General features: G+C 45.3%; 2 protein-coding genes, 2 long non-coding RNA genes and 1 pseudogene across 5 annotated transcripts; 3 read left to right on the top strand and 2 right to left on the bottom strand.

Moving 5' to 3' along the window:
* Window positions 1-243: 243 nt before the first annotated feature.
* Window positions 244-76,346, top strand: MARCHF6 (membrane associated ring-CH-type finger 6). Of its 2 annotated transcripts, none has more exons than XM_045442058.1 (26): window positions 244-519; window positions 19,582-19,678; window positions 20,460-20,533; window positions 23,147-23,290; window positions 27,992-28,064; window positions 32,275-32,443; window positions 35,148-35,337; window positions 36,964-37,025; window positions 37,775-37,807; window positions 38,966-39,017; window positions 42,381-42,439; window positions 43,710-43,790; window positions 44,019-44,087; window positions 44,168-44,242; window positions 45,545-45,679; window positions 47,645-47,764; window positions 48,550-48,650; window positions 51,113-51,250; window positions 51,851-52,055; window positions 55,087-55,156; window positions 57,845-58,026; window positions 59,691-59,825; window positions 64,911-65,000; window positions 67,419-67,551; window positions 68,945-69,080; window positions 72,557-76,346. In XM_045442058.1, the coding sequence occupies exons 1-26, from the start codon at window positions 501-503 to the stop codon at window positions 72,645-72,647; spliced, it is 2,733 nt and encodes a 910-aa protein (XP_045298014.1). In that variant the 5' UTR covers window positions 244-500; the 3' UTR covers window positions 72,648-76,346. The 2 variants fall into 2 exon arrangements, with proteins under 2 accessions (XP_045298014.1, XP_045298003.1); XM_045442047.1 differs by having other exon boundaries at window positions 255-519; window positions 57,830-58,026.
* On the bottom strand, window positions 7,802-7,920 carry LOC123582250 (annotated as a pseudogene).
* An 835-nt stretch (window positions 76,347-77,181) lies between the features above and the next one.
* On the top strand, window positions 77,182-81,301 carry LOC123578828. Its single transcript, XR_006702526.1, has 2 exons — window positions 77,182-78,043; window positions 79,517-81,301. It is a non-coding gene; the product is annotated as an uncharacterized LOC123578828 (long non-coding RNA).
* Window positions 81,302-82,598: 1,297 nt separating this feature from the next.
* On the top strand, window positions 82,599-100,863 carry ROPN1L (rhophilin associated tail protein 1 like). The gene is made up of 5 exons (XM_045442038.1): window positions 82,599-83,371; window positions 87,561-87,684; window positions 89,123-89,284; window positions 96,474-96,649; window positions 100,682-100,863. Exons 1-5 carry the CDS (start codon window positions 83,241-83,243, stop codon window positions 100,743-100,745), a joined length of 657 nt encoding a protein of 218 aa, XP_045297994.1. The 5' UTR covers window positions 82,599-83,240; the 3' UTR covers window positions 100,746-100,863.
* A 3,428-nt stretch (window positions 100,864-104,291) lies between these two features.
* On the bottom strand, window positions 104,292-109,405 carry LOC123578811. Its single transcript, XR_006702520.1, has 3 exons — window positions 109,175-109,405; window positions 108,713-108,958; window positions 104,292-108,460 (listed from the first exon to the last, which is right to left on the bottom strand). It is a non-coding gene; the product is annotated as an uncharacterized LOC123578811 (long non-coding RNA).
* Window positions 109,406-117,245: the final 7,840 nt, after the last annotated feature.

The following is a 117,245-nucleotide window of genomic DNA, read 5'->3' as shown; positions in this document are numbered from 1 at the left end:
CCCCGCCCCCACCCCCTCCCCGGCTGTGTTCCTTTTTTGTCGCCGCCCTCGGTGCCACCAGAGTTCGGCTCCTGCTTAGGTTTCAGCCACGCCGCCCACGACGAGACCCAGGTGGCCCGGAGCCGGGGCAGTCGGAGCCCCGCCCGCGCCCGACCCTCACCGTCCCGGAGGCCGCCGGCGGCGGAAGTGACGGCGCGCGTCGTTGGGGGGCGCTCCCGCCCCTTCCGCCCGGCGCCCCGCCCAGGCCTCTCCGCCCCATCTCCCCGCCCCTCCCCCTCCCCTCTCGCGGCCGCTTTCTGTCAGCCTGTCTCCCTCTCCCTCTCCCCCTCTCTCCTTCCTCTCGTTTCCTCTCTCGCACCTGAGCACACGCACCTGCCCGGCCCGGCTCCGCTCCCTCCTCCCTCCTCCCCCTCCCTCCCTCCCTCCCCGCCCGGGCCGGAAGGCTCCGGCCCCGGCCGCGGGTGCCTCGCGGCTGCGTCACCGCGGCCCCCCCAGACAAGATGGACACCGCCGAGGAAGGTAAGCGGCGGCGCCCGCGCCCTTGCACCGGCGTCTGGGTTCGGGCCAGGCCCGCGCTCTGGCCGCGGCGCCCGAGACGGGCGACGGGCCCGGGCGGCGCGGCGGGGGCGCCTCCCCTCGGGGCGGGGGAGCGCGGTGACCGGCGGGGCCAGCGCCCGGGCCGTTTGCCCGCCGAGGAGCCGGCTCGAGGGGCGGCGGACCGCGCGGAGCGGGAGGGGGGGGGAGGGGGGGAACCGAAGGTGACCCCTCGGCGCCCCCCACCGTTTCCCGCCCGTGCGCGCGGGGGGCGGGAACCCGCCGGGGGCGCGGGGCTGCGGGGCTCCGGGCTGGCGCGGCCTCCCTGCCCCTCCATCCCCCCGCGACGTCCCCGGGGGACCTGCAGTGGTCGCCGCCCGAAGTACGGGGGCGTATTCCACGCCCATCCCCCACTCGGTTTTGTCTTCCTTATTGTCGTTTCGCCTATTGCTGTACAGGCCCTATCCCCTGACGACAAAACTTCTTTGTTGACTCTGAAACTTCGCGAAAAATGCCCCGCCAGGTGACGGCTGAGTGCGGTTGACTGACCCTTATTTTAGAACCTTGCCCTGTGCGTCCCTGCCCCCAAATAATTTGTTTACTAAACGTGGAAGAGTAAGGTCCAGCGAGGTTATTAGGAGGAGGGAGATTGTTTGGAATTCTTTTGTTTCGGTGTAGTTTATTTTGTGTCCAATCCCTGACACCAGCAAGCGGGGGTTTGTGTGCTTTGTTTTGTGAGTGTGTGTGTGGGATACGGCTGTTTGTTAGCCCGTGTAAACTGAATACATAAGGTATAGACATCTAGGGGTATGGAAATGCATTTGCTTATCCACCGAAGGGTAGGGTGGGTTCACGTTCAAGCGGTTTTATCTTTTTAGAATCGACCAAATAATTTAGTGTGTCTGTAGAGGAAATTACTACATTATCCTGTTTCTTGATGGTTTGGTTATCAGTGAAGATGCGCTGATGCGTTGAGTGGCTTTATGTGGGGATATGTCTTGCAGCCTTAATGGATTGCGATTTGGGTGGTTTTGGATGAAAATCGTGGAGCACTGCCATGGCATGCAATAGTGATAAAAAGTTTAAGATCTTAGTGTATGTGAAGAATTGGTTGAACTTGACTTATCATTTTTTAAATAAATCTTTCATTGGATAATAAGAACCTAGGCTGTAATGACATTTGTGTGTGATGGCTTACGGAGCACACCCACGTGCCTTTACGTTTGATGCTCATAGTGTCCGGTGGAGTAGGTAGGTGTAGGTGTGGAAATTCAGGCTTAGTTGTTTTAACAGCTGGTCCACGTTTCACACACTTGTAAGAGATTTTTAGCCCAGATATTCTGATTACCAATAGACGTTTCCTTCCATTATGTCTCCGTTGTGTTTATTACACCCTGTGAGTGAAGCTAGTCGCCACAGGAGATTCCCTTGGAAAAAAATAGTAAAGCTGCTGAGAGGTTAGGAATTACTTTGTTTTTGACAGATGGTCCTTGTGTGTGAATTTCCATCTGCAAAGATTTTACGTCATTTCGGATTCACATTTTAATGACTCAATCTAGTAAGGCACGTATTTATTTCTTTATCACTCGATGTGTGCTGGCAACCCTAAATTCCATTCTTTGAGCCTGGGCGCTTAGTACTTGCCTACACTTATGGTGCTATAGTTTGTGGTAAATCAGGAATTGCAGAATCTGGAGGTTTATATGGAATCATGAAAGGATGATTTTCAACGTACTTCCAGTGTTTCAACATTGTTTTTCCTTGTAAAATTATAATCAGGGTAAGGCATAAATGATTTTTATTTACTGACTTGAACACTGTTTCTTATTGAAATAACTAGTATTGAGTACGTGTGTGTGGCATGTGTTTACTGAACACTTTATACACATCTTCTTTAATTCTCTCCACATTTTTAGGGTATCCACTCTTTACAGAGAGGAAAGGGGGAGTGTGTGGGGGGGGTTGAGGTGACGGATCAGGTTGGTATGATTACGTGACTTGCCCAGGGTCATCTAGATAGCGCATATCGGAGGTAAGATTCAGACTCAGGTCTGTTAGACCCTGTGGTTAAAATAGATAATAAATAACTTATTTTTGTCACTCCCTTTATAGGATGAATCATTTACATATTTTGACAGAACCTTTTTTTGGGCATTTGTTTTATGAAGCTATTAGTCATGAAATGAAAGTGAATTTTAGTACTTCTCCTGCTCACTTTGCTAAATTCCGAATCAGAAATCTTCTGAAATTTTCAAAATTAATTTAAATTTAACTTGGAAAAACATTGAAAGGAAAGAGAGGGTTATAGAGAATTATTTCATGATAAAGTGAAAAAAAGCTTGGAAACAACTGCTCTATTTGCTAAACTAGTTATTACAGATTATTTCTTAAAATGCATTTGGGTTTTTTTTTTTTATCTGACTATAAAAGAAACAGTTTTTCTGTAGGACACAGTAAAAATGAAAGAAAATTACCAAAAAAATGTAAAGAAAATTAAATTTTTAAATATTGTCATTTATTATTAAAAACACTGACAATGTTTACTTTTCTATTTTTAGTATGTTAATCTGAGCAAAGATGAAGAATGTAATTAAAATACCAACTATACAATGTGTAACTCTTCCCTCCTTTAAAGATGGCATGTCGAGGGTTGCCTGAGTGGCTTGGTTGGTTAAGCATCCGACTTCGGCTCAGGTCACGATCTCACGGTCCGGGAGTTCGAGCCCCGCGTCGGGCTCTGTGCTGACAGCTCAGAGCCTGGAGCCTGTTTCGGATTCTGTGTCTCCCTCTCTCTCTGCCCCTCCCCTGTTCATGCTCTGTCTCTCTCTGTCTCAAATATAAATAAAGTTAAAAAAATTTTTTTAAAAAATGGCATGTCGCTTTCCTCTAGGGTATCACAGATGATGTTGTAATGCTCAGAATGTTTTGTATTTGTGGTAAACAGTACTAAAGTCTGTTAGAAAACTGATAATTTGCTAGATGGATTTTGGCCCTTCATAATAAGTGTTTGCTAGATTTTAAAGATCTCTAAAAAGTGTTTGGGGTATTCAATTTTGTAAAATCAACAGGTTTATGATCTAGTTTCATAACTGAGGATGTGTGAGTCATTCATATTGGTTTTTGTATGTATTTTGTATGAGTGGAGATACGTTATGTAAACTGCTATCATCAAGTCTTTAAATGTAAGAGGATACCTTAGATACACAGCTTCCTCATTTTATGGATTAGGAGTCTGATCCTGCAATGCACTGAGATTTTTTGGTTTCAAAAAATATATATATGTCTTTTGCTCAAGGGTATACATTAAAAAAAAAAAAGTTTATTTAGAGAGAGAGAACCCGCGGGGGAGGGGCAGAGAGAGAAGAGAAGGGGCACAGAGTATCCAAAGTGGTGTCCACGCTGACATCAGAGAGCCCGATACAGGGCTCGAATTCATGAACCCATGAGATCATGACATGAGCCAAAGTCGCACACTTAACTGACACGGCCCCTCAAGGATATACATTTCTTAAAAGGAAAAACACCACGCTGTTGGAATGGGTGTTGGAGGCAAGTATTGATGTATGAAACCCTCATAAAGATACTAAATACATTTTGCCATAGTAGAGTGTTACCATTTCGGTCCAGTGATACAGACCCGATTTTTTTATTTTGCTAAATTACTACTTACGCTAGCAGAACACAGTTCAAAATCTTATCAGCAATTTGTTTATGGAATGCCAAAGCAATTATTTTATATGCTTTGTGAAACATTGGGAGGGTATAAATTTGAAAGTGTATTGCAGTCGATCGTGTTGTTATATATTTACTATGGCAAAAACTTGAGATGACATAGATTTGGAAGAAAGGAGTTAGAAGTATGGGAAGTTGTCAGAACCAGACAGCTAGTTACCATCTTTCTAGAACCACATGGTCTTTCATCTCTGCTTCCAGACAAGTCTGCTTCATTCTTCTCACCACAGATCAGCTTTCACTGCATTGGCAGGCTTATCACCAAGCAGACATGCACTTATTTGACGAATGTTTATTTGAGCACCTGTTAGAAGCCAGGCACTATTTTATGCGCTTGGGCTAGGCAGAGAACAAAAGAGACAAAATCCCTCATTTCATAGAGTTTACATTCTTGCTTTTGGCTTGGTAGGGGAGGAAGGGATGACAGAAAATAAATTATATGGCATAGCTGGAAGGTTATAAATGTTGTGGAGAAGAGTAAATCTGGAGGGAATAAGGTGTGCCAGGGTGGGAGGACGGGATTTCAGTTTTAACTATGGCAGTGAAGGAAGGCCTCGCTGAGAAGGAGCGAAGAGAGGGAGTTGGATACGCAAATACTCTGTGCACAGAGAATTCTAGGCAGAGAGAAAAGCCAGTGTGAACTCTCTAAGATGGGAGTGTGTCAGGAGACCAGTGTAGCTACAATGGAGTGAATGAGTTGGGGGAAGAGTACGTAAAATATGAGGTCAGAGATCATGGGACCAGTGTAGAAGCAGAACGGGTATGTAGGACTTTACTTCTACTGTTGTGAGATAGGGAGGGTTTTGAGCAGAGGTGAGGCATAAATTGTCTTGCCGTTGTGTCCATGGCTATTTCCGTGAATAGATCTCTTTCCTCATCAACTTAATCTTAAATCCAGATTTCTGGGAGCTAGAATCTGATTGGCCCGTGTGGGATCAGGTGCCTACCCATGATCCAGGTGGCTGTGTGATGGTGGGAAAGATGATGGAAAAGTAAAAATCATGCCAAAAGCTACAAACCAGCAGTTACAAGTCCTGGAGATGTAGTATACAGCCCCATAACAATAGTCAATACTATGTTATATATGTGAAAGTTGTTAACAGAGTAGATCTTAAAAGTTCTTATCACAAGAAAAAAATTACGTGTAGTGATGGACTTAACTAGAGTCACTGTGGTCATTTCACATGTTACATATATTGAATCTTTATGTCATACACTCAAAAGTAATGTTATATGTCAGTTATAGTTCAATAAAAAGGAAAAGAATAAAAGTCATGGCTGTCAGTGTCCATTCTCGATTCAGGGCAGACATCCCAAAAGTTGTTTCCTCCATTGTTGAACTAGAATATCTTCTGGGCTGGAATGCTGTGAGTGATTAATGTTGAACTACCTGGGTATCCTCTTCCAGACCAGGCTTATTTTAGTTGGGCTTTACTTCTCTCCTGTAAGGACATGAAGATTGCTTATTTTTAGTATAATACAGGTAGAATGGAGAGTGTTCCTAAAAAGGTAACAGGAAGTAAGACCCCAAGGGAAAACTGATTAATTCAGACTATATTTTAGAATGCTATTGCAGTGGGCTGGGCAAGATATTATATAGGGGTTTAAATTCAGGCAGTGGAAATGGAGAGAATGAGAAAGAAGAAACAGATCAGGGTAGAATTAATAGAAAATAGTGATTGATGAGGTGACATAGGAAGGAAGATTTAAGAATGATTTCTGGTGTAGTTTCATTAGCTCTGAATGGGAAGAGATGAATTCAGTTTTGGATATTGTATTTTCAACAGGTGCCATAACAAAGGATCACAGACTGGGTGACTTAATAGAGGGTTATTTTCTCACAGTTCTGGAGACCAGAAGTTTGATACCAAGGTGTCTGCAGGGCTGGTTTCTTCTGAGGCTTCTCTCCTTGCTTGCAGATTTGTGTCTTCTTCTTCTGCCTTCTGTATGGTTTTCTCTCTTTGCATGTTTGTGCCCTAATCTTGTTTTTACAGAGGCACCACTCATGTTGACTTAGGGCCCATCCGAATGATCTTATTTTTTAACTTAATTATCTCCTTAAATACCCTGTCTAGAAATACAGTCATTCTGAGGTGCTAGGTATTAGGACGTCAGTTTATGAATTTTGGTAGAGCTGGTGGAAACAACACAATTGAGTCCATAACAGGCATAAATTCTTGAAGGCTTGGAAGACATGGAACATTTTCTGTACACTTATTTCTTATAACTGAACTTAATTACAATGTCTTTTTTACTTTTCTCTCTCACTTCCCTGCTTCCACTTGTGTATTCTGTACTGATAGGTTAATAAGGTATAATTTGTATACAATCAAATTTAGTATTTTTAGTGTGTAATTCTATTATAGCACTTTTGAGATAGAAGATTTGGAGGTTCCTTGTCTCTTTCTTCTCCATTTATCAAATATTGAATTCCCCCATTCTTAGCCATTTCAAAGTTCCTCAGAGGCACTTTTATTAAATGGAACAGTTTGTAGACCATTGGACTTAGGATTCCTTTACACTTTTTTTTTTTTTTTTTTAATTTTAGAGAGAGTGATCAGGAGAGAGGGACAGAGAGAGAGAGAGTGTGTGTGTGTGTGTTTTTAATGTTTTTATGTATTTTTGAGAGAGAGAGAGAGAGGGAGCAAGAGCACAAGCAGGAAAGGGCAGAGAGAGAGAGGGAGACACAGAATCAGAAGCAGGCTCTAGGCTCTGAGCTGTCAGCACAGAGCCTGATGCAGGGCTCGAACTTGTGAACCTCGAGATCATCACCTGAGCCGAAGTCGGATGCTTAATCGACTGAGCCATCCAGGTGCCCCATGAGAGAGAGAATCTTAAACAGAGGCTCAATCCCATGACCTGGAATCATGACCTGAGCGAAATCAAGAGTTGAACGCTTAACTGACTGAACCACCCAGGTGCCCCTCCTTTTACACTTTTAAATACTGAGGACCCATAGGACTTTTGTTTATTTATTTTTTATTTTTTAATTTTTTTTTATTAACATTTATTTATTTCTGAGACAGAGAGAGGCAGAGCATGAGTGGGGGAGGGGCAGAGAGAGAGGGAGACGCAGAATCGGAAGCAGGCTCCAGGCTCTGAGCCACCAGCCCAGAGCCTGACGTGGGGCTCGAACTCACGGACCGCAAGATCGTGACCTGAGCTGAAGTCGGACGCTCAACCGACTGAGCCACCCAGGTGCCCCAGGACTTTTGTTTATGTAGGGTTATCTTTTTACTCTATTAGAAATGAAAACAGAACTTTCAATACAATACATGTTAACAAAAATAACTTTATGATAAATGTATTTTCCAAGACAAAAACCTCAGTGAGAAGAGTATCATTGTTTGAATTTTTTGCCAATCTCTTTTATGCCTGGATTCTTACAAGACAATTAGATTCACATCTCTGCCTCTGTAGTTCCTCTTGCCATATGTTTTGGTTAAAGTGTATGAAGAAAATTTGGCTTCACACAGGTAATTTGAAAAGGGAGGTATATTTTCAGGTAATTTTTGATATCCTTTGATACTATGCCGAAAGTTGACAAGTAGTAGTTTCTTTAAGCAGTATTACATCTGAAAACATATATATCACCTTTTAAACTGATAAGAACATATACTACACTTGATCTTAGCCAAAAGGCAGAGAAGCGATCACCTTTTAAAAATTAAATCAACTTAAATTAAAATCCATTGGTCTGATGGCTCAGGATAGTCCGGGAATAGAGTCATACGTATATGGACAATTGATTTTTGACTAATCCAGATACAAAAGCAGGGGTGCCTGGTGGCTCCATCTGTTGAGCGTCTGGCTCAGGTCATGGTCTCAGGGTCATGGGATCGAGCCCTGTGTCCTGCTCTGTGCTGAGCCTGGAGCCTGCTTGGGATTCTCTCTCTCCCTCTTCCCCTCTGCCCTGCTTAAACTTCCTTACTCTCTCTTTCTCTCTCCTCCTCCCCCCCCCCCCAAAAAAAAAAGGAAAAGAAAAAAGATACGAAAGCATTTCGGTGGAGAAAGTATAGTTTTTCAACAAATGGTGCTGGAGTAATTGTCCAAAGGCAGAAAATGAAGTTTGAGGCATTCCTTGGACCATGTACCAAAATTAGCCCAAAGGGATGTTAGATCTAAATGAAACCTAACTGTGGAAGTTTTAGAAGAACATAGGAGAAAATCTTTGTGATCTTGGGTTAGTCTGCTAAGATTTCTTAGGTACAACACTAAAAGCATGATCCCTAAAAGAAGAAATTGTTAAATTGGATGGCATCAAAATTCATCACTGTTTAGAGAATGAGGACATGCCACAGAAAATGTTTGCAAAACATATATCTGATAAAAGGACTTACTGGAGTATATAAGAAACTCTCAAAACTCAATTAAGAAGAAAGCAAATGACCCAATTAAAAAAAAATTTTTTTAATGTTTATTTTTGAGAGATACTGAGTGTGAATGGGGGAGGGGAGAGAGAGAGGGAGACACAGAATCAGAAGGCTGCAGACTCAGCTGTCAGCACAGAGCCTGATGAGGGGCTCGAACTTGCGAACTTCGAGATCTTGACCTGAGCCAAAGTCAGACGCTTAGCCAATTGAGCCATCCAGGTGCCCCACAAATGACCCAGTTTAAGAGATGGCCCAAAGATTTTGGAAACTTCACCAGAGGATATATGCACATGGCTAGTAAGCTAGTAAGCATATAAAAAGATGCAGAGCATCACTGGTCATTAGGTACATGCAAATCAAGATGACAGTGAAAGAATTCACACCCACAACAATAAGTGTAATCAAAAGGGACGGATAATCAGTGTTGTTGGGATTGTGGAGAAATTGGAGCTTCCATTCATTTCTGGTGAGAATGTATATAGTGTGGCTAATTAACCTCAAAAAGTTAAACTGAGCTGCCAATTTCATTCCTAGGTATATACCCAAGAGGATTAAAAATGTCACAATCCGTTGTCTATTATCTGATGAATGGATAAGTAAAATGTGGTAGATCTATAAAATGGAATATTTGGAAATACAAAGGAATGAAATACTGGTATGTATTACAACTTGGCTGAACCTCATAAACATTATGCTAGGTGAAAGAAGCTAGTCCTGGGGCGCCTGGGTGGCGCAGTCGGTTAAGCGTCCGACTTCAGCCAGGTCACGATCTCGCGGTCCGTGAGTTCGAGCCCCGCGTCGGGCTCTGGGCTGATGGCTCAGAGCCTGGAACCTGTTTCCGATTCTGTGTCTCCCTCTCTCTCTGCCCCTCCCCTGTTCATGCTCTGTCTCTCTCTGTCCCAAAAATAAATAAACGTTGAAAAAAAAAATTAAAAAAAAAAAAAAAAAAAGAAGCTAGTCCTGAAACACCACATTTCATATGATTCAAATTGTGTGAAATATCCCCAATAGGCAAATCTATATAAAGACAAAGAATGAGGAGTGACTGTTAATATATTGTTACAAGGTTTCTTTTTGGGATGATGAAGTTGTTAAAAAACTAGATTGTGGTAATGGTTGCATAACTCTGTACATAAATTAAAAACCATCAGATTGAATACTTTAAGTTGTTGAGCTTTATAATTTGTGTATTTCAATAAAGCTGTTAACAAAAGAAGACTACGATGAGATATCTCTATTGTGTACCTGTTAGAAAGGATGAAATTGTAAAGGACGACCATACCAAATGTTGGTGAGAATGTGGAACAACCGGCGCTTTCGTGTACTGCTGGTGGGAATGTAAAATGGTACGTCCACTTTGAAAATCAGTGTAGCGGTTTCTTAGAAAGTTAAACATGCACTTAACACATGATCCAGCCATAGCACTGCTAGGGGTTTACTAGGAGAAATGAATGCCTACAAACTCGTATGTGCACGTACATAGCAGTTTTATTTGTAAAATCCCAAAACTTGCACTAGCCCAAATGCCCATCAACAGACGAATGGATAAACGAATTGTGACACATCCATACAGTGGAATACTAGTCTGTGCTAAAAAGAAATGAACTTTTGATACACGTAACAACATAGATGAATCTCAAAATAATTAGGATGAGTGAAAGAAGAAGCCAGGGTATGTGCCACTTACATAAAACTCTAGAGAATGCAAGTTAATCCCAAGTACTGGAATGCAGGTAGGTACTTGCTTAGGAATGGGGCGGAGAGGAGCCTGGGACAGTGAGATTATCAAGGAACTTGAGTTAATTTTGGTGGTGATGGATACCTTATTTCAGTTGTGGTGACCGTTTTATCATTGTCAAGTGTACCAAGTGATATTTAAGCGCATTTTATTGAATGTCACTTATTCCTCAATAAAGCTATTTTTAAAAATCTATTGGGTTATTTTTTTACTCATGCATGGTTTTGTAGCATGATGTATTGATCTTTTGGTAGATAGTCGCTGAGTTCTGCATATCTTCCAAATGGTAGTAGAAAAGCTTCCATTCACTAACGTCACCACCTAGCTCGTCTTGAAAAGCCTTTTAGGTATTAGAGAGGCTGTTATGCTCGTTGTGATGGATACAAGTTTTCTAAAATCATAATTTTTGTCTGAAAGTTTGGTTTTTATTATTGGCAGTAAATATCGTTAGTTGTTTTCCTTCACTCCTGGGCTCACTTGATTCTTTTGTGATAAAATGTCTGCCGAATTCCTAGACCTGAATAACTGTTTTTGTTTTTGTTTTCTCAGTTTTTTTTTACCCATGGTAAACATGATGTTTCAAAAAACAACATGATCTTCCATGGAAGGAAAAAACAGCTAGTCCAGCTGGCAAGTCCAAAGAATTGTACAAGTGCTGTTTCTTGTGGTAGCCATTGCTGTCGAGCTCAAGTCCAGGATGATGAGCCCACACTCCCTGTATTTTCCAATTCTGAACTTTCCACTTGGTTTTTTAAATCTTCTTTTTTTTTTTTTTCTGTTTTTTTTTTTTGTTTGTTTGTTTTTTGCAGTCTTGGTCTAGTGAGGAGACAGAAAACACACAGTAATTTAGCCAGAGGAAGTTGAAAGAATTATTAAGCTACAGTAAGAGCGTAGCTATAAAGGTGTAAAGCATACTGTAAAGGGTACTTTGGACAAGAGGGAGTCTATCCAAGTAGGGACACATTCTGAATTGGTGGGGCCCCCCTCACGTCTGTGGTTCAGACATTGGAGAAATGTGGAGTTGTTCAGAGCTGGTCTGCAGTTTCTGGGCAAGCAGTAAGCAACCCTCCAGGGTGCAGGCAAGCCAGAGTTGATGGATGGGCATGCAGAGGAAGTTGGTTGGATACCATTGTTAGGTACAAGGCCTGGAGTGTATTGGGTTCTTCTTACCAGTAGGATTGTGAAAAGGTAGACATTATAACAGATCTACTGACAGTGCAGCAGGAGCCGGAAAACCACTTCCTTCTTCTTGCCTTGTCCCTCCAGCACCCTGTACTGACATGTTTGTGTAAAGAAAGGCTTAAGGATTCATTCTCTTACCACTGGACGGATACTGAAGAACGAATCTGGAGCTGAGAGGGAATGCGTTGATACCTGGCCCACCCCTCCCAAAGCCATTGGAGCCACTGCCTGTGCTGCTGGCAGAATCACCACCAGGATCTGTAACTACTGCAGGAGTCCACAGCACCTGCAGGTAGCTGCCACTGCTGTTTTTAGAGCCAGTAGTAGGAAATGGCTTTACCTTTGCCGGCAAAAGTGCTTCTTGTTGACCGAATGCAACTCAAGCCTAGTCAGCAAAGAAGCCAAAAAAATGTGGTTTTCAGGCTTCCAAGAGCAACAGTACAGGTGAATGTTCATTTTGTAGTAAGTAATCTGGAGAGAGAAAATAACTAAACCTTGGGGTATATGTAGAATTAGGATTTTGAATCCTGTGTTTGCAAGGCCTAATTATGTACATTTTTTTATAGGCAAACTTTTCCAGGTAGAGAGTGGCAGTGAAGCACTAGAAACTTTGGGGAAGGAAGGCAAGAAAATCACCAGTGTTCTCATCTAACCAATTATAATGGCTATGTTGGTTTTTTTTTTTTTTTTTGTATTTTCTCTTTTAGGCTGTTCTGATATTTTTACCTAGTAGGAAGTACAGTGTGTATTTTATTTCAGTTTTTATTCCTGTTTTGTTTATTTAACATTTTGCATTTTTCTATATTCCATGTAGTGAATGTACCACAATTTAATATGCCCATTCCCCTGGTTTTGGGTATGTAGGTTATTCACTGACATTTTGAGTAATATTTTTCAATCCTATATTAATATTTGCCTACTGTGATCATAGCTACTAATTGTAAAATTTTATTGGTAATCAGATATTAAAAATCCTTTGTTACTTCAGCCAAATGACTCAAGGCCAACATTAACAATCATAATTCATGTTAATGGTATATACCCTTAATATGATGTGATGAAAATGGCACTTTGCCTATGTGATTTTCTTCCCTCAGACCTATAGCCCCATATTCTAATCATGAGCAAAACATGAGACATTCTGAAAAAGACATCCTACAACATACCTACCCAATACTCCTTAAAACAACCAAAGTCATCAGAAACAAGGAAAGCCTAAGAAACTGCCAGAGCCAAGAGAAACTCTTAGCCAAGCTAAGGAGACATGGCAGCTAAATAAACGTCAGGTGGATTTTGGAACAAAAAAAAAAAGGATATTTGGTGCAGAGAAGGGAAATCTGAATGAACTGTTGGTTTTAGTTTATGATAATGTGTGAATATTAGTCCATTAGATTCAAACAAAAGTACCATCCTAATGTAAGGTGTTAAAAACGTGATACTAGGTGCTGTATCTAGCACTAGAACACTGCGCTGTCTTCTCAGATTTTCTGTAAATGTAAACTTGTTCTGGAAAATAAAGTCTTTTAATAATTTACCAACCCTTTGCTTTTTGAGTTATTAGTTGATTACCTGAAGGATTGTGCAAACATTTTAAAATCTCATGTGGAAAAACATTCAAGGTAGATGATGGCCTAAAAATAATGACATCTACCCAAAGCTCTTCTTTTTTCTGTAGTAGGTGCTTAGGATACATTTGGTGAACTGGATTATTGGCTAGAAAAATTGATGGGATGGGCCAAACCAATACGGGTGTTGACTTCCACAGCTGACTCCTACTCTTCTTACTGGTTGTTCTTTTCTCCCTCCCTCTCATTTCCTGGGCCATCTCCATACTCAGTTACTAAGGATTTGAAGTTTTTCAGTAAAAAAACAAAAAAACCGCACCTTTATATTTATTGAGCTAGGCTCTGTGCTATTAAAGGGTATGCTTTTGTGAAGATATTAGGTATTCAAATAAAGCCACAAAAGTTCCCACACGATTAAACAGAAGAAAATTACTTTTGAAAAGCGGGAAGAGCCTGGGGAGAGGGAAGGGGGGAAAAAAAGGCAGGAAGAGTTTCTCTTCACTGTTTCTAAGCAGGTTTGCATTCCTAACAAGTAAAATGTGATGTTTTTACTTTGGCCTGACAAGATTTGTAGTTTTGCTGCATGTAAATCCGGTGGGAGCCTTGTTCTACCACAGAACTTTATTATTTCAGTTTTACTAAAAGGCCTCAGGCTGTGCCTTATGCAGACTTTATTGTCTTACAACCTTGGCCATATTATTCTGTTGAGGCGTTGGGTGGTGTGATTGATTTTAGTATACAAAACAGGTTAGTCTTTCTTTGACTTTCTGTGTTGGTGGTAGTTGTGTTGTAGTTGCTCCCCCCTGCCCCCGAAGCTGCTAAGACCCTTTCTGAAACAGGATAGGCTAATTTATGTCTTAGGCACAACTCAAAAGTCACGGCAGCTTAAAGCGACAGAGGTTTCTTTCTCACTGAGCATCATGTCTGGTACAGGCTGGGGAGAGACGCCCCTGGTACCCGCGGTCGTGTGGAAACCTAGATTGCTGGAAGCTCCATGTTAGTGTGCTTCCACAGGCGTTAAGGCAGGAAAATGCAGTTGGTGAGTTGTGTTCGTTAGCTCCCAGAGTTTTCCACCCAGAAGTGGTACACATCACTCTAGCTTGTATTTCATTTCTAATTTCAGAGTGGCAGGGAGGGCAGTCCTATTATTTATCCAGAAAGTGGAATGCCAGAAATATTTAACGTCCAGTGCTGATGATTTCCACAGTCCCTAATGGCATTAGTTCCTGTCTGACTGGATGAAATTAATGTGCATGTTGGGATACGTCTCAGTATGCAACTTCATCAGACTACATTCGAGTGAGGGAACGGTAACTTTTTTTCATGTCATTACCCTTTCCCATTTGTTGTTCAATTAAAGTATTTAAACGATACTTTAATTTACCTTACTATTTAATGTTCATGGGGTTTTTTGTTTTTGTTTGTGTTTTTGTTTTTTTTTTTTGGTCTGGGTCAGTTTGTGTAGTTTTTTAATTCCAGTGTAGTTAACATACAGTGTTATATAAGTTTCAGGTATACAATATAATGATTCAACGGTTCCTATACTAGTGCTCATCATGATAAGTGTACTGTTAATCCCCTTCACCTAACACCCATCCTCCCACCTACCTTCCCTCTGGTAGCCACCTGTTTATTCTCTGTAGTTAAGAGGCTGTCTTTGGTTTGTCTCTCTCTTTTTTTTTATTCATTTGTTTTGTTTCTTAAATTCCACATGTGAGTTAAATCATACGGTATGTGTTTTTCTCTGACTTTTTTCACTTAGCTATAATCTCTCTGGATCCATTCATATGTTGCAAATGGCAAGATTTCATTCTTTTTTATGGCTGAATAACAATCATTGTATGTGTATATAACATGTCTCTCTCTTTTTTTTAATGTTTATTTATTTTTGAGGGGGAGAGAGAGAGAGAGGGAGGGAGGGAGGGAGGGAATCCCAAGCAGGCTACGCTGTCATTGCAGAGCCCCACGCAGGGCCCGAACCCACAAACCATGAGATTGTGACCTGAGCCAAAATTAAGAGTCAGTTGCCCGACAGACTGAGCCACTCAGGCGCCCCTACAGCACATCTTTATCCATTTATCAATGGTAATGTCCATGAGTTTTTGACAAATTCAGACAGTCATGTAGCTAGCACATTCAAGGTATGGAATAGTTCAGCCACTTCTCAAAATACCCCTGTTCCCTTTTTTGGGCAGAGACCCTGGCAACCACTGATGTGTTTCTGTCTCTAGTTTTACCTTTTCTAGAATGTCATAAATGGAATAATATAGTATGGAGCTTTTTTCAGTCTGGCTTCTTTTGCTTAACATACAATTAATTTGAGATTTATTTACATTGTTGTATATATCATTATTTCATTCCTTTTTATTGCTTAATAGTATTCTGTTGTAGAAAAGAATATCACATGTACCACAGTTTATCTGTTCTCCAATTGTGGAATGCTTGGATTGGTTGTTTCCAGTTAGGGGAAATTATGAATGAAGCCATTGTACAAATTCATGTGGGTCTTCATGCAAACATAAATTTTCATTTTATTAAGTATTTAGGAATGGGATTGCTGGGTCGTATGGTAAAAATGTTTTATTTTTTTCCCTTTTTGTCATTTTAATCGGTATGTAGTGGTATCTTACTGTGATTTAAATTTTTTTGTAGTAAAATATGCATAACAAAATTTACCATTCTAATCATTTTTAAGTGTACAGTTCACTGGAATTAAATATAGTCACATTTAATTGTTGCACAGCCGTCACCATCTTACTGTGATTTTAACTGCATTTTCCTAATGACTTCATTCTTATGTATCCTTCCAGAAAAAATGTTTAGCTCTGTATACCTATGCCTTGTTCCAGATTTTTTTACTGGAACACGGATTGACAGGGAAGAAGCTTCCATTCCTTCCTAGTCCACACACAGACTGGATAAGGAAATTTAATTGAGGATATAGAGTGAGAGCAGGTGCAGCCTTTCTGTTGGCAGCTTTTCCCAGCTTCCAGTTCCCTAATAAGGTGTGGCTGTGCCCATGACACAGTCTAATCAGGGATTGGGGACTGCTAAACTGCCAAATGTTGGCCTTACAAGTATTTTATAGCTAGGGCTTATCACCATTCTAGTTTATACCAACAATCTTCACCTTTCCATTTAGGGTAATATTTATACATGAGGTGCTTTTGAACGAAACTTAGTCACATCTTCATGATGTGGGAAAACAAAGGGTCAGTACTGCAGAAGAGGTTTGTAATATTTTTTGGACCAAGTTCCATATTAAAGTCATTTAGAATAAATGGTTTTTAAATTAGAATTGGGTTGTTGGTGCACAGAAACAGGCTTTTAGGAATGTTGAGACATATTTTTTAAGTGTTACTCTGCTTTCTTCCCCTGATGAAGATATAGCCAGTGAAAGTTTTATCGCATTTTATTTTACATTTTTTTAAGTTTTTATTTTGAGAGAAAGTGAACTGGGAAGGGGCAGAGAGGGAAAGAGAGAATCTCAAGCAGGCTGCACACTGTCAACACAGAGCTACAGCTCCTTTTCAGGAGCCCCACCCAGTCTGGCCAATACACAGTCCTCCCTATAGCTTCCTCGTGCCACATGGGGGCTGCACTGTCCTTGTGGGGCTGGTCCCCATTGCAGGATGAGCCCAGTGGCATCAACTGTTGGCACACATATGAGTATCCCTTCCCCGTTGTCACTGCATCCTGTTGGCAGCAGTGTGCCCACAAAGGCACTCCTTACTCAGTCACCTTGTTTCTGGAGGGCGACATAACTACCCTTATTTGTGTGGGTGCAGCAGTATTGCTGCTGCTTTCCTTTACACTGTGTCCTGATGGCATTACACTCCGTGCCACACTTTTGCTGCTGTGCCCTACTTCTGCAACTGCCTGAGAGCTGCCTGCAGAGACAGGGTGAGGTGGGACTGCTTTGCCTCGGGTCTGCGTTGGCTCACCCACATTTGCACCCAAACCACCCTACCTGATTAATCCCTCAGTAGCACATGCCTGTCTCTAAAGTCGATCCACGGGCATCCTAGCACTTGTGGCCTGGTGTGGTCATGTTCCATGTGGCTTTGAGTGCTTATTCTGCTCATACCTGGATAATTCTGATGATCGTGGAACTAATCGATGCCCATAGGCACCAGCATCTCAGGTGATTCTAGATAACCCAGATTGGTCGCCTGTCTCTTGGACCTGTCAACTACTTTAGGTAGAAGTCCCAGTGCCTTTAGTGGCGACCATCACGACCAGGAATCCAGACTTGGTACCATAAATGTAGCTTGATGGTCAAATACCCCAACCAAGAAAGACCACAGATGCACAGACGACCTGCTTGCGACCAGGGAGAGCAACGATGAAAAACAACACTGGTCTCTTTTGAGGTCCTATAGTTGGAGTGAGTCCATTTTAAATCCTTTGAGGAGGATCCGTCGCAGGGCAAGTCTGGTGCTGGCAGCTGCAGTAATCCCAGCTTCAGTGCAGACACCGAATTCGGTGTACTTAAAATGTTCGTGTGATGTTGGATCTCCTGCTTCCCTGTGGGTCTACCGCAGGGTCCTTGCAGGTCCCCACCCCCTGCCTCTAGTGAGCTCCTGGCTCTTAGCCTAGTTTCCCTAGGCTGAAGTGTATGTTTGGAGAAAATTAGAGTACTCAAAGCAGACTTGAGCTGCCAGGATACGGCCCCGGGAATCATGGAATTCTAGTGTGGTTCTATTCTGTTTGTGTCAGAACTTTGCAGAGGCTGATTGGGCAGAATTGTTGGGACATTCATATTGTCGCAAGAGCTCAAAGTCTTAGAATGGTGCAAGACGGACCAGAGTGAAAACTTTTGCCAAAGATGTTTTCGTTAATCAAGGAGGAAGGTGAAAGTGGGAGGTTTGAAGAGGCTTTGGATCCGAGGACCCAGTGCAGTTCTGGCTGTAAACAGATGCACATCGCCAGCATTGTTCTCATGACCCCACAGGCTGCTTCCAGGAAACCAAAGTCCTTTGAGTGGTGGTAGCTGGAGGGTGTGGTTCCGAAGCTGAAGCTGAGAGGCACACCCCTGGAGTGTGTGCTTGATTTGACTCAACCTGGACAACCCCTCCCGGCTCCTGTGCAGACAGAATTGGCACAGCAAAAGCTCTTCCACGGGTGGTGGTATATGCCCTTTCTGTGTTGGCAGTGATTTGTCTGGCTTATTGATAACCAGGGGTATTAGCGTGCTGAACAGTTAGCCAGCCTGAGTCCTCAGAATCCCTCGTATTTGGTAAGTGGCAGTCAGCCACTCGAGATTGAGCAACACGGTGCTTTTTAATGTTGGGGACCAGCTACCACACTGCTTAGGTCATGTGCAGCCTAGTCCCACGGGTGCTGGGGACTGGTTAAATGCATTAATAACGAGCTTGGATTGCAGTTACTCCCCATTCACGAGAAATTCCCTGTGAGAAAGTAGATCGAAAGTTTGCCTGAGTCCCTGCCCCTAGTACACACTGCCTGTCGCCTTTCAGATCGACCACTTGGGGTGGGCACTTGGCCCTGAAGATCTCAGAGAAGATGGTCTAAATAAAAGTTGCGGCCAAATTTCCATAGGTGGTCTTGCAGAGGGAGCGTTATGGAGCCGGGAGGATTGCTCGCCTGAGGCGCTTCCTCTGCACCCCAGGGGCCGCCCCAGGCAAGAAGACAGACAGATGTGCTCAGAGCCATGTGGGGCCGGGTGAAGGTCTGCTGACCAGGTAGTCCAGGGCTCTGGCGGCTTTTGCTTAAGGTGACCTCTAGCTTGCCTCTCTCTGGCCTGGCGCCTTTGTGGTTTTGGGGTGCCCCCTCACCCTGTGTGTGCGTGTCCTTAGACCTCTGGTGGTGTGACGTGAAGCTAAAGGGGTGTCTCCTATGCTGCCCGCTGTTGTTATTGTGTCAAGTCCTTGGATATGTTTTTTGTGGAGTTTAAACTGTTAGGACCGGACTTAGGACTTTAAACTGTTGGGATTGGAGTTTAAAACTCTTAGGACACCAGTGGTGACCTGATTTTGCATATTTCTATTTAACGTTTGTTAGTTACAGAAGAGTGCAGTTTTAGGAGAATAGCTCTTATCAAAAGGGCAATTCACCTTTCTATGTATTAGGGAATTTTTTAGCTTTGAATATACTTATTATCACAGTCACACTTTTACATCTCTGCTCTGCTGACAGATTCTTGCTTTAACACGGTATTTTTGCTTTGAGGTTGCGTGGTTTTTTTTTTTTCCTAAGTTTATTTTTGAGAGAGAGGGAGACAGAGCCTGAGTGGGGGAGGGGCAGAGAGCGAGAGGGAGACAGACTCTGAAGCAGGCTCCAGGCTCTGAGCCGTTAGCCCAGAGCCCAACGCGGGGCTCGAACCCATGAACCGTAAGATCGTGACCTGAGCTGAAGTCGGATGCCAGGTGTTCTGTTGTTTTTTTTTTTTTAAGTTATAATGAAAGATAATTCAATTTATCTTTTTCGTTCACAGACATATGTAGAGTGTGTCGGTCAGAAGGAACACCTGAGAAACCTCTTTATCATCCTTGTGTATGTACCGGCAGTATTAAGTTCATCCATCAAGAATGGTGAGTCATTCTTGCAGAAAATTTTATGTCTGAGCTTCAGTGTTGTCATTTATATAATAAAGGGGATTATTTCAGTGAACTTTCTCTATAATTATTTTTTAAAAATTTTATTCTGAAAATTTGGAAATTACCTATATTCATAATTACCATAATTTGGGTATTGTTTTCCAGGTGCATGTGAGTACCTGTTTATTTCTGCCACAGAGAGCTTATTTTGTTCATTGGCAGTATGGAGGTTTTCGGATTCTACTTGTTGTGATAATAGCTTAGGTTTATGCAGTGCTTTGTGCCCGGTGGTACTCAGTGCTTGTACACAATTCATTTAATTCTTAGAACCATGAGGTGGGATATTTTTATTATTATGCGGATGAGGAAACGAGCATGGAAAGGTTAAGTACCTTTTTCTAGGTCACTCAGCCAACCACTTAGTGACAACCAGGATTCAGACCTAGCTGCCTAGGGTAACAATATTATCAGACCAGCGTTAGAACTGATGTTGATGCTTGGAGATTCTTTTATATTCAAGGCTAGCTTTGAGGAGATTGCAATTTAGTTAATTGAACTTTTTTAGTAATAGAAATATATATTTTTATTTGTTATAGTTTTGGACTGTCAGCATGAAGTTATAAAAAGCTAAAAAATGTTATAAATATGAACCTGTCAGAATTGTAAAAGCTCTATGATACATAAAATTTTAATAAAATAGAATATTGGCTTTCAGTGAAACCTTAAAGTTTCTTTGCTGTAAGTACTATGCTTATTAATGTATTTTTGATTGCAGCTTAGTTCAGTGGCTGAAACACAGTCGAAAAGAATACTGTGAATTATGCAAGCACAGATTTGCTTTCACACCAAGTAAGTTCTTTAGAAGTTTGCATTGCGTTTTGGGGTTATAACTGGTAACATAAAGATATTTAATAAAAGTATAAAATTTTGGGAAAATATTAAAAAAATGTTTTTTTAAATGTTTATTTATTTTTGAGAGAGCGTGAGCGGGGGAGAGGCAAAGGGAGAGGGAGAACAGAATCCAAAGCAGGCTTCAGGCTCTGAGCTGTCAGCACAGAGCACTATGCCGGGCTCAGACTCACTAGCCATGAGATCATGACTTGAGCCAAAGTCGGACGCTTAACTGGCTGAGCCACCCAGGCGCCCCAGGAAAATCTTTTTTAAAACTACATGTCAGCTTTCAACACACAAATGCATGTGTATGTGAGAAAGAGTGATTTAATTTGTGAGATGTTCCTTTTTTCTTTATTTTTTAATTTTTTATTATGGACAAATTCAAACATTAAAAAAAGGTATAATAAGCCCCCTGTTCATATCTCTTAGTTTGACTCATTTTCAAATCATGGCCTTTACGTGATATTTCTTACCTGTGTTCTTGTTCCCCACTTCCCTATCCTTTTTAAAGCAAATCTCATTTATTTTCATTGGTACATATTTTAGTATGTATCTCTGAACAATAAGGATTCCTTTTAAAAACAATAACTTTAGGGGCATCTGGGCAATTCAGTTGGTTGGGTGTTCAGCTCTTAATTTTAGCTAGGGTCGTGGTCTCGCAGTTTGTGAGATCAAGCCTCGCATTGGGCTCTGTGCAGACAGCACAGAGCCTGAAGCCTGCTTGGGATTCTCTGTTTCTCTGCTCACCTCTCTCTCTCTCACTCTCACTCTCTCACTCTCTCACTCACTCAAAAATAAACATTTAGAAAAAATAAAGAGATCTTTCTAAAACATGGCCAAACCTTCCTCTGAGTGTGTTGAACCAGATTTTACAGAGAGATGGGGAGATCTGAATTTACTGTTTGGAATATTAGTTATTGTGCTGAAATTGGGGAGATGCAATTGGCTAACAGACATCAGCGGGGTGTTTGCTTCCACATGAAATGACTTTACTGTGGATTGTACTTTTTGAGTGCTATGTTTCAGGCTTGTATTTGGGAGGAGGGTTCTTTCTTCCTTTTTTTTAAATTGGAGTATAGTTGAGACACGGTGTTAGATTAGTTCTGATGTACAGCATAGTGATTCCAGAACTCTGTTATGTTGTGCTCACCGCAAGTGTAGCTACCCAACTTTCACCATACAGTGCTATTATTGTACTATTGACTCTATTCCCTCTGGTATACTTTTCATCCCCGTGACTTATTCCGTAACTGGAAGCCCATACCTCCCACTGTCCTTCACCCATTTTGCCCCCCTCCCCCTTCCCCTTTGGCAACCACCAGTTTGTTCTCTGTACTTATGGGTCTGTTACTGCTTTTTTGTTTATTTGTTTTGTTTTTTAGATTGCATATATGAGTAGAATTATATGGCATTTGTATTTTACTTACTGACTTATTGCACTTAGTATAATACCTTCTAAGTCCATCTTTGCTGTCACAAATGGCGGGATCTTATTATTTTTCATGGCTGAGCAATATTCCTGTGTGTGTGTGTGTGTGTGTGTGTGTGTGTGTGTGTGTGTGTAGTATTTTTTCTTTATCCATTCATCTACCAGTGGACACTTGGTGGGTTGCTTCCATATCTTGGCTATTGTAAGTAATACTGCAATAAATATAAGGGTGCGTATATCTTTTCGAGTTAGTGTTTTTGTTTTCCTTGGGTGAATACCCAGTAGTGGGATTACTGGATTGTATGATGCTATATGTTTTTAACTTTTTGAGGAATCTCCATACTATTTTCCACAGTGGCTGTGCCAATTTACATTCTCACACCCATAGTGCACGAGGGTTCCTTTTTCTGCACATCCTCGCCAACGCGTATTATTCCTTGTCTTTTTCATAATAGCCCTTTTTTTTTTTTTTTTTTTTTCAACGTTTATTCATTTTTGGGACAGAGAGAGACAGAGCATGAACGGGGGAGGGGCAGAGAGAGAGGGAGACACAGAATCAGAAACAGGCTCCAGGCTCTGAGCCATCAGCCCAGAGCCCGACGCGGGGCTCAAACTCACGGACCGCGAGATTGTGACCTGGCTGAAGTCGGACGCCTAACCGACTGCGCCACCCAGGCGCCCCCATAATAGCCCTTTGACAGATATAAGGTGATATCTTAATTGTGGTTTTGACTTTGGAGGGTTTTCTTTAACATGCCAACAGCTTCACCCTTTTGCTCCTGTTTGCTTTATCTGATCTTTAATTTGGGAAAACGTATTGTTTGAATGCTAAAATATGTATAAATTAGCTATGCATGAAGTTCATGGTAGTGACTGAGGGAGTATGAACTTCTCTTGAATCTTTTCTCCTGCACAGAAGCCTTTTTTGTTGGCTTCTGCATTTAACACGTGATTTGCTCTCACATGAGTTCTGGGTAAACGTGGTATCATTGTGACCGTTTGATTCCCTTTTTTAATAGGAAAAAATAAGTGCAATACAAAGATTGAAAGTTAAGCTAGCACTACATGCCTATTTTATATTTATGAATTAAGCTATTTTTAAATCTTCATCAAATTATGTACTTTTTCTTCTCTTCTAGTTTATTCTCCAGATATGCCTTCACGGCTTCCAATCCAAGACATATTTGCCGGACTGGTTACAAGTATTGGCACTGCAATACGATACTGGTTTCATTATACACTTGTGGCCTTTGCATGGTTGGGAGTTGTTCCTCTTACAGCATGTGAGTATTCACTACTCCGTGGTTGGAGTAATTTAAAATTTACGTAACTATTTACTATTATAAAGTTATATCATATTTGTGTTCAAATGGTGTTTAATTATTTGACATTATAATTTCATGTATTTGGAAAGCCTCGCTTAGAAAACATCCACCTGGATTAAGAACTGTTATCAACACATCATTCTATCAAATGAATGTGGGAAAGACAAACACAGCATACAGAGGCTAATAATGAAGGTTCATGAAAGAGTTGAAAAAGCAAAAGCAAATTATAATTGGAAGGACCATGATTTTTATTCTCTGAAGTATATTAGAAATTTCAAAGATTGCAGAAGATGGACTATTTTGAGATTTTCTCCCTCTTTTAAAAGACAACTCATGTATCTATTATTATAGTCCTGAATAATTGGGAGGCTTATCTTTCAAGATATAGGAGGTTTTCTAGAGGTTGGTATACTAACCCTTAATTGATCCCTTTTGTGTTTTTACTTTTTTGTGTGTTTATTATTTAAATGTTTACTCCTTTTTGAGAGAGCGTGTGTGTGTTCATGCACAAGCAGGGAATGGGCGGGGTGGGGGGAACAGAGGGTCCGAAGTGGGGTCCGTGCTGACAGCAGTGAGCCCGATGCAGGTCTCAAGCACGTGAACTACAAAAATTACAACCCAAGCCAAAGTCTGACATTTAACCGACTGAGCCACCCAGGTGCCCCTGTTTTTTGTTTTTAAAGACATGCAGAAGGTTGGATAGCATATGGTTCCAGAGGGTGCAGATATGATTCTTTGGAATTAGATGCAAATGAGATTTTTAAATAAGCATAATTCATATCGTCGTTTCTCTTTAGAATAAAATACACTTGATCATTCATGAAGATGAAAGTCTTTGGGGATACATCAAATAGCAGAATAAGTATTGTTGAAGAGTGAGGTGGTGAACTAGGAGATTGAGCAAAGAGTTCTCTAGGATGGAACTCAGAGACAAGAAGTTGCAAGTATGAGGGGAAAAATCAGGAGGTAAAGGCTATATCCAGTTGTTTCACGATCTGTCTAGTAAGTACTTTGAGAAGGTGAAAGAGATACTGGACATGAGGAAATGACCAGCCTCTTTTCGGTTGAAAGAGAGACAGCTGACCATGATAAAGGACAGAGACTCATAAACCTAGACATTCTGGTCTTCCAGGGCTGAATAGGATGGTAGATAATCCATTTTCAGATTGTCCTACAAAGTAATGAAAATCAGACTGGCATTAGACTTAAAATCAGCAGCTTTGAATGCCAGAAGACAGCAGAGACTTCAGATTTTGACAAAATTTTTGAACCTGAAATCTACCCATAAATTATTCTCAGATGAAGGGACAAAATGCAGACATTTCAGTCAGTGCAAAGGCATGAAAAGCTTGCCACCTCAAACTATTTATGAAAAAAGCATTTGAGGACATACTTCACCAAAATGAGTAAGAAATCAGAAAGGCATGAGCTACGAAGAAAAAGAAACAAGTGCTTCTCACAGCTAACCAGCAATTTTAATCTATAGTGATTGGTAATTTTTATTTGTGAGGGGACTGTGGGTGCTCTAGATACAGATAGGAAAATATAGTGTGACTGCATATTAAAAATAATAGAGGTAAGCAAATAGAGCGCAGAACTAGACTCACATCTGCATCATCACCTGAATCACAACAGAGGTACCACTGCTGTTCAGTGGAAGAAAGCTGATCCTTTCAATGTATGGTACAGCATCACCTGGCTGGCCAGATGAAAAATGAACCATGTCATTATCTTACACCTGATGCATGTTACAACCAAAAGACTTCTAAAAAAAAAAAAAAAATGGGAGAATAACCATAAAAGAAAATACTGAATAAATTGGACTTCAGTGAAATTGAGAACTTTTATTCATGCTTAGATACCTTTGAGAAAGGCAAGCCACAGAGAGAAGATATTTGCAATGCATACTTCAAACAAAGGACTTGTATCTACAGTATGTAGGGAACTCCTAAAAGTCAGTAAGAAAAAGGCAGACAACCCAAATAAAAAGTAGACAAAAGATTTGAACAGGTGTTTCTGGAAAGAAGATGATCTAAATAGCCAGTGAACACACAAAAAGCTGCTCCGCATCATTAGTCATCAGGGAAATGCGCAAGAAGATACTACTACATACTCCGCAAAATGGCTGAAACTAAAATATAAGACAATGCCAAATGTTTCTTAGGGTGTGGAGCATCTGGAACATGCCCTTGTTGGTGGAGGGAATATATATGGTGTAACTACTTCAGAAAACTGTGTGGCAATATCTGACGGATGCTAAATGTTATAAATACCTATGATCCAACCTGAAGTTCCATTTCTGGGAATATAGCTGACAGAAACTACAGCCTGTGTCCTCTAAAAGACGTGTGTAAGAATGATCCCAGCAGCTTTGCTAATAGGAGTTCACTGGAACCAACCAAATACCTATCAACAGTAGAGTGCATACATTGTGGTTTATCTATACAATGGAATACTACTTAGCAGTGAAAAAATAGGTGATTATTGTGATGCAGAATAACATGGATGAATTTTACTCTGAGAGAAAGAAGCAAGGCACAAAAGAGTATGGATTGCATTTATGTGAAATTTTAAGGTAGGCCAAATTGGGGGTGCCTGGATGGCTCGGTTGAGCATCTGACTTGGCTCAGGTCGTGATCTCACAGTTGGTGAGTTCAAGCCCCGTGTTGGGCTCTCTGCTGACAGCTTGGGGCCTGAAGCCAGCTTCAGATTCTGTGTCTCCCTTTCTCTCTGCCCCTCTCCCACTTGCGCTCTGTATCTCTCTCTTGAAAATAAATAAGCATTAAAAAAAAAATTTAAAGTAGGCCAAATTGATCTATGGTGATAGAGATCAGACTAGCAGCTACCTTTTGCTGGAGATTCCAACTGGGAAGGGGATTGAGGAGCCTTCCACGGAGCTAGAAATGCTGAATATCTTGATCTGGGTGGTAGTTTCTTGGATATATGTACATATATAAAAATTCACCCAGACACATACTTAAGATTCACGTAAATTTTACCCTAATAAGAAGTAACAAAATGAAACTTAAAACTGAGTGCCAGAAGAGTAGAAGTGGGATTGAGTTTTTATCCTGGGGAGTGGGAGTAGGAAACAGCAAATATTTGGAAAATCTAACAAAAGACAGGAAAGACAGGGAGAGAGGTAGAGGGAGGGAAGTAAGAGAGGAAGGGGTAAGGTTGCAACTTCTGTGATCCTAAGACTTTAGATTTATCTATTGCAAGATAGGGGCTTATGGTTCTGTACAGAGAAAAGTGATTCACTGTAAGAGATAAGTACAGAGCAGCCCAGGTTAATGCTAGAGGGATGTCAGCAAATGCTGACAAAACAAAGGAACAGCATTAATCAGCCAGATGTCATTCAAGATGAAACACTTTAATGGGTAAAAAGCATTTATTTTGTATGAGTGAAATGCATAGGCTACCAAGCAAATAAAATTGAAGAACTTTTATGCACCAGAGAACAGGACTTCGAAGTATGTAAAGTGTTCATAGTCAAGTGGAAGACTAACCTCTCTAAAAGCAGTAGATCAAATAATAAATTAAGTAGGGACTTAAATAGTTTACATAAAACAGTCAACAAGCTGAATCTCTGTTCTCACTTGTTGCACACACACACACGCACACACTCATACTCAGAATTTAAGTTCTGCCACAAATACATGGTCTGTAACTTTTTTTTTTTTTTTTTTAGTCTGTAACTTTTTTAAGTTAGCAGTGTACCCTGGGACCTTTCCATGTGAGAACTTGTTGAGCTACCTTAGTTTTTAATGGATGCAAAGCACTCTGCACTGAGGACACCTGTAATTTATGAATCCATTTTCTTATCTACAGACATTTGGTCTGTTGTCAGTTTTACTTCGTTACAACCATACTTGCTTGGAATATTTTATAAATGTATAGAAGTCATTTCTATTACAGAAGTCTTTTCCTACCTTTTCATTTCGATTTGGCTTTTGAAAGCAGCCGTTGAGGTCACTGAAAATTTTTGATACAAGGCCATAGGGAGTGCTTAAACTAATATACAAGTTCTGGTTAGAAGGAAAATCTCAGCTGTTTCCTCATGGGCCCCATTTCTGTTCTTGACTTTTCTGAGTAAGAGGATGAGGGGATGGCGGTGCATTCACCCACACTTGATCTTTTTTTCCCTTCATGGCCAGACCCTTAGTCTGTGTTGTTTCAAAATTGGTTGTTAGTTTGCTATTCGTGTTATTAGAGCCTTTACTCTTCTGGAAAGTCCTCTTAATTTCAAATTGTATACCCTTGGAACTGAAACCTTTTATTTTTGTGAGCAGACTCCATGAATTTTAGAACTCTCGGTTCAAAAAAATTCTCCGTGTTGTAATTTGGAGGTCTTTAATGTAGATTTTTTCCTTTTCAAACATCTAAGCTCATTCAATAGAAACAAGTCAGTCTATAGAGAATCTAAGCTCTCAACATTAGTGTGTGATGTTGACTCACTATTTTTATGCTTAATTCACCGTGTTGGGTTTTTTTGATGTAGTATTGTATCGTATTGCCTAGTATAGTGTTTAATGTAGTAAGACAGCCTTGGCAAAGACTAAATATTTCAGTGGCTTTCACTTTACCGCTGTTTAATCGAGGCCCTGAGTTCATGGTGAGCGTTATAACCACATGCTGTCTTGCTCTTTTTGCTAGGCCGTATCTACAAGTGCTTGTTTACTGGCTCCGTGAGCTCACTACTGACACTGCCACTGGACATGCTGTCCACGTGAGTACTGAACCTTGTGAAGCTGGAAGGCTGCACAGCACAGAGAGTGCTCGTTTTTCCTGCACACATTTATGTTTCTTACAATTTTGAAAATTCCTTTTGTTCGAGGACAAAAAGTAACTTATGTGTCTTAGTCTGACAGTTACAGGTACAGAAGAAGTGGCTGACAACACGTACATGTTTGTTTAAAAACAGATATGTTTTAAAGGACTGTTTTGTAACCAGGGGGCGGGGGGGCACCTCTTAAATAGGCTCATGCAATGTGAGATCTATGCTGCTGTGTTCCTATGCTGAGAGTTCATTTAAACATGTGTTTTTAATGACATAGGCATTTGAATACAAATTTACTTTTTAAATGTTTCTTGTGATTATTAGAATCTGGACCCTAAAAAAACTTGTTCGTGGTCATTGTTTTACTGTATCTTAATTTGACATCAAGCATCGTAATAGCGTTTTTTGGGGGAAAGACGTGTGTTTTATTACTGATGTCAGAATTAGAAATGCTGTAAATGATTAACTGTATCAGGATCACTAGAATATTCAGCCTACCAAAATTGCACCTGTATTTGCCAAATCTTTTGTACCCAGTTGACCTTAGGTTCCTGATCCTTATGTCAGTGAGAACAAAGAACAGTATCAAACCCTTCTGTGAACAAGGGTATTCAGAGTATATTACCATAAAAATAAGTCACTCGGCAAAAGGAGAGAGCAAGCTGTATTTCCAATAGAGAAGAAATTAGGAATTCTTTGAAGTCTCTTGCATCTGCATCATTACTTCTAATCATGTTTCTAAATATTTAGAAACATTGGTTGTGTCTGTGACTTGGTTTTTCTACTTGCTGGTTACACCTTTTTGGATAGAACAGGCAAGGTACTTCATTTATGTCTGTTTCTTTGGCAGTATAGGGAATAATAGGTTTTCATTGAAGGTTTTCGGCTTGAGCCTTATTTACATTAGAATTGTTTTTTGTTTTCATTTTTGAAGAACAGCTGTGATAAAGTAATTTTTAGAAGTAGACAAAGGCCTCGAAATAGGGCATTGATGGCTGTGGCCATGACAAAACAGGGAAGCAGTAATTTAACACACTTGAAAATCTGGAACTAGTGTAAGGAGATAACCCTTTGTGTAAAAATACAGGCCTTTTGTGAAATGATGCAGTAGAAACCAACAGGATAGTGATCCCTTTTCTGGACATCAGATTTTTATCTCAGCCGTCCAGAACATGGTCTTAGTATAGAAGTTTAAAAAGTCTGTCTTAAATGGCTCAGCTGTCATTTGTGTGTATGACATAGTTCACCTCTGACTTCCAGTTAGGAATTGTGTACAAAGCAAAGGTGCATATTAGAAGTAGTGAGGGAGGTCAGAAAAAGCAAGGGGTGACTGCTAAGTGGGATGGAAGTCTTATTTTAATAGGTATAAACTAATGAAAGAACCATTTCACGTAGGGAAGGCTTATTCCATTTAGTTTGGACTAAAATTCCGTAAACCATTGTAGTTTATGAGTGTGTGTGGTAGAGGCCAGTCAGTATCTCAGTTGTTTAGAAAAGTTGGCTTGAGTTCCTATCTGGACAGTTTAATGAAGTAGAGACACATTATTTTTCTCATGGTTTCTGTTTTAATGGCTAAGTTAACATTTACCAAAGCCTGAATTGGGAGGCTTCGGCTATGTGAAAAACAGGTGTTTATGGAAGCCATGTCAGTGAAAATGCCGGACAAAGTGTAGTACTTTACTAGCTACCTTCACTTTTTATTAGTAGAACCGTTGAACAGCTGGTTATTTGGCAGGTGTGATCACTCAGGTGGTACAGAGAGGTAGTTGCTTGTAACAGAAGGAACCCTAGCATTGGAATACGGTGTCTGTAGCTGGAAGTTTTTTGGTGACCTTGGGCAAATCACTGGAAATTTCTGAACCCGTTTCCTCATCTGTAAAGTCAGGAAGATCATGCCTCAGGGATTTGGGTGGGCTATTCAAAGATTAAATTCACATATATCCGTAAAAACTCCATGTGAATTTTGAGTGCTTGTGGTAGTGTTATAGCAGAATTATCCCCAAAGCTCAGAGCCGTTGCTTGCCTTACATTGGCAAGCTCCCCTTTTCTTTCTAACCTGATTGGTTGGTGAGCCACGAGAATCGCCTTCGAGACACTGCTGATTCACGGGAAGAACACCGAAGGCATGGATGGGGGGGGATAGTCAAAAGAAATTGTAAACACGGTTTGGTTTTATAATTCCATGCTGCCTTTTACAGTTTGAAGAATTGAGCCAGTTTTCCTGAAAGCAATTTTAGCTAAACTACTTTTTTTTTTTTTAGTGAGCATTATTTAATTTTCTCTATAGTATTAATTTTATTTCTGCAATTTTACTTTAAATTTCTTAATATTGTAGCTGCTGCTTATATATTCTGTAGCTAAGTTCTTCAGATCATCTCTAGGCACAACATACTAAAGCAGTTAATTACTGCTTTAAAACATACTGCCCCCAAAACTTACTGACTTAAAACAACAGTAATTTTGTTTGCTCATAATTCCGGGGGCCAGCAGTTTGAGCTGGGCTCAGCTGATCAGTTCATCTGTTGGGCTTGCCTCAGTTACTCATGTGTTGCCCTGGGTTTGGATGGTCTAGGATGGCTCTGGCTGGGGTGCCTTGGTTCTCTTCCACGTGGCCTCTCATCTCGCAGAAAGCCAGTGGTGCTTCTGTAGGTGGTGGACACAGGGCAGCATTCTAAAAGAGTGAAAGTGGAAGCTCACAATCTGTCTTCTAGGCGCTAAACTCAGACAGCCTCTCCTTCATCCAGGCAGTTCACAGAACGAGCCCTGACTCTAGATAGGAGGGAAAAGAACTCTACAAAGGGTTTGTTACTGTTTAAAACTGACGTCAAACAGTTGTTATTCTTTTTTTTTTTTTTTTTTTAATTTTTTTTTTTCAACGTTTATTTATTTTTGGGACAGAGAGAGAGCATGAACGGGGGAGGGGCAGAGAGAGAGGGAGACACAGAATCAGAAACAGGCTCCAGGCTCCGAGCCATCAGCCCAGAGCCTGACACGGGGCTCGAACTCACGGACCGCGAGATCGTGACCTGGCTGAAGTCGGACGTTTAACCGACTGTGCCACCCAGGCGCCCCAAACAGTTGTTATTCTTATTGCTGGTGACAAGTAGAGAGTAGAGAAGGGGGTGTTTTAGTCCCAAGCTATCAAAGTTTTAATAATCTGAAGGGTTCCTTAGCTCAGGAGTGGTTAGCATTCCTCTTTTGATTGGGATATATTCCAGATCATATCTGTGGGCCACATCAGTTCTTCAAGTTTGGAGCTTGTAGGCTGAGATTGCTCAAACGGATCCTTCTTCAGACTTTCCATGGAGGAAAAAAGTCATTCCATTCTGATGGAAGATTTTCCTAAGGCCACCAAGATTTTTGAGTTATCCTTGAATTATTCTGAAATCAGACGTAGGCTGGGGAAGGACAAGCCCTTTCAGAGAGGGAGAGAACAAAGAGGTCTTTGGTGTCATGATAATGTGTTTTCATGTACAACTGTAAAGGAACCGTAATGTCTTTCTGAATTGGTTGAGGGACTACCGGTATGTTTGCAGTTGCCATCAAAATTCGATCTGCTTTCTAAGTGACACTTGTCTAAAGTGCGTTACGGACTTTGTCTTATACACTGCATAGCGAGTATCTCTCGGCCTTTCTTGGGCATTGTCATTAGGCCTTTCTGGAGGTGCTTCTGTCCCTTTCTATTTTACTGGTTATCTTCATGTGTGTAGGTCTCAGCCAACCAAGTTTGTTAAACTTGTGTGTAAAGTAAGGATAAAGAGAGTCTCCCTGAGGGTTGGACAATCACTCACCTCTAGTAAATTACATGTACGTTTGGCTGCTTTTGGTTTTTTGCTTTTTGCCTGCCCCTGTTTCTAAGCCATGTTCATAGAGAGGCTAAGTAGCTAAGTTCTGTGTTGTTCTTATGTTATTCTTTGCTTATTAAAATAAAAACACACATAGTAGAAATGTAGAAATAAATATATTTGGCCAGCTTATAAGATAGTTAGAATTTCACCATTCTCAGAAGTAATTCTCAGAGGCTGATTTCACCCAGAAAATGATGACTTCATTTCTGGCCATTCTTCTGACATTTAAGTGTAAAATGAAATGTTGTTACCTTTGTTTTCTTAATTTTAAGTGTTCTTTGGAGTAATTCTCTATAATTTTTTTTTAATAGGGACAATTTATTGGCAGATTGTTTGCAGGGTTGTTTCGTGGTGACGTGCACGCTGTGTGCATTCATCAGCCTCGTGTGGTTGCGAGAGCAGATCGTCCACGGGGGGGCACCGATTTGGTTGGAGCATGCTGCCCCACCCTTCAATGCTGCTGGGCACCACCACAATGAGGTAACTCCCTCGCCCCCGGTGATTCCGTCTGAGTAGGACGTGGGAATTACTGTCACCTTCTGAGACCTAAACCCTTGACTCCTGTGCCCCTCATTCAGAAGCAGGACAGTGAAAAGGTTTGGGAGAAGATTAAGGGAGATGCAAAAAGTCAAAAGAAGGCTACTTTTCCTTTGCCTCTTAATTTTCCAGTGAGATTGGGAACAGTGGTGAGGGTGTACCGAAACGCTCTTGCATTCTCTTTGCCTGGATTTACTGCTTAACGCTGGCCTGGAAGTTACCATGTGTACTTCCTGGATATGATGCTGATGTGCCGCCTGGCACTAAGGAGGCTGCATACCTCCTTGGTTCATCAGTTTCTTCGTATGTAAATTGCTTGTGTTTCCTGCTCCCAGTAGCAGCATTACCAAAAGTAGAAAAATCGGAACCCTGTTAACAGTCTGGTGCATTTTCGCTGTTTCTGGATGAGAGATGCCATGCTTAATGTTAGATACAGGAGCATTTGCTGGAAGTATTAAGAGAAAGAGGGTAAAGTAAATGATTTTTAGTGTCTTGCTTGCTGAGAAATTTTGGGGCTGACAATGTCAAAATATTAACTACTTACGTTCGAAAACTACTTACACTTCATACAGTTTTATTATGAAAAATTGACTCTAAGATACTCAGAATGATAATTAACAACTTAATTTTTCATTTAAGGACCTTCTGCTGTGTCGGTGTGTAGCTTGGTCTCCTCAAATTCTGACATTCTTTTTAAAAAAATTTTTTAACGTTCATTTATTTTTGAGAGAGAAAGCCTGCAGGAGCAGGGGAGGGGCAGAGAGAGAGGACAGAGAATCTCAAGCAGGCTCTGCACTGTGAGTGCAAACCCCAACGTGTGGCCTGAACCCACGAACTATGAGATCGTGACCTGAACCAAAGTCGGATGCTCAACCAGTTGAGCCACCCAGGTGCCCCCAAATTCAATCATACTTTTTTCTTTACAGAGTTAAGAGTGTAACTTCTCCTTAGCAAATCATACATGCAAGATGTGAGACTAGAAAGAAAAGATACTTCTTATGTAGCATTACTACATTTATGGTCGTACCTCATATTTTGAAGCATTTAATGCAGTTTTTTAAGAATCTTTATTGACTCCATGGGGGTTCAGTGTTTTCCTTAACTGTAGCTGTGTCTTTGCATTTAGTCGGTGGCAGAACTTAGTAAGAGCCAGAGGAGAATAATGCATGCGGGAACTGACAGCATCCATATGGATAGGTTCACTTACTGAGCAGGAATTAGACACCTTTTCCTCGAGTATTTAACTGATAACTGAGAATTAAGTTCTATATCTGTATGGGTGTAAACGAATAGGTAATGAGTAAAACTATTTTCGGCCCTGAGATGGTCAGTGAAGGCAGTAAAGAAGAATTGCCACCCTTTCCCAGAGTTGGTTGTGGGGTTTGAGTCTCCTCATGAGCTGCCCCCGCCACCCTCCAGGGGAATCTGAGTTCTCTTTTCCCAGAGGTGAAGAATGGAGTTGGAAGGGTACCCACAGACACTAAGAAATAGAGAAATTCAGAATGATCACATAAGGTCACCACCAAATGAGATGGTGGCTCAGGAGCCAGAGGTCATCCTAATAATGGCTCCCCAGGTCCAGGTTCCACAAGAGCCTTCTGGGCTTCCCCCGGATGGCCTTGATGAAGACTGGAACACGTTGAGACCATTCCGTTGAAGGAATCCTCCCAACCCTGTAGCCTCCAGGCAGAGGTGGCAGCTGGGCTCAAGGGTGTCCTCAGACCTCTCCAGGATCTTGCTGGACAGTGGCTGAGACCCAGTGTTTACACAGAGGAACAGACTGGAGATGCTGGCGTACGAGTAATTCCAGGTTGTCTTGCCTGAGGAGCTCAGAGCGCAGGTGCAGGGATGGCAGCCTGGGGTCAGAATCCCTGGTTGAGTCTCATTGCTCCTCCTCGCTCAGCCTGCATGAGAAGTAACCAGAGTTCTCTTGTTGCAAGATCTGACTGCAGTCGTGGGAAGTCTAACCTTGGTTTTCCTTGAGTTTGCCTTTGACTAGTTGTAATAATAAATCAGAACTCAGGTCTGGATCTCTTTTGGCTGATGCAGCTCTGTTTCCTGAAACTGTGAACTCCAGCAGTTTCTCTCTCCTGTTGTTAAGACAGTCAGCCTGCTGCTTATTTTTACTCTGCTGAATGCCTCCTTTTTTGCCTCCTTTTGTGACATGTTTTAACGTACTGTTTTTATGTATACAAAGGGAATATTGCTTTAACTTTCTGAATTCTCCATTCTTGCTTTGCTGGCATGAATAGAAGCTTCTGTAACCACACCAGTAACTCTTTTGGGATGTGCTTGAAATGTTAAAGTTTGGTCCTCAAAAAAAAATGCTTAAAGGTGAAGGAGGATTATGGAATCGTGCGTTCAGAATAGCCAGCCAGATTTGTTAACCCATTTCCTGTGCAGTTTTGTGAAATCCCTAAATTGTACTGAATGAATATAGACATTGTGACGTGAATTCACGCTCTTATATACTGAGTTGATCCAAAATCAGATACTTGTAGAAAAGGTGACTTTGAGAGGTGTGTTTTGGAATTTTAACAGTGTGTGTGTTTACTAGTTTTATTTTTTTAGCAGGAAGAGTGCTATTTGGAAATAGAGCAAAACTGAGACAAGTTAGCTAAATTTCTGGGCTTCTCTGTCACTTTAGGCTCCAGCGGGAGGCAATGGTGCTGAAAATGTGGCCCCTGACCAGCCTGCTAACCCGCCGGCCGAGAATGCGGTGGTGGGAGAAAACCCTGATGCCCAGGACGATCAGGCAGAAGAAGAGGAGGAGGACAATGAGGAGGAAGAGGACGCGGGCGGGGAAGATGCAGCCGATGCCAACAACGGGGCCCAGGGTAATGGCCGCTGGCCCATCCTTCTGCTCCCTCCATGACCATGAACCCACTTCCAGCTTTCCTTGAGGAGAAGGACTAGAATTTTCAAAATTTTATGGGCTTGGAGTTGTATTTTCGGCCTGTTTTTACTCTGTTTTGCAAACTTGCATTTCTGGATATACATACGTGTAATTTTTTTTTTTTTTTCCTGTGAAGCAGGGTACATTTTGTGTTTTATTTATGTATTTAATGTTTATTTTTGGGCGAGTGCAGGTGGGGGAGGGGCAGAGAGAAGGGGACAGAGGATCCGAAGCAGGCTCTGTGTTGACAGCAGCAAGCCTGATGCAGGGCTCGAACTCAACGAACCACGAGATCGTGGTCTGAGCCCAAGTGGGATGCTTTACCAACTGAGCCACGCAGGCGCCTCACGTTCTGTGTTTTAAAATCCTGCTTTGCATGGGACTTTTCTAGAATGAATAGGAAGAAGTTACTTGTAAGTTGTAGTAGATCCTAGGTTTTTTTTTTTTTTTAAAGGAATTTGATACAGATGTACTTTATTCCTTTCCATTTCTATTAAGTCAGCACAGCTTTTTATATCAACGAAGAATTCTTGAGGTGTACACGGCAGGCCAGATGCCATTAAGGAGGCCATTTCTCTTCTTTTCTAGCAGTTTGTGACTCCAGAAAGTTAAGAAAATCCAAGACTGTGCCCACCAGCCTGCTATATCGCTAGCTCACCACCTCCATTTCCCCCTCTTGCCCCAGAGTTTTCCTGTCAAGCACCATACTGTGTCTAGGCCCACTTGACATTGCTGACATCAGAGTGCCTCCCGGGCGCCGGCACTCGGGTCCCTGCCTTCATGGAATTTCTGGTCTCTGTGAAGAAGCAGGAATACCCAAGTGAACAAGTACCTCGTTACACATTGTGATAAGTGTGCAGGTTGCTCTGAGGATGCTCTTGGGAAAGACCCTTTTTAAGTAGGTTCTCCGGGTAGCTCAGAGTCGGTGACAGCTGAGACCTCGAAGGACGAGAAGCGAGTTGGGTCATGGGAGCAAGGGGCCTTCATTGGGAGGGGCGAGTGTGCGTTCAAAGGCTCTGAGAATATGGCCCTGATGCAGCCTCCATTTCCCTCTCTCGTCCAGCGCAATGGCTCCTAATGAGCTGCTGTTCTCTGCTCTTGCCCCACTGTATTCTCACTACGCAGAATGTTCCTAGTGCCTCCTGCCTTAAATTCTTATAGCGGTTTCTCCGTTGTACTAAAGAAGAAAACATAGTCCAGTTTTACCTTCCCCGCTTGTATGATTGGATCTCTGTCTGCCTTTCATACTGTCTCTTCTGCCACCCTCCCCCTGTGAAGAAGTCTTGTCCTCTGCCTTCCTCATCTTTCTCAAGTTTGCCAGATTCATTCTGGTTTAGTTCCTCTCTTTCACATAATCGTATTTATTGCCTTTCCAACACTTAACCACAGTCTAGAATCAACTATGTATGTGTTTCATTTGTTTATATGTGTTCTTCCTGCCTAACAGGCAGGTAATGTGGTTCAGCTTCTCATCAGTGGTTTACAAAACACCAAACTAAAAGAATGTGTTTTATTGTTTGTGGTTCAGGTTCCATCAGTAATCTTTAAATGACAATTATATTTCCAGATGACATGAACTGGAATGCTTTAGAGTGGGACCGAGCTGCAGAAGAACTTACGTGGGAAAGAGTAAGATTCTTTCATGCATTCTCGTGTTGTTGTTGTTTTTAATTATTTTAATTATTTGAGAAAGAGCACAGGGCAGGGGCAGAGAGAGAACCCAAGCAGGCTCCTCACTGTCAGTGCGGAGCCCAGTGCAGGGCTTGAACTCACGAACCGTAAGATCGTGATCTGAGCTGAGATCAAGAGTCGGAAGCTTAACTGACTGAGCCACCGAGGTGCCCTGCGTTCTAGTGTTTTAACCTGAAACTGTGTTTTAAAGTCAGGCATTTTTATATTTATACACTAATTTTGTAGTCAACATTTGATGGAGACTGTGAACTTTAATTTCTAGAGAAAAGTGATGTATTGTTTGTGGTGAAAATATTAAAAATATAATCTTATTACTGACTATTTTTCTGTTTTCTGGCCTTTAATACAAACACATTGTGGACTTTTGGAAAATGAAGTAACAATTTAAATGAAGTATTATTCTGATACTGCAAGTTGATAGGTCCTGAAATCTTGACTGGCTCCGTAGCTAATGTAAGAAGTAAACCCAAGATGGAATTGTTTTGATTTCATAATCATAAGATTTAGAATAAAAGGAGGCCCAGATATAAAACTCTAGTAAGTTTTTTACTCTGAAAATGATAAGCTGTTTTAGAAAGTAGTGGGTAAGGAATATGTTTACAGATAATAGAGAATGAGCCTTTTTTATAAATAGAAAAAAAAATCCTGTTGCATCTTTAATTCATGTATATTGTTATTTATTTTAGATGCTAGGACTTGACGGATCACTAGTTTTTCTAGTAAGTAAAGCCAATATTTTTTAATAATAAGAGTTGTGACTTAATTATCTTAATGACGCAGCAGTTTCAAATTTACAGTATTAAGTGCTGGCTTTTTACGCTAAAGGTCAGCGTGCCCTGTGCCTTTTGATTACTTGATATGTTGAAGAAAGTCTGTTTTGTGTATTGAAAATATTGGCAAAGAACAAAGGTAATAGTATTTAAAAGGTAATTATTGATTACTTGATTTTTAGAAAACAAAATGAAATACAGAATTGTAGTTAAGAAGAACTTGATCTTTTTTTTTTTTTTTTTTTTTTGGTCTTTTTAAACTTTGCAGTATATTAATTCATGCCTGAACTGGTGAAAATAGAGCAGCTTTGCAGTGTTCCCGGTGAGAGGCCCATTTTCATGTTAGGTTTCCACTGTTTGCCAAACCTCACCTATCTTCTTTACTTACTGGTAAAGAGTACAGCTGAGAGGTGAGGAATAGTTCCTTAAAGGAGAAGTGATGTTCTTTTCGGGTTCTGTAATATGAAATCACTTGGGATTTTTGAGTATTAGATGACTTTAGCTGCATGGGGAAGATTCCCTACTGCCTCAAACAATCATGTAAGGTGACAGTCATCTTGGAGGTGATAATACGTAGTAAGTAACTGTGGGGGTGGATGAATGGCCAAGAGGGAATGAGTATTCTAAGACCTCCACTGAGAAAACCGGGGTGCCATAGGGAAAAAAGGGACCAAGGAAGATCAAATGACCTTGCAGAAACCATGAGAACAAAATGGGCAGTGGAAAGAAGCACTGTGCAGTTTACATTCATAAAAAGTTCAGAATTAATGTGATTTTTAAATTTTCCTCCATTTGGAAATTTTCAGTGTCATCTGATTTAAACGAAATCTGGGTATTTTTTGTGAGAATCTGTAATTTGTAGTGGCTTCTTTCTGAAGAGGAAATGTTTATAGATTGATTTTTTTTCCCTACATGTAACATTATGAACTTGAGCCTTATTAGGCTTAATTGTATGAGCTATGTAATGAAAAATAAGTTGCACATAATTTCTGAAATGAAATCTCAACATTCTAGAATGAAAATTCCAGTCTCCTAACTAAGTGGAGTAGTCTCGTTAGACATATAGTAAGAATTGAGTATGTTTTATTAATGGCTCTTTTCTTTTAGGAACATGTCTTCTGGGTGGTGTCTTTAAACACACTCTTCATTCTTGTTTTTGGTAAGTGGTGTTTATACTGTTATTTATGGTAATAAGATAGGAGTTTTTTTTTTGGAGCCTCGTTACGGGTTTTGTTTTTGTTTGTTTGTTTGTTTTAATGTTTATTTTTGAGACAGAGAGAGACAGAGCATGAATGGGGGAGGGGCAGAGAGAGAGGGAGACACAGAATTGGAAGCAGGCTCCAGGCTCTGAGCCATCAGCCCAGAGCCTGACGCGGGGCTCGAACTCACGAACCGTGAGATCGTGACCTGAGCTGAAGTCGGACGCTCAACCGACTGAGCCACCCAGGCGCCCCTGTTTTTGTTTGTTTTTAAACACAGGGATATACGAAATGGTTTCAGATAGTTATCCTGTACCGGAAGGCCCCACCCATACAGATAACTTTTCTTTCCTAAGCGACATTGACTATAGTTACCTACCATCTCTGCTTCTTTGGGGCATTTCCATCTCTTTTTATAGAAGCTGGTTTTAGACTGACTTGAGAATAGGCATCATCCTGTCTCTGGAACCAGTTTTGTGGGGATGATCTGTGTGTTCTTCCCTTTGGCAGAAGATCTTGTTTCCTCTCTCAGAATCCTATCCAAGGCCTTCCCAGAGACCCTGGCTTGGGAGCTGTCACCAGAGGTGGATATAGGCTTGAGGAGAAAAGTGAACCTTTACCAAGTGTGAATTTCCTTTAGAACCAAATTCCAGTAAATGCAAAGTCCTTTCCAAACACTTTGACAGCTGCAACTGTGAGGATTTTGTGACAACACATGAGTCCCTCCTGTTGGGAGTGATTAGAGAAAGGAAGATGGGCGAGGAGACAGAATTCACAGGTTTTTCTGCTTTGAGAAAGATGTAATTCCTGCACCTCTCAAGGGAAAGGAAGTGGAGTCTGATAGAATCAGGCTGTTAGATGGTGCTTTGATTTGTGTCTCATAGAGACACCTCAGGCTACACATCTCTTGATAGGGCTGATCTTTGAGAAATTCCTTCTTTCTGCATGTGAGTTACCCCTTAATTCTGCTAAGGAGGGGCAGTATAGATTTCCCAGTGTTCTTACACTTTATTCTAAGTTACTCGTTTTGGGTTGCCAACCACGTTGTGACTCAGAAAGCAGTTAGGCCTTCAACGGGAAGTGTTGAAGTGTTGTAAAAAAGACATTGAATATGTAGACTTGAGAATGAGACAAAAAACTAATTTCTGAATATTATCTATGAAAGAACAAAAAAAATTTAAAGGTATCTTGTTGAAACAAAATAATCTTGAAAAAGTTCCATTGATTCTTAATTTTTAGTAGCTATTTAAGATGGTGCAAATTGATAGGAAGCTCATTCTTTGTTTCCTTTTGCAAGGGTTGGGGTGGGGGGGAGTGGAAACATGAAAATGAAGATTATTCTGCATACATTCTTCATTATGTAAAATAATTGATACATAGAGTGTGAAACTGTTCTGATTAGTTGAGAGAAAAATGATGTGTAGATTCTGTCTTTGTTCTTGCAAGAAAAGCTTAATGCTGAATTAATGTTTGGAGGAACAAGTTGCCTTTAAAACATGAATTATAGTGGGGCACCTGGCTGGCTTCTTCGGAAGAGCGTGCAACTCTTAAACTTGGAGTTGTGAGTTGAGCCCCGCATTGGGTATAGAGATGACTAAAAAATAAATAAATAAACTTAAAAAGAAAACATGAATTATAGAAACGGGAGCACTCATTTATGTAAAGCAAATCTAAGTAAATTTTTTTTTTAATCCAGCCTCTAAGCTTATGCTATAAAAAAAGTTGTCTTCGTATGAAACCTGTATATATTATACTTAGGATCTTTTGAAATAAACCAAGAAGTTTTCCTTTGCTTAGGAATATACTTTTCCTTAAAGGTGAATGGTCATTGGGATTAAGCACACTCCTTTTTCTTTTCTACTTTAGTTGCTCCGTTGGAATTTTCCACCTCCATTTTTGGACTCTTATGGTCATGTACTTTGCAGAATTATAACCTTATTATGCAGCTGTGTCCTAGTAGAAGGGAATGATACTGAGAAACTGACCTTAATTTCAGGATATTTATCTAGTAGTTGCTGTGTAATTGGATAGAAATTGTTAACAATTGGTGCTTCTCAGGAGCCTATTTGAGTCATCATCAGAGCTGGGTGTGAACAAAATAGGAAAAATTCTGCATAGAGTTTTTTCTTACTCTTATAGGAATTTCTCGTGCTTTATAATACACATATCAGTAAAATAATGTGTATATGATTTATAATTTTAAATATGTTGGGAATACCTGTTCAAAATAATTTCTACCCATGGAATATAATCAATTAGAGAGGTGTGGTGGCCAGATCCTGTAGATTCACTCTTTTGTCTTCATGATTGAGTCCCCTCGTGGCTTCCCTAGTAATCTGTGCTGCTCAATTAATTTTGCCATAAAGAAAATATAATTACATTTTATTAAGAAAAATAAAATTGTATTAACATGACAAGAAATACTTGAGGAAAAGAGACTATACAAATTTTTATTATGAAAATTTTAAGGATATTTTCTCATTCAACCATAGTGTCTATCACACTGTACTAAATTAGCAGAATTTAAGTTTTTTTTTTTTAACAATCCATCATATTAAAAATTCCTAGATTGTCTCCTTAAATGTCATTTGACAGTTGGTTTGAGGATGAAAATAAGGTCTACACATTAGTTTTGGTTGTTAAGTCTTAAGTTCCTTTTGATCTAGAATATTCTTTGCTCCTTTCTGCTACTTCTACCGTATTTTGCCATTGATTTCTTGAACAGACTAGGTCACTTGTCCTACATTTGTCTGATTTGTTTCTTGTATGCTGTCTACCGCCTTGCTCCTTTGTCTCTATTTTTTCCTTTAAACTGGAACATTTAAGTAACATCATAGTTAACCTGAAGCTGTTTGTTCAGAAGAAGCCAGACAGGTGTGCGGTTCTTTCCCTCCAATTATCAGTTTTCAGGGTAAGGAATTGATGTGCTATTTCCATGGGTGATTAAAGTGTTTTTTCTTCTGTTGCTTTTTGTCCTTTTGCGGTTTTGTTTTTGGCTTTCCCCTTTTTGGGTAGTATGAACTCGTGTATTTGTGAAGCATTCAGTGTGTTTCCATCAGTTTGGTCATTCTTTGATGCTCATATTGTCCTTTCATGAGACTTCATGATGGTTCCTGGGTCCTTTTGCCATGAGCCTATTCGACTTTGATATCTTTGTTGTTTTCCGGTTATAGAGAATGTTCTGGGCAGTACATTTTTGACCCCAGTTCTGGAATCTTTCATTTCTCGAAGAAGCTCTGGTTCCTTTTAGTGTGGGTTGACACTAGGAGTGTTCGTTGTTTTGATTTTGAAGTTTTCATTGAGTTTTTTTCTTCCCTTTTTAGCATTTTGCCCTTACCATATTGGTCATTTCTCCCTTGTTGGTTTGGGATTTGAAGAACACGTGAGTATAATACTTTTACAAGCTTACTTTCATTATTTTGCCCCAGATTTGATATTTGTTGAGTAAATGATAGTGTTGTAAAGAGTTACTTCATTTCTCAATTTGCCTTACACAAAGGTATAGTTATCCAACATTATCTCATTGTTTTTCTTTTTTAAACTAACAGAGGCTCAAGACAGTATAGATAATATTGCCAGCTGAGGAAGATGTGCTCTGAATCCCATGATGCACTCATATCTTTCTTCCTGTTGGGTGGGCCAAAGGCATGCTACTGGAAAGTTTTCGTACAGGATGATTTTTAACCTGTTCCATTAACTTGTATGCTCCCTTCTCTCCCTTTTCTTTAGCTTTCCCATAGTGAATTTAGAAAAGTAGCAACATATCAGTCAACTTAAAAAAAAAAAAAAAGGATTGGTCTGTTTTGGAATGATAGGCTATAGTGTTTTCTAAAGAATTTGTTTTAATTTTGACATCTCCATGTTTTTAGAGGTAGATAAATATTTGGATGGTCAACTACAGCTATTTTGTGGGGTCTAGTGACTATTTTGTGTAGGGGTCTATTTTGTGAAAGATCTAGTCTTTCAAGGAAGAGCTGACATATCTGGAACGTTCTGTTCAATTTGTGTATGTAAATCCGGAGAGCTCAGATTCTGAAGCGTTCTGAAAGGGCAAAGAGATGCGTTTCAGTGTTTAATTGCAGCTCTGCTTCTCGCAGTTGAACACACTTGAAAGGTTCATATAAACCTTTGATAAATTTGACTTTCCAAACTATCACCACTTGCTGTCTGAAATTCAGGAACCCAAAAGATTTGTCACTGTCCAAACTTTCACTCTCTGTAAGTTGAAAATGGAGTGGATTTGGAGAGCAGGGGAAATGTACGCAGTCGCTCCTCGGGGTGGGAGGTGAGGGGCTGAGACGGACCCGGCCGGCCGGCTGCTTGGGTGGCGCGCTGCTGCTTTCTTTGCTCAGCCCTGGGCGAGTCCGCCTCAGGCCAGAGTAGAGACGAGACTAGTGTTTTGCAGCAGTTAATTTTGTAAAATTTAATTCACTCTGCTTGTATTTTGTCTGCTTGAGTAGAGTGTTATTCTTTGATTTTACCTCATCCTTTCATAATATATAGCAGTGGGAGAGTCTGGTTTGCAGAGATGTCATTCAAAGGGGATTTTATAGTTGTTTTACAGCTTTTAGTCTGCTTGGATTGTTCATACATTATTAAACTGGGATGTAGACCGTATGGTAAAATTAAATTCTATTTATTTTTATTTCCAGGTACAAGCATCTCATTTTGAAGGTCTAATCACAACCATAGTTGGGTATATACTTTTAGCAATAACACTGATAATTTGTCATGTATCCTTTAATTAACTAACGTGGGTATTCAGTGATGTTACTCATACCAAAGAGTTGTTCCTGTTAATGACAAAACTGTTTCTTTTCTCTTGTCCTTTCAGTAAAAGCTGTAGATATATGTAATGAGGATGAGGACAGATAAAGTATGAAATAAATTGTCAAATAATATTAAGTGTTGCCTAAATTAGTATCTGTTATGCTCAGATTTTCCTTGACTAGATGCTGCAGGGCTTGGCAACTCTTGTTAAATTTCATAGGTCTCGTCGCTTGCTGGGAGTCTGCTATATCGTTGTTAAGGTAATTCCTGTTATAAGTTAAAACCGGAAGTGGCTTCTCCCCATTTGGATGATACTGATGATCTTTGTTTTTTACCAAAGGTCTCTTTGCTAGTGGTGGTAGAAATTGGAGTGTTCCCTCTCATTTGTGGCTGGTGGCTGGATATCTGTTCCCTGGTAAGTTTGTTATTCATTATCATATGACCTAATAATTTAAAAGCTTCAAAAAAGGAGGTTTTTAAAATGAATTCCTTTTAAAGGAAGCTCAATAGGATAGTAATTTGCTTATTTTTTCTGAGAATGTGAATCATTGTGGAGTCTTAATGTTACTAGTATTTGTTGAGTACATGATTTTATTTGAGGCTTTGTGCAGATTTTTGATGTCTGAGTATTTTGACTGGAACCTTTCTAATAACCAGTGGAGAAGTTTTGTACCCATTTTACTCTTCTAAATTTTACAGTAATGCCGAGACGTTACATACATAAAGAGAACAATCTAATAAGACTGTCTTTGTTTAATAAATTCAACTTTAATCATTTCTTTTAACTAAGATGCTTAGTCTTGATTATAATTTTAAAAAATTGTTTTTAATGTTTATTTACTTTTGAGAGAGAGAGAGTGCGCGTACATGCGAGCAGGGGAGGGGCAGAGAGAGAGGGAGACACAGAATCCAAAGCAGATTCCAGGCTCTGAGCTGTCAGCACAGAGCCCGATGCGGAGCTCGAACTCATGAACTGTGAGATCATGATCTGAGCTGAAGTCGGAGGCTTAACTGACTGAGCCACCCAGGTGCTCCTTGATTATAATTTTTAAGGCTGCCAGTGATAATCACATTTTGACTTTTCAAAAATATTTTGTGTGTAGAAAAGCACCCATACCTTACTATTAAAACTTGTCATGAATGCAGACCTGTAACCAAGGAAAGAAGGTATCGTTAACCAAAAATGTGTCTTTCACAGTAGCAGCATTAGTAAAGTTTTTTTGTTTTTTTGTTTTGTTTTGTTTTGTTTTGTTTTGAGAGAGACAGAGACAGTATGAGTGGGGGAGGGACAGAGAGAGAGAGAGGGAGAGCAAGAATCCCAAGCAGCCTCCACACTGTCAGGGCAGAGCGCGACACAGGGTTTGAACCTATAAAACCACAAGATCGTGACCTGAGCTGAAACCAAGAGTCGGACGCTGAACTGACTGACTGAGCCACCCAGGCGCCCCCGCATTAGTGAAATTCTTATTCGCCCATTGGTTTATCAGTCTTCCTTCTAATATTTAAAACTTTCAAGGATCATTATCTATCTTTGAAATAGTATCCTGTCTTATATCAGTTATATTTCTGTCATACCATGAAATGACATTTAAAGAGCTGTAGTCCTAGAACGTCATAACCCATACACGTAGTGATATATTCACTTCCTGGAAGATGGAGATGTTAATTTGGCAAATGTGAGTGGTACAGATCTCTCACTTGTTCTGCTTTGATTTAGGAAATGTTTGATGCTACCTTGAAAGATCGAGAACTGAGCTTTCAGTCAGCGCCAGGTACTACCATGTTTCTGCACTGGCTGGTGGGGATGGTGTACGTGTTCTACTTTGCCTCCTTCATTCTGTTGCTAAGAGAGGTAAGTTCTCAGGGAGATGCCAGCACTGTCCCTTTAAGGAAAGGACTTTGTTTTAACCACGTGTCCTAATTTTCTCAAGGATTTTAGTCTAAGAAGGAATAGCTGATAGAGGAATTTAGCTTTATGTCTTTAAACTGTTTTCAGTCATTTGTCTCAAAAATTGATAAATTTTAATATTTCTGCGTATAGTTAACGAGTTTGAAAGATGAGTAGATCGAGGATAAAACTACTTGTTTTACTTGGTGTCTTTTGTAGCCATCCTCTCCTACAAATTCTTGACATTTTATGTGATGGGAGTCTGACTTGGACTTCGTTCAAGAAAATATAGTGCTGGAAATACCCAGAGGTTTTGCAGGATCACAATGTAAAGTTTGTAATCAAGTACCTTAAATATGGAATCACAGTGAGGGTCGTTTATGACTGCAGTTCACTTGCCGATGAGTACCTTCACTCGTCCTGTTTTTAGAATACGGTCTTTCCCGATTTGAGGAGACTGAAAGTAGGGTCAGTATTTGATTAGTATACGTCATGTGCAATCATTCTGATGCGGTGGGCAGTATAAAAGTGAGTAATTTTGACAAGCGTACTTGCTGCTGTGCATTAGTCCCTCACATGTTACCGCATAGTCCCTCTGCGCCAGACACGGTGCTGACTGCTGAGGTCATAGTGAGAAACAGAGACACGATTCCCGCTCTTTCCGATTTCATATCCTGGGAAGGAAGAGAGGCATCTGACAAGTCCGCTTACAGCAGGGAGAGTGGTGATGGAGATGCACAGGGCCGCCGGAGGAGGCCGACTGATCCAGTGTGAATGGCTTAATGCTATCCTGGCGTACATTGTGTTTTGGGAAATTGAGGCATTAAGGAGGGGGGCTGAGGTCAAAATGTTCTCCTGAATCATATAGTGTAAGTTCGGTAAATTCTACTTGCAAATAAAACTTGTATTCCTTCTTTGAAGCAAGTGATTGAGACTAACTTAATCTATTCAAAACTGTATATAGAACCTCTTAATTACACTGTTAAGTGATAAACTGTTTCACATTGAAATTTTTCATCTTCTCAGTGGGGTGGTTTTGTGGTGCACAATCCTAGAATTGGGGTGTCAGATGAAACCTTAGAGGTCAGATACCCCCTCATTTGGAGGTTGGAGAAATAGAGTTTGGGCAGTTGAAATGCTTTACACATGATAACTCCGTGCATTTGGACCACCTGAGACCACTACCTAGCCTCACCCATTGCCCCACCACCCACAGCCTCTTGGGTTGATGATTTCCACTGAGAAACGGAAAAAGGATGTAGACAATAAAATGAAAATGCTGAGAGTTTCTAGCTCCTCTCGGGAGTGTGAGGCTGAAATCAGATCTTGTATTAAAACATTTATAAATTGCAACATAATTCTTTCACTGGATGACACAATATAGTGACAGTTCTTTATTTTTCTATTTTCATTTTATTTATTTTAATGTTTTTAATTTATTTTTGAGAGCGAGAGAGTGAGCGAGCGAGCAGGGGAGGTGCAGAGAGGGAGGGGACAGAGGATCCCAAGTGGGCTGCACGCCGACAGCACAGAGCCCGGTGCAGGGCTCGAACTCACGAACTGTGAGATTATGACCCGAGCTGAAGTTGGAGTCTCAACTGACTGAGCCACCCAGGTGCTCCTATAGTGACAGTGTTTGAAAACAACATCAACAACAACAAAAAAAAAAACAACTTATTTTTTATTTTGGAGATTTAGGTTTCTTGACAAATTCTACATATTTTTTCATTGAATGATTAAATGGACATCCAGCAAAATAGTTTATTTCATATAGATTCTGATTTAGGAACTTCTTTTCATAGGAAAGCCATGTGAATTTTCTGGGACCCATTTTATTAAGTTTTAAAAGGTTTTCTGTTGATATTTTAGCTCATCTACAGAGTCTGAAGACATTGGTGAGTATTCATAGCATTTAAAATATATTTGCAGGTACTTCGACCTGGTGTCTTATGGTTTCTAAGGAATTTGAATGATCCAGATTTTAATCCAGTACAAGAAATGATCCATTTGCCCATTTATAGGCATCTCCGAAGATTTATTTTGTCAGTGGTAAGCATACCTTTTTATTGTTTTTTGAGTAAAGTGTATTTTTTTGTATTGTTTTGTGGGGGTGTTTTGGCGGTGGGGGGTGCAGTCAGGGGCTGGTAGAGTAGATACGTTGAGTTATTTATGTTTATCTAAGTTGGTGGAAGTTAGTTGTCAAATAGCTGTTCTATTGGTTGTTTTGATAAAGTAATTAAAATGTTTACTAAAACAACATTCCCTAGTTCTTTAGTAGTATAATTGGTTGCCAAATTATGGCTTTTGAATTACACTTCATTTGCATTGGAGCAATGGAGATCAATTAATAGTTTTTAAATTCAAAAAACTTTAAACAGAAGTATCTTGAAGTTTCTGTCCCACCTGGAAGAAGAAATTACCTAGTTAAAGCTAAGTTTTTTTAAAATAAAATTTACAAAGCAATATGGTGCCTTCTGGAAACTTTTGTAGCCATTAATATGGGTCACGTCTTACATGTGGTTTATTAAGTTGCAGATGATTCTGATCGTTCATTGTAAGTTTCTGACCCTCTCTTCACATACCGTGCAGTGATTATCCTTTGTGGCTCCTCCGTGAGCCTTTGTGTCCTAGAGAGAGAGAGAGAGGAATACCCTTCCCAGGAATGCATTCTTTCCACAAAGTGACCCAAGTATATAGTCTGTGGAGTGAGAACACTCTGGGCCGTTGGTGGGTATAGACACTTGGATTGCATCCTGGCTGGGTATGTTCAGAAGTCTCTTTGTCTCTCACAGGAATGGTTAACAGTGGTGTTCTGCCTTTTTTCTTAACTGCAGATTGTCTTTGGCTCCATTGTTCTCCTGATGCTTTGGCTTCCTATACGTATAATTAAGAGTCTGCTGCCTAATTTTCTTCCATATAATGTCATGCTCTATAGGTGAGTTTTTGAAATGTAAAAGCTTTACTAGTTTAGCTTTGTTGATAACCTAGAGTGTATACATTTAAAACATTCATTTCTTAACAGATACTGGAAATCATTTGATACTTGAGTTTTGCCATTTTAGATTGTATAAACATTAGTTTAGCAGTTGCATTTTCCAAAGAAAGACTTATTTTTATGCAGATCAAGTGTGCTTTTGTTCAGCATTGAAATGTTTACCATACTTAATGACACCATGTTAGCCACCATCATTTTTGTATGAAAAGCACATCATAAGGAATGTGTAGCCATAGTTATATGTTTAATTGTAGATTAAAATTAAGAAATAAGGCTTATGAATGGAAAATCTTTTTCATTTAAAAGCCTAAGTCACCTGGAAACTTAGTCTCTGCCACTCCCCCCCCCCCCCCCATTCCTTTTTTCATTGACTTGCATCATCCTTTCAGTTACCTAAACAGAAGGCTGCTGGGAAATGGGATTTCTTCCTCAGACTTCTAATTAGTCTCTAAATATCGTTAAGTCTTATTTTTAAAGGTCTCTTATCTAATCCAACTTGATTTACCACATCCTTAGTTTAGGCTTTCCTCTTGTTCTCCATTTATAGCCCATACTTAACACCCTGCCTCTTCCTCCATAATCTACATCATAATATCCGGGTCATGTGCAAGGCTTGGCATAGTCTCATGTTGACTTTCCAGCATCCTGTCCCTGCATTGTCTGACTCGAATTCTGCTCTCCAACCGTGCTCCCCTCCGCTCAGTCTCCCTAAAACACCTAGCTATTCCTTGTCTTCCTTTCTGTTTAGAATGACCTTCTTCCTCATGTTTAGCTGGAACCCTTTTTGTTATCTTTACTCAAAATCCAAATTAAGATTTGATTCTCTGAATTTTTCCCTAACTAGAGTAAATCCTCATTCCCTCCTTGTGAATTTGGGTCTGGTTATAGTGAGAACCAGGAAGCTTAGGCTTTGGCTATATATATTGTTAGGATAGACCCATTTTGGTAGTCAGTTACACTCAGAAGTTTAGCAATTTGGGGCCTGTGTAGCAGTATTTAGTCCATTCTTCCATTCAAAACAAAACAAAACAAAACAAAACAAGGGCCCATTATATGTCCGGTCCTTTTCTGTGCACTAGGTATATAACAGTGAACCAACCAGAATCAAGACAATTCTCTGCTCTTGTGGAGCTTACATTTCAGTGAGGGGGAGACACCCCTCAAAATAGAATATGTAGTATATCTGGGGTCATCAGTACTAGGGGCTTGGAAGATGAAGCAGAGAAAGGGGATAGAGAGAGTGGCCAAGATGGGGTTTAATTTAGAAGTGACTGATGCGGACCTGAAGAGGTGACAGCTCAGGAAAGCCCTGTCGGAGCTGCTGAGGGATGAGCCATATGGGTTCCTGAAGGTAGAGTGTCCTTGCAGGGGGTGGGCAAGTGCGGTGACATTGGGGTCCGTTTGAGGAGCAGCAGGGAGGCCAGTCTGGCTGGGGTGGAAGAAGGAAAGCATGGTGGTTGGCTGTGAGGTCAGAGAAGTCATGCAAAACCAGATCCTACAGAGTCTCGTAAGCCACTGGAAGCATTTTGGATTCAACTTGAGCGATTTGGGGAGTTCTTGAGAGGTTTGACCAGAAGAGTGGTCTGATCCAGGTTAGTTAAGAAGCGTCACGTGGCTGCTGTGATGAGAAGAGACTGGGTCAGGTGGCCAGGACAGAAGCGGGAAGCCGGCTGGGAGGCTGGCACGGGGACCTTGGTGCTGAGGTGAAGGAAGTCGCAGTGGAGGTAATGAGCGGTGGTGAGATTTAGGGCATTGCTAGGATCCAGTCAGCAGGACTCCGGCTGTTTGAGTTGGAGTGAAATAAAGGCAGTCAGTGACCTGAGCACCTGGAAGGATGGAGTTGCCATTTCCTGGGATGAGGAAGGCTGTGAAGGAGCAGGACTAGAAGGGAAGAGTGGGAATTTGGTCATGGTCAACTGAAGACGTCTCATGTCTGTAGGAGACGTTGAGGTCGCACTTTGGATACAAAGTTAGGAGTTAGGGAAGACGTCTGAGTGGTACGTAGAAATTTAAGCCACACGAGTGTGCATTCATCCAGAGAGCATGCACACATGAGAGAGGACAGAGCCTGGGGCCCTCCGTTGTCTTCGGCTCCCTGAGCTAACAGATCTAGAAGGGCGTCCAGTGAGAAAGCGTTTTGAGGACCAAGGAGTAACCAGTTGTGTAATACGCCATACAGCCAGTGAGGTGGGACCCAGACCTGACCATCACATTTAACAACACAGAGGTCACTGGCGACCCTCGTCGGGACCGGTTTTGGAGGATTCAAGGGAGAATGGGGGAGAGGTGATAGAGACAGCGTCAAGGAGTTTTGCTGTCGTCCCATCAGATGTTTAGTATGATACAGTTATGATGGAAAATAGAGTCGCGCTGTAAATCACAGCTGTTTGTCATTGTCCTAGTGATGCTCCAGTGAGTGAACTGTCCCTTGAGCTGCTCCTGCTTCAGGTGGTCTTGCCGGCGTTACTTGAACAGGGACACACACGGCAGTGGCTGAAGGGGCTCGTGCGAGCGTGGACTGTAACTGCTGGGTACTTGCTGTAAGTAGGCACTTGATGACCTTTCTGACAAAGTACTTTCCGTGCCCCACTCAGGAGATCGGAGTTTGAAGAAGAGACCATTTGGTGATATCTGCAGGTACATAGGATACTTACTTTGTTCAATTCTTTGTCTTGCTTATTTTTCTCATTACTGTACATCCTTTTATAGAGAACGTACGCACGTTTTTACCCTCTTAAAGTTGAATCTTTGTGATTTAAATGTTTTTCCAGAGATTGTGTGGCATTCTGCTGATTCCTTATTGCGAAGTACGTACTGGCTTGTATCGGATTGAGCAGGTGTCCCCTGCAGCCTCCGCCATCTCATTTTGGCCGCCACGGATGCGCGTTGAGTTCCCTGCCACAATAGGCACAGGCGCTGGACTGAGTTTTCAGGGTGTTTTGGACATGAATAGTAAATTTGGAAAAGTTTAATTTAAAGCAGGAACCAGCGTTTAGGCCAGAATGAGGGGATTAATAGTGCTGTGTATGGATTCTGCTTGTACGTTTTCTACCTTAAGGAATAATAAGAAAGTACATCTCCTGTCTGCTGTTTTATTCTGATCTGAAGAGAGAATTTTTATTGATGTAATTTTTACACAGGGATCTGCATTCCTATTTATTGGGAGACCAGGAAGAAAACGAGAACAGTGCAAACCAACAAGTTAACAATAATCAGCACGCTCGAAACAACAATGCTATTCCCGTGGTGGGGGAAGGCCTGCATGCAGCCCACCAAGCCATACTGCAGCAGGGGGGGCCTGTTGGCTTTCAGCCTTATCGCCGGCCTTTAAATTTTCCACTCAGGGTAGGTACTAGAAGACTTAGACATGGGGCGCCTGGGTGGTTCAGTTGGTTAAGCATCTGACTTTGGCTCAGGTCATGATCTCGCAGCTCATGAGTTTGAGCCCCATGTCAGGCTCTGTGCCGACAGCTCAGTGCCTGGATCCTGCTTTGGATTCTGTGTCTCCCTCTTTGTCTCTCTGCCTCTCCCTCACTCACAGTCTGTCTCTCTCTGTCTCTCAAAAATAAAAAAACACATAAAAAAAATTTAAAAAAGACTTCACCAGAAGTCAAGTTTTTTCCCAATTTCTATTGAGAAAGTTGCTGCTGTGGCTGGTGCTAGGAGCAGGTAGTCCTCTGTATAGAACTATCTTGCAGTCTCCTGAAAAGAGCCCCCAGCTCTCTCGTTAGCAACATGATATGTGTAAACCTAAGGTAAGTTGATCAGATCTCATAAGTGGCTCACAGTGTTGGGACTCCCTATGCTGCTGCTCCCTCTGCTGTTTGAAAGGAGCAGTGTTAAAGACCCTGGTGAAAATAAGAAATTAACATTATTGATATATTTCAGTTATGTGTCAGAGCTGAAATGGGCATTTTAATGTTTTCCCTATTTAATATTCTTCCTAATATGGCAAGATTGAGTAGTAATCTCATGTTTACATCTGTTGAAACTAAAGAGCAGATTGGTTAAGGAAGTATCTTGTCCCAGCAAAACTTTCCCCCAGGCCCCACCAGAACTGTTCCTGACAAGGGTCGCAGTGGCTTTTGTTTCGTTAAATCTGATGGTCAGGTCTTGGTCCTCACCTCACTGGCTGGATAAGTAACGTGTTGCACTTTTGGTCAGTCCTTACTCCACAAAACGCTTTTTCAGAAAGCATTCAGGAATCTTCAGGGAGGAGGTGATGCTTTTAAGTCTCTAAAGTTAGGCCAGCCAGAGAATAAAATCGGAAGTGGAAGGGCATGCCAGGCACATGCCAAAACACGAGGCAGGTTAGACATGGTAAGTTTGGAACTGCAGGGAATTAAGTGGATCTAGAGGGTGGAGTGGTGGGGGGGGGAGGGTTGCCTGGGTGGCTCAGTCTGTCTGAGTCTGTCTGACTTTTTTTTTTTTTTTAATTTTTGTTTTAATGTTTTTTTGTTTTAATGTTTGTTTATTTTTGACATAGAGACAGAGCAAGAGAGAGAGAGAGTGGGGGAGGGGCAGAGAGAGAGGGAGACACAGAATCCAAAGCAGGCTCCAGGCTCTGAGCCGTCAGCACAGAGCCCAATGCGGGGCTCAAACTCACAGACCGTGAGATCATGACCTGAGCTGAAGTCGGATGCTCAACCGACTTAGCCACCGAGGCACCCCTAAATGTCTGACTCTTGGTCTCTGCTCAGGTCTTGACCCCAGGGTCATGAGTCCAGGCCCCATGTTGGGCTCTGCACTGGGTTTAAAGCCTACCTTAAAAAAAAAGGAGCGGGGGGTGGCCGCCTGGGTAGCTCAGTTTGGTTAAGTGTCTGAGCCTTCATTTCAGCTCAGGTCACGATCTCAGGATTTGTGAGATCGATCCCCATGTCGGGCTCTGCGCTGATGGCATGGAGCCTGTTGGGGATTCTCTGTCTCTCTCTCTGTCTCTCTCAAAATAAGTCAATAAGCATTTAAAAAAACAGAGGGTGGGGTGTATGCAGGTGAGCGTGAGCGATGGGGGAGTCGTGAGAGATGAGGCTCTTAGGCAAAAGGTACTTTCCGGCCCAGATGAGAGACAGTCGGTAGGAGTTTCTCAGGCAACGAAGGCCGACAGGCCCCTCTTGGAGTGTTATGGTGGGTGCTTCTCCGTCTTCCCTCTAGAGCTCTCCCTTCTGGGCCTGGTGAGGGAGAAGGCCAGCAGCAGATGCTCCTCTTCGGCCCCGGGGGCAGCCACTTTCCTCTCAGCCTGCTCGCTTCTCATGCGCACATGTCTGTCCAGGAGCCTCCGTTACACGTGACAGTTCACATTTAAACTTAATTAAAAGTAAATACAACTCGTGCGGATGTGGTGTGATGGATGTGTTAATTACTTCACTGGTAGGAATCCCTTTACAATGTGTACGTACAGCGAATCATGTTGTACACTTTAAATACATCACGGTTTTGTCGGTGAGGGGAAAGTACATTTCTAGTAACAGCACACGCAGAGTAAAGACAGTGTGGCCGTCACTGCCCGGTGACCCCACGTTGCGTGTGCTCGGCCGCTTGTGCCAGCGCAGGTTCCGTCATCGGTCACAGAGAGGTCTAATTAGGCAGCGCTGTTAGAGAGGAAGCTTTCCTTTTCACGAAAACTTGTTTTTTGAGAATGTGATTACAAAGCGAGTGTTGGGGCACCTGGGTGGCTCAGTCGGTTGCATGTTCAGCTCTTTAGCTCAGCTCAGGTCATAATCTCGCGGTTTGGGAGGTTGAGCCCTGAGTCAGGCTGTGTGCTCACTGACTGTGTGGGGCCTGTTGGGGAGCCTCTCTCCCTCTGACCTTGTTGTCCTGCACATACGGGCACTCTTTTTCTGTGTCTTTCTCAAAGTAAGTAAACTTTTAAAAACGAGTGTGCACACACAAGTGGGGGAGGGACGGAGAGAGGGAGGCACAGAATCCGAAACAGACTCCGGGCTCTGAGCTGTCGGCACAGAGCGCAACACAGGGCTCGAACCCACAGACCGCAAGATCGTGACCTGAGCCAAAGTTGGACACTTAACCGACTGAGCCACCTAGGAGCCCCTAAGTAAACTTTTAAAAGAAATTGTATGTTTTTAGTTTTAATTTGGAAACATGTAAGCTGATTGTGTTTTACTTTATGCTGATTACAAAATATACATCCCTGTTACTTGCTGATGTATCTGATTGTCTGAAAATAGACACTTACTTTTAGCTGAAATTAGAGGTAAATTTACCTAAAATAAAAACCTTTTTATGTGAAATGGAAGCAAACCTGGGAATAAAAGCCATTTCTTCTTACTGGGAGGATTATGCTGACACATTGAGGGGTGTCCTAAAATATGTTGAGCACGTTTGAATCCCTTATGCCCTCTTATGTTTTGCCTTGCAGATATTTTTGTTGATTGTCTTCATGTGTATAACCTTACTGATTGCCAGCCTCATCTGCCTTACTTTACCAGGTATGAGCTAATGACGTGAAAAGATGCTTTGTATTTTCCATCAAGTATAAACCTGAAATAGTTTGCCCCTTATTTTTGATTGAATGTGGGCTATTGATCTCTTTAGGACTCTCCATCTCCTTGGAGTCATTTGTCTTAGAACAGAGGGGGACAAAATCGAGGTATAATTTCTGATTCATTTTTAGAAGTAAATTACATATGGTCACTCAGTTTTCTTGGACGTAGTCTTTAAAAAATCACCTGTGTGGCTTAGGTCATTTTTTTCAAGTCAGTCTTTTGACGTTGATCACGTTTGCCTTCACTGTATCTTTCCAGTCCGCTGCGTCTTGTTGCTAGACACCTTTATGAAGCCAGACCGGTTCCCTTTATTGTCTGGTGTTCACAAATACTAATCTTTAAATTTCAGCTAAACAACATTTCTTCATCTGACAAGTGAGATGCTGTGGATGAATATAGTAGTTTGTCATGCTCTGCAAAGGTCAGGAGTAAATGGGAGTCGAGCCCAGAGCCAGTGACAGAGTCTCAGGAACAGCTTGCTGCCCCCACCCTCCCAGTTAGTGTGTATAGAATCAAGAAAATCCGGATTCTTACTGATCTATGTTAGCCACTTAAATAATCATTAAGTGGAAGATACTTTTCATTCTTACAAGTACATAAATGTGTATTGACTTAGTATCTCAAGTATAGCACTGCTCCTATAATGTTCTAAATCTGATTTGTATTGAATACTTGAGTTTCTCCATGAGGGCTAAGGTCAAGGAACAAGTAGGAAATTTAGTTTTGAGTGAGGTTTTTGCAAATAATGAGAATATTCTCTAATCTGTAGGAATTGTGATTTAACTTAAAATGGTAAAAATAAAGGTGGTGTTTTTTTTTTTTTTAACTGCTTCTGAATAATAAACTTTGACCTTTAGAACTATGCTCATAGGAAGCTCACTACTCCTCATATCACAGCTCTCAACAAAGTCTGATTAACGGCTGGGTGCAACATAGTAAATACATTGCTGAGAAAAGTTGGGTTTTGAACTTCGGACAGTTTTACATTTGTGGTTTTAATGTTCTATTTTCATGTCTTTATCAGAAATACTGAAAAGTTAAAGGAAGGAAACCTAGTTTTAGTATCCAAATTTGTTAGTAAAAGTACTTTAATTTCACTGAAGATTGTTAACTAAATATTCCCCTGTTAATCTAATCTCACTGTGGGTTAGTTTTCTGTAGCTTCAGTTCAGCTGATGATAACTTAGTACAAACTAAAAATTTTAACCCTGTCCTCTCAGAAACACTTAAATAGAAGTGTGTGAAGTATGGAATAGAAACTGGCCATCAGATTTTTAAAAACCACCCAACTATAAACAACCACAGCAACTACAAAAAACCTTGGGATAGCAATATATGTAAATATATGTGTGTGTATAAAATACTAAACATTTCTACAGAATTACCAGTAGTGATTTTTATATCTTTTTCAAATTAACATTCACATGTGTTTATTTCACATAACATTTATGTGTATTTGTCTTTAACAATAACTTATCTTCACATCCAAACCATTTTGTGAGGTTGCAGAGAAGTGTCGGTGCCAGCAGTGTGGCTTGTAAGACTTAGTTGTTGAGCTGCTTTAGTTCAGTTGGAGGCAGAGTGCTTCATTGGTCAAGAGCATGAGCTCTGTGGTTCATTGGTCAAGGCATGAGTTCAAATTCAGCCTCCACCCTCACGGGACCTTGGTTGGGCCAGGTTCTTAATTTTCAAAATGGAAATAGTGGCTGCTTAGGGGTTCTTAGGAGGATTGAGATAATATATGGAGAATGCTCGGCACAGCTACTAGCTCCTTTTAGGTATTTCAAAATAACAAATAACACTGTATTAACAAGAACTTGATCCATAGAAAAATACGCAAGACGTTTGGGCCTTGCTCTTCTTTCTAGCCTTATTGAAAAGTAACCAAGTGAAGAAAGTTACCATATGGAATGGTCTTACCTGAGTTAGATTTTTATGGGTACGTTACAGAATTTCTTTGTATTAACTCTTTGTGTGAGGCAGTTATTTAGACACTTCTCAAATCTGTTTAAGTTAAGACACTTTTCAAATCTGTTTAATATTTGGATCTTTTTTCTAAGAGAATTAATATGTTCCTTGATTATTGTGCTTTAAAATGTTACTATGCCCATTTCATATTAAAATAAGCTTAGTTTTCTGTCTTGATGGACAAACCAACTGAAAGAAAGTTAATCTGACTTACTTGTAATGTTCCTAAATGTTGAAGGTATTGACAGCATAAATAATAACTAAATTCCCCACTTTTGTCATATTATGTGGTAATGATTTTATTTGGTGGTAAAAACAATGGAAACAACCTACTCAATCGTTTTCATTCTGAAAGAGTAGGTAATCAACAGGGCCGGGCAGAGTAGATGTCACAGGAGATCTTGTCCCCTGACCTCCTCCTGTGTTTTAGTTGTGTCTTAATCGAATAATTGCATTCTTTAGAGTGTGTGTGTGTGTGGGGGGGGGGGGGGCTTATTGTTACTTATTTTTAATGAAGACATTGACATATCAAAATGTGATGTCTTTTTACTTATCACTTAAAATGATTGAAATAATTGAAAATACTAACAGAAGGACATGAAGATTATAGTTCTCTTTACATAGATAGCCACATATCTCATTTATCAGCCTTTCTGTTTTCAGTATTTGCTGGCCGTTGGTTAATGTCATTTTGGACGGGGACTGCCAAAATTCATGAGCTCTACACAGCTGCTTGTGGTCTCTATGTTTGCTGGCTAACCATAAGGGCAGTGACGGTGCTGGTGGCCTGGATGCCACAGGGACGCAGAGTGATCTTCCAGAAGGTTAAAGAGTGGTCCCTCATGGTAGGTTTTTCTCCTGCAGAACTGATGGTGTATGATAGGAGTAGTGGATACATTTTTAGTCATTTATTTAAATATTTTCACTTTTGTTTCTTCATTATGCATATGGCGTCGAGAGTTGATTTATTTTTAATTAGAAGGGATATTCCTTTAAGACATTAGCTTTCTGATTCATTCTGAGAACCACAGTTGGATGAATTCAAGGGTCAAAAGAAAATCATATTATTACATGATCCAGTAGGGCCCTTAAGTAAGTAATGTAATTAGAAGTTATTTTGGAAATGTTAAGGTATAAGATATTCTTTAGAATTTAAAATCAGCGTAAGTAGACATTTTAAGATATTTTTTCTAAAATTTGATTTTTTGATCTATTTGAATATGTAAAAATATTGACTTCAGGATTAAGTTTGTGTTTTTCATATAAATGGTATTCCTTTAATTACACATTTCTATTGCTGATTCAAGAATGTCTTGGCTAATGTGAAAGTGTAGTAAGTAATGGAAATTATTACTCAGTAAGTACCTAATTGCACAGAGGTGGGGGAAAATGTCAGTGTAAGATGACCGTCCATGTGTGATGATTTATTGATTATTGTGATGTTGGCTATGCTTGCTAAATAGGTTTAGGTCACTGCTTATGCCTCTTCATTTGTATAATCCTAGTTTTGTATCTGAATCTAGATTTTAATTTCACTAAAAGGTTAATATTAGTGTTGAAGGAAAAACTTGAGATTTATTTTATATTATGAACGGAGGGGCTTAATTGCTGTTTAATTTCACAAGATAATGAGACGCTTAAATATATTTAAAATACGGAAACCAGCTAATAACCAGTTTTCATTTGGTAATTTTCTATTTCTGTTTTCTATTATCGATATGCCATTTAAAAAAGCAAGTACTGCATTTTATATGACCCACGTCATGTTAGTCTCTTGTTGAAACAAATGTACTCACCGAGGCTACGTTAAGAGAAAGGGAGGTCATCAGACATCAGGGCCACTTTAAGCACTCATTTCTTTGTCAGGATTCTGTAGTGGTGCTTTCATAGTCTCTATTGTTTTCTCTGTGTTGACTTTATTTTCATTTTTTTGTTGCTTTGTCCAAATTCTAGAGCTGTGCTAACAGAGTAGCCATGTAGCTAATGGCTACTGTATTGGCAACACAGATATAGGACATTTTGGTTATCATAGTTCTTTTGGGCCACAGAGGATTCTAGAGGGAGCCAGTTTGATCAACGGGTTTAATTACCTTCACTGGGGTTTCTACAGAGCCCTTCTCCTGTACCCGTCCACCTCCGGGGTTACAGGTCAGCCTGTGAGTTGGCTTCATTGGATTAGGAGCCTGGGATAATCAGTAGCTTTTCTTGGACAAATGAAAGCCTACTTCTGAGAATGAGTTTGAGAAAAACAGCACAGCCACCTGGTTAATATATGTAATAATGACTTCTGTAATTTATAAGCAAAAATGCTAATAATTTCATGCTTTTATTATAGCTTGAGCTTGATATACATATTCATTTAATGATATAATATGTATGTGAGGTGTTTAGGTAATGTATTTGTTCTGTTAGGCATCAGGTTAAAGAAGAAAAATAAAGTTCCAAGTGGAATAGAGTTTAGCTAAAAGCCAGAAAGACTCTCTAGTGACATGGCCTCATTTGCTGGCAGATCATGAAGACTTTGATAGTCGCTGTGCTGCTGGCCGGGGTTGTCCCACTCCTGCTGGGGCTCCTGTTTGAGCTGGTTATTGTCGCTCCCCTGCGGGTTCCCTTGGATCAGACTCCTCTTTTTTACCCATGGCAGGTAAGTGCATGACTTCTGCTCATGGTATTTCTTTATGGATTTGGAATCAGAAACATTTGTGATTTTTTTTTTTTTAAAGTAATTTTAAGTAGTTTGTTTAGAAAGACTAATTTTTTCTATTCTGGGAACCCTTATAAAATTGATTAAATAGTACATTTTAATTAATTGCTTTCAAAATATACAGGTCATTTAACTCCTTTAAAAGGTCTTTATAGGTTAAAATGTCACTATTTAGGCTTCACCTGATCTTTAAAGGTACAGACTAACACGTGTTGGTTTTTTCACTTATTAGCTAAGATGAGATACCTTGCTGCTTCTAGGTTTGAGGCTTTAAGCAGTAACTTACATTTTTGAATACTCACAGCACGTTTTCCCACAAAGTCACAGGTTTATTAAAAAGAGCATTCCGAGGGAACCTATGTAGATCACAGCAAAGGTCTTAAAGCTATCGGGGAAGAAAAATACTACTTTTCTATAGTATTTAGAGCCTGAAATTAGCATCTTAGACTTCAAGTTCTTAAGAGATCATAAGGGAAGAGCCAGGCATTGATTCAGTCATTCATAGGCTTTTCAGCCTTGTTTCTATTTCCTCTTAGTGTATGAGAGTAGATTTACTGGAAATGAAAATTATGCAGGATGTATTTCCCTTCCTCTACTTTCCAGATGGAGAGACTCCACAAACTTTACTTAACAGCAGATAACTTACTTTCGTGCTCTAATGTGTGCTAAAACCCTGTATTATATAACTCAGATGGAAATGAGTCCAATGCAGGAAATTCTTGTGGACCTTATGGGCCGATCGGCGAGACAGACAGGTGCCAGGTGGGCCGCACTGTGATTGGGGCAGTACAGGCTGCTGTGGCCTCATGTAGGAGGTATTTATCCTGGCTTTAGGAGTTACGTATGATTTTCTGTACGAGACAAGGTCTAGGACAACCTAGAAGAGAGTACAAAGGAGTGGCCAAGAAAGGAAGAAGTGTATTCAAGGAAAGAGGGATTGGGCAGACCACGTGGTGAAACAGAGCATATGTGTGGAGCTGTCTATAATCCTGTGTGCTCTAGATTAGACTTGGAGAAGTGGGAAACAAAGGGAAAGTTAAGCACATGTGACGTCTTTCTGTAAGGTCTGTACTGCAGGGTAGTCAGATGGCATCAGTGACTGAAGGAAAGTTATTTTTTTTATGGAGTAATACCAGCTAATAAAGGTAGAGGAAGTAACAATTAGAAAAATCACTGTTTTGCAATAGTTCACAAAACAGGTGATTGCAGCAAAGACTGTTAGTGGATGCTGAACCCGTCAGGTGAAAGTTGATGGGTCTTCAGTTACTAGCGCTACATAGCAAGTTATGTCACAACGGTGTGGCTTAAAACAGCCATTTATTTTGTCTACACAGTCTGTGGGTCAGAAATTAAGACAGGGGACATTGGCTGGTCTCTGCTCCATGTTGTGTGGGGCCTCGGCTGGGAAGACAGTAGCTGAGCGTGATTTGACAGCAGCAGCCGGAACCCTTTGGAAGGGTCATCACTCACATGCGGGGGCTGGTGCCGGTTGTTGGTTTTACCCCAACTGGGCTGTCGGCTGGAGCTCCTGGATGTACCTGGGCTTCCTCACAGCCGGGTAGCCTCCAGGAAGTGGGGCCTGTTGCTTTGTCCTTGACAGAAACAAGTGTCCCAACAGACAGGGTAGGAGCTGCTCATCTCGGAATTCCCACGGTATTGATTTTCACTCCGTTGTAGTGGATCCAGGCAAGACGCAGAGGTGGGCCCAGGTTCAAGGGAAGGCGGTGTAGACCCCTAGCACCTAGGAAGAAGAATTTGCAGGCATGTTTCAACACCACTACGATGCGGAAGTAGTTATTTAAATGGTGGCCAAGTGTCATCTTGCACATTACTTGATATCCCAAAGGAAAATACACAGCTTTATTGTGGAAGGGTCAGTCAGACGCTGCCTTAACGCAGTGATCACTGCAGATGCCACAAACGGGTACGATTTCAGTGGGCGGCACTGAAACAGAGCAGATTGCCCCTGACATGCAGGTGCTGGCCTGGCATCGGCTGGGCCTTGCTGTTCTCCTCCTGGCAGAAAACAGTTTCACAGAACATCAGCATCACACAAGACCACTTTGTGACTGTGACGGGTCAAGACAAAAACAAGACCCTTTCAAAACCATGTCTGAACATGGGCAAAGCGTGAGCATTGTCCAAACCACAAAAATGAGAAAACATCCCCCGTTCCCAGCTAACGTCATTAGCCGCTGCTGCATTACTAACTACAGTTTTAGCCTCAGTTGGTCCCTGCTTCTGGGCAAGATATATTAAGATACCCAGGATAGATCACCTCTGCTTTCTAAGAGCATCCGACACGGAGCAAAGCCCTGTGCCCTTCCCCCATATCACCTCACACAAACCGAAATCCTACAGTCAGCTCTTCCAGCACTCTCACTGAGCGCCCCACGCTCCCCAGACGGTGTGCTCTTCCTTCCTCATGGCAGCGAGCGGTAAATGCAGCTTGCGTGGTGACACATGCGTCCCCGTGGTGTTGACGGCACCCAGCATCGTCCTTCTGCAGAATGACTGGAAACGCTCCGGTTTGGGGAATATTGACGTATTATGACCCAGTGGTTTCACTTTTCGGAATCCGCAGCAAGGGAACATTGACATGCGCGGGAGGCACAGACCCGGCTGTCTCCACCATGTCATTGTTTCTAATGCCAACATCGTAAGCAACCTGCATGTCCATCAGAGAATGCCTAAAGAAAATGTGATATATTTTTGCTTTGGCACTTGATGTAGCCGTTAAAAAGAGGGAAGTAGAGTTGTGTGTTTTGTTAGAGCGAGTTGTCAGTCGTGTTTGTAAGTGGGAGAAAAATACAAGTTGTAGATGGCTATGCCTTGCATGGTGTCCTTAAAATTCTGGGTTAAGAACAGCTTGCTTTTTCTCCGTAGCTGACTCTAAGCTGCTTGCCTTTCCCGTGTTAAGTGGCTGCAGATTTATGGGAGACTGGGCCCTTGGAGTTCTGGCAGAGGGACCCGTGTGTGTGTGTCCTGTCCTGGGGGAAAAGACTGGATATCAGTGGCTCTTGAAAGAGCTTGAACCTCAGCAATCTGTGGACCTCCTCAGGTGAAAATGAACTTCACCTGAGTGTCTTCTAGACTCCAAAGGCCAAGAGAAAGCTGAATTTGCAAGTCAAATCTCCCCTGCCTGGGGGCCTGGGACAGCACAGGAATGAAGCAAGGAGTCTTCACCATGTTCTGAGTAGGGGACTAGGGGCTTGCTATCCGAACGTCTAAAAGGCTAAGTCGTCCTTTTGTAACCTTTAGGATATTCTTAGTCTGACCTGAGCCTCATTGAACCTGCAGAGAAAAATAACAAATGCTTGATCTAAGGGGGTGCACAGCAACCACAGAAAGAAAGGTCTGGCAGAGTGATGAGAACACGTGCCCAGTGACATGCCTGCCAAATCCTGAGCATCCAAATAGAAGAATAAAAACACAGGTGATCAAGGGCAGTATGTGTGTAGACGCACACACAGTGGCAGTAAAACAAAGTGAAACTGTGGTGCTACATAGCACGGATCTCAGACATTCAGCAGGTGAATTGAAGACGTGGGTCGTCACCATTGAGGTTCACACTGTGTTTCTGGAAGACCACTGCAGAGCACAGAGCTAAACTGAACAAGTAGGAAGTTGAGGGTAAAGGTAAGGGCCTTGGAGAGTACATCCAGGGAAACTAACATCCCGTAATAAGGGCTCCAGAGTGCAGAAATGAGCAGTGTATAATGAAATAGAAAAATTTAACTGAATTGAAGAAAGTTCTGATTCTGTAGGTTAAAAGAGCTCATCGGGTTTGGTGAAATGGACATTGATGAGAAAAATTTGGGGCATATCTTGGTAAGATAGTTCTGAGTCCTAAAGGTAAAGAGAAATCATAAACCTCAAAATAGAAAATCATATTGGTAATGGACTTTTTTCTGTAACACACGAAACCATACGGCAGAAGAGCATTTACAGACAATTGCAATAAAAGGTACAAAAACCAAGCCTCCTGTACCGAGGCAGAATGTCATTCAGCCACTTGTCTGTCAGGGTGAAGAGCCATATTTGGGATGGCAAGAATTCAGTGCATACGTCAGCCTTTCACCTCATTTGAAGAAGGTGCTCAGAATGCAAACCAAGCAGAGCAGTAAATCACGTTAGCCTGAAGATGGTAACCGTGAAGAGGTCTGACAAACAGGATGAGCAGAGTTCATACAAAAAGGATGCTGCATCCTTTCTGAGGGACGTAGACATATAGATACAAGTAAACGCATGGGGGAGAAAACGTGGAGGGTATGTTAACAGTGGTCATTGCTGGGGAGCGATCGGGTTTTGGGCTGGTAGTCACAGAGGACTCCAGCCTTCTCTGCGAAGGTTTTGATTTTATGTAGGAGTACATCTAAATGTTAATGTGTTACTTTTTAAAAAACACATTAAAAAAACCAACCCAGAGACCGGGTTATGAAGGACTTTGTGTGCCATGCTCAGGAGGACTTCCGAGTTGTAAGCAGGAGACTGTCCTTATGGGATCTGACTTGTGGTGGGGGTGGTGATATTTCTGGCGGCCTGGTGGAGAGCTGGCATGGGCGGTAGAGGCTCTAATAACAGTTCAGCAGTACTAGAGCTGGAAACTCTCTGAGCCTTCGGGGTGGCTTCTTCAGGCCAAACATGGCTCCACAGGCTTGTTTTGATGTAGTGTTAGCTCAGCTGAAGGCAACACAGCAGCTTAAGACGGTTGATGAAATAAAATCATGGCACTGTTTCACTTGCTTTTGAGATCCCCATTAACGTTGACACGTTTCCTCATTCTCCTGGGGAAATAATGTAGGTTTCTAAAAGATAATAGAATGAGTTTCATTAGAAAGACTGAACTTGAGCTCTTAGGGGGAAATTTCCCTGGATTTTTCTAGTGTATGTTCATCTTCTGTAAAATTGTTACTAATCCTGTAGGACTTCTGTTTTGAAATGAAATATTCAAGAAAATGTATAGCCTGTCTGCTGGGTTTATTGCTGAAAACAAACACCTTTTAAATGGTTTTTATTTCCTAGGACTGGGCACTTGGAGTCCTTCATGCCAAAATCATCGCAGCTATAACCCTGATGGGCCCTCAGTGGTGGTTAAAGACAGTAATTGAACAGGTGAGCAGAGTTCGCTTTCAGGAGAGACTAGGTGGGGCAGGGGTGGTGCTTGGCTGCTGGGGTGCTTAAGTTTCATTTTCCACCTTTGAGTTTTCTGCATTTTCTTTAATAAGTATATGTAACTTTTTTTTTTCTAAGAAGACAGTTTGCTGTTTTATCACCATGAATTTTCATCAACCATTCTTAAGACTTTCTCCTTTCTTTAAAAAACGTTTTTGTATTTATTTTGAAGGAGAGAGATAGAGCACATACACGCCAGTGCGTGGGAAGGGCAGAGAGAGGAGAGAGAGAGAGTCTCAAGGAGGCTCTGTGCTGTCAGCCCCATGCAGAACTCGATCTCACAAACTGAGATCATGACCTGAGCCAAAATCAAGAGTTGGACACTTAACCAACTGAGCCACCCAGCATCCCAAGATTTCCCTTATCTGAAGTTTAACCAGTGGCTTACAGTACCTAAAGCTCCAAAGTAAAGGCAAAAATTAGTACATGTGGTTTGTTTCAGGGAAGTTCTGATGTACGCTTGGTACTCAGTTTTCTAAATCTGTAGTCGAATAAAGAGGTTACTGTTCAAGACAGTAAATCAAGGGCAGGGGAAGAAATAATTTAAAAAGTAAAGCTGATACTGTATACTTGAAACTAATATAACACTATATGTTAACTAACTGGAATTAAAATAAAAACGTTGGGGCGCCTGGGTGGCTCAGTTAGTTGATGAAGCATCTTTCAGCTCAGGTCATGACCTCACAGTTCGTGGGGTCGAGCCTTACATGGGGCTCTGTGCTGACAGCTCAGAGCCTGCTTGGGATTCTCTGTCTCTCCGTTTCTTCCTGCTCTTCCCCCACTTGCACATGCCCCTGTGCACTGTTGGGCTCACTCTCTCTCCCCCTCCCCAGTATAAATAAACTTAAAAAAAAAAAAAAGACTTAAAAAACATATCCCAAAGCCTTAAAAAAATAATTAAAATACAAAATAAAAACAATCTTAATGAAAAAAAAAAAGCAGAGCTGTTAGGGAATATTTTACTACATAGCATGTAGGTTATTATTATCGTATTATGGAACTGTCCAATAACTTGATCATTATGGTGATAACCTTGAAAAAAATACATTGTGCCTCTGTACTCTGGTAATAAGGCTGGGAAGTATGAGAATTCGCTTTAGGAAGATTTCTATCTAAAATAGCCAACATAACAGATTTTGGTACTTATTTCTTTAAATTTTAGTTGACTAGAAAACGTACTTGTGGACAATCCTCTTATCCTTAGGTCAGCGTCAAACAGATTCGGCGTTCTGTTGCAGGAAACAGATGTATAGGAGATAAAGACAGTAGTTCCCAGCTCAGTATGCACAAGAAAATTGTCAGAAAAATCCTGGCCCCGGAGATTTGTGGGGGTAGGAGCGCCAGGAAGTGGCCGTGTGTTTGCATCCACTTTGGAGTCTCCAGGTGTGACTCTGGCCCTTGCCAAGAAATGTGGAGAAGAGGGTTTCGTCGCAATTGGACATTGTGAAACATTGTTGATCTTTGTAATACTTTGCTCTCTGAGACCTTCTTTTTTCATACTGTGTAAGTTTGAACAAAATGGTTGAGAAACACTGGGATGTCTTGTTGCATCAGTTTAGATTCATTCGGGATTGGTTGCCTTTGGAGGGTTGAGCCTGTTGTCAAGCATGTCCGTGCGCTGTGGCCCTTGGTTGAAGTGTGCTTCAATACTGTGTGCTGCGGGCCAAGAGAAGGCGGGGTGCTGGGGAGAAAGCAAGAACAGAGGTCTTCAGTTCTGTCCCCCTCTTATTTTCCGTTATTCCCAAGGTTTTCCCACTTCTATTCATCCTTTCCTCTGAAGTGCTATTCATTAGAACTTTCTGGATAAGATAATGAAAATACTGGAGAAATTCTTGACATAAAAAAAAAACTCACCATAGAATTCTTTCATACTAAATTTTCACGTAAAATATCTTCGGTTAAAATTTGATTTATACAAGCTTATCAGAAACATGTTCCCTGCTTATAATGTTTTCTTTCATATTCAGATAAAACGAACGTAATCTTGATTAATAACACAGATCATTCTTACACACATATGTGAGTAGTTGTTTGGGGTTATGATGTGGTCTTCACCTCATATTGTTGGGTGTATCCAGTATTGTATAGTGCAGGGCTAGTATAGTTAGGATTCTAGACTAGTGTTTTATTGTTTCATCCCTTTGCAGAGTTAACCTCAAGGTGTAAGGAAATAAATGCATTTCTGTAACGACTTGTGGGCACCGTACTTAACATTCGTGTTCAGAATTTGTCTTGACTTCGGAAGAAATCGCCAATAGATTCCAACTCCCTGTGGCTTGGATTCAGTAGAGGTTGCTCTGTCAACTTGGGGGAATTTGTCTTGTCTCCCTTTTTCTAATTTTCTCCCTCACGTTTCAGGTTTATGCAAATGGCATCCGGAACATCGACCTTCACTATATCATTCGTAAACTGGCAGCACCAGTGATCTCTGTGCTCTTGCTTTCCCTGTGCGTACCTTACGTCATCGCGTCTGGCGTCGTTCCTTTACTAGGTGGGTAATGCTGGCCAGGGAGCTGGAGACGGCACCTGTTAACATCACTACTTTCTCGGCACTTCCAGTGCCATAGGCTGTCTGGCTCCAGATGATTAATTTGTGAATATAAATCCAGCTAAAACAGTGATTTCGCAAGACTCTTTTTCTTCGATTTGACTACTTAGGGCAAGGTTTGGGGAATCATAAACTTCCTTGATACAGTTTTTTCTCTAGGCAAGTGAGGAAGTTTTGACATTTACACTGTCCTCAAAATAGGTACAGCTTTCCTTCAGGTTGTCTTCTCCTGACTAGAAGTGCTGTGATCCCATACTTGTAAAATCAAGGTGAAGTGTTATATTAGTAACTAGATATTATTTTTTTAAGTTTATTTTGAGAGAGGGAGGGAGAGCACGCACATGCACACTAGCAAGGGAGGGGCAAAGAGAGAGAGAGGGAGAGAGAGAGAGAGGATCCCAAGCAGGCTGTGCACTGTCAGCACAGAGCCCAGCGCAGGGCTTGAACCCATGAACTGTGAGGTCATAACCTCAGCTGAAATCAAGAGTCGGATGCTTAACCAACAGAGCCACCCAGACGCCCCACAGCTAGATATTAGCTTGTCAATTACGTGCTCACAGGTCCTCACTGGACCTTAAACCCAGCATATTTTCAAAATTAGAAGCACAAAGTTTCCCCTCCAAATCTTTTTTTTCTATTGAATTCCCTCTCTTAGTGCTTAGTGTTACCATCTAGAATTTGCATGGGTCAGAAACCTTGTAGGTCATCTGTGTCACCTTCCTACTCACATGGTCTCCAAGTCCCGCTGCCCCAGCCTCCAGAAGCCATTCTCTAACCAGGCACCTTTCCCTGTGGCTCTTACCTTAACCTCAGTGGCCTCCTGTCTGGTTTCCCTAATTTGAAGCCACCGCCACTAATTCACTCTCCACACTGTGGCCACAATGACCTTTCAAAAGAATAAGTCTCATTGTTCCTGTCTGGTGAACATCCTCTTGATGGTTCCAGCATGGCCTTTATTTTTTTTTTATTTTTAAAAAAAAATTTTTTTTTTAACGTTTATTTATTTTTGAGACAGAGAGAGACAGAGCATGAACGGGGGAGGGTCAGAGAGAGAGGGAGACACAGAATCTGAAACAGGGTCCAGGCTCTGAGCGGTCAGCACAGCCTGACTCGGGGCTCGAGCTCACGGACCGCGAGATCATGACCTGAGCCAAAGTCGGCCGCTTAACCGACTGAGCCACCCAGGCGCCCCAGCATGGCCTTTATTTAAAGCATTTCACGTGGCAAGCGTCAGCTTCAGTTAAGCACCTCCCAGCCCTGCCTCCCGGGGGAAGGACATATTTTTATTTCACGGTCATTCCATATACACTTAGTTTGCCCTTTCTTTGTTTTACAGGTGTTACCGCAGAAATGCAAAACTTGGTCCATCGGCGAATTTATCCGTTTTTACTGATGGTTGTGGTATTGATGGGGATCTTGTCCTTCCAGGTCCGCCAGTTTAAGCGCCTTTATGAACATATTAAAAATGACAAGTAAGTCTGGATTTCCGTTTATCTGTTTTTAAGATGTCTCTCTTAATTTTTGTTTCTAATGTGATAAATCATAGTTGAGAAGAGTGCTCAGATTCTGGATACGTTTTGAGGTAGAATTAAGGATTTGCTAACAGATTGGATGTAAGATGTAAAAGACAGTGTTATCAAGGACTCCACTGGGGATAGGGAGCTGTCACTTTTGGAGATGAACAAGACTGGGAGAAGCAAGTAAAGGGAGGAAGGCTTTAATGCCCATTCTAAATAGTTTTTAGTCTGTTTCCTAATGTTTTGGTCGGACAGTACATTAAATAGTTTTAGGTAAAAATAAGCCGTATGAGGACTTGGCCCACCTCAGCTCTACCTGCAACCAGGGGCCACTGGGTCACTCTGACCATTGCCAAGAGAGGCTGTAAGGTTCCTACAGAAGTACTGTAGGGCCTCTGAGGGAAATTGTGACCTCTGCTCCGTGAGAGATTGAGGACAGCCAAGGAAAACACGTTCTGGGGATAACAGCCGTCTGACCTTCCGTGTCCTGACAAAGCCAAATGGTGGCTGGCAGAGAGAGTGAGTTTATAATATAACGCCCTCCTGGTTTGCCAGGAAGAGTCCCAGTTTACACGTGTTGTCTTGTTTCATTGTTAACAACACTCTCGTTTAGACATGAGATACCTCCTCACACCTGTTGAAGTGGCTACAATTAACAACTCAGGAAACAAACAGATGTTGGCAAGGATGTGCATAAGGGGGAACACTTTTGCACTGTTGTTGGTGGGAATGCAAACTGGTGCAGCCACTCTGGAAAACAGTGTGGCGGTTCCTCCAAAAATTAAAAATAGAACTACCCTACAACCTAGCAGTTGCACTAGTAGGTATTTATCCAAAGGATACAGAAATGCTGATTCAGAGAGGCGCATGCACCCCAATGTTTATAGCAGCACCAAATTATGGAGAGAGCCCGGATGTCCATCGATTGATGAATGGGTAAAGAGTGTGTGTGTGTGTGTGTGTGTGTCTGTCTATACACACATACATATACACAGTGGAATATTAGCCATCAAAAAGAAAGTCTTGTCATTTGCAACGACACATAGAGTGTATTCTGCAAAGCGAAATAAGTCAGGCAGAGAAAGACAATTATCCTATGATTTCACTCATATATGGAATTTAAGAAACCAAACAGATGAACATAGGGGAAGGGAAGGAAAAATAAGATAAAAACAGGGATAGAGACAAAACATAAGAGACTCTTAAATACAGAGAACAAACTGACGGTTGCTGGAGGGGAGGGGAGGGGTGGGATGAGTCAATGGGTGATGGGCGTGAAGGAGGGTGCTTGTTGTGATGGGCACTGAGTGTTATATGTAAGTGATGACTCACTGGGCTCTAGTCTGGAAACCAGTACTGCGTTGTATGTTAACTCACTTGAATTTAAGCGAATAAAAAAAAAAGACGAAATTTAGGGTGTTCAAGGCTTTTCCAAAGCATTCACTGACAAAAAACCCAAGTATACTTGGGCAGTCTGTAAAGTTCTGTCTACCGGGAAAGAACAGAGAGGGGATTTCAATGGTGAATGTCCCATTTTTCTCACTTCACTCGTTTAGGCCGACGAGTACATCCTGCAGACAATGCAGACGAGACATGGCCTTGGCTTTTTGCTGCTTTCTTCCTCGCCCTTGTCCCCCACCCTGCTCGTCTGCCCCAGCGGTCTCTGCTGCCTACCTTGGAGCATGTCTTACTCATTATTTTCTGCTCTTTTGCTGCAGCCCAGTGTACGCTCTTCTCCCACGTTCGTTCTTCGCAGAGCAAACTGTGAAGGGCAGGCTCCCTTGAGGCCGCACCTCGGGTGCCATGGTTTCCGCCAGTCCAGCAGCGTCGGAAAGGGAGCAGGCTCTGCTCGTGGGGTGTGCGGGGCGGGCTGTGGGCACGAGAGGGTGCTCGGTCATTAGGGAGAGTGGGCGGTGGGCTCAGAGTCTCCTTTCTCTGCACTGAGTTCCTTTTTGGTCCTGGGCAAATGAATTAAAACCACTGTTGTCTCTGCTTTTTATTGCTTTTTCATTGCCATAACGTCGACCCCATTTTTGGCATAACTTGGTGTATCTTGTGATTATGGGTGTGTTAGGCAGTGCCTGACATTAGCATCAGGATGCATTAGCATCCAGTTGTCATTGTTTAAAACATTGATAAGCCGTCACAGTTAAAAATACACTGGTGGGGGAACTAACTGTGAGGGAAAGGAGTAGTTAACATCAGGAAAAGGATTGGTGAGAGAAAAAGAACGAGGATTATACCGTGGGATCATGGATGAAGAAGCAATAGGATTAGTGAAATGCTTTAAAAAGTGACGCGAAACTACTCGGCAGAAACTGCCACAGTTTCGCGTGAGGCTGGTGTGTGTTGGTGGAAAAGTGGTGAAAGTCAAAGAAGCAAAAGTAATGGTGAAAAGTGAAAGTCACTACACTGAGTCCAGCACATGCCAGGCCTTTGTTGCCGTGGCTTTTGTGTGCTTCTTATTTCTTAAAGCAGTCACGGGCACAGTATTGCTGTCCTCGTTTTATTGGCGAGTAAGTAAATTGGGTCTCAGAGACCCAGCTCCCGGGCCAGCCTGTCTCGTGCCGGCTTTGCTGTCCCGTGCTCGCACAGGTGGCTGAGGACCGAGTGGCCACTCGTGGGTCTGCAGCGCTGACTTCACATGGGCACCGTGTACCCCAGCCTCCTGCCACTCATGGCCACGGTCGGCTCTCACCCACTGTCCTCCGAGGCTCAGCCTGCAGCCTGGGCCCCAGGGTCAGGAGTCCCCCCTGCTTCTCCACAAGCGCTGCTGTTGTCCTGGGGATGTGGTGTCTGGTCACGCCAGCCGTGGTCACTTCTGTGTCTGGTGCTGTAGCCCTGCACCCTTTGCCCTGACCTCCGTATCATCACGGCACGTGACTTAGGGACGTGTAACGCTCTGTTGTTGGGCCATAACCTCCTTCCTTCTGTGCCTTGCACATGCTCACTTCTCTGCCTTCTCCCCTCTGAACTCATTGAGACGCTTGCCCTTGGGTTTCTCCTTTTCTCTAGAACTAGAGCTATTCTGATCCACTTTCCTCTCTACCTAGCTTTCTGTTTCTTCAGATCTGTCTTCTGAGCTGTTTTAGAAAATATTCCTAACAGATAAATGCCCTGAGTCAGTTGACTGTGTTTTACCCCCCAGTGTCTGCGTGTGCACGAGAGCCCCAGCCTTCGGGCCAGAGGACACACGCCATTGCCTGGGATCCGAGGCCTTCCGACGTTTGCTGCTCTCGCCTCGCCGTGAGCTGCCTGCTTATGTGCCTGTTGCCAGTGTTCATTCTACGCTCCCCTTCAGACCATTGAAGGGTTTTAAGTGGGAGTGATCTGATTTGCATTCAAAAAATGTATCACTGGCTGCTCTTAGGAAGAATATTTTAATATGTGGGATCATATAAGAGAGTAACCACCCTGTTTTTACAACCTAGATACCTTGTGGGCCAACGCCTCGTGAATTACGAACGGAAATCTGGCAAACAAGGCACATCTCCACCACCTGCACAGTCGTCCCAAGAATAAAGTGGTTGTCTCAACTACCTTGACCTTCCCCTTGCCTTTACGTGTCCTTTTTTGTGGACTTCTCTCTGGGAGATTTTTCCCAGTGATCTCTCAGCATTGTTTTTAAGTTAACTGTATTTGACTTGTGTTCTCAGCATTCGGAGAAGCAGTGTGCAGGGCCCTGCCGCCCTTCCTGCATCTTCCACCATCGTTGCTGTCTGAGGTCTGTACATGTGTAAATAGAAGTTCCTGGATACCCTAAAACCGTGGATTAAACAGAATGTGCATTGTACATCTTTAAACAAAATGTATATTAATTTATTAAATCTAGTTGTCACTTTATTTTGGACCTGCTGTGATCTTGACAGGAATCGTGCCACAGAGCCATAGTGCAGAGGCAAAACTTTTTCACGACGTCCTTTGGAGCGCGGTATCCCGGTGTTCCTAGCAGTTCTTATTAAGTAAACTGTGCATTCTGTCTTTCTTGGCTGTTCAGACCTTACCAAGAACTTGAAAGGAAACAAGTAGAAATCAGCAGTGGAGTGTCTGTGGTAAGAGAACATGGACTTTGTGCTTCACTGTCGATCGTTTTTGGAAGTTATTTTGTATAACACCAAAGCTGTTGTACATTTTCTACTGCCTGATTTTTTTTCATGTGTCTGTGTTTATAATATTGTATAGTATCTTGTGCTAGGTGAGGAAATTATTTTTAATTTTGATAATTTAATATTCCTAGTGATCAGCATTAGGGGTTGGGCTTTTGTGCTTGTTCGGGGCATGTCTATACTTAGAGAAGAAAAAAAGTCCACAAGAACATTTTCCTTAGTTCTCTCCAGCCCCCCTTTTCCACACACAGCTGTCGTTTTTTTTTCTCTTTGGCAGCAGTAGCCAAAAGTCATGCCGGATCGCAAGTCTTCTAGAATACCGTCAACAACAGTACCGCATCATACTGGAATTAGGACACACTGAGGTGTTAGCTAAATGCACACGTCGTTTGTGGTCTTAGATCGGCAGCACCAGGGAAGGCAGCCTAGAACACCTGGTCCTGCTGCTTGGGGCACCCCGTTGGGTCAGGATTAGGGAGTCTGTTTCTCCTAGTTTTCCATGAGTAAATCCCAAAGTTTCCAGAGCTTTTTGTTTACAGAAGAAAACTACAAATGAAACCAGTTTGATTTTACTCGTCCTGAAGGAAGCTGGCTCGAGCTGGCCTTTTTAACATAGGAGTGAAGAAGGTGTTTCATTGGAAATGTGCTGTAAAATCTCAGAATACTGAACACTTACAGATCTGGTTTTCCCTGAGAACCAAAGCTTCAAGAATGAAGTATTTAGAGCAATACAACAGTTGGGCACACGATCCCAGTATTTAATGGTAATGGTATATTGTAAGGGTGGTGTTTGTGTTTTGAATGTTGTCAGAGAAAATGGGCAGCAGAGGTCTTCAGGAACTCTTAAAGAGTTTCCATATAGTATTAAAATCTGTAGACTTAAATCTGAAGATTCTTTAAATATGAAAGTCAGCCAAACGTAAGCTACCACAAAAGCAGACATAGTCTGGTTGTTTTACATTTCAACAGTTTTTCCTGAAGTGGTAATTACTTTACCTTAAAATATAGTGTAAAACCTCAGTATCAAAAAAAAAAAAAAAAAAAAAAGCTTGACATGGGGTTCAGTGTGAACACCCTCTGGCACTTTGTAGCAGTCCTTTCCCTTGTATTTGAAATAAGGTCTTTGCTAGCCCTGCATTTATGTGGAAATGGAATCCTACTTTAAAAAATTAGGAGCATTTTAAAATGTACTGCCACCTATCGTGGTATGTGTCTATATAAATTGTTCTCTTTGGGAGAAAAATATTATCAATTGGGCATAGAACTTGATTATATTAATTTAACTTTCTTTTTAAAATTTTCAGAGAATTTATAGATCTTGATATAAAGTCATTGAACACATTTATCCATTTTATCGGAAAGAGAGCTAGGCAGATACCACAAAAAATTAAAAATTGTTATTCTACAAAATTTTAAATGAATCTTATCAGATATTTTGTAAAAAAAAACAAAAACAAAAGAAAAACATACATATATATGAACATATACGAATGGTGAGAATCTTGCCCTCCATTTCACCGGCAGATACTTTATCTTGTTGTATCTAAGGATTTCCTCTTGGTTTTCGGTTGTGCTCTGTCCTGTTTTTAATAAGATGAAAACTTTCATAAGGAAAGCGTTTGCTGACATAACACTTACATGGGCAGCACCAGAATTTTATTATTAATCAATAGTCTCATGAACATTTGAAACCTCTGGTTCAGAACGAAAGTTCTAGTATTGCTGCCCTTCATGTAGAATTTAAAAAAAAAAAAAAGTGTAGTTTTGCTTCATTTTACATTGGGCTAAAACCGTCTTCAAGGAAATTAATTACAAAAGAAGACCATTTTGCTTTATTTTTAGTTGTTTATAAATGGAAGACAAATCAGCATTTGGGAGTAAGTTTCACATGACCAGTTATCAAATGGTCATATTATGAGGTGTGCATTTGTCATTATTAGCAAATTATGTTTGAGTTTTAAACTGTTGAAGCTAATAGTTGAGATGAAAACAAGAAAAATATCAATGTGAGGTTTATGTATAGCTAGCCTTAAAAAAGTTCCATGTTTTTAGGTGATTTTTTCCTGTTAGTTCTCTGGAGAAACCGTGGAAATTGGACATCTCAATTCCGGATGTAAACAAAAAGTAATTTTTATTTCAACATTTAATATAGCTGTTATTACTGTGGATCCTTGTGTCTTTTCTTTCCCTTATTCAAGTAACAGAGAATAACTTTTTCTTAAATGATTTGGTCTTAGAGATGTCATTTCTGTATTGGCAAATGCTATTATTAAAGTGTAATTCTTGAATTTAGGTTGAATTCATGACTTTTTAAAACGAAGAAGCACTGGACATTTCTCCACTGTATTGTGTTTACCCCCCCGACACACACACACACACACACACACACACACACACACACACGAGAATGTAGTGCCGGTCTAAGAACACTGGCAGTTTTGTCAACTTCGCAAGTTAGCTACTCATTCTCACTTTCAGGACTATTTTAAGCTCTCTACTTACTGTGATAAGTTTTATACTTGTAAAATTTTAAAGTGATTATGTTCAAAATAACTCCTTTAGAATGTTACCTACTCGGTTGCCATCAAGAAAAGACAAAATGTCGTGCCACTAAAGTATTAACAAAAACCTTGTGTGTGGAGATTGTAACCCCCTTGGTTGGGCTGTCTTACATCTCATTTGTCCCTTGGGCACATATTTTCTCTTCACCCTGTTACTGCCCTGTGTCATTTTTTAAAAGCAGCCATCATGAGAAAGGGTTTCTTTCACGTAATCGCCAACAGTATGCTTGTTACTAATACAGTATTAAAGGTGTAAGACAGTATATACCCAATTTCATTCCCAATGATTTTGTATGAGTGCCTCGTTTTGTGTCAGCAGAGTAATATACAATACCTTAACTGGAAATGTAATGACTGTAAGGCCTGGAACTGACTTGTAGATGGTACGTAGAGCACTTAGTTATTTAGGACGTCAATTTTCTATTGAAGCAAACACCTTAGACACCCAGACCAATTTTATGTATATATATTCTAAAATGCTCCCTTTTTTATGTGGTTGGTTGTTGCCTTCTAAGTCAAGAGAACAAAATTGAATAAAGCGAATGTTAGCTGTAGCCTAGTTTTTTTGGTTTGTTTTTGCTTTGTTGCAGAATTACTTCAGAATTACAGAAATGTGCATTATTAATCAGCATAGGTAGATAATCTAGGTTATTAAAAATTTTATTTTTGAGAGGGAGACCGAGTGCAAGTTGGGGAGGGACAGAGAGAGAGGAGGACACAGAATCCAAAGCAGGCTCCAGGCTCCGAGCTGTCAGCACAGAGCCTGACGGGAGGCTCAAACTCACGAACTGTGAGATCATGACCTGAGCCAAAGTCGAATGCTTAATCAGCTGAGCCACCCAGGCTCCCTAGGTATTTTTTTAATATAATAATTACATAAGAAAATTAATATATGATTATAGCTCCTCCATTCTGTTTTCAGTATAAATTTAGTTGCAGAGAACACATCCCTCTTCCCTCATCCCCTGACTGTATTGCTAGATCATCTTCATGGGGAACAGTAAAGGCCCTCGTCTTGCAGGCAAGCTGCCTCCTGCTTCGGCAAGATCCACATGCCAGAGCCTCAGCAGGTTTTCTCTTTAAGTGGATACTTGGAATAGAGTAAAACCAATCAAAGCCATTTTATGTAGCTGCCTGTAAATCTCAGAGAAAAAGGAAAGAATTGCATGAAGCTTTTTTCCTCCTGAGTGCCCCCATGTGAAGAGATCCTTTTGTTTCGAGGTTCAAAACTTGATGATTTCTTTTTAATCAAGTGCATTTAAGAAACACTTTTTAAATGTTTATGTATTTTGAGAGGGTGTGTGAGAGAGCGGGGGAGGGGCAGAGAGGGAGAGAGAGAATCCCAAGCAGGCTCAGCACCAGAGCCTGAGGCAGGGCTCAGTCTCATGAACCATAAGATCGTGACCTGAGCCGAAATCAAGTCAGACGCTTAAGTGACTGAGCCACCCAGGCGCCCTCCAAGTGTTATTTTATTTATTTTAAATGCAGTGGTGGTAGGCAAAATGTTATCTGAACCACAGGGCATCTGTGAGGTTTTACAGCAAAGGGGACTGCATGGTGAATCTCAGAAAGTGGCCATTCCCCCTCACACCCCACAGTTCACAGCCACTCTTGTTGGAAACGAAACTGCTGTCACAAGTGGATTAAGGGTCCGAGGAGGTAACACTCTCCTCTCCTCTCCTCCCTCCCACAATGTTTCGGTTTGGTGTCTATTTTGTTGCCCTGCCCTGTACTGAGTACTGTAGTTGAATGGAGGTATGGTGTTTGCCTTCAAGTAGCCCAGTTAGAGTGGAGAAGGCCAGAAAAATGAGCAGAGGATTCTAACAGGGATACAGTGCCCTGAGGAATACAGAGGAGGGGCCCCCTGTACGCATAGACTCCTCCCCCACGCCCGCAGTCCCCCCCCCCCCCCCCCCCCGCAGTCTGCCTCCCACAGCCCCACACTGTGCTGGAATGGGCCGACAGCAGCTGGTGACCTGGGTGGAGGCAGTCCCTTCTGCACCCCTGTACATGCTTAATCTTCCTTTTGAAATTTCTCTTTTTGCACATATGCAACAGTGCAGTGTCTTTCTCCTTTTCCACATTTGCTCAGTAGCTTTTTTAGGACAAGAAGCTTTGTGTTAGCAACCCCCTCAATAACTCCTTTTTTCTTGGCTCAGTTGCATCCGTCCCTCCTGCCAGTTACACAAACCCACTGGACTGATGGAGCAGAACAGAAAGTCCAGAAATAGACCCACATGCGTAGGGACAGGTGAGTTTTGACAAGGTGCGAAAGTCAAACAAATGGTGCTGGAACAATTGGCCATCCAGATGCAAAGTTAAAAATTGATCCTTGTCTCAACATATGCAAAAATTAAAATTATTATATTCCTAAACATGAAAGCTCAAACTATATAACTTGTGGGAAAAAACAGGGAGAGATGTTCAGCCTCGGGTAAGGCAAAGGTTTAGATAGGATACAGCCCAGAAGCACAATCCTTAGAAGAAAAATTTGATAAATTGGACATTATCAAAATTGAAAATGTCCACTCTTTGATATATGTCATTCAGAGAACAAAAGCCATGGAGTGGCAGGGAATATTTGCAGAACATTTCTGATAATAGACATGCATTCAGAATAAAGTCTCAAAACTCAGTAGTTTGAGAAGATCCATTTGCCCATTTTTAAAATGGGCAAAATATTTAAACACACTTCACTAAAGAGGACATACAGATAGCAAATAAGCACGTGAGAAGCTGGTCAATGTAAAAGCCATTAGGAAAATAGAAATTAAAACCTGTGAGTTACCACCACATATCAGAATGACTAAAAATACCATACCACGTGTCGGTGAGAATGTGAGGAATACTCACGCCGTGCTGGAAGGAAAGTAAAGGGGTGAGCTAATTACTTTAGAACAGTTGGGGGGCGCCTGGGTGGCTCAGTCGGTTAGGCGTCTGACTTCAGCTCAAGTCGTGATCTCACGGTTTGTGGGTTCCAGGCACCACCCTCCCCCCCCCCCCCCCCGCCGACTCCAGTCAGGCTCTGTGCTGACAGCTCGGAGCCTGGAGCCTGCTTCATGTTCTGTGTCTCCCTGTCTCTCTGTCCCTCCCCTGCTCACACACTCTCTCTCTCTCTCTCAAACATAAAAAAAAAAAATTTGTTTTAATTAAATAATGGGCAGTGCTTAAAAGGTTGTAGTAAGTACTCACCACCCCCAGTTACTGACTGAGGAAAAAGAAGTCCCTATGATGACTCAGACATGAACGTTTATGGTAGCTTTGTTTGTAATAGCCCAAAGGTGGAAAAAATGCACATGGCCAACAACAGGGAAAGAGATAAATGATTATCCATACAATGAAATACTGTTCCAATAAAAGGCAATTAACTTGATATACGCAACATGGACAAGTCCCAATGCTGATTGAAAGCAGACCAAAAATGTATGCTTTCGTTTATCAAAACTTCTGGAAAATGCAGAGTAACCTACAGAAATCAATAGAAAGCACATGAGTGGGGGTTGGTGGAGAGGGACATGGAGAGATTTCAAAGGGGCATAAGGAAATGGGGGTGATGATGTGTCCATTATCTTGATGTGGTTCTGGTTTGACATGTATACATATGTCAAAGAATTGCACATTTTAAACTCGTGCAATTTGCATGTTAATTACATCTTGATTTCAAAAATAAATACCATGTTCATATATGCTCTCTAATCATTTCATACCTTATCTTTCTACAAAGTGCCCGCTTCTCCTTTCTGACTTTTGGCTGATGACTTTTCTATTTCACCGAGAAGACCGAAGCAGTCGGAACAACTCTTCACAAGTTCACACCATCACATTTACCCTCTTACTTGCACCTGTGCCCAGATGCCCCGTGGGCCATGCAGGCCATGCACGTCCCCTCCCTCCGGCGTGCCTGCCCTGTACGCAGAGTGAAATGCGCCCCCAGGCTCATGTGCGATCACTCCCTGAGCCCTGCCCGCCTAGCGCGGCCTCACTGGATGGACAGGACTCTCACCCCGCTCAAGGCGCTGCTGCAGATCTCCCTCTCCCTCATGGTAACTGTTGTGGTTCCTTCCCATCATCCAGACGTTTCCGTTGTTTCTTGCATAAGAAAAATCTTCACCTCCTTCATCTGCTCTATTTTGCTTTCCTTTTCAGTAAAGGCCTTCAGTTATCGCACTCCCGCTTTCCAATTTTTCCTCTCCTTTTCCAACCCTACTACAATCAGCTATTTGCTCCACTCTTCCACCGGAATTGCTCTTGTGAAAGGCCACCAATGGCCACCCCTAGCTTCGGTGGTTAATTCTCGGGTCTCACCGGAAATAGCTGGTCCCTCTCTCCAGTGAAACCATTTCCCTTGGCTCTCAGGACACAGCACTCCCCTCATCTTCCTCCTACCTGTCTGTGGACTCTGCTTTATAAACTCCTTCACTGACCCTGTCTTGCCTTTCAGCTCAGTCTGGGACCTCTGTTTTACCTGCACCTATTGACTTGGTGATCTCACTTACTCTCATAGTTTTAAAGGCCGTCTAGATGCTGATCACTCACATATATATTTATTTACTCATTCCATCTTCCTTCCTGGAACTCCAGACACATCGTGCGGCTGCCTATGTGGACTCTCCGGACATCTCGAACTTCGTAGGTCCAAAACACAACTCGTGATTCCCCTACCCCAGATTTATTTTCTCAGACTTCCCCTTTCAGTTGGTAAGCACCTGGACGGATTCAGGTTGCTAAATAAAAAATGTTGGTAATACCTTTGACACTTGTTTTTCCACGCTTCACATACAATTGGGCAGCAAGTCTTAACTTCAAAATAAATTGGATTCTGGCTACGCCCCAGCACCCCCACCGCTACCATCCTGGTGCAAAGCACCATCATCTTCCTCCTGCCTGGGTCACTGCAGTTTCTCTGGAGCTCCTGGCCTCTGCCCATGCTCTCTTTTCTTTCTTCCATTGACTTTCAACACTGGACCCGGAGTGATCATGTTGAGATCTAAGTCAGATCACATCAGTCCTTTACCCAGGTAGCTAACCATCACAGAGTCCCAAGTCCACAGTCGCTTTGAGGCCCCCTGTGCTCACTGTGCTCCAGGCAGCCTCCTTGCTTCCAGAACAGGTCAAACCTCAGGGCCTTCGCACTTGCTGCTTGCTGTGCCTTATTGTTCTTCCTCTAGGCTCTCCCCAAGTTCTTCCTCTCTTCACTGAAGTGTCATTCTTAGGCTTATCTAAAATTGCAGCTCCTGGGGCTTTCCCCGACCCCTCTACTGCTGTGTTCTGTCTCTCATATGTATTAACATACTATATGGTTTTCCTGTATTGTTTACATTAGCATGTTTCCCCCCATTTGAATGTCAGCTTCGGAGATTTTTTTTGGGTAACTATTTGGAGATTACTATTGTATTTCAGGACGGTTCTTGGGACATATTCCATATTCAATAAATACTCTTGAGTAAATAAATGGATGAAACAGCATAAAAACAACGTGTCTATGATTAAAATAAAAACTGAAAACCTGTGCCATTCTCCAGAGGTAATTACCACTATTAGTTTAGTATTTGTTTCCAGAATGTGGTGTGGGTAAACATACATTCACAGACTCCTTTTATCACAATATAGGTAGTGTGCTCCCACAGACTCTGCTCAATGGGATGCTTTTTTTTTTCTGCTTTATATTTCATGACCATCTTTTTATTTTTTTTAATTTTTTTTTAATGTTTATTTATTTTTGAGACAGAGACAGAGCATGAACGGGGGAGGGTCAGAGAGAGAGGGAGACACAGAATCGGAAGCAGGCTCCAGGCTCTGAGCTGTCAGCACAGAGCCTGACACGGGGCTCGAACTCACGGACCGTGAGATCATGACCTGAGCTGAAGTCGGACGCTTAACCGACTGAGCCACCCAGGCGCCCCATGACCATCTTTTTATATCAACACTTAAGTAGCTACCTCATTTAATAATTCTGGCTGTATTGTATTCTGTTGTGTGGATAAGATTATGATTTCAGTTTTCTGAAAGACCATTAGTTAACCCATTTTATTATATGCTATAATAAACACATTTGTCCATACTAATTTATATACTCAGGCTAGTGTTTCTGTAGGATCAATCAGTAAAAGATTGGTAAGTCATCAAAATATAGTGCCAAGTGGCCCCCAAAGGTACTAATTGACATTTCTCTCTCACCAGCATATGAGATTCCTTGTTTTCCCATATTATATCAACATTAAATATTGACTGTTTTAAGTTTTTGCTAATGCTGTTAATTTGGAAATGTGTGTGCCCAGGTAGAGGGGTCATGGGTGGGGGTGATGCCTCTAGGGCAGGAGGAAGGGCTGCCTGACTCTTCCTGGAGATAACTTATTCCAGTTCTCCACTGTCCGGGCTAGAGGTGAGCAGGGGAAAGCGGGCTTCGGGGGCCTCATACATTCAGGGTGGGTTTAAACGTAGCCGCCTTGTACACTGCCCTGGTCGGGATTCACCAGAATGGAGCCAATTACTCTACCCATGGACCCGAACCTACTGTATCAGAAGACATGGCTTATGTCCTTCTAGACCCAATCATATTGGCTCAACCATTCCATCTTCCTTAGGAAAACAATTTAAACAGAATCTTCTTTTAGCTGAAAATCACCCGCTGTCTAAACTCCTAAGTGGCTCTTAAACTGAAATCAGCAGACCGAGTGGGAGATGCGATGGTATCGAGGCTGGGGACCGCTTGGACGAGCACGTGCAGCATGAGCGCGACAGTCGAGGAAGGCAGGGCCACATTCCTTCGGGGGAGGGGGGAGCTCGTGCCACCTGCACCGACCAGCCCCCATGATTACAACGGCTTCCTACCTACGAGGACTGAGTCACCTCGTCCTTAAGTTTACGACGCCAGAGCAAGGGGAAGGGGAGTCCTTTGTGAATTCGCCCTTCACAACTGGCAGTGGGAAATCGACCAAAAAGGTCCTTTTCTAAGCGAAACGTTCGGCTCCATATAAACAACCAATTAGTGGCGAAAGGGGGCCGGAACCAGACTGCGCAAGCGCATTACCTGCCGGCCCGGCGCGGGCGACCGTGCGGTCTCGGCCCGAGGCGTGCGCGCCTGCGCGGAGCCAGGGGGCGGGGCCCTCATGCGTCCCGGTTGCCTGGATACCTCTGCGACACAATTGGTGCCGCTGGCGCTTCAGGGCTGTGACTAGAAGGGGCAGTTGGCCTTCACTTTCCGAGGAGCCCGAGGAGGAGCGGCTGAAAGACCCGGCCGGCCACCCCGGACCTCGCGAAGCCGGCCTCCTGGCCCGCCCCCAAGTCCGGGAGCCCGGCCTCGCCACAGACCCCAGGTCCCCTCCAGGCTCCAGATCCGGGGAGGCTGGGCGGCCAGACCCTTGAGCTGCGCCTGCGCCCCGAGGCTCACGCCCCCACACGCAGCGCACCTTGATTCTTCGCAGCCTGGTCCCGGTCTGCGGAGAGCGATGCCGCTTCCCGACACCATGTTCTGCGCGCAGCAGATCCACATTCCCCCGGAACTGCCGGACATCCTGAAGCAGTTCACCAAGGCTGCCATCCGCACCCAGCCCGCCGACGTGCTGCAGTGGTCCGCGGGGTAAGCGCCTGGGAGAGCCCGCCGCTTCGCGTGGTCCGACGCTCACGACACCTTTCCCAGCTGGTGTCTACACCTGAGCGTCTAGGAAGCATCATGGTTGGGTGACCTTCCCAGAAATTACTGCAGAATGCTCACTGTCCTGCAAAGTAATGACAACTCCATCGTGGGAGAGTGGTACTTACTCAGAGTAAAACTTACAAAGCAGTTGCGTCGGGTAAAAAGTTTCTGCATTGTGTTATAAGACCAAGCCACTGAAGACCCTGTATTTTATTTGTAAAGTGATTTTTGTTTGTTTGTTTGTTTGTTTTTGTTACAAGAAGGAATCTTAGGGCCAGGTTCCTCGTGCTAGAGAATCCTCCCAGGCTTAGGTACCTGGGTCAGTTTATTAGAACCCAAACGACCAAGGTCATGTTGGGGTGATTTTCCCAAGGCTGCTGTAAAGGTTAGACTTCGCCCAGCTTAGTTCACAGAAGGCAAATATTTCTTGCAGCAAACATACTATTTCCCTAATTTTAAAGTTGCAAACAGACCTTAAAACCATTAAAATAAACCCATTTGGTTTTGAAAGGAAAGTTCTTTGTCCTTTTCAGGAAACAGACTTAGAAACTCAGTTCTATGATCCCACGAACCAGTATGAATGTAAACGTTTTATTTAGTAACCAGCATATCCAGTTTCTCTCACCTGTAAAACCAAGGTGACCTAGTTCCCTGTGGCCTACTCTAGCGAATAACCACAAAAGCTGATGGGTTAAAACAATAGGCACGTATTCTCTTACAGTTGTGGAGTCTGCAAGTCTCCGAACTTGCGAAAATCAGTTTCGCCTGGCTGTAGTCAAGCTGTCACGGCTTCTGTCTGGAGGCTCTAGGGAGAATCCAGTCCCTTGCCTTGTCTTTTCCAGCTTCTGGAACTGCCTTCCTTGTGTTCTATGGCTCATGGCCCCTTCGTCTGTAAAGCCAGAAGTGTGGCATCTCCAAGTCTCTCCCTGTGCCTCCCTCTCCCAAGGACACTTGTGATTGCATTTAGGACCCCTCAAGATAATTCAGTACAGTTTTCCCATCTCAGAATCCTCACTCACATCTACAAAAGTCCCTGTTACCACACAAAATGAGATCTGCAGGTTCTAGGATTAGGACCTGGATATCTTTGAGGCTCTTACAGAACCTACCACACAAGACTGCTTATCAATCCAGTGCTTTGCCTTGTGACAAACACTTCTGTCGTTTGCTTCTGATAGATTCTCTCTGGGTTCTTCCCCCCGAAGAAAAAAAAGTATGGCCCTGGTTTTAACCATCATTAAAGCATCAATGAAAGTCGGACGTGTAAGAGTTTATTTGTACTGGACAGAACATTCCAAGATTGAGTCACTGTTTTCTTGGAACATTAAATTATTTTAAGTTAAGCTTCACTTTAATTTAAAAGGCTCAACTGAGAACTTTGTGGATGTGCCATGCAACTGTTTTCTCTTGAGAACAATTTTGGAGTTGAGGAGTAAAAGGAAGCATTATTCACTAAGTAGTGTGTGTGAAATGGTCTCAGCCAGGTCCCAGCTGTCACCAGACAATCTGTTAGGGAGAGATGTTGCTCAGAAGAGGATGAATTGGTCTTTGAGGTTATGGCCAGGCAAGGGTAGCCTGGGTGGCTCAGTTGGTTAACCATCCAACTCTTAAAGTCTTTCAATGTTTCTTTTTGAGAGAGAGAGAGAGAGACAGACAGAGAATCAAGGGAGGGGCAGAGGGAGAGGGAGACACAGAATCCGAAGCAGGCTCCAGGCTCCGAGCTGTCAGCACAGAGCCCGGCGTGGGGCTGGAACTCACGAACCGCGAGATCGTGACCTGAACTGAAGTCGGACGCTCAACCGACTGAGCCACCCAGGCGCTCCAAGCAACCAACTCTTGATTTCTGCTTGGGTCTTGATCTCACAGTTTGTGAGATCGAGCCCCTCATTGGGCTCTGGTGCTGACCGTGCAGAGCCTGCTTGAGATTCTCTCTCTCTCTCTCTCTCTCTCTCTCTCCCTGCCTCCCTCTCTCTCTGCCCCTCCCCTGCTTTCACATGCTGTGTCTCTTTCTCTCTCTCAAAATACATAAACAAACAAACAAAAAACTTTAAGAGACAAGGCAAGGGTATTCCAGGAAGAGGAATGGCATCCGGATAAAGGGATGGTGACAGGAGAAAAAAGCAGAAAATCAGGATGCCTGTGAAGGTAACTGCAGAAGCCTCCAGGAGGCGTTCAGGTTACAAACGAGGCTTTCAGGTGGCAGAGGCGGCTCGGCCTGGCTCCCCCGCCTGTGTTCTCTGCTCTGACGCAACAACTAGTTGGCTGTACCTCGTTACGTCGCCTGTGCATCGTGCGGTATGACTGGGGCAAGAATTGGTTCAATGCTATAGGCTGCTTTCTGCTGCACGGGCCTCCGGGGAATTAGCACATCGGGGCTCGCCCCTAACGCAGACTTTCTCAGCCTGGGCACCGTTGACACTTGGGACAGGACAATTGCTTGGGGGCTGGGGGGAGGGTGGGGCTGGGGGGGGGTGTCTGGGCCTAGCAGGGCCCTTTGCAGCATCCTGGCCTGTACCCACTAGAGGCCAGTCACACCATCCACCCCCTCCTGTGACGACCAGAAATGTCTCCAGAAACTGCCAGGGCCTTCCTGGGGAGGAGAAGGGAGAACCGTTGAGGACCACTGCTTTAGAGGCTGTGTGGAGGTGGGTGAGTGGCTTGATCGGTGATGAGGAATAAAGTCCCCCAAATAGGCGAAAACCCTAATTAGGAACAATATGACAAAGCTACACACCCATGCCAACCCCCTGTCACCTTACTTCTTCCTGTCCACCTTTGTCTCTCTCACTGCTGCCCTTGTGTTAGGTCAACAAAATACGGGCGGAGAGAGGAAAAGGGGACGAGGTACAAAATTTCTGTTAGCCTATCAAATACCTAGCTACGGCTATCTTTGTTACATAATCAGAGATGTTTCTAATGACTCATATCTTTTATTACTTTTTAAGTTTACTTTTGAGAGAGAGAGAGAGAGACAGAGCTGGGGGGGGGGGGCAGAGAGAGAGAATCCCAAGGAGGCTTCAAACTGCCAATACGAGAGCCCGGTGCGGGGCTCGAACTCACAAAACGCAAGGTCGTGACCTGAGCTGAAGTCAAGAGTCGGACGCTTGACCGATTGAGCCGCCCAGGCGCCCCTCGTTATTCAGACCTTTTTGATTATGACCTGTTGGCCTGGCGGAGGATTTGCCATTCATTTCGCTGTGTATATTGTTTCTTTTTGTTGTGCTAGCCATGAGAGTGGCCGGTGACTTGCCTTCAGCGGCTGGCCACCCTTAGCTCGCCTGGTGCCTCCTCCCCGTCCCCTCCAGACAGAAGCCGAGTGTGTGTCTCATCCTGACTCGTTGCCCTAAACTGGTTCCATGTCCTCACTTGTCCCGCTAGAGGCAATATTGGCACCGATGTAAGCACCCATATTCCCACCCCAGAAAGGAACAGGGAAAGGGGAAACAATGCTAAAACCATTACTAAATTGTTACTGTTAATTACTAAATTAATTAAATTAATTGCTATTATTACTAAATTGTTAAATTTCATAAAGCAGTTTCCTAAAAAATTACTAAAACAAGGTACCAGGCAGGAAAGCGTGAAGGGTGGGGGAGGGTGGCCTCTGACTTAGAGGAGTGGGGCAGACAGGTGACCTCCCTGATCCGGGACCGTGTTGGGCTGAACCGAGATGGCCGAAGTCAGGCCCCTTGGAAGGCAGCCAGGCCAACCAAAGGGAGGGCCAGATGCCAGCTGTCAAAGTGGAAGGACTGCACTGTGGCATTGCCCTTGGGTCACTGTCGTCCCAAATCTCCGACCTCCTTTGGCAGCATTCCAGGACCCCTCATAGCGTTTGCTTGATAAGAACATGTGTTTCGGGAGCCCCCCCGCCCCTTGGCCTGATGGCTGAGCGGTACGTTCAGCCCGCTGCGGCTTGAGCTCAGTGCTCCTAGGGGCCCTACAACAGGGATTGCCATTATCGTTTTTGCAGACAGAGAAACTGAGGCACGCAGAGAGGGTTAAGTCGGAGAGCCGAGTAGAGGAGCCAAGACCCCTGGAGGGGTCCCAGGCATTGGGGGTCATTTAAGAGACTGCATTCATTACGGTGCTTTGTGTGTATCGACGAGCCTTCAGGGACATCTGTTGCTGTTAGGTATTTTTCAGCTTTGTCAAGAGGAGATCCACTGCCTGTCAAGGACAGAATTGAAATGCCCGTGGCCACTCAGAAAACGGACACAGGCCTGACTCAAGGACTCCTGAAAGTTTTGCACAAGCAGGTATGAGGGGTCTCTGTTAATCTGTCGGCTCCACAAGATAAAGTGTGGCTGCATTAACGCATCCCATCACATTTGCGAGGCCTCTGTTCCCTGTGCAAACCCGCAAGATTTAGTCAAAGGAGGGATCCGTTGTATTCAGTGCTCTTTCTCTAGTTGAAAGAACCCAACATAGCTGTTTGTGATTAGATTGTAGGAAAGTGAAATGTAATTTCTTTTAAATACCAAATTAAAACGCTAGATGCTCCTGGACTACAAGTCTGAACATTCAACTCCAAACATGGGGGCTGCAAGTCTCTTCTTGAAATATGTTTATAAAAGTTTCGTATGTGCTAAAGAAAGAATTTGCCGCCTCATTAATCTGAACAGCAGAGCGCCCTTTGGCGTCTGGTGTCCTTCGTCCAGAGAGCCCGGGCATGGGCGAGGCCCTACCCGGCACAGTCTTGCGCAAGAGTCCCGGGCCGGTGCTCTCCTGACCCACCATCTTGCTTTCAGAGAAACGAGTTACCGGATTGTGTGTTATCCGGCCAAGTTTGGCAATCCTAATGATTGCGTTGTGTTGCTAAAAATGACATCAGTGGTATCACCTTGATCTTTAAAGTGATTTGTCCCCATTACACTTTTTGACTTACCGTGCTTCTGTGCCGGATACGCTGACTTCTGGAAATCTGGAGGGAAAAACGAATAACCATCGAAAGGGGTAGCTCGGGAAAAGTCACGCTAAAATTGCTCAAAGCATTTCACGTTCAAGACCATTAGCACATCGCGGTAGTTACCACTTCTCACAGATTGTTTCAAAAAGTGGAAGGAATGAATTTGTTTTCAGTTTTCAAATTTCTCTTATTTAACTGTTAACACGTGGAACGGGTGGGATTTGAAATGTTTTCATTTTGTTTGTTGAAGTTTATTCTTTTGGTAACATGAAATCTATTGTCACGTTGGTTTCCGTACAACACCCAGCGCTCCTCCCAACAGGTGCCCTCCTCCCGTGCCCCTCCCCCACCCTCCCCTCCCCCCCACCCCCTCATCAACCCTCAGTCTGTTCTCAGTTTTTAAGAGTTAAGTTTATTTTTTCTTGCAAAGCATTTCACACAGACCACAGAGAATCACCCACCCCGTGTGCGTGTGCCCGTTTTCCTAAGTCACGACGGGAGGCCGTATGGGCCTCACCGTCCTTTTTCCTTTTGAGAAGTTAACTGTGCCGATATCGATCGGCTCGCCGCGCCCTCCTGCCGGGCGAGCATTCCCCCACACACCTTCCCACCCAGCTCTCCCCGGGCTCTGTGTGTTGTGAATTCAGAGCTCATCTCTTCCCAGCAAGCAGTTATGCGCCTGGGATGAGTTTAAAGATTCATCGGCATTATGTTTCACGGGTTTTTAAACCTTAATACTTGCAGACGTAAAAACGTACTGATTTTGTCATACTGTGTTTTCTATACAGTGTAGCCACAAGCAGTATGTGGAATTAGCACATCTTGAGCAGAAATGGAAAAATCTGTGCCTGCCAGTAGAAACCTTCAGAACTCTGCTGCAGCTGGATCCTTGCGAAAACAAAATCGAGTGGATAAAATTTTTAGCGCTCGGATGTAGCATGCTTGGTGGGGTACGTACCTACAAGTAGCGTATTAATCATCCTGGGTAATCATAGGCCTGGCTTGAAAATAATGGAGGTGTTTCAGTAACTGAAGGAAACACTCTCATTACTTTACTCACTTTGTCTAAGAGAAGCAATTTTTTTTTTTCCAGAGACTATCGTATTTTTTTCAATGTTTATTGATTTATTGAGACAGATTGAGAGAGAGAGCGAGTGAAGGAGGGACAGAAAAGGGGGGAGAATCCCAAGCAGGCTCCATGCCGTCAGCACAGAGCCCAACACGGGGTCAAACTCACGAACCTCGAGATCATAACCTGAGCCGAAGTCAGATGCTCACCCAGCGGAGCCACCCAGGCGCCCCTGGGCTTACAGTTATCTTAATTTGGGAAAGTTAAAGACTTACGAATGCTTCAATTTTAAAATTGTTAACAGTAGATAAAATATCATTAAAAGTAGATTAAAGGGGCGCCTGGGTGGCGCAGTCGGTTAAGCGTCCGACTTCAGCCAGGTCACGATCTCGTGGTCCGGGAGTTTGAGCCCCGCGTCGGGCTCTGGGCTGATGGCTCAGAGCCTGGAGCCTGTTTCCGATTCTGTGTCTCCCTCTCTCTCTGCCCCTCCCCCGTTCATGCTCTGTCTCTGTCCCAAAAATAAATAAACGTTGAAAAAAAAAAAAAGTAGATTAAAAAAGTAGATAAAATATCATTAAAAGGCATTTGGGTTTTAGAAGAGAACGCATCAGTGACTTTTTATGAAACTACACACCGTTTTGTAAGCAGATGTTATTTTCCTCCTCTGTGGGAAGAGGCGTAAAGTTAGTTTATATTTGAGTTAAAATCTGTGATTAGTCGGTGACAGATATAGTGAACTTGGCTTATGTTGAAGTACGACCGTTGGGAATCAAGACACAGGCGACTCTCCAATTCTCAAGGTAAGGGTGTCTCTGAACCGAGGGGGGCGGGGAGAGGAGGGACCGGACTGCTTTGGGGATCTGGACGCTGTCTCTCCAGCTCCAGTGTTCGAGTCTGTGAGACACCGGGGTCCGGGGCAGGAAGAGCTACTACTGTCCGCTTGTGAAGAAGGGGTTTTTAAGAGAAGTGGCCCCTTCACTGCCGAGATGGCCACCTGTTTTCTGCCCTCCCTTTTTATAGTCTTTGCACCGCAGAGAGCATAACTGGTAATTCACAGTCCACGCTTCACGACGCACTCCTCTCCGGTTTTAATTTTAGACAGTCATTTAATGTCAGAAACGCCCATGATCCCCACATGATCGCTAACACCAACAATGCGCCACTGCTGAGGGCCTCTGCTCTCTTCCTCCATTCGATCCCCCTGCCTCCCTGGCCCGAAGCAACCGCTATCCCCAATCTCACGCTTCCTGGGGGCCACGTACATACCCCAAGAAATACATTATCTCAGGGCACCTGGCTAGCTCAGTCGGTTTTAAGCGTCCAACTTCGGCTCAGGTCATGATCTCGTAGTTCATGAGTTCGAGCCCCGCACTGGGCTCTGTGCTGACAGCTCAGAGCCTGGAGCCTGCTCCGGATTCCGTGTCTCCCTCTCTGCAACCCCACCCCCTGCCTCCCCCCGGCTCATATTCTGTGTGTGCCTCTCTCTCTCTAAAATAAATGACCATTAAAAAAAAAATAAAAAGAAAGAAAGAACATTATTTTATTTTCGTTGGTTTCAACTTTATGAAAAGAGGATTCTGTTATTAGTAACCTTCTGGAACTTCTTTTCACTCCCAGTTAGATTTCCTTATCTGTCCGTCTGTATCATTACAGACCGATGTAGGTCGTGCATGGCCTCTGCCGTGTCATAGCCACTCTGTGATGGACCACAGTTCACTGGTTCTACTCGGGGCCCCAGTGAGAAAGTGGGAAACCCCAGGAGAGCCAGGTGCTGGCTGGACGCTGCACACTGAGCTGCACAGGGGCCCGGAGGCAGTGTTTCCACCAGCCGTGGAGAGGACGGCAGCCCCAGGGACCCTCCTGCGGCCAAGACGGGCCCCGACGTGACCGGGGGGAAGGACAAAGTCAGATTTCGTTACTGAAGCTAACGTTGCCTTGCTTGGTTCATCTGGAACTCCTGTGAAAGCAAGATTTTCATAATGTAAAATGAGTGTCTAATATTTGAACGGATGTTTATGGTGTAGTTGTGAAATTCAGATTTTCCCAGAAGGCAGAATGTTTCATACTGTGGGGGAGCCACCTTTGTCACTTTCACTTCAAGCCTGACGGTTAAGCGCTAGATTTGGAGCCAGGCCAGAGCAAGCGACAGGGTCTCTTGTCCACGCGTCGGGTGGGACGCTAGGTGGAGACATCTGGTCACCTTCTGAACGCAACACCGGGGAAGGGGCCAGGACACCAGCGTGGGCGCCCCTCCTTTCCTCCTTGAATAAGTCTGTCATCCTGGCTGGTCAGCGTGGGGTCCGGTCCCGTCCCCGAGCCAGGCCACCTCGGCAGTAGTGCTCGCTGTGAGCCGTGGACTCTGGAGCCAGGCGGTCAGGGAAGGTCCCCCTCCTGCTGGTCCCCGTCCCCTCTGGTCCACCAGCCGTGTAGGTGGGGAAGGGAGAGGGGGGCCGGGGGGGTGCAGGTGGCCCGGGGCAGCCAGGCCCCGAAGGAGAGAGGCCACTGGATGCCCACGCATTGGCGGGGCAGCGTGGAGGCGCATCAGCAACCCGAAGCTGTGCCTCGGAGGGGACGGTTGTGGTGTCGTGGGGCGTCTTAGCCTTTATGTTTATGCTTTTTAAAAACCCTTCAGAGGGAGGAGACGGAGCGGTGACGTGGAAGGAAAGGACAAGTATTTTACGACGGATTGCTGCCCGTTCCCCCTTCCACAGAGGCTTTCCGGTAAACTGGAATCTGTTGGCTGTGTCGGCACAACGGGCTCGACCCCGCCGCCTCCATCCACGGTCTCTGCGTGGCTGGTGGCAGACGCGTCCTCCGTGCTGTCCGTGCTCTCAAATTCCTCTTCGAAATCGCCGGGCAGAGGGATCAAATGCAAGGTCTCTGCGAAGACCAGAAGCTCTACTTAAACTTCAGAGTCCTGTGAATCGCGCCTGCCTGCCTTCCTTGCTTCACAAACGTGTGCTGAGCTCTGCTTCGAGCTGGGCCCCGTCCTGAGTGGACAGAACAGGCAGACGTGCCTCGCCGCCACCTGGCTTACCGCGTGGCGAGCCACAAACGGGGTTCCGGGCCGTGTGCGCTGCCCGGGGCAGGTGGGAGGCGGGGCGGGAGTGCTGGTGACTCCCGCCCCCCCTGCTTCGATGCCGTGCGATGCTTGCCCGGCAAGATGACATTTCATGTCGTGATCTTTGAGTTTCCTTTTCTGCAGCACCGGCAGTGATCCTAAGCATCGAAGCAGGGGATCAAAATTCTTTGCTTTGTTTTTTTAAGCTTGAGGACCTCTTTTAGTACAAAAAAATGTTGTGAATGAAGTCCCCGCCACCCTCCGCCCACACTGAGGGAGGAAGCCCGGAATGGCAAACCACCGACCCGACGCTCGAGAGCCTCTGAGAAGCATGAACTTCGCTCTGCGTCCGGTGGCCAGGACGCGTGTGCGTAACGCGATTTTCCATCCAAACGCGCCGCTTACAAATGGGCGTCACGTCCAGGGTTCTCGCCGTGGGCTGGGACGTTCAGCGCCTTGTCTCTATTCTCCTTAATCCTCCAGCAGCCCTCTGCGGAAGGGCCGTCCCGGGCCTCGCACCATGACTAGTCATGGAGGGAGGCTCAGGGACTCAGATTGCAAGTGGCAGAGCGGGATCTGAACGCAGACCACGGGCTCCACGCTGCCGACGCACGGCCACCGGGCTCCCTGGGGACTCTGTAGCCCAGGAGTGTGCCGCCCTCGGGTTGGGGCACCGTATGAGAGCCTGCAGGTTCCTGTCTCAGAGAATGACCGCTCCCAAGGACTGTCATTAATATCACTTGATTTCCTAAAAGGAGTTTTACTCTGAAAAGCTCTCCCTGCCAGCCTCCTCGCAGGGCCCAGCTGGAATTCTTAGGACAACCTCCAAGCACAGTGGGTCATCTCCCCGGTGGCCCAGTGATGGAGGCAGCGTCCTGGCTCGCTCCCCTATTCAGGTTTCCCAGCTTGGCCTCTGAGCCCATTCTGAGGTGCCCACGAGAAGTCCTTTTACCGTCTGACTGTGGAAAAGAAACAGCCCCCCGCCGTGGGTGGGAGCCTCACGTCACAGACAAGTTTGGTAACTGTCTCCACCAGGAGGGCTGCTCTTGGGCCCCTGGGGTCTCCGGCCCCCAGCACCAGGCACCCCACTGCTGAGGGTCTCCCCCAGGGGGGAGAAAGAGGCGGGGTGCACCCCACCTACATGCCTCCACTGGCCACGTCCCTGTGCTCACACGTGGGGGCCCTCCCTCCTCCCCGGACGGCGACATGGGCAGCATCGGCCCTCACGAACGGGCTTCTCCCGCGGACCGAGTCCCGCCATCTCGAGGGTACCCGTCCGCCACCCTCACCTGCCGCAGGTCCCCGAACTGAACTGCCTGCGTTTTAGATGAGAAAACCCCTGAGGATGAGGAAGGAAGTGAAAAGGTGCTCAGACGTTTTCAAAGTGAAGTGCGGGGGTGACGCCACTGCTTGAGGTACTGAGCTCTCCCTCCCGGCTGCCATCAGGCCGCGCCTCAGAGGAGACCCCCCTTCTTCTTTTTAAAGGGATCAGTCACGATGTTACACAGACTGTTGGGGGAGGCGTGAGGTGCCTCTGTTGTCACCACAAGAGCAGCTAAAATTCTGAAACAGAAACTTCCACAGAGCTGGTGCCCTGAAGCTGCTCAGGAAACAGCGGGTGTCTCCAGGCCTGTCTTTGTCTCCTGTCCCCGCCTGAATCGCATTCGACGGCTCAGACTTAAGTGCTGGGTTAGAAGCGAGTGCAGCCACACCTTCCAGAAGAGCTTGTGTCAGGAGAGTGAGTCGGAGCAGGGGCGCCTGCCTACGAGGGTCTTCTGGCTGGAGAGCAACCCTTGGGAGCGGAGAAATCTGGCTCAGGTACAAAGCCAGGCAAGTTGCCTTCCGAACCCTCGTGGATATAAAAATGGCTGTGCATCTCATTGCCAGAAATGTTAACACCGGTAGCATCATCGGGCCTTTGCACAAGGCAGGGATGCTGGGATGTTTTGATGTACTTTTTCCTTAAATACCTCCTCCTCGGAAGCATTGGAGCCATAGTTCCTCAGACCTCGTCTGCTTGCTCTGCGAAGGCTGCTTCCGTCCCCATCATCCCTCCTGAGGCTCAGCATTGCCACACCCACCGGCGACTCTCTCCCGCTTGTGACGGATATAAAAGCAAAATCTGACAAGACCACGTGTCTTTGAAAGGTCTCAAGCGGCCCTCGGTCCCGGGTGGTGTGGGAAGTGGCTTTCCAGACACCTGGAGCCCCGGCTATGGCGATGGGGAGCTCTGGGCTGGTCAGGCCTCCTCTCCTCCAGCCCCCAGCCCGGTGCCTGGAGTCCCCGATGGTGGCAGCTCACCTTCCCGCCCCCCCCCCCCCCACTAGCCTGGTGGCTCTTCATGTTGCTGGGGTGTGTTCACTGCTCCTGCCCTGCTGGCTTCACCTCAGGCCAGCCGCTCAGCCGCTGGGCCCCACTGACTCCCTTTTAGCCCTCTCCCCCTCTCCCTGCTGGAAGCGTGAGGCATCTTCTCTGGCATGACTGTGAGGAGCCGGTCGAGCTCCTGGAGCCTGGTGGAGGCGCACTGCCTTGTTGTGAGGGTCCGCGGAGAGCCAGCCGCGAGGCAGCGAGTCCGCCGGCAACTTGGGTCAGGGCGGGGGCAGGTCTGTCTCCAGTCGAGCCTCCAGATGAGGCCCCAACCCTGGCCAACACCTTGACTGGAGCCGTGAACGGGCCAGCTAAGCAGTGCCAACTCCTGACCCACAGAAACTTAGAGAGAGTAAAGGTGACTCCAGACATTTGTGTGTCCCTCAGGGTGTCAGGTTTGTCCCCCTACGCAGCCTCAGTCCTGGTCAGGCAGGTCCGTGTGTGACCGTCCCATCTGTGTTTTTCTCACTCTTTCCTCCCAAGTGCAGCCCCCTAAACAGCCTCCTCTCTGCAGGGGAGAAGAGCCCTGACTGGCATGAGGTGTAAATGCTCCCACCATGGCTGGTCTCGAGCTACCAATGGGAGGTCAACCCTCTCAATAAACTCCTGGAAAGTTTACAGTCCGCAAGAGCTGGTCCCCTGCGCACAGGCCTGGTCCCTGCGTCTCCACGAGGCTCTCGTGGGGTCACCGGGGATCCGATACAGTCTAGCACTAAACCAGCGCTGTCTGCGTGGGCCTTCCCACTGTGTTGGACGTAGGCAGTGGCTCCCCCTCCGTGAGTGCGTTTCCTTGAGCCTTCCTGGTTTGGAGGGAGTCAGCCCGCTCAGAGCTTGTGCCTTGGTGGGAGACGCACGGCTTCTCCCAGGCCTGGCTTTCGGGCTCAAAGCCAAAGTACCGGCAGCCGGTGAGGGGGTGGGGGTGACCGACCCAGGCAGAGGGAGGCACGGTGCACAGGGGCGAAGGGGCTGGTGCTTCCCGGAGCTGAGACAAGGCCCAGAGCAAGGCCGGCCCTGCCTGGGGCCTGCACGGAGCCCGACGGGCAGGTGACACGTCTACTTGGTGAGCGTTAGCTCCGTCCCCTAGGCATGTGGTGACGCCGAAGGGGCTGGTGAGTTCTGCGCTGGCTTGGGGCCCGTCTTGAGGGGGCTGATACTCCCTCACGTCCTGGAGAGTCATTCCCATTTTATTTTTTTATTTTTTTAGGTTTATTTATTTGTTTTGAGAGAGAGAGAAAGTGTGAGTCAAGGAGGGGCAGAGAGAGAGAGAGAGATTGCACTGTCAGTGCCAGAGCTTGACACGGGGCTCGAACTCACCAACTGTGAGATCATGACCTGAGCTGAAACCGAGAGTCAGATGCTTAAGCGACTGAGCCACCCAAGTGCGCCCCCCCCCCCATTTTAATATAAAATAAAATCTGTGGATTAACATTCTTTTCAGGCCAATCGCATCGTGATCAGACCTTCCCTTTTCTTTGTTTATGGCAATTGTAACCTTACCCAGTTCTTCATTTAGATCGAGGAGAACATGCCCTTCGGAGACTTCCTGTCAAATACGCTCCGGCGTTTTCTCTGCGGGTGTCTTAGGCTTCCGTTTCAGCGGTGCCAAGCGGTAATTGTTTCCCCCTGTCTGTCGTGTCTCTAGTCACTGAACACTTCGATGAAGCATCTGTGTGAGATCCTGACCACGGACCCCGAGGGCGGGCCCGCGCGCATCCCGTTTGAGACTTTCTCCTACGTCTACCGTTACTTGTCCAAGATGGACTCGGACGTCCCTGAGGGGGACACAGAGTCCTATCTCGCCACTTTAAAGGACACCGTGTGAGTACAAGCGCTCCCCGGAATTCGAGTGTGCTGATGCCCCGAGAGGGTCCTTTCTCCCTCTTTTCCTCAGACGAATGGGTTCCTGCGGATCCTGCCCGTGCTGGGAGGGGAGGGCCACGCACACCGGCTCCCAGGTGTCCCTCAGCCGCACCAGAGAAAGCCACACGGAAGGAGGCGGCTTTTCTCCGGGTGTGACCCGGGGGGGGGGGGGGGACGCTGGTTCTCTTCACACTTGAGAGGGAGGGTTTATCCTGTCTTTAAGACGAGTTTATCCAGAATTTATCCTGATTCTTTCGGGCGTCAAATGGTTTCACATCACAGCGTGTTAAAGCGGAAGATGGAAGTGTCTCCGCAATGACCCTGCGGGGGGGGGGGGGTGACTTCCCGCCGTGTTCCTTGAATGTGTCCCCTTCTGTCTTTGCTGGGAGGGGCCGGACACCAGACTGACAGAGTGACAGACATGGCCGGCCCGCAGGCAGGGCTGAGGGCCCTGAGAACAAGGGAGCAGAGGCGGACACGCGGGGGCAGGGCACCCACCGCTCACCAGGCCTTGTCCCCGCCGCCAGACTCTGGTCCCCTCCGGCCCAGGGATGCCAGGGCCAGCGCCCAGACTCCCCAGCTGCCGCGGTGGCCGTCTCTCCTCAGCTCGGCCTCCTGGACCGTGTTGTGTCCCCCCTCCTCCAGGACCCACGTCCTCCGCCGTCCAGCCTGCCCCTTCCCCCATGTGCCGCCTGCTGACTTGGCCCGCGCTCCTCCTGGGGGACAGCACGCCAGGTGACCCCCTTCCTGCCGACACTCCTGACGCCACAGTTCTTGGGGACTCGCCCCTCCCCTCTCCGATGTCCACGTGGATGTCTCTCACCTTCCCCTCTCCCCAGCGCCCCTCCCCCTGCAGCCGGCTCCCCACCTCCCGGGCTGCGTCCCGGGAGGAAAATGTACCCTGCCCAGCGCCTCCCTTCTTTCCTGAGACCTCCAGTACCACCCCTGGCTGCCTCCCGGTGGCGCGTGATAGGAGGGGACTGCCCGCCCTGGGACTGTCCCCTTCTTGACTCCTGGTCCCACCTCGTCTGGTCACAGTCACGCTCTTCCTGTGTCAGTCTTAGAGCATGCGCCTGACCTCAGGTCCTCACGGTGGGCGCTACATAGACCCTGTCCTGTCACCTCGCCCCAGACCCATTCTCTAGCTCCAGACCCAGCCTGTCCCGTGGCCCGGAGGCAGCTTACGCCCTGCCAAGGACAGCAGCATCCCAGAGTTGAACCAGGCCTTCGGAGACTCGCTCCTGCTGTCCCTTCCCCCCCCCCCCACCCCACCTCTGGGAATCTCAGCCCCCAGCCCTGTTTTGAAGCCAGTCTTGCTTCCCAGCTCTGGAAGAGTCCCACTTGACCTTCCCGCTGGGATGTGTGTGCACGAGCCAGGCTGAACGTGTCCCAGCAGAAATCCACCTTCTTTCCCATGAGTTCCCCCACTGGTTTCCCTCTTTCTGTAAACCGAGCCACCCTCCTCCCCACGAGGGAGGTCAGAGCAGAGACATGGGTGCCCCTGTCCTCCCCTGCCCCCCCTTGACCCTTCTCACATCTTTCTGTCCTTCCCTCCACTCCTATGTCCCCACCTCCCACTGCCCCTGTCTCTAGCCGTCTGCAGTTAGCTGGCCTTTAATTTTTTTTAATGTTTGTTTTTGGGAGAGAGAGAGAGAAAGAGACAGAGTGCAGTGGGGGGGGGGGGGGGGGAGGAGGGGCAGAGAGAGAAGGAGACACAGAATCCGAAACAGGCTCCAGGTTCTGGGCCGTCAGCACAGAGCCCGACACGGGGCTCGAACCCACGGACCGTGAGATCATGACCTGAGCCGAAGTCCGATGCTTAACTGACTGAGCCCCCCAGGCGCCCCGTCAGCTGGCCTTTAAGAGGGAAAACCTCTGCGCCTTCATGGCCTCCGGGTCCCGCAGGCTCTGAACACTGCCCACCCGCAGGCTCGCTCCTCTGGTTCTCACTTGATGACCCCTGCTCATCGTGCTTCAGCCACACGGGTCCCGAGTGTTTCAAGCAGGCCAAGCTCCCCCAGCCCAAGCATGCTTGTTCTTCCCGAACATCCCACCCCCTTTGCCTGGCTGCCCCACGTCCCTGCTCAGAGAGGCCTCTCCTACAGGCCCCTCTCTGTCCCTCTGTGAGGTCATCTGATGTGATGTTCGTGGAGGGTGGCGACGGGATGCGGTGCCGTCTGCCCGCCCAGTGGTGCCCAGGGGACCCTTGGCCTGCCTGCCCCCCCATAGGTGGTGGAGGAGGAGAGGTTCAGAGCCTCTAGGGAGTCTGGGTTGTGTCCAGTGAAGAGCCTACCGAGGGAACCGGGGGTGGGTTCTGGCCAGAAGACCCTCGAGAGGCATGATGACTCCGGAAACTTCTGCAGAGGTCCAGACCAGAGCTGACAAATAGGGCGAGGCTGTAGCACTGCCCCAGACTGGGGAGGCTAACTGGATGGCAGGGGTCGGCGACAGGCTTCCAGGACTGTGGGCCCGTGGGCCTGGGGCTGAGCACCGGACCCCCACCCCCTCCCCGCCTGCCTGTGCACACTTGCTAAGTAGGCCTCTTTTTGCAGCGGGAGTGATTTCTTTCTACTCGGTAATTCGTTGATTCCCTCCACGATTCCCTCAGTGTTTGAGACACTTTGACTTTGCCAAAGTCAAAGGCGCTGGACATGACCTTGCACTGATGCGCCACAGGTGTGCGTGGGAGAGACGGGCTGGGCCGCACAGGCCTACCAGGGGCCCCCGGCTGAGGAGGTGCCCCGGGGGCTGACCCTGAGATGGCTCTGCAGGGACCTCGCCCCGGAGGTGTGCGAAGCCCCTGGAAGGTTGGAGTGGCCCCTTCCTGTGTCCAGAAGAATCTGGTGCGGTGCATTCACGGCGAGATTTGTTCTGAAGCCGTTAGCTACTACCTGAGGTGAAGAGTCACTGGTTCCCAAGGAAGGTCCGCGTAACATCGCACTCAGTGCTTTCCTTCCATCACTCGGTGGATGGCTCTTCCTTCCCGCGGGAAATACACTCCGGTTGGGCCTCGGCTTGCTATCCGCACCACTAACACGGCAAGCACACTCTGCCCGGCGGCTTGAGGACCATCGGGTCTGCCGTGGCTGGAAATCCTCACAGCCCGGATAGCAAGAGGGCAGGCGGACACGCATCCTTCTGCAAGATTCTGTTCTTGGTCTCCAAGGAGCCATGGCGGGAGACTGTTTGGCAAGCGGGATCCCCTTGGGAACGTAGGAGATGGTTGCCTTTCGTGGTAAAAGACGGGTTAGAGCCACCAACCGGTGTCCCTTTCGCCTGTAAAAATACGAGCCTCTGAGACCATTCTCGCCTTCCCCGCCGACCACGCAGAAGTTCAGCATTTTTACATCCACTGATGCTGACAATAGTAGTTTGCTAATGTTCACCATCTCTTAAGAAATAAAAGTATCTCTAGTTAAAAGAAGAAAATCGAGGGACATGCTGTTGTCAATGCCAAAGTTTCAGAGACGCAAGACACCCTTTCAGTTTTACTGGACCGACGTTATATATATATTAATGTTTATTTGAGGGAGAGAGAGCGCGCAAGCTGAAGAGGGGCAGAGAAGAGAGGGAGACGGAGAATCCCAAGCAGCCTCCGAGCTGTCAGCACAGAGCCCAGTGCGGGGCTCGGACCCACGAACCGTTGAGGTCGTGACCTGAGCCCAAGTCAGACATTTAACCGACTGAGCCTCCCAGACGCCCCCGGCCAACTTTTTAAATAGAAGGATACTTTTGTTTCAGTAGTGACTAAAATTTGAAGGGTCAGTGAAGAAAAACATATAAAGTATGGATCGTTTCACCTAGAAATAAATGCCCATTTTTATACAAGAAAATAGAATGCTTTCTTTTCAGAGGTAAGAATGACTGATTAGAGACCAGAAAGAATCCATTTTTCTAGGTAAAACTTTTCAATTGTTTTGCGCTTCATAAAAATCGTACTGCGTGCTGTGAGAAGTTACTAATAAGTGTCTTTATCTGTTTCCAATTTAGAGACTCTAGAAAGAACGGCATGATAGGACTTTCGGATTTCTTCATTCTGACAAGGAAAGTTTAGGAAACCTCGAAGACAAAGTGTAGAAGACAGAGCCATTAATACAGAAGAGAACACTTCTTAATGTCAAGTGGTGCCTTTGTAAAACGTCGGCACCAAATACAGCTTGTCACTAACCACATACATGTGTAGCATGAATTTTTCTCCGGGTGGAAGTTCGGTGCGGCCAGTGAAACACAGCAGGGCGGGGGGGGGGGGGGTCTTCTAAATGACGGCTCTTCACATGCTTCCTGAAGCACCTTACGTGTGAAGGATTCACAGCAGGGAAACAGTCTTTTTGAGTGAAACGATCTCGGTGGGTGCTACAGAATAGGGAGGGGGAGGGGCGGCGTAAAAACTGGCCACTCTGTTTCCTCCTTGGAGGCTCCCGGCCAGTGGGGTGTTTGCTCCCCGGGGGGAGCACACGTAAGACGCCCCAAGAAGAGCGTCCTCTGCTGAAGCGGGATGTGTTCCGGGAGACGTGGCCCTGGAGAAGGCCTGCTGGCTGGAAGAGGGTCACGGCCGCCGGGGAAACAAAGCGGACCATTTACACCACGGAACAGAAATAAGCATCTCGGGGACACTTGGGTGGCCCAGTCGGTCAAGCATCCAGCTTCAGGGCTCCGGTCGCCATCTCGAAGTTGGTGAGTTCGAGCCCCGCCTAGGGCTCTGTGCCGACAGCTCGGAGCCTGGAGCCTGCTTCGGATTCTGTGTCTCCCTCTCTCTCCCTCTGCCCCTCCCCTGCTCACGCTCTGTCTCTCAAAAATGAGTAAATGTTAAAAAAAAAAAAATTTTTTTAACATTTATTTATTTTTGAGACAGAGAGAGACAGAGTATGAACAGAGGAGGGTCTGAGAGAGAGGGAGACACAGAATCTAAAACAGGCTCCAGGCTCTGAGCTGTCAGCACAGAGCCCGACGCGGGTCTCGAACTCACAGACAGCGAGGTCATGACCTGAGCCGAAGTCGGACGCTTAACCGACTGAGCCCCCCAGGCGCCCCCAAAATTTTTTTAATTAAAGAACTAAGCACCCCAAATCCTTTATCCTTGCTTTATATAAAGTCTTCAAAATGAGATGGCAAGTAATATACCTTAGATAATTTTTCTGATAACTCAGAAGCAGTGTGGCTTGTTGGCTGTCTGCAGATTGGCCACCATAGTGATAAAAGTTATCGGTGTTCCAAGACTTGCGAAAACCCAAAGTTAGGAGGAATCGTTTGCTTCAGGGAAGAGGCCCCTCCTGTGTCATCTCTACCAGAGAGCCAGGAACCCTGTTTGGTGCTGGCCCTCCTATAGATAGGACCCTGGCGAGCGGGAAGGTGAGCCATCGATGTCACTGAGCCCCAGAGCTTAGCATGCAAGGTGCCCATCCAGGGGACCAAGGACCCAGTGTGGGGGCCTGATGGCTTTGGGGCCTGCCATCCATTTGGTAGAATTTGTGGTGAGCTGTCTCATCGAGGGGTCATAGGGGAGGGACATACAGCCCCTGCCTCCTGTCGTCACTGGAGGCCACCCACATTCCCCAAAAGAACTTCATCCAGTTGTTGACCAGTCACACTGGCTTGGGTCAAGATGGTAAATTTGGACCGAGTTTTATGAGACTGCAAATGGGTGAATATTATCATAAACTTGCTACCGTGGACGTCTGAACTAAAAAACGTAAGTGGGAACCTTCCTCAGTCTATCAGAAAAGCATAAGGTGTTAAGGGAATGAAGCAGGTGAGTGGTAAATAAACTCTGGTCCATCCAGACACCGGGGTGTCATCTCTAAAACAAATGAGCTGTAGGGGTGCCTGGGTGGCTCAGTCAGTTAAGCATCCAACTTCGGCTCAGGTCACGATCTCATGGTTCGTGGGATCGGGGCCCGCAGGGCAGGCCCTGCTCTGACAGTGTGGAGCCTGCTTGAGATTCTCTCTCCCTCTCTGCCCCTTCCCCACTTGCACTTTAAACAAACAAACAAACAAAAAAATACAAGAAATGAGCTGTCAAGCCAGGAGAAGACCTGGAGGAAGTTTGAATGCATGTTATTAGGTGAGGGAAGCCAGTCTGAAAGGCTCCTTACTATATGATTCCAACTGTACAACATTCTGGAAAAGGCAAACTATGGAGACGGTAACAAGATGAGCGGCTGCCAGGGAGGGGGGTGAGTGGGTGCAGCACACAGGATTTTCCGGGCCGTGGAAATCCTCTGTACGATACCATAACGATAGAGACCTATCGTTGGGCATCTGCCCAAACCCGTAGACCGCGGAGCACCAGGAGTGAGCTCCAGGGTACGTCATGGGGCTCATCAGCTGTCTCAGCTGTCACCCCCTGGCTGGATGCTGACAGCGGGGAGAGTGGTGTGTGTGTGTGTGTGTGTGTGTGTGTGTGTGCAGGCGTGTATGGAATCACGTCCTCATAATGCTGGCCACACGGGTGTGAGTAAACCAGCCCCCGCTGGTGAACAGGCTCCGGTGTTTGTCCCTCATCTCAAAAGATGTGCAGCCCCTTAAATTGTTTTGGTCTGACGCGCTGCCCCACGAGGGCCCTACAGTTCCGACGAAGAGAGCTGGCCACAGAAACACGAACTCAGCCTTTGTCGAGGTGATAGCACGTGACCATACATTTCATCTCAGGGGGACGACCAGAACGCATGTTCTGTTTCCGGGGATAAATGCACACTGGAACAGCCAGACGCAAGCGGGGTTTTCTGAATATTCTTTAGAGCGGACTCAGGGTCAGCAGAGTTGGACGTGGTTGTCCGGCCCCGTCTGGTCCCCTCAATGCTGGCCCTCTGGCCGTCCCAGCAAGGACTATGAAAGTAGCCACTTAGATCTGACCCCACTCTGAGATCTTGGGGCTCTGTTCCTGTCCCTGCCACGACACGGTATGGGGGTCATCCTCTGGGTCACTCTCGGCTTTGCCTTCAGCCCCAGAAGCTGTCCCTCCACGTTGACTACCATCACTGGGCCCCCGAGTGTCCAGAGAAAAGGTGAAAAATGAACTAATTGTATAATTAGCAAAGCATTAAGGGGACGTACTTTTCTGTCTCATTTTTGCCCGAGAGCCTCCAGCATCTTGTTCTAGCACCTAATCAAGAGACCATGCCGTGTGCCCAAACTGGATCATTCCCTCTTCAATAACTAGATTCCTAACGTTCAGACAGAGGGCTTCTTCTCATTAGAGCAAACACTTTTCCTGTTCCCATGCTGATTCGGACTCCTTGGGTTGCCTTTATCCTTCTCCATACCCCGTGGTTATGTCTTTTTAAAATAGCCATGGGAAGCTTGGCTTTCAATCAGATTGTTAACTGTCTTCGGGGGGCCCACCCAAATGGTTTAATTAATAACTACAAGCTTGTTGCAAGTATCATTAATTAACGCGTTGCATAAAATGAACCACGCAAGTGACAGGAATGCTTGAACAAAGTTGCTCTGGGCGGAGACCAGCAAAAACACGCCTCACGAGGGGTTCGGAACCGCGCTCTGCGCACCCGTGGAGAGGAGGCAGATGGCCTCATCTGGATTCAGTTTTGGGAGACAAAGAAGATTTTTCCAATTAAAGTCACTTAAAAAACAGACTTCACAATGAGGGAGACCAAGCATTAAAAAAAAAAAAAAATCCCTGACATTTGTAAGGTGTGGGTTTGGAAAATACCTGCTTTCCCTTCCTTGCAGGGGAGTGGGTTTGGGGAAAGTCCGATTGGAAAAGCCCAATCGGATGCACATCAGCTGATGGCGACTTTGACCTTATGACTCAGGAACCGTCTGTCCTGCTGAAATGCACATCCAAAGCCCTGGTCCCTGCGTGCAACCAGAATGATTTGGCGTTCCACCCAACTCCGTCGGCTTCCGTATTTTTCATGTTTAGAGAAAGAGGTTTTGGTTGATTGGTGTTTGTGATGAGTAAGCAAGAGAAAGGGGGACGTAGAGACAGCTCTGGAAGTGTGCAATCACCTGGCACGATGAGCTCTGTGGCGGTTGGGCGGGGCCGTGATTTTGCTCTGAAAATGATTTTAGCCACAAGTTGCTCATTTAACTTAACGATTCGCTGTTATGTCCTGGCAATCGCTGGCATACCTACCAGTTCTTGTAACATGGGAACACTTGGCTTTACAAATGTTTTGCAGATGTAGTGAGACTTTCATGTGTCCTCAATATCACAATTAATGGGGGAGTATGTGAAGTAATCATTTGAGTTTCCTATTGCTATTTCCATACTTTGAGGCCTCTAATTTTTTTCAAGTCTTAAACATTTCCAAAGCTCCTTGAAAACACACGTAAGCCTGAGGCTCTTTATCTTGGCGGCTAAAGAAGACGAGGGGTCAGACTCTCGGGAAAATTCTGAGTCTTATGCAGAATTAGGTCTCCTTGATGGTCAAAGTACATTCTCACTGGAACGTCCCGAGGTGGGTGCAGAAGTATAATTAACCCCGTCTTCTAGGTTCTAGGTTCTAGGTTCTAGCTCCCGGAATGGTGACTTAACAAACATGTACTCTCTCTGAGAGTCCTTCCACGATGGGTCCAAGGGGACAGGTTTCTCTGCTGCACGTGCTCACTCAGGGACCCAGGTTCTGTCACCTTGCTGTTTTGCCGTCGCTTAGGGTATCGCTGTCATCTGTGTGGTTGCAGTTCACAGGCAGGTGGAGGGCAGGGCGGGGCACGGGCTCCATGACTTAAGGCCCAGAGGCAGTCGTGGTGCCTGTAGCCCCCACCCACATTCCAGCGCTGATGCGTCTGGTCACATGACCACGACAAACGGCACAGGAGGTCGGACAGGGGAGGAATCTCCCGCGGAGCAGCCAGGAGCTCGACCAGCACTCGGTCCCGTGGAAGAAGTGGGAGGTGGGGGGGTGGGGATACTGCGGATGTCCCCCGTCCCGTGCCAGCTCTCCCAGACTCCTCCGTGCGTCACCCCAGCCACCACGGTTCAGGAATGAGAACATCCCTGTCCTTGTGGGAGGTCCATGCTTCCTCATTCTGCTTTCGCTTTACAGGCAGGGTTTGTCGAGCTGGCCCAGAACGTCTTCTAACGCTGAAGAGTAAGGAGGTGACGTCTGTGACTCACAAAACAGCCCCGTGCCCCTGCTAGGGAAGACAGACTTTTTTCCTCCGACATAACAAATTAGAACCCATCTGGGATTTGAGAAGCCCGAGCTAAGGTTTCCTGGATCTGTTTGCACACGGGGCAATGATGAAAAGCAAAGAAAACGATATGTTTAAAGAACCCTTCTGTGTCAAGTAGAAGGAAAGCTTAAGCATTCTTATACGTTTCACTCTGGTGTAGGACGGTGATGTGTAAGGATCTGAAAATAGTTTAACCCATTCACAGTACTTCTATTTTTTTTTTTTTTAATTTTTTAAAAATCTGTGCTGTTAGCACAGAGCCCGATGCAGGGCTGGAACCCACAAACCATGAGATCAGGACCTGAGCCGAAGTCAGACACTCAGCCACTGAGCCACCCAGGCCCCTATCCACAGTGCTCCTAAGTGCCGGGCACGGTTCTAAGACCTGAGAAATGATAGTTCCTCTAATCCGTACAATGATATTTTGAAATAAGGACTGTTGCACCCATTTGAGGGATGTGGACACAGAGGCAGAGAGGGAGACGGAACTTGCCCCCCCCCGTCACACAGCCAGTAAGCAGCGGATCTAGGATTTGAAGTTAGACAATCTGGCCCCAGAGTCTGTGCCCACGGGCCAGCAACCTTTCTCAGGAACATCAGCTGGTACACAAGTTAGGCTCCGCGGGTTGTGCCGCCTGTCACAGCTACTCAGCTCTGTGGCCGAAGGGCAAAGCAGCCACAGAGAATGTGGAAGCGAGTTAAGTGTGGCCGTGTTCCGGTAAGACTTTGCGGACGCCGAACTTCGAATTTCATGTAATTTTCACGTGTCACAAAATAGTCTTCTTTTATTTTTTTTACTCAACTATTTAAAAACATAGCCATTCTTGGCTCGCAGGCTGTTTGCTGGCCGGCCCCTGGTCTTTGCAAGTAACCTTGACGCCCCGTGGATTCCTGAAACTGTGAGTCCTTTCCTGAGCCTGACTACACTGGGCGCTCCGAGAAGAGCCTCCTGTGCCCTGGAGACCCGCCCCCTTCACCGAGAGGAGGAAGGCGCTCCCATGTCGTTAGAACTTGGTAGAAGGAGAAGGTGAAGTGTCCCTGTAACCAGGCGTCACGTGGCCAATGAGGATGTGGTCATGTGGCCAGTGAGGACGGGGGCTGGGACCTACTGATGGACGGGCAGGCAAGATTTGGGTTGGCAATCAGAGCGCTCACAAGAGCTTAGAGAAATGGGGAAATGAAGAAAGGAGAAAAAAGGGCGCATGTATGGTGCAGAAGGATGAGAGGCACGGACACGGAGCCTCGTCTCTGCAATTTCCCGTCCAAAGAACTCAGTCAGGCAGCCTCTCGGGCAGCGAGCGCTCAGAGAACACATTCCACAGAGCCCGTCCTCATCTGGGTCTTCCGTCAGTTTGGCGACAGCCTGGTGGACAGCCAGGCTGCTTGGGACAGGCCGGGACTGACATAGATACTGGGGGCGCGCTGGCCTGGCGGCCGCCCCAACTGCTTCCCACCGTGGGTCAGATGGCACCAGAGGGACCTGAGTCTTCTCCGGGTGCCCAGCCTGCAGCCCCGGGGTGTTCTGGCCGCCTCCGGAGCTCCCTTTGGGGCCTTCTCGGTCCGGGCCCGGGCTCCCCTCTGTGTTAATTTCCAAGTGCCACGTGTTGGGGGCGGGACTTCCCATAACAGAAGTAGCTCTGGGGACAGGAAGTCCAGGCCACAGTGTCTTGAGGGCTCTAGGGAAGAATGCACCTCCTGATTGCAAAGATCAACGGTGATGATGATGATGATGATGATGATGGTGACGTTCTCACTCATACCAGCCACCCCCTGTCCTCACAGAGGCACGAAGAAGATTACCGCCCTGGAAATCTATGTCCTAGCACTGCATTATTAATTATTACGACTCCCTGGTCTGTTTTTGAGGCGGCTGCTAGAATCATGGTTCCTTGTGTACGGACATTAAGAGATGTCACGGATGTTTGAGCTAAAAATTAGTCACGTAGAGCGGGCAACAGCTCTTTTGAGTTCTAGGGGTGTAACTGGGGAGAGGGGTCTACAATCATTATTCCCCCGTCCCTCACAGAGAAATCGAGACCCAGAGAATTCAGACTTGCCCAAGTTCTCACGGTGAGTCAGAGCTAGAAACATCTCGAGCCTCGAACCTCAGTTGCCACAAGTATCCCCTTGCAAATGTTTTTAAAACGGGGGTTCACGCTTGGCTCACACACCCCACATTTTTCCGGTGAGAGGCTTATAAACTACCATGTGGTTAGTTTCACTTGGTCAAGAGGTCAACGCAGGGAGGAGACTCCAGAGAGAACACCCGCCCCCTACTCCATAAGGTGAGCCAAGGTTGAAGGAGCGGGGCCTTTCGCTGGGGGGCCTGCTTACAGGGACACTCTTTCTTCCTGTGAGTGTTTCCTGGGGCTGTGGGACAGGAGGCCTCTTCCCCCACTGTGTCTTTCTGTTGAACCTTGACATGACTTTGCAGTTTATAGGCTGGGAAGTGTCAACTTTTTAAGAGAGCTTGAAGGAAAAAAAAAAAAAACAAAAACACGCTTCAGCATGGGAGGTGCTAAAAATAAGGGCTTCTTAGTTTCCAGAAGAGCAGATAAATGAACAAACAGGCCAGAAGCAAATGTGGTTATTTCTGCCTGGAGTTTTCTTTCTCTCAACGGTCCCCTGGAGCTGTAAGATGCAAACACAGATTGAGAGATTTTTGTTATTAATTCAGAAGCCATTTCTTGGACCCCCAACTATGTGCAAGGCGACGGGCCCCGCAGCCAAATTTCTGAGAGGCTGGAGGTGCTCCCGGGGATGTTAGGAGGGAAGAGAGGTCAGGGCCATTCTGAGAAGCCCATCTTCTGTCTCAGAAAATTCCCAAGGTCCCCGGCGGTCATAGCCACAGTGCCCCATTTTGGTCGCCGAATGGATGCATACCTGGGAATTGAGACTGTGCCTGTTCGGGTGGGGACAGGGCAATGGGACTCGATATGAGGCAGGGTGGTGCAGGTGGCAGGCCTAAGGAAGTTTCCGTCCCATCCTCCTGGCACAGGGGTAAATGCCAGCCTTGTGTCCAGTGCGTCCGTCCCCAGGACCCTGCTCAAGCGTGTCCAAGGCCAACAGCATCGGCTTCCCCTGGGCGCTTGCAGACCTCCTGAATCTGTCTGCCTTCTCACCAGCTCCCTGGGGGAAGGGGGTCGTGTGAGCATTAACACCTCGTGGGTCTTGCTCTAGACTCCACAGGCGTGGTGTCCCCCTGTGACTTCCGCCCCCTTTTGGAAAGCGGGTCTCCCAAGCACAGCTCTTTCAAGAAGATCTGCTTTCTCTCACACCCAATTTGCCCAGGACATGGGGGGGTGGGGGGTGGGGGGTGGGTGGGCATCTTCTTTGCTTCCAGACCTTCCACTGCTCTCCTCAGACACCACAGCTCTCATGAAACCCATCGAGGTATCGGGCCTGGGTCTTGTCAGACTGTGAGCGGTCTGGGATTGGCCCGTCGATCCTTCAGAGTCATGGACACTGCCAGGTGGCTCGGGGCTCCTGGGTCAGGGACAGAGGGCTTCGTTATAGTAGAACAAGCATCATAATCTTTGCTTTAAAATATAGCATAGGAGGGGCGCCTGGGTGGCGCAGTCGGTTAAGCGTCCGACTTCAGCCAGGTCACGATCTCGTGGTCCGGGAGTTCGAGCCCCGCGTCGGGCTCTGGGCTGATGGCTCAGAGCCTGGAGCCTGTTTCCGATTCTGTGTCTCCCTCTCCCTGACCCTCCCCCATTCATGCTCTGTCTCTGTCTCAAAAATAAATAAACGTTTAAAAAAAATTAAAAGAAAAATAATAAAAATAAAATATAGCATAGGAGCGCCTGGGGGGTCAGTCGGTTGAGCGTTGAACTCTTGGTTTCAGCTCAGGTCATGATCTCACAGTTGGTGAGTTCGAGCCCTGCGTTGTGGGACCTGCTTGGGATTCTCTCTCTCCTGCTCTCTCTCTCTCTCTCTGCCCCTTCGGTGTTAGGCGTGCTCTCTCTTTTTCTCTCAAAATAAATACACTGAAAAAAAAATTAAAAATATGTAGTGTATTAAAAACAAATAAATTAATTAAATATAGTGTATTGGTAGAAAACTTGAGGTATAGTAAGGCCGACAGATTGGAAAGATGGGTTGTTACCCACATTTCCCGAGGGGAGGGAGGTGCCTCGCCATGGGGGCCACTTGGGGAAGCACCAGGGTAGGTCAGGGGCAAATATTTACCATCTTCACAGAAGTTTCCTGTCTCCCGACCCTGGGCTGTGAAGGTAGGGAGGAAGCAGGAGGGAATCCGCTTCTCCCTGCCCTAGCCTGGACGGTACCTACGAGACTCTGTTCCCGTCCCCCGAGCCCCATGCGCCCACAGGGCTGCTGGGAAATGTAGTGCCCGGCTGGGAAGCACCTTCTCTGTAACAGCCCTGCTCCACGGGTGTGAGCTTTGGAGCTAACCCTCTCCGTCACAGCTCTGGTCCTTCCTCCAAGACTCAGTGGACCGTCTGTCCGTTCTGAGGCCTCAGAGCTAGCTGCATGGGCTCCAAACAAATCAGGCCCACGTCTGGCTTTCAGATTCAAGAACCAGAAGCTCAGCGCAGTGAAGGCCGCCGAAAGGGCCCTCAGGAGTGCAGGGCATGGGGTGTGGCCGGAGGGGACAAGCAGGTCGCCAGGAAGTCCTGTTTTCCATCCTGGAGGAAACTGATCCCCAGCTGAGCTTTCACTTGACAGCTGCGTGGTCTGTTGCCAAAATATTCCGTCTCCTAATTCAGCAACATGGGGCTCTGCTTGGAGAGCTTTGTTTAACGGATATAGGACTTTGGCCTGGGATGACGGAAAGTTCTGGAGAGGGACGGTGGGGATGGGGATTCCAAAACAGTGTGAATGGACTTAATGCCACTGAATGAACTGTATACTTAAAAGTGGTTAAAGGGATAAATTTTATGTTATGTGTGTTTTACCATAATTAAGGATAAAAACGAGGGGCGCCTGGGGGGCTCAGTCAGTTAAGCATCCAACTCTTTCTTGACTCTGGCTCAGGTCATGATCCCAGGGTCATAGGGCCGTGCCCCAAGTTTGGTTCTGTGATGGTGTCTGCTTGGGATTCCCTCTCTCTCTCTGCTCCACCCCCCTCCCCATTTGTGCTCGCTCGCTCTCTCAAAAAATAAAAATAAAAACAAACAAAACAAAAACTCTTAAAAGACAGACGTTTTCAAATGCTTCTGTAATTTGCTATAATAGTCCCTCATATCAAAGCCTTTCTGGTATATTAAAGACCTGCTCCAAAGGGAAAAAAATAAAAGAAGCCAGTGTCATTTCCTGGACCTTTTAATATCATCAGCATTGCATACCTTTCTTACCCGTAAATTCTGGAAAGTTTTAGGTGGCACATGGGAATTCCTGGAATGAGAGTTTTGGGAGGGGTAATCTGGCTCCCGAATCAAACCAGATTGAGAGCCAGAGCCCTCACAGGGTGTGGAGGCAAAGTTGGGGGTCATGGGACCATGATGCTCGAGTGTAGGAAGGGATGAGGCTTTGCAGGGGGTTGAATAGTTTCCCCTCAACACTTAAGCCCGCCTGGAACCTGTGAATGGGAACTTATTTGGAAATAAGGTCTTTGCAGATGTCATCAGATGGATCTCGATTGAAAATCACATCCTTGGGGCGCCTGGGTGGCTCAGTCGGTTGAGCGGCCAACTTCGGCTCAGGTCATGATTTCGCGGTCCGTGAGTTCGAGCCCCGCGTCGGGCTCTGTGCTGACTGCTCAGAGCCAGGAGCCTGTTTCAGATTCTGTGTCTCCCTCTCTCTGACCCTCCTCCGTTCATGCTCTCTCTCTCTCTGTCTCAAAAATAAATAAACGTTAAAAAAATAAATAAGTAAAATCACATCCTCGTAAGAGGAAAGAACGCAGAGGGACAGGTAAAGATGGGGGCAGAGTTCCGAGTGACGCAGCCGTGAGCCAAGGAACAGCTGGAGCCACGAGGAGCTGGAAAAGGCAGGCGGGATCCTCCCCGGCCCTCAGAGGGAGCACCCCTGCCGACACCTTACATGTGGACCCCTGGCTCCGGAACTGCAAGGCAGGATACACTCCTGCCGTTTGAAGCGCCCGGTGTGCGGTCATCTTCGAGGACAGCCCAAGGAGACCGATACAGGCCTTCGGCAAAGGTGTGGGCTGCGGGCCAGGAAGGGGGTGGGCGTGGGGGAACGGGAAGGAACGTCGGGCTCTTGTTGCCGGGTCAGGGATCCTGGCCTCGCCGGTTGTGCAGCAAAGAGAACTTACGGGTTCCCAGGCTGAAACAGCCGGTGAGGGTCAGCTCCGGAAGCGGCTGGATCTGGTCATTCAGAAAAAGTCCAACAAACCTTCCTTTCCCCATCTCTGGGCTCAGCTTGAGATTTTGGTGGGCTCGGGGGCCTCTCTGGGGTGGCTTTGGGAACCTGCCCGTCCAGATGGAGAAGAGCAAGCAGGGAAGCGGGGCCGCCTGAGTGGCGGGACCCGGGTCCCACGCTCACTCTTGGACTCACACGGGGACAGGCGGCCTCCTGACGGCAAATCGGGGTGTTGGCACCAGAGAGAAGCAGGCCGGGAGGCGAACAGGCAGAAGCGAGAGAAGCACGTGACCAGGAAGTAGTCCACGCCTCTGCCTCCGTGTCCCTCCAGACTCAGCTCTTTCGCCACCGAGTGTCGCTCTGAATGCTCAGCAGTGACATCAGCAGACGGATCCAGCTGCGAGGAAGCACCCTTCCGGATGCGCTGTCTGCTGCTGGCCTCGGGGGTCCACCCGGAGGGCCCGCCCCCAGCCGGATGCCCTGACTCGGGGGGCCAGGACTGTCCTCTGGATGGCAATTTAACGACTCCCCTGGCTTCTCGGAGAGCGATCCAGATGGTCAGCGCTGACTATTCACATGTCAAACTTTCCTGAGCGAACCTGACTGGGGGGAACGGCGTAATTGGAGTGAAAAGATACTGCGCAGGAGAAAACGTGTCCTTTTACCTTTGGGAAGCTCTTCCTCAGGGTCAGGAGAGCTTCCTGGGGCCCGTGCTGACTCCTTCTGACAACACAGCCACCTAGCGTCTGTCAGAGGGCTCTAAGGCCCATCAATCCCAGGGGATAAGCCAGGGATTATGTCTAGAGGATGAGGACATCGGTGTCCTGGGTCACCTAGCTGGAAATAGGCTCTAAATTGGGGGGGGTGGGGCGCCTGAGTGGCTCATTCGGTCAAACGACCGACTTCGGCTCAGGTCATGATCTCGCCGTTCTTGGGTTCGAGCCCCGCGTCGGCCTCTGTGCTGACATGTTGGAGCCCGGAGCCTGCTTCGGATTCTGTGTCTCCCTCGCTCTCCGTCCCTCCCCCACTCTCACTCTCTTTCTCTCTCTCAAAAATAAAAATTAAAGTAAAGAAATAAATAATCAATCAATCAATCGGGGGTGGGTAGGTGGGGATGGAATGAAGCAAACCAGACGGATAAATGGAGTTGCAGGGGTATTTTTTTCTACTCAGGGGGCCTCTCAGCCATCTCAGCGGCCAGCCCCTAGCGTTCCCCTGTGGCTGGGCAGGTGCCCGTGGCAGTCACCCTTGAGCTGAGAGGCAGAGAAGGGGTGTGAGGAAATGACAGGAGAAGACTAGGAGAAGGCGAGACAAGGAAGAGGAAGTAGGGGGAGGGGAGGAGATGTACACAATACAAGTACGTCCTTGGAAGTGTCTACCAGATGCCAAACATGGTCCTAAGTGCTTCACGGGCCCCGGTGACTCCTCCTGAGGAGCCTGTGATGCGAGAGCCACGATCTCCCCCTTCTTAAGGATGCAGAGACAGAGGCAGCTTACAGCCTGACAGTCATGAACATCCGCTGAAACACAGGTTCACGAACACGGAGTTCAAAAGCCACGCGCGGAGTTTGGATGTTCCCGCCACACTATTTGCTACAGATGTTCCACGATTGTGAAAGGCACTGGACCCCAGTGCTGCAAGCGTCCCTCCGGGATGCTCATGGCTCAGGAAGGGGAAACATAGGTGCAAGTTAGCGCAGGGCCATAGGATGATGCTGTGGCTGGGTGCGGACGCTGAAACACCGGGAGGAAGTCGAGGGCCTGGAACTTCCCAGCAGCCACAAGCCAAGGAATGCCAAGATGGCCGGCGTCTTTGGAGGGCTCCAAGTGCGGGACGTCGGGCCCAGTGGGGGGCAGTGATGGACATGGAGTAAAATTGCGGGGCAGGGCCTGTGGACGCCAACTCCAGGGGAGTGACCCTGTCCCCCAGCATGGCACACAATAAGACGCTTCAAGATGGGAATGCGTGAGGACTTTTTCGGTCGCAAAGGACAGAAGCCAAATCCACGTGTGGGCCGGTGCCATGGGACAGGTACCCCTGAGTGGAGGCTGCCACGCGGGAGTACCTTGGTGTGACAGTACCTACTAACATCATACCAGTTTACAGGACCCTATATAGAAGGACCAGAGACAGAGAGAGAGAGAGAGACTCTATTTCCTGGCTTCAGTATGAAAAGCCCCAGGGAAGGACTCTGATTGGTCTAGTTTCAGTCACGTGACGAAACGCTGGACCAATCACTGTGGCCAGGAGAACCGAGGACACGGACAGGCCCGAGTCATGTGACCACCGTGGGACCTGGTCCTGAGCTGGGTGCAGGGAAGCTGGTGAGTGTGCAGTGAGCGACAGCCCCCTCCCGGAAGAACTTTTCTGGAGGAAAGGGATGAAATGCTTACAGATAGACAACAGGCGTTCGTGGCGGGCAGGCCGGACCCAGATGGGTTTTAGAGCTCGCTGGGCAGGTGGCGGGGGGGGGGGGGGGGGGGGGGGGGGGCTGGGTCTGCCATTCGCTGGGTGTGGGCGGTCGAAAGAAATGCCTCTCAACTTTGTAAAGCACAGGCACACCTGCCTCACCCCCACGCCCCATAGAATAACGACCCAAGCCAGGGTTTAGAATGTTATCTGAAACTCAAAATAGACAACCGTCAGGAAGAGAATGCAAAAGAATGCCACTTTGCCACCGAACCACATCCTAGAGAGCCACAGAGCCCACGCCCTTCCACCAGGAGAGACAGGACCAGGCCTTGAACGGAGCGAGCTGTTGTGTTGGTGAGTAGGGACCCACCCTAGTGGTGTCCAGACCACTGCTTGCCTCACTGCAGCGTGCCCGAGGATGTCCTGGGGATCAGGCTGAAATGCAAATTCTGATTCGGGAGGTCTGGGGCAGGGACCGAGATTCTGATTTTCCAGCAAGCTCCCAGGGGATGGTGACGCCATTGTTCCCACACCCCACTTGAGCCGTGAGGTCTTAGAGTATGGAGTCACCAACTGGATGAACGTTGGATGAAGCTGGGGGGGGCGGGGAATGCCTGTCATGGAAGCCACCGAGGCCGCCAGCTCAGGTGGTCGCCCTTGGCCACGCAGAATTGGAAGTGCGGGAGGCAGGCCGGTGGATGGGCCTTCCCTGAGCTGGCAAGCGCCGCGTGCTCTGGGCCACTGAGATGCCCTCTGGACACAGGGAGCCTCCGCGGAGAGCTAGAAGGGAAGGCGGGTAGGATCTGCTCTCGTCCTTGGATTAGAGCCTGAGGACCTCAGCGGAGGGGGCCCCCTCAGGGCGCCTGTGGGAGGGGGGGTGAGAGAGGGAGGGGCCCGTGTGCCCCAGCTGGTCCCTGTCAGCAATTCCTGGTTACTAGCGTGGGTGCCTCGCACCCATTCTCGCTATTGTGGGCTCAAAAATGATGCCCGAAGACACCAGACTTTAATCTTCACGACTGCAAAGGGTACTTTATGCGGTAAAGTCCTTGCATAGGCAATTAAGTTAAGGACCCCGAGATGGGGGATTATCCTGGGTTGTCCAGGGGGCCCCCAAGTGCAACCACACGTATCCTTATAAGACGGAAGCAGAAGATTTGACACAGAAGAGGAGGGGCCGTGTGATCGGGGGGGGGGGGGGGGGTCAGGGATCAGAGTGATACGGCCACCAGTCAAGGAAGGCGGGCAGCCCCCTGAAGCGGAAGGAGGCAGGAAAGAGGTTGTGTGGCGGGGCCTCTGGAGGGTGTGATGCCTCAGACGCGTTCATTTCAGATCTCTGGCCTTCAGAACTGTGAGAGAATACGTTTCTGTTGTTTTAAGCCACCCACTTTGTGGTCCTTTGTTCTAGCAGCCACGGGGGGAAATGAACGCAGCCTCCTGGGTGCTGGGAGAGACGGCCCTCCTCCCCACCAGCATCTCTTCGGAGCCAGAGGCAGCCAGGGCAGCTGAAGGTGAAGGGGCAACACAGGAAGCTGATCCACGACCCCCAGGAATGACACCCACCCTGGGAAGGCCTGTGCCCCTGGCTCAGCTTCCCTTGGGCTCCAGCCCATCCTCTGGCCAGTAACGTCTGGGAGTCCAGACTCAGTCTTCCCTCTCTAACACCTCCTTTCTACAACCTCCCCACTCAGACCCCATCTTTCCCACCCCAATACCCCCCATGCCCCACCCCAGAGGCTTCGGCGGGCGGAGCTATCAATTTCCCCGCTCCTTTGTTTTTGTTAAGACTTAAACCTGCTCCAAAGCCCTCCTACCTTCCCTTCTGGGTCTCAAGAGCCTAGTGTGGGAATGAAAAGCCCTATCTTTTGTGTTCCTGCAGTAAGGAGCCTGTTCAGTGAGTGGGCACCTGTCAGAGACAAAGGGAAGGAAAAAAGCACAACAATTTCATTTCGAGGTGTTCTGGGCACAACGGATTGGATCTCCAAGAAAGGATTTGTCTGGGGCGCCTGGGTGGCTCAGTCGGTTGAGCTTCCGACCGCGGCTCGGGTCAGGATCTCGGGGTTCGTGAGTTCAAGCCCCACATCGGACTCTGTGCTGACAGCTCAGAGCCTGGATCCTGCTTTGGGTTCTGTGTCTCCCCCCCCACCCCCTGCCCCTTTGCCACTTATGCTCTGTTTCTTTCTCTTTGTCTCTCAAAAATAAATAAATAAATAAACATTAAAAAAAATTAAGAAGAAAAAGAAAAGATTTGTCTGGACGGAACGATGCACAGGAGTACAGGTGGGCCTGTTTAACACCGTCCCAGGGGTGACAGAGGCGGTGTCATGGATGGAACTGTGTCCCCCCAAAAAGATATGGGGAAGCCCTGACCCTAAGTACTTCAGAACGTGACCTTATTTGAAAACGGGGTCATTGCAGATGTCATGAGTTGAGATGTCCCGCTGGAGCGGGTGGGCCTGTATCCGGTGGGATTGGCGTCCTGGAAGAAGATGGCCACATGGCCACGGGAACACGCAGGGAAAACACCCCCGAAGTCGGAGGCAGACATTGGAGCCGTACGTCCACAAGACGAGGGATGTCAAAGGTGGCTGGCCGACCACCCGAAGGAGGGTGAACAGCAGGGGAGGAGTCTAGCCAGAACCTCAGAGGGAGCACGGCCCTGCCAACACCTCGACCTTGCACTTCCAGCCTCCGGAACGTTGACGGTAAATTTCCGTTAAG

Source organism: Leopardus geoffroyi, chromosome A1 (genome assembly GCF_018350155.1).
Source record: "Leopardus geoffroyi isolate Oge1 chromosome A1, O.geoffroyi_Oge1_pat1.0, whole genome shotgun sequence".
NCBI lineage: Eukaryota > Metazoa > Chordata > Mammalia > Carnivora > Felidae > Leopardus > Leopardus geoffroyi.
Note: the sequence above shows the minus strand (reverse complement) of the source record. Positions and strands in the feature narration are given on the sequence as shown.

Coding starts and splice junctions, on each gene's coding strand:
- MARCHF6 (XM_045442047.1), top strand. Junction 20,534..23,146: donor CAGATTTGCTTTCACACCAA/GTAAGTTCTTTA, acceptor CTTCTCTTCTAG/TTTATTCTCCAGATATGCCT. Junction 43,791..44,018: donor TAACACTGATAATTTGTCAT/GTATCCTTTAAT, acceptor TAGATGCTGCAG/GGCTTGGCAACTCTTGTTAA.
- ROPN1L (XM_045442038.1), top strand. CDS start 83,241: ATGCCGCTTCCCGACACCATGTTCTGCGCGCAGCAGATCCACATTCCC. Junction 89,285..96,473: donor GATGTAGCATGCTTGGTGGG/GTACGTACCTAC, acceptor TCGTGTCTCTAG/TCACTGAACACTTCGATGAA. Junction 96,650..100,681: donor GCCACTTTAAAGGACACCGT/GTGAGTACAAGC, acceptor TTTCCAATTTAG/AGACTCTAGAAAGAACGGCA.